General features: G+C 37.1%; 1 long non-coding RNA gene across 1 annotated transcript; it reads left to right on the top strand.

Moving 5' to 3' along the window:
* The first annotated feature begins 39,474 nt into the window (after positions 1-39,474).
* On the top strand, positions 39,475-140,950 carry LOC140529869 (uncharacterized). The gene is made up of 3 exons (XR_011975712.1): positions 39,475-39,660; positions 50,425-50,486; positions 140,718-140,950. It is a non-coding gene; the product is annotated as an uncharacterized lncRNA (long non-coding RNA).
* Positions 140,951-144,179: the final 3,229 nt, after the last annotated feature.

Genomic DNA, 144,179 nt, shown 5'->3' with positions numbered 1-144,179 from the left:
AACATGTGTATGTATTCTTCCTCTTTTCCACCACCTCTTGCCATAAAATTATAAGCTCCTGAAGGCAGAAACTATGGAGACCTTGTACCTAATTGTGATTTAAGAGGGCTTTAAGTTATTTCTATTTATATATTCCATTTAATTGTTTAGGAAGTGAAGCATACGCATGCATATATGTATGCATGTTGTATATAAATGAGACAGAAATCAGAAACTGAGTGGTAAAGTAGATGGAAAGAGATGGTCTGGGAGTCAGAAGAGAAGACCTCTCCACTCTAAATGCTTTACTTTGAACAAATCATTTTTCCTTCATTGGATTCAACTTCCTTGCCAGTCAAATGGAAGATTTGAACTAGATGGTTTCTAAAGTCCTTCTTAACTCAAACAGTTCCATGATTCTATGGTAATGTGCTCTCCCTTTGAGAAGTGACAAACATATACTCAGAATATATACTGGATTTGTTCCTTTGTTTCGATCAAGTTAAAGCATTCCTAAGGACTCCTTTTCTGATCACATGAGATCGAATTGTTTTGCCACTAAATCTATCAAACAACTGAATAATGGAAATCAAAAGGCAAATTCAAGGAAGAACCGTTGGTCAAGAATATGGGTGAGCTTCTTCTGCTGCCCCATTGGGGGTCATAGAAAAGGCATTAAAAGTGGGGAAGAGAGAGAGACATGGAGACAGAGAGAGAGAGAGAGAGAGAGAGAGAGAGAGAGAGAGAGAGACAGACAGACAGACAGACAGACAGACAGAGACAGAGAGAGACAGAGACAGAGAGAGACAGAGACAGAGACAGAGACAGAGACAGAGATAGAAAGACAGAGGGACAGAGAGAGAAAAGGAGAGACAGAGAAACAGGAATGGTATTAAGAGGAAAGAGAGAGATAGACTAAGATAGAGAAAAGGCATTAAGAGAGGAAGAGAAAGAGAGACACACACAGAAAGAGAGAGAGAGAGAGAGGAAGAGAGAGACATGCTTTACTGATCTAGAAATAGACTCTCAGTTTCCATTTGTACAGTTCCTTGTAAGGAGTATAACTTTTCTGATGCAGTATAAGCTTGCATAAATTTCAAAAGTCATGTAATCATTCATGTAGTGACAAACTAGAACATTCACCTGGAACCAAATCACATTTTCATGAAGAGCTTTGCACTCAATGTCTCTCAAAATCTAGGAACATGGATACAAATATGCCAAATGCAATGGAACTTCAACCTGATTCTATGAAAGATTCACTCATCTTGATGTACACATGGTAGGATAAATGAAACAGCCTTGAAAGTCTCCATCTTTTTTCATGGACTTGGATTTCCTTTCTGAATGTCTCTGAGCATACATAAAGTATATACATCTGTGTATATATTTTGTAGTATCTATATTCTCATGTGTGTAACAATATACATATATTCCCCCACATCTATCTATATCTACTCTCTATATACTACATCTTTATTCTATAAATCTATATCAGTATGAGATATGAGTGTTTATATTCATACACATTTGGATAGGAAACCAAAGTCTATGTATATCTGAATGTGTATATATATATATATATATGCATGCCTGTGCATATGTATATATATACATGCGCATACATACTACATACATGTATATACACATAGACACCTATACATAAACATAAACACATAATGCATACCATGCGCCATGTATATGCATGCACACATTGTGCATAGGTATGTGTACAAACATATAGACATATGTTTGTATCCATGCTACATATATGTATATACATAATTTACATATACAAATGCTTATGCATAAAATATAGTTATGTAATAGATAGATACACACATAAAACATACATATAAACAAATGTACAATGTATATGTCTATATTATGTGTGTATATGTCTATATTATGTATGTACATATGTAAATATATAAAGCTGTATTCAGACTATATATTTAAACATACATGTATATATGTAAGTATATATGTGTAGTGTATATGTGTATACACACATTAACACACATACTGTATGCACAAACAATATAACCAACCAGAAAACACTTATGTGTCCGATGTTTGTTAGGTGACAAAATCACCTATACACAAACATGCGCATTGTTTCTGTGGGAAGTACCTTGGCTTGACGGACTCACAGGCAGGACGGGCTGGGTAGAAATCTTTACTTAAATGTTTACCCGCGTTGTGATGGGGGGCTACTCAGAGAACTTCTCATTCTACTTGGCAACTCTGCAGGACTCTAGAATAAGTTTCCTAAATACACCAACGATCTGTGATTTTATCAGTACAGGGAATTCCCTGAATGACAACTTTTTCACTAATATTTACCTTTTGTATCTTAGAAGAGGAGCCCTAGGGAATCAAGTGAGACTCATAACTTCCCTAGGAATGTCATGTAGTTAGTAAACTTCTGGGGTGAGATATGAATCCAGGTCTTCCTTAAGCCGAGCCCAAGAATCCGATCCATTACATGGCATTGCCTCAAATAATCTATCTAATTTCTATGTGAGACTTAATTTACAAAAGGGCTGGCTTGTTCCTTGGGCTCTAGAGGTGAAAGCTACTGGGCTAATGTTCAATAGTTCCTTCAGGTCCCCTTGCTATTTGGTAGTCTGCTTTGAATTCCAATCAACAACTGAATTCCTACTCCTAGAACACTCTCACCTCATCAGCAGAGAGGTGTTTGTAGATTTGACATCATAATGCAATGGAAGCCCTCCCCATTTTCTCTTTTTTATATTTAGCAAATGTCAATAAATCTATGACAGTGAAAGGGCACTGATAACACACCAGCTATTGGATCTCTATACTTTGTCAAATATATGTACCTCTTAATTCAATAAAGCTAAAAGGCGATGCTCATTGGGGTTTCCCATTCGTGAGGCCTGACCTTTCCTTAATGTCAAATATCATTTTCTTCCATCAAGGGATGATAGTGTATTATTTACATAAAGCTAATAATTATTTGGGGAAAATAAATATATTTTGCAGGCAGTAATAGTGAAAAAAGAAAATCAGTGAAGAATTTCTCCATCATGCCAGTGGCTTGGTATATCTCTGTCTGCATTTCTCTTCTCTCATCCCCCAGATAAAAACAAATTAGAAATACACATACCTGCATATGTACACATATATGTAAATATGTACAGACACATAGATGCCTGTGCACACATATACAATGTATATTTTTCCACCATCTGTAAAAGGGGTAGGTGGATTAGTTAAGCTCTAAAGTTCCTGCTAGTTCCAAATCTATCAACTAATAATGTCCTCTCTTTCAAAGTCCACTTATTTAACTTTCCAGAGAAAAAATCTCTTTCTTGGTATCTCAGTGTCTTTAGTAGCTTTGTAAATGTTCCTTGCTACCTGGATTAAAAAGAACCCACATTTTCCTGTGTCTGAAGATAGAAAGATAAAAGGATGAGGACTTAGAAATTCCGCATTTTCTGACCAATTTGTGATCCAAAGATCTTGTGACCTGGAAGAGACCTTAAGTGTCATCTATTCCAGGGCTTCTTAAACTATTTTCACTTGAAATCCCTTCAGCGCTTCTTAAACTGTGAGTTGCAACCCCATATGGGGTCGTGACTCGCAGTTTAATGTGTTCCTAGTCCAATCCCCTCATTATTATTAATGGGGAAACCGAGGCCCAGAGAGGTCAATCACATAGTAACTGAGCCATGATTTTAACTGAGGTCATTGACATCCAAGGTCAGTATCCTTTCCACTGTATTCAACCAATAGAGACAACCTTCAATAACCTTAAGGCAACAAAGCAAGCATTTACTGAATACTTACTATCTACACAGTGCCATGGCACATAGTGGCTCCTAGGACCCCTTCCTTGGGAGACCTTACAATTCAGTTGTATACATATCAATTCTACTCCGAAGTACTAAGGAGACAGCTACATGCTTTGTGAATTGTTAATATGCACCAGTATTAATAATAATACCATTTTCATTAATATGCACAGTATGTTGAATTCCATAGAAGCAGTCCTCCCAGATAACCTTTCACACCTCTGCACGGTATATGACATTTTCTCTAAATAAGGCATGGGTGTATCTTAATAAAATGCAGACCTTTTAACTCAATTGAACAAACATATCCCAAATATTTTCTTTCATGTCTACATATAGCAGATTCCAGTTTCCAAATTGAGTAAAGCAATTCACTACTGGAACACAAAGGAGAAAAGTTCTCAGATGGCTGAGATAATTTACTGGCACTTGATGGTCAACTATGGTGTGTGTTAACAGATGAAGGCTTTATTGTACTCCAGTAATAGTGGCATGGTTGAAGGGATGACTTTTATTGATTTATGTCCATTTCAGATTTCAGCAAATTTAAAGAGAATCTTTAACATTTTTTTTTTTTTTGGTTTTCAGGATATTCAAGTTATCCTCAGATAATGGTTTTATTCTTTGACATGGAAATGATATGAAGAATCTTATGATTTGGCCTTGGATGTTGGTCTAAAATTTAAATTTCTATATTCTACATATTTCCTGGTAGCAGAATTCTCTCAAAGACAGACTGTACTAAACTGTGGCTGAAAGAAATGTGTGACCTCCATTTCCCTTAATGGGCTATGACCTGAAGAGGACATAGATATAGCAGGGAGGTCAGAAGACTTTTGCTCAGCTTGTGGTTTGCAGCAGTTTTAGAAATCTATTTGAGATAATCCCTGTTGGGACAACATTCTGGATTATCTGCTATGACCCTATTTTTCCAGAGTAAACATCAGATATTTTTAGACAGTATAATCATGATGATGAGATGCTAAATACAGATGGGAAAAGTCTAATACTTTTGCTTATCCCTAACCCCATCATGCTCCTGTTTATTGACACATGTCAAGAATCAGCTAGGAGCTAGCCTGTGTCTTGGATAACCAACATCACCAAGAACAAATTAAATATAAATTAATCATAAATATAACATTCAGACTTTGCCCATTGCCTCTTATATTTTTTAGCATATGATCATATTTTGCAAAAATTATTCTGAAGATACAGGTGTATAAAAAGTGACTGTAAAACCATTACTTACAAAGTATTTTTTTTCAGATTTCATTGATTTTTAGCAATCATGATATTGGAGGTGAAACAATCAATCAAGTGCCACTCTGAAACCAGTGCTACACTGGGAAATGTGTTGCATAGGGAGTCCAAGGACCAAGGTTCAAATCTTGACTGCCACCTGCTACCTCAGTTTCCTTATTTGTAAACTGAAGTGTCTCTGTTGGATAGCCTCCAAAGTCCCTTTCAGTTTTAAATCTGAGCCTATTCTCCTTCCTAACCTCTTTGTTTTAGTTTCCCTGGATTCCTTCAATAAGTCACTCATTCCCTACCTTTCAAAAGCTACCTTTCCCAATCATCCAAGCTCTTAGTGTCTTCACCTCTCAGATCACCTTCCTTCTACTCTGTATTTATCTTTCTTGTTCAGTTTTTTTTTTCAGTTATATCCAACTTGTGAGCTCTTTTGGGTTTTTTTTTTTAGCAAAGATACTAGAGTAGTTTGTCATTTCCTTCTCCAGCTCATTTTACAGATGAGAAACTGAAGCAAATACGGGTAAGTGACTTGTCCAGGGTCATACAGCTAAGAAGTGTCTGAGGCTGGATTTAACTCAGGAAGATGAGTCTTCCTCCCATCAGGTCTAGCACTCTATCCACTGCACCACCTAGTTGCCCTGCCTGTATGTATCTTATTATTAAAGTGTGAGTTTCCTGAGGGTAGTAACTATTTTACCTTTCTTTTCATCTTTAGTGATTAACATGGTGCCTAACACAAAGAACTTGATACGTATTTGACCTTTTCTTTGGTATCCCAATGGCAAAACAGGGATGTGTTTTTTCTTTAATTTTTTATATTTTTTTATTTTAAATTATTTTGTTTTCAGTTTTCTATAATCACTTCCATATATCTCAGATTTTTCCCCCTCCCTTTTCCTCTTTTCCCCCTCTCTTCCCACTCCCTCCCCGAGACAGAGCACAATCTTATATAGGTTCTACACATACATTCCTATTAAATACATTTTCACCTTAGTCATGTTGCATAGAAGAATTAAAATGAATGGGAGAAACCATAAAACAAAACAAACTAAAACAAAATATAACACAAGAGAAAATGGTCCGCTTCATTCTGCAATCCAGTATGGAAGGAGTTTTGCCTGAAGAGTCCACTGGGAAAATTTTAGGTCCTTGTATTGCTGTGAAGGACTAAGTCTGCCAGAAAAATTCCTTGCACACTGTGGTTGTTGCTGTGTACAAAATCAGGGATGTGTTTTTAGCCTAGGAGTTTATACTAATCATACATATTCAATGCTATATTTAGAGTTCTTAAATACTAAAAAAGGAAAATAACTAGCCTTGCTTGTACAAGTTTAAAAAAATTGTAAAAAAGAATCTTTAAGATTTGTATTAATGAAATACACATTCCTTATACCAGTAGAGAGGTAGTGGTCTATCAATGTCTAATACAGCGTATGCTGTCAGACATCATCACTCTATCATTTGGCTTTACTCCAGTGTTTTTCTTCAATACAAAAGAGATTTTCCAATCATGGCTGGGGTTAAGTGATTGTGGCATAACAAGGCATCAACAAAACTTTAAAAGATCAGTTTTGTATTAATTGGGTAATGTTCTTTGTAAATTGAATTGCTTCAATTGTTTTTATTTGTGACATGTGATAGTGCCAAGGTTGGTACCCTAGCCCAAGGGGAAAGATATTATCAAGCTAGTATACTTGGGAACATCTTTGGACAGAATTCAAAGATGTCAAAAGCAGCTCCCAAGTAAGCTCATTTGGAATTATATTTAGAGAGGAAATTTGAGGACTGATAAATCTTAATTCCTTGAGGAAGTTATAGAAACACTTCCCCTGGAGAGTTTTTAAAGAAAGGATCACTTAAGAGATCTCATAGCATGACTCTAAGAGCATAAAATTTTTGTTCAAATCTCTGTTCAAATCCTGTCTATGCTACTTATATCTGTGTGACCTTGGTCAAGTCACTAAATCTGTTTGGACTCTAGTTTCCACATTTTCAAATGGGGGTGGGGATTGGACAACATGATCCTTTCTAGCCAGGGGTATGCTGAGAAGTGTTTAATAACCAACTTTCTACAGAGGAAAAATGTATGCCTAAAACGTTTAAGTTTAATCTGAATTATTAAAATTTTCTCTATTACTTTCTTAAGTTTAGACAATCAACAAAATAAGAAGTCAAGTCTTGATTTGTGGTGCTTCCCAATTTCTGAAGTATAAATGCTCACGCGCAAAATTTTAGGTAAAGCTGACTTTCAGAATGCTTTTACTTCTAGCTCTAAATCCTAGATGTCTTTGTGTGACCTGCCATGGGTTATGTTTTTAGATCCTTTTGTTAAAAGGAGCTTAATAGTTTATCCCAACATTTTATTTTTCTATGGAGTTAGCCAACTTTGATTTGGTTGACATGAAACATTGAGTTAATTCATAGTCTTGAATCATTATAGGTATGAGAACTTTAGTGATTTCCCTTAAATGTACTCCTCTGTACCTAGATAGAAAGGGCCAGTTTTTTTATTTTATTTTATTTTATTTTATTTTATTTTATTTTATTTTATTTTATTTTATTTTTTGCTGGCTAATAGCTTTCACTTAGTCATCTATACAAAGTTGTACCAAGAGAGTTTGGCTTTGATATTGTAAATCATAATTACTACCACGATCAGCAAGCAGTTGTGCCTATTGTGTGTCAGACTCTGGGAATACAAAAAAACAAAAACAACAAAAAAACCCGCTCCTATAAAAGTAAGTTAAAGTCAGGTTGTGCAGCATTAGAAGAAACAGGGAGCCACTGGCATTTAATGAGAAGAAAGTGACATCATCAGACGTCTGTTTCAAGAAGATCATTTTAGTGACAATGTGAAGGAAACACTGGAGTGGGGAAAGATACATTTAGAGGTGATTTCAATAATCCAGATAAGGGGTGATGGAGTCCTGATCCAGGAGCAGTGAGGATTGCTGGGGAGAGAGGCACAATTGACCAGACTTGGCAACAAGTTGGATATGAGGGAAAGTGGAGGATGACACTGAGGTTGTGAACCTGGGTGCCTCTGACAGAAATAAGAAAATTAGAAAGAGGAGAGGATTTGGGGGGAGACTAATGTAGGAGACTAAGTATTATGTTAATAAAGTTCATTATACTTTATGAAATGCTTTTCTCCCAACAATGAATCATCAATACAAACGTTATTTAGCCCATTTTAGAGACTATAAAACTGGGGCTTTGGAAAGTATGACTTTGTGCATTTCTATGGTTATTAAAGCAGTAGAATTGAGGCTCAGACCCCGGTCTTCTGATTTCAAGGCTATTACTTTTTTCCACTGAGGCTGGGTAATCCTAAGCAAATCACTTTATCTCTTAGAACCCTGGACAACCTTCTAAGACTATTGGTTGCTGAGAATAGTCTGACTTGCTTTGGTATAGGGAAATTCCTCAACTTGAAATTCTCTATACTAATGAAATCACAGGTCTGGCCCCTAGCTTCTATGAAAGAAACATAATTCATTATTTCTGTCCTCAAAGAGCTTTCAAGATAAATGTGAGCCTTTGTTTTATTTCTGGAATAAGAGAAAGAATATTTGAACTGTACAATTACTGGAGAGTTCAGGCCTGGCCGTGTTCAGTAGAATGGAAGCTTTCTGAGAACAAGAACAGGCTTCATTTTTGTCTTCTATTTCTCAGTGTCTGACAGATAGTTGGTGCTGAATCAGAGCATTGAATTGAAATCTCAACGAAAACAAAGGGATATGTTTCCTTTATTTTTTTTTCAATAGATCCCTGTATTATTCCCCTTTTCCTTCTCATGCTTTACAACAAGGGAGAAAGAAAGGGAGGGAGGGAAGAGAAAGAAAATGGGAGAGAGAGAGAAAGAGTGTGTGTGTGTGTGTGTGTGTGTGTGTGTGTGTGAAAGAGAGAGACAGAAACAGAGACAGAGACAGAGATAGAGACAGAGAGAAGCAGAGATAGAGAAACATAGAGAAAGACAGAAACAGAATTAGAGAGACAGAGATAAAAAGAGACACAGACATACAGAGACAAAAGCAGATGGAAACAGAGAGAGAAAGATAGAGAATGAAAGAATGAGACAGAGTTGGTGGGAGGAGAGAAGAGAGGAAGAAAAAAGAAAAAATCTATACAACAAATTAAAGCATTGAAAAAAGTTTGATGGGTATAGGACATTATGCATACATGTGTGTGAGTTTGTGTGCATGTATATGTGTGTATGTGCATGTGCATGTGTATGTGTGTATGTGTGTGTATGCTTCTTTCATGGCCATAATCTCTCATTTATATGTGAAGAGATAGAATACAAGATATTCAAATTTATTCTTTCCAACTAAAAATATAATTTTATGGGACAAATCTTCCAGACTTTTGAACTTCGTCATTGGGTTGAATATACAAGCTTCTTGAAGGCAGAGATCATTCTGTTTTTGTCCGGGATCCCCTTGCTACATCACCAATGACACATGGTAGGTACTCAATACATTCTTGTTGATAAGAGCACAGTTTTCTTAGATCCAGAGCTCAAAAAGACATCAGAAGCTATGTAGTTCAACTTTTTCATTTGAAGTTGAAGACACTGAAGCCTGTGGGATTCAATGATTTGTCCCAGGGGACACTGTTAGTGTCAGTGGTGGAATTGGAACCTCAGCACTTGACCTCCAAAATGTGTATTTTCCTGCTTTGTCATACTGAATTAAATTAGATAGACAAGATGGTCGTTTGGACTCTAACTTTCATGTTTGACATAAAGAAGATCAATAACTAAATTCCTTCCATGACAGGAAGGATTGGATTTTGTAGTACCTTGAGTCCTTACACCAGTACGTGTTGATTGAGAACTTGGACATGGTGGAGCTCTCAGACACCCTGCCCAAGAAGCCATTTTATTTTGGTCTTTGGGATAGTTTGTGATTTTTCTGTGATGGTGCAATGTCAGCCAGGTTCTAGTCCTGTCGAACTTCCCTTTGCTTATCAAATAGGATGTACACTTCTCAAGAATCAGGACTGCTCTTTTTATATCTGCACCTACTATGCCTAGTATGGTCCTGGAGACACTGCAGATGTTTAATAACTATTTGTGGATTGATGAATGAAACTGTCTGTCTAGGTAATCTATGCATGGTGAGCTTATATCACAAGGGAAACAGCTTATAGCCTCTGCCCAGAGTTCTGAGATCTATCAGCAAAACTTCACCTATCTTAAGTAGTATTTAGTATTGATTCTCAACTCTTCCAAAGTTTAAAATATGGATAAGTGGTACACACAAGCTAAGTCCCAGAACAGTGATCACTTAACATACAGAGGGCATGACATTTGATTATATCAGAGCTTCTCCAAATGCCAAGAGGAATCTGGAGAAAGATATTTGATATTGACTTTAAAAAGGTCCGCATAGATAAAATTAATAAATCTTATTAAAGTTTATTTTAGGAATATTGATTTTAAAGTGGAAACACACCCACAAAGAGAGTCCCATGATAAATACCAATGTGTAAAATTCCTTTAAAAACCATAGTTACTATAATTATATGGAGCATTTTACAAGTAACCAGGGAATGGTTTGGATAGATGGCTGAAATTTAATCAGTCACTGACACGGATAGGCTTCTCCCTCACCTCAATCCCCTGTGTCCCCCATCTCAACTCATATTTTGGAGGCATTGTTTCTAGGGAAGACCTCATCAAATTGAGAACCTTTCTGATCACATTTGATCTCTCTTTGAGCCCTTGCCCAAAAAAATGGCTTTTTTACAGATCTCCCAAAAGATAAAGGAACAGGGTGATTTTCCTCACTGGTACAAATCTTCTGCCTCCCACCTCCCCATTTCATTTCCTGAAAACTTCATTCAGTGATCTAGTCTGCATTTTATAATCATACAGAGCATTATGTATGAAATGCATAAAACATCATTTTGTTAATGTTGCCACCTGAGACTATAAGATAAAGAAGCAGGCAGATCCCTTTGTACTCTAAGGACATAAGTGCTTGTCCTGAGTCTCTTTAAAATACAACTCACTTCATCTCCAGGTATTGGGGTTTTTATTTGGATTAAGTGGCACAGACCTGCCCATCAGTAGAAGGGAAAACTGAGCTCAACACAACTCTGAAGGCGCTGGAAAATAATTACAAATGATGAATGTGAAAATTAACCTACCTCTAGAGTTTGTGTTTTACAAGTATGAAATCGATCAGTTTATCTCCCAGCAGATTTAAAACATATCTGATTATTTTTGATGGTTCAAGATATAATGCTCTGAAAGTCTAAATAGAATTCTTAGAGCTTACCTTTATTAAAACCTGAGGATCTGAAAATATAGTTGTCTGCATTGATTACTATATTTGTGGTTTTGGGAAAAAATGACATCCCTAATTCACTACATGTTGCTCCCAGTCTCATTATTGTGCTTAATATACCTCTGTCCCTAGAATAAATTAAGGACTTTTTCTCATTTTATAGCATGGTTCACTTACACTTGGATTCTTGAAATGCATCTGGATTGTAGTGTGTGACATCTGAGTCTTAGAGATCAATTCATAGCTGTTAAGGATCATGAAGAACTGCTCATTAAAACAGTTAGTATATGACAAATAACAACATTTGTGTTTAGTATGGGAATTTATCAAACAGACAGAGCACTTATTTCTGAAACCCAATTGAAAGTCTACCTGAACCAATTTATTAATCTGTCAGTACCCTGGCCTTAACAGACTTTTATTAAAAAGCTCTAGATATATTAAAATTGCCCACTATGTGATAGATATTTTCAGTACTATCTCTGAACCACAATCATAAGATATACACATATTACTAAAGACTAGGGTATATGAAAGAAAAAAATGAGTTTTTTTAAGTAGTATATATTTTTTTTTTTTTTGTAAATCTCTTGACTATGTATGATAAGCACAGGAGCAACTACCGCCTGGTACTGTGATGCAATGGGTATTCCAATGGGTTTCTGAATATATTAATGATGATGATCATAAGAGTTTACATTTATTAGGGAGGAACTGGGGATGTTTAGACCTGAGAAGAGAAGACTCTTGAGGAACATGATAACTGCCCTAAATATTTGTAGGGCTGTCATAGAGCAGTAGGTTTCAAGGCATTCTGTCTACTCTATCTATCATCTGTATACCTATATGCCTATAATCTTGGTTTCTATACACATACTCACAGATATATATGTGTATATGTACGTATACGTATATGTGTATATGTATATTATGCATACACATATACTGAAGGATATGTTAGCCAAATATTACATTAGCTTAGAAAAGTTTCAAACGTCAGTCCGGTGATTGACTACATGTTTATTACCCAAAAACCAGCCTGATGAATTTGGTGCAGCTTATCAGTAGGTTGGTTATGGAGTGATTAATGCTTGGTCCCAGCAACTCATGAGGACTATTTACAAAATTATAAAGTAGCTATGATCTGTTTTGATGAAGGGAGCCCCCATGGTCATGACATTACAGATTTTTGAATTGTTGAATATTATGACTACCCAGTGGAGGCCTCACAGCATTTACAAAGTTCGTTTAAGCAAAATGCTGTTAGGTAAAAAAATAAGATGCTATTAAAGGAGAAAAAAAACCCTGCAAATCATAAATTGTTTTTACTTTCAGTGAACTAATTCAATGACTATAAGTTTCTTGAAGGCAGAACAGCAAGGTAGTGGTAAAGTGTTTAAAATGCTAGACTTGGAATCTGGAAGTTTAAGTTCTTCCTTGGACACTTAACTAACCTATGTGACCCTGGGAACATTTCTTAAACTCTGCCTATTTCCTCTTCTGTAAAATGGGGATGATATAAATACCTATCTTATAAATTGATGTGAGGATTAAATGATAAAATATTTGTAGAGTGCTTTGCAATCCTTTTAATATAGAAGGTATATATTTTAATGGTAATCAAATCCTAGGTATCACTTCTGTCTTTGTATTCACAGAGCTTAGCATAGCACCTGCTTTCCAATAAATGCATGTTGATCAATGAATTGACTGTTTTTGGAAATTAGCTTCTAAATCACAAAATTTGAAGCTGGATGGGACCTTTTAAGGTAATCTAGTCCTCCCTTCTACATGACACCAAAATTTCTTAGTCATCATTACCTATGATACTCTTTGTTTGAAGCTGTAGCCATACTGAACTCACTATCTCCTAAAAGGAAGAGGGCAGGCCAATTTTTTTGCTGGACAGCTCCAATTAGGAAACTTTTCTTTATGTGGACCTGAAGTTAGTGTTTTTATACATTTTACTCTTTGATTAAAAATTGGTTCATTGATTTAGGGAAATTTACTCTAGGAAAATTTGAAGAGACAGATCATGACCTGGGAGCTGGAGAGATTGGGGAAGACTTTGAAGAGAAGGTTGGATCTGAATTAGGCCTTGAACAATGAGAACTTCAGAAGGCAGAGATGAAGAGAGAGTGCATTCCAGACTTTGGAGATAGGTATGTGAATGCACAGGGATGAGTTTCAGAGAGGATGGACCACAGAGTGTGTGAAGGGTGAGAATGAGAAATTAGTCTGAAAAATTAAGTTGGAGTCACATTGTTTAAGTCTTAAATTCCAGGCTAAGGAGATTATATTTTTATCCTACAGGAAAGCAGTGAAAGTTTTTGAATAAGGTAACAATTATTTCAACATCTTTAATGATACAAAGTAAGTTGGCCCTTCCTCTCACCCCTTTGTCTCTTTTTATTATTTGAAGGTAGTTATTTTAGCTCCTCTGTGTCTTCAGTCATTCCTTGAATGACAGGCGTTTCAAACCTCACATCATTCCTCCAGTCATCTCCTCCAGCCACAGTTTAGTTCGTCACTGTACCCTTAAAAATGAACCAAGATAGATTCTTAGTTTATGGGATGGTTCACTAGGACAGAGAAGATGGAAGGATACTGGGAAAAAATTCTGCTGATATTCACCAGGCAGTTCGTTAATAAACATTTCTTAAGTGCCTATGATGCATCAGACTCTGTGCTAATTATTGAGGATAGGAAAAAAAGAGGTAAAGATAGTCTCTGCCCTCATGGAGCTCACAACCTAATGGAAAAGAAAACAAGAAAACAAATATACACAAATAAGCTATAAAAAGACTAAATAGGAAAGAAGTAAAAGAGGGAAGTGACTAGAATTAGGAGGGACTGGGCAAAGCTTGCTGTAGAAGATGGAATTTTAGGGAGGGCTTAAAGGAAGCCAGCAAGGGAAAGAGGGAGAAACTCTAGGCATGGGGGAGAGGCAGAGAAAATCCACAGAGATAAGGGATGGAGGTCTTGTTTGTGGAACAGGATGTAAAAAGCAAAAAGACATCAATAAAAATTTATTTAAAAAATGTCCCCAGAATTAAGTATTATACTCCAGACATGGTTTGATGCAAGAGTACAGGGGAAATATCCATTAATGAGCTACACAGTCAAAATATTTCATTCATATCTAAATTACATTTGGTTCACTCCCTTCTTTAAACAATACCATCCCTTCACTCCCTTAAACAATACCACCCTGTTGTACATATTAAACTTTTGGTTAAGCAAAATCTTCCAACTCATTTTCATACGACTTGCTGCCAAATCACAGTCTCTTATGTCCAGTGCTTGTGTGACTGAATTTTTAGCCTCAGTTATGGACTTTATATTTCTCCCATTTACATCCTATTTGGTTAGTTTTGGTCCAGTCTATCAGCCTAAGAAGAAAATGCCACGTCTTGATCCTACCATATAGAACCTTAATTATTCCCATTAGCTTTGTGCTATCCACAGATATGAGAAGTAGGTTTCCTATGTCTTAAAACAAGCCAGTGACATGTATTTTAACGGCAGAATTAGAGAGAGACTTGTGGTACTCTAGTGCACGCCCTCTTCCAGATTGATATGGAGGTTCTTAATCAGTAACGAGATGGAAAATTTGGCAGAGTAGATACAGCGCTGGGCCTAGAGGAAGGAAAACCTAAGTTCAAATCTATCCTTAGACACTTACTAGCTGTGTGACCCTGGGCAAGTCACTCAAGTCTGTTTGCCTCGGTTTCCTCATGTGTAAAATGAGCTGTAGAAAGAAATGGCAAACCACTCCAGTATCTTTGCCAAGGAAACTCCAGTGGAGAGTTGGCCACAACTGAACAACCACAAAACAACTCTCTGGAGAAAAAAATATACAGTACACTTTTAAGTCTAACCTACAATATTAATACGTTCACCATCCTTTTCTTAGACAATCAAGAAAATAACAAATAGAGCCCTGATTTGTAGCATTTGCTGATTTCTAGGGTGTCAGAGGTTCCACTGAAGATTTAACCAGTGACTCTAGCCAGCTGCTGGTATGCTCTAGCTCACCCATGCATTGACTCTTCTTGCTATGGATTCTGTTAAGTTCATCCTATGCAATTTTTGTAAATCTGATTAAAATGGGGGCCAGTGTGTCAGTGTGTTTTGCTGGACTATGTATGCATGTATTAGGGTACACTTATATATATATATGTGTATGCCAATCTGTACATATATACATGTATGTATGTGTGTTAGAGCATATGTATATACATATTAGGTTATATACAGGCATCCATCCATATATGTATGTGTACATATATATAAAATAAACATACATATATGCAATAGATACACATGTGCATATATTAATATATTAGATATATTATATTATGTCACTAATATATGTTAATAAGCTTTGTATATAATATGTTCATAATATAATGTATTATAATAATATACATTTGCTCAATGGGGATAGGATAATGGGAGAAACAAATTAATAAAAGAAAACATAGTTGTGACAATATTTTATCTTTAGACAATCAAGTGCTAATAAAATAACTGACATATTTGAAATATGATTCATTATTTAAAATGTTTATTTGCTTAAATTTGAAAGTGAATTATACAGGTCACATGGATGATGCTTTTAGAGAAGTGGATGAATCAATCACCAGATGACAGATAGGACATCCCTGAAGGCATGGTCAATATAAGATAGGGCCCTGTGATGAGGGGAACATGGAGATGATGGACAGAGACCTGGCAATTCTTGAGGATCACAGTAAACTTGCCCCAAACCCCAAGAGTCATAGCGGGTTGTTTCAATATCTTGGTGTTTACAAAGCATTTTCTCCTTTACAAAGCATTTTCTCCCAACAACCTGGTGAAGCCAAGAGTGTGCTTATTATTGGTTTCATTTTTTGTGCTGAAAACACTGAAACTAAGAGGTTGTAGTTCCTGCCCAAGCTCACATGACTAAAAGTATCATAGGAAGTACTTGAACCCTGGTCTTCTAATGTTAAGCCTGATTTCAATTCCACAATTCCACATGGCCATTAGTAGCTGCAGTAGGACCTGCTAGAAATCTATATGGTGATTTATGAGACAGACAGACAGAGCGACAAGATAGACAGACAGAGCGACAGATAGACAGACAGACAGACAGACAGATAGATAGACAGACAGAGAGACAGATAGACAGATAGACAGACAGAGCAACAGATAGACAGACAGACAGACAGACAGACAGACAGACAGACAGACAGACAGATAGATAGATAGATAGATAGATAGATAGATAGATAGACAGACAGATAAAAAATAAACACACAAACTGGAAAAAGTGCCACATTTGTAGTCACAAACATTGAGTTCAAATCGTGTCTCTTCTTTGTGCTCCCTGTGAGATGCTGGGCAAGTCATTTAATTCCTTTTTGATTGATTGTAAGAGAAGATTTCTAACGTTCCCTCCAGATTTAAAGCTCCTATGGTTTCTCTCCTATGGATGCTGTATATACATTGTCTAGGATCCTACGATTCTATATACCTTATCTTATTTGGTCTTCCAGACAATATGAAAGATGAGTTCAAGTATTGGTATTCCCACTTTTTGGGGGTTCAATCATTTTCAGTCATGTCTGACTCTTCATGACCCTATTTGAGGTTTTCTTGACAAGGACACTGGAGAGCTTTGTCATTTCCTTCCCCAGCTCATTTTACAGATGAGAAAACTGAGGCAAACAGGGTTAAGTGACTTGCCCAGGGTCACACAGCTAGTACGTCTGAGGCCAGATTTGAACTCAGGAAGATGAGTCCTTCTGACTTAAGGCCAGGTGCTCTCTCTACTCTCCCACCTAGCTGCCCGACTTTAGAGATGAGTAAACCTAGGTTCAGAGCTAAAATGACTCAGTCAAGCTCATATCATAATAATAGTCATAAAAATAGTGATGATGATGATAGCTAGTATTTACTATGTGTCATGCATTGTGTTAAGTGGTTTACAAATATTATATTAATAAAGAAATAGTATTTTATTTTATCCTCACAACAACTCTGCAAGGTAGATGCTGTTTTAACCTTCATTTCACATTTTATAGTTGAGAAACTGAGGCAGACAGAAGTTAAGTAACTTGACCAGTGTCACACAGCTAGTAAGTGTCTGAGGTCAAATTTGAACTCAGGTCTTCCTGACCCCAGGTCCAGAGCTCTGTTCCTTGACCCACTTCACTCACTTTATATTTAACAAAGTTTCCAGAGATGACTCTCACGTAAACGTCATTCACGTCTAAAAGCAGTACAGTATGTATGCCTTTCCACTACAATACAGCTGCTCCTTATACTGATCAAATTAGTTGGAGAATTGCCAAATCTCTATCCACTTTTTCCTTATGAAGAGAAAAGGGTCTATGGTATGGCCAAAGATAAATGGCTTGTGTAGGCTACTGCTATTAGAATTTCCAGTCAATGGCACTTAAATCCCTTTGATTATGTAGAGTCTATCTTTATCAGTCAATCCATAAGTCTTTTTTAAGCACCTACCACGTGCCAGACGTTGTGCAAGGTAAGGAAGATTCAAGGACCAAAATGAAACAGTCCCTTCCCTCTAGATGATTCCATTCTTTCTGCTAAGACAATATGTGCATATAAAAATAATTGTTAGAATAAATATTTATCAGTTGGCAGTAGATTGTTTCTAATATAGTCATCCTCTTTACTGGCCACAACCACAGACAAATATTCAGAAAAGTAAGTAATTGTATTGGAAACTACCAAGTGTGTTTGTGGCAAAGGTCCATTGTGTTTTTATTTTTACATATTTGGCGAATTCCATATAATTCATCATCATTGATATTCATTTGATGCTTTAAGGTTGGCAAAGCACTTTGCTAAATCCCTATTGTTGTTTAGTCACTTTTCAGTCATGTCCCACTCTTTGACTCTATTTGGAGTTTTCTTGGCACAGACACTGAAGTGGTTTGCCATTTCCTTCTTCAGCTCATTTTACAGATGAGGAAACTGAGGCAAACAGGGTGACGTGACTGTGTCTGAGGTCAGATCTGAACTCAGGAAGATGGTGAGTCTTTCTCACTCTAGGTCCAACAATTTATTCTACCAACAATCTGTCTCCTACTAGATTTTTACAACCTTTTCAGAAAAGTATCATTATCATACTACCTCCTTTTTCCTCTTCTTTTCCTCCCATGATTCTTGAACAGTAAACAAACTAACTCTCTTATTATTGCCTCTGGAAAAAAAATGTTTCTATATTCTATTTTTCCACTCACTAGCTTTTCAACTTTCCAGATCAAAATATCGTCCTATAGCCAACACTTCTCTAATTCCTTTTCTCCACTTATGAGAACGTAAGCACCTTGTCTGTCATTTCTGTTGTGTCCTCAATACCTAGCACAGTGTCTGAGACCGAGAAAGTCCTGAACACATTTTCCTTCATTCATTAAGACAGTCAGTCACTCAGTTGTTCCTTGAGTCATTCATCCCTTTTCTAAAGATGAAGAAACAGATTCGGAGAGGTTTAACTCTCTGAAGAACTCTCTCTGCGTTAAACAATCAGTGAACGTCAGAGATGTGACTGAAATCCAGGGTTCTCTTGACTCCAAGTACAATGCTATTTCCAATTACAGTCGGAGATTAAGCATGGGCAGAATGCTGGAAATTAAAGTGGGTTACCATTGGGAACACGTATATGCTCAAGAGAATATATGAATGGGAGTTACAATGCATACTGAAATAAATATACTTTGGGTTGAAATGTATAGCTTACTGAATGAAAAAAAATGAAGCAATCATGACATGTTTGATAAACATATAATTAAGCTTCCATGCACACTCTGATATAGAATACACATATAGACAGTCTCCAGTTTTTGAGCTAGTTCAGCTCTAAACGTGAGTGTTTTTTTTTTTTTTATGTTTGCTTGGACAGATGACTGTATAATACAAAGGAGGCTTTGAAGTTACAGGATCTGAAATAGGATTGTCCTCTGCTGCTGGCTGCCTGTGTGACTTTAGGCAAGTGGCTTTACTTTTCTGGGCCTCAGTTTCCCTATCTGTAAAATCAGGGAATTGACTTTGATGACCTCTGAAGTGTCATCTAGTTCTAAACTTAGCTATGAGCCTATACATGTGGGGCAGGTTTTCCCTACAGAAACATTGCTATCAATTGTGCTTAGATTCCTAGTCCTGATACCCATTTATCTCCTAATATATTGAATATGTACAGCAAGAATACTATATCATATAGCATTTATACATTTATTTAAATGTTATTTCCTTACACCATTGATATAGTAAAGATAGGAAGCATGATGTGGATAGAGACCTGATTTCTAGTGCAAGAAACCTGGCTTCAAGTTCTATCTCAGACGAATAGTGGCCCTGTGACCTCAGGCAACTCACTTAAACTCAGTGATCTACAATGGTGGGGGCAGACTCCTCCCCCGGAATTTCCCTACACCAGTGAAATCACAGATCTAGACCCTATCCTATTTAAGTGGTATATTTACACACTATCTAAAGCATATAGTTTGCAATTACGTTCTTTCAGGACTCCTTTAAATTAGGGTTTTAAAGCTTTTTTTGTATCATGAACTCTTTTGACAGTCTGGTGAAGCCCATAGACCCCTTCTCAGAATAGTGTTATACAATGAATTTCTTAAAATATACAGGGTTTCAAAGGAAGCTGAGTATATTGAAATCTACTTTTTAAGATGTTAAGAAAAATCTGATCAAGGATCCCAGGTTAAGAAAGTCTGCCTGAAAATGGCATTATCAAATGAATGGTAGACCTGATTTTCAAACATCTATTTATAATCTTTATTTTTATTACGAAAAAACTTTGAGTATGATCTTAGGAGAGAAATCAGGAGCACCTCTCCTCCAACCTTTGTTGTTCTTTTAAGGAGTGGGACATTGGATACTCCTGGGCATAAGTAACCTATAATTCTTTATTTGGATCCCACTTTCTTCTTCTGTTAAATAAAATGTCAGGATTTCATGTTTATCATACTGTTGCCTTTGGTAACGAAGAGTTTAAAAAACATACAGAGACAGCACTCAAGAGGGTGGAGGAAAAGAGCCTCTATAAAAATTCAGAAAGATTAAGAAATTAATCTAGCAGAATTGTTTGTTCACCTTCCTTGACTCTTTCCCCTTCCCTCCCACCCCCAACTTATTTTATGTTAAGAAAAGCAGATGCTGGCAAGAAGGACTCTTGAAAAGGACAAACTCACCTGTCAATGGAAAAGTGGTGGGGGGGGGGGGGGGAGAATTGCCTAGAAGGCCACAGAATGGGCAACAGGCCCTACCTAGCTCAGGGTAACTGGAAAAAAATAGAGCACTGAGAGGCAAGTGCAGTCAACTCTTGCCAGGGTAACTGAGTTTACTCCAGGAAGTCTGCAGCACATCAGTCAATCTCTTGTCTTTTTTTTTTTACTTTTTTACCCAGCCTGAAAACTATCCCACCTAAATCACAACTTCTCTTTTAGACTTAGAGAGATACCTTAGGTAACTAAGAGACGAAAGTGGCTTGGCCACGGTTCTATAACTCAGAGATCTCATCAGCTCCTGTAGATTGGCTATGATCTTTATGCAGATGAGTCTCAGATCTGTGCTCAAATCAGCCCCAGCCTCTCTCCTAAGCTCACATCTCCCATCTCCAACTGCCTATTGAATATAGAGATATATTGTTAAATTCAACATGTCCAAAATTGATCTGATGATTATTCCCTCTGAACCCTCCCTTCTTTCTAACTTCCTTATTACTATGGAGGGTACCACTCTCCTTTCAGTCACCCAGACTCTCAACCTGGCTGTCATTCTTAACTCTTCACTTGTTATCTCACCTTCCTTCCCATATTTAATCAGTTGTCAAGTCTTGCTGTCCTAACTTCACAACATCTCTCCCATATGTTCCCTTCTCTCCTCTGACACTGCCACTATGCTGGTGTTGGCTTTCATCACCTCACACCTAAAATATTGAAATAGTCTTAGGTTACTCTCCCTGCTTTATCTTCTTCCACTCAGCTGTCTGGTTGTTCTTACTAAGGTTCTGGTCAACTCCTATTTAATCAACTTCCTTTGCTCGGTCCATGATCAAATACAGAACCCTTTGCTTAGCTTTTAAAGTTCTTCATAATTGAGCCCCTTCCTACCATCCCAGCTCTTTATACCATAGTTCTTGCCCCATCCCCATAATCTGAGATCCAATAACATTGACCTCCTTATTGTGTCTCACATACAACTCTCTCTCTCTCTCTCTTTCTCCCTCTATCTCTGTTTCTCTCTCTTCCTCTGTCTCTGTTTCTCTCTGTCTCTGTTTCTCTCTGTCTCTCTGTCTCTCTGTCTCTCTCTGTCTCTCTCTCTCTCTCTCTTCTCCTTTACTGAGGAACATAAGACAGTGAGTCTGAAGGTTGATGGGTTTGTGGCTCTGACCTGCACTATGAGGTCCTGTGGAAAGAACAATAGACTCTAAATCAAGACCCAGGTTCAAATTCTGAATCTGCCATTTAGTGTCTTCTTCGTAACTCTGGACAAGTCATTTAACCTCCATGAACCTTTTCCTTTATCTCCAAAATGAGCACTTTGGACTGGAAATCTCCTTCTAGCTCAAGATCTTTGACCCCATGACTAAATGTCCTCTGAGGCCCTTTCTATCTCTAAAACCTATGATCTTCACACTCCCATACTTGTAGATGTGGTTCATAAGTGAGGTGTTCATCATTCAAGGATTGATAAGCATAGCTCTCTAAACGCATATAAATACACGAGGCAATTTTCTGTTAATGTCCTCCAGGGTAATGTTGTCCACCATTTATTTAATGTTCATCCAAAGTAGACAGTATCCATTTTCAAGATCTTTTGAAAGGGGAGCAGTCCATTATAAACTTTACAGAATTCAATTTATGTACTCCAGGAGAATCAAGGACTGAGTCAACCTTATAAATGCCCTGAAACAACATAAATTTCAAGGATAGCCTAAATGAGGGAACATTTGTTGGCTGCAGTTTCATTATCATCTCCCCTCCCCCACATAAGAGGAAATACGCTATGAAAATGGAGAAAATACATGATTGGTTTAAAAAACAACAACACGATGCATCCAGGTAGAATCAGTATACAAATTCAAGGAAATTTCCAGGTGAAAGTAGGGATAGACATTTTCAGATTGTCTTGTGTAACTTAAGTTTACCAAGGGGAAAGATAATTTTGTTTCCTCCTGGACATTAACTGAGTTTATCCACCAAACCATAGCCACCAAGAGGTAATTAAAATAATGCAAAATTGATCCAATAACTGTATAATGAAATTAACTAATTACATGCTGTTTGAAACACTTTAACAACTATAGTTCCTTTTAATATGGTTAATTTTACTGGGAAAAGTAAACAATAAGGTTTTGTTAAGGCAATGTCTCCTCCTCCTCCTCCTCTCCATTTTCCTTTTGTTTGGCACATAATCCTATGGCATTTGAAATAGAGTAGATAAACTGTTTAGGAAGGAAGGTAACTTTTCGCTTTAAACAAATCAAAAACAAATTTCAGGAGGAAAAGAAATATTGCCAGATGGGAAAATAGACAACAGTTGCATTCAGTCGTTTTGCTTTTGGGGTGGGGTAAAATCCTAGTCTCAGGTCAAGTGCTTTAGTTACTATGTCTACACCATCTTGAAAATCCAGAATTTAAGTAAATAATAAGTGGGGTTTTTTCTTCCTAAAAATGTTCAGGTTGATTTCTACACAGAACAGAGATGTAACACAGCCAAACATGAATTTGACTTTTTTAAAAGTCATCTTCATTTATCCATTTCATTGCCAAATATGAATAAATATACTCAACAAATAGAAAAACTTACCTGACTGGACCATCTAGACTCACATGTGTTTCCTGGATTCATCCATTCTAATTGGGAGGCAGTGTAGTATAAAGTATAATCAATCAACAAGCACTTATTAGACACCTAGTATGTACCCCCTGCTGAGAGGTATTAGGGAGACAAAGGCAAAGAATGATACAATTCCTTCTCTTAACATTTCTCTCTAAAGCAGAAGATAACAGATATATATAAACATAAATATATATATGTACATATATATAAAATAAAAATAGAATAAGTATGAAGCTGTTAAGCACAAGGTAGTTTGGGAGGGAGGGACAGAGAACTAAGATGATCAGGAAAACGTTGGTGAATAGTTCCCTGGACTTGGACTCAGGAGGTCAAATCTTACCTCTGTCACTTGCTGTGTTATTATGGTCTAGTCACTTAAACTTTCTGAGATTCTTCCTTCATCTACAATAATAGCTAGTTTTATATAGATCTTCAAGGATGGCAAAGCACTTTTATAAATATAATCTCATTTTGTCCTCAGAACAACCCTGGAAAGTAGGTGGTATCCCTATTTTTATGGATGAGGAAAGTGAGTCAGAGAGAAGTTAAGTCACTTTCCCAGGGTCATACAGTTTCTGAGGAGATATTTGAACTCTGGTCTCTGTGACTCCTAACCTAGCACAGTAAGAGAAATGATTATTAATAACCAATGATGAGGGAGATCCAGCCTTTTCCCAGTCCTATTTCCTTGTTTGAAGCCCAGCCTTGGAAGAATATTACTAACTTTTGTGGAAAATTTTTCTCCACCTAGACCATCTTGTCTAGGTGAATTCTTGCCCATTGTGTTCCACTCAGGTTTGGGTGGGGATAAATTCTTTGTTTAGATTACTCAAGGCTGGGGACATTTTAGAAGTAAATCCCTTAATCAAAGTTAAATCCCTAAGCTCTTCATTAGAATAGGTCCACCTCTCATTGTAATATTCATTCTCTTTCATTAATTATTAACCAATCAGAGTTTATTTGCTACCCTCAGGAGAAGCTACGTTTGCAAGGGCCTATCAACTGTGAGTCCACCACCATGATTTGGAATTTGAACATGCCACTGACTCTTCTATTAATAAAATTATAAATTACCTAGAAATTATGTCTCTCAAACTTTCTAAACATTGTTTTTTTCACTGTTCTACCTATGGTAATAATATCTACTTCACAGGGGTGAATGAACTTAAATGATATAATATATTGAGGTCCTGCAGCCACAGAAATGCAATTAATCTTGTCTCCTATTCCCTAAACTAGGTTCTCTCTAGAAGTACACCTATGTGTGTGCCTACTCATCCTAAGAACTCTATCTTTATTTGAAACTGTGCCCCACACTTATGGCAGTGGGGGAATGCAGAGGTATGCTGGAGGCAGCTCAGTGCCAGCCCCTATTCAATGGCCGAATTTTCATTGTAAGCATTTATTCCTCAGAAATGAACAAACACTACATGTATCAGGCTTGAATTATTGTTTTGTTGATTGTCTAGACTCAAGTGATGAAGAAAACTTCACTAATGCAACTTAAATACACTTATGCTTTCTTTCCCCTAGAGTCAGTTGTTACACATTTACAAACATCCCTGGATGGAGTGGTGGGGAATGCTTTGTTGTTTTTCTTCCTGCTATGACATTTCAGTAAATGCCTTTCCTCTGAGTTAACTGTGTCAAGTGGAGGAAAGGAAAGGTAAATCCATTAGTGGAAGCTAGTGAAAAAAAATTAAAGTACACACATGCACAGAATTCCTTGAACTGGACTGGATTAGCTATCTACCAGGGGACCCATCTTGTGAGTAGTCCAGAAGAGGGAGCTACACATGTGATGAGCTTTGCCAGCTTGACTCTTATTGTTATTAATTGTACATGGAGATGGTGAAAAAAATGTCAGGACTAAACGAGTTTGGAGGGGCTCTGAGGGTGTGAGAGAGGAAAGAGAAAAATGGACAACAGTAGAGTTATTGTCATTGTCTCCTCAAAAAAGAGATGATCCTTTCCCTTTCAATCAAGCATTTATATTTTGGACCATCGTTTCTTAGACTGGGATTGCCTGGTGATGCCCCAAACCAAAGGTAGGGAACCTATGGACTCGAGGTCCTTTAAGAGGTCTGAAAGGTTAAATCCATTTTCATAATGCTAAGACATTTGAATTTCCAACATGGTTAAAATGTATAGATATAACTCATATAAGCAAAAGCTCTTTGTGTTTGGGGGGAAGGCTCAATAACAGTTTTTTGAATGTAAAGAAGTCAGAGACTAAAAAAAATTAAGAAGCGCTATTTAGGAGAAAGTTTATAGGTACAACATGCCCTTAAGGTGTTTTCTCATTCATATTCTTCCATCAGTTCATCATATCCCACAGTGTTTTATTCTGAAAATGTGAAAAAACAAAGATGCCATGTCACTCCTGAAACTCAATGGCTCATATAAATAACACCCAGTGATAAAAGAATTAAGTACAAATATCTGGTGGCTGTTACACAGAGACAAACAAGTAATACGTTGGAAACTATACATGAATTTGTTTTTTGATCTTAATGAAGCAAGTCACCCATTATACCGAGGTTAATTTGTTGACTCATGATTTCCACTTATCCAATGATATACTGAATCATAGGAACAAACCTCTACATCTAATCAGTTTTTTTTTTATTGAATCCTGACCTTTAATCCACCTTCTTCTTGATTATGAATGACAGTGACCTTTATCTAATTTAAAGCAGACACTCTGATGTAAAAATATGCAAACTACACATGCAAATTCTGCGTTACACTAAAATCTGCATAATCTACCGGGGAGAGATTATTTCCCAGAGACATTTATATTAAGGCCTAGTAAGGTATCCTAGCATAAGTCTGCAGTGGAGGGGTTTGGAGAAAGGGTTGCAAAGACTGCAGGAATGGTGTTTATATTTACTCACCTTCTATTTAGAGTCCTGAAATGCCAATATAAATATCAATTTTATTATTCTACTCAGCAGTTCTTGGCGTTCATGAAATGGTCTTAATGTAACTAAGTCAGACAAAGTTATTTTTCAGTTGGGTCTGGTCAGCTAGGACTGAACATCTTTCAATGTTTCATTAAAATTTGCATTCTGAACCACAAACAATTTGGCAAAATTTAAGGTGTGTGTTGGAGTTGATGTTGGTATGAGTGTGGGAAGGGGGTGGCGAAGTCATTTCCCAACCTCATCTCATTAAAGAGAAAGACCCATCTCAGCTGCAGGGGGCAGTGTTTAGGATATATTTAGAAAATACTCTGGAAAGAAAAATAAGGGAAATTTTGAAAGGAAAAAGGAAAACAAATGCTATCTTTGCACATAGAAGGCAAGACCAATTCCTCTCTTTCCTCTCTCTCCTTCCCTTTTGCTTTGACATTCCTGGGGGCCAGTTGTGTGCTGGGCAGATGCTGAGCAACAGCCTAATCTTTCTAATCTACCCTTCCTTCTCATAAGCCCTTTTAATGCTGGGCTCTGAATTGTTTATTAGCAGTTCTTTGTTTTGTTTTGAAAGAAAAACAGGTCAGAAACACATAGGATAAGGGAACTGAGTAAATATACAACACACTGATATGTGTATCCCTTTCTAGCAGTCATCTTTATTATCTATCTGTCTGTCTATCTATCTATCTATCTATCTATCTATCTATCTATCTATCTATCTATTTATCTACCTATCATCTATCTATCATCTATCTACCTATCAAAGAGATGAAAATGATGTCCCAGCATGAGCTCAGGGAGAACATTTCCCTGACAGAACCCGACCAAACGCTACCTGACAAGAGCATGTACTTCCCCGATTAACAACAGGGGGCTGTCAGATTGCTATTCCTGAAATAAACAGATTTACCCTGACAGATAATCAGCATTTCACACTGCCTAATACATGTTTATCTTCCACTACTGACATAATTACACTAAAAGTGCACTTAATATAATCTTTCATAGGAAATTAAACAGGTTTTAATGATACACTTATAATGGATTGAGGGGCAGAGTTGAGAGAGAGAAATATCGATACAAGATGTTTGGGGAGAACACATACATGAAGGGATGACGAGCAAATCAATGGAAATCAGTGGGATTGGTGCCCATTTTGAGTTTAAAGAATTCATTTGCATAATTTCAAAAGCAATGGGAAAAGCCAGGCACAGTGATGGAATGCTCTTGTGATATGAAACCATGATTATCCTGTTTTGTTTTTTTGTTCTTTTCTATTTTCCTTCTCTCCTTATGTGTGTGCTAATCCACAAAGAAATTCATCTCCTAAAAATTACCAAAAAAAAAAAAAAAGGAGTTTGGGGGTGGGTTTTTTGAGGGGATGGATTTTATATTTTGCTAACCTATAATCGAATATTTCAAAGCCTCTGACTGGCCTTTGAACTCCCCAGGTTGAAATAGAGCCTACTCAGAGGGTGTGGGATACTCCCATTGACTTGCACGCTCCCCACTCTCTGATGGAAATTGAGCAGTCACTGTAACTAGTACCTATCACTGAAGTACCTGGGAGCTTTGACAAGCCTGCCATTTTAAGAGCCATACAAATTAGCATGAGCCCATAGGCCTGGGGCCTAAGGATATTACATGGGGCCTGAAAGAAATCAAGCTGTGCAGAAGTAATCATTTTAATGAAAATGGCAAATGCAATCCCTCCCTCTCCCTTCAGCCCCTCCCCAGAGCAGGTGCTCCTGTTCCTCTAGGAACTGCACAGGGAAGGGGCTGGATGCAGTACTATATTTTTTATACCGGCAAGGGCATTTGGGGAGGAGGAGTTGTGGGATTTTCTAAGGATCCTCAGAGTCAATGAATAGTAGACCAAGGTTAGAACTGAGTTTCTATTTTCTATAAGCTGTCAAGCTAAGGTAACCCTCCCCATCCTACCCCATCACCGCTGCCCTCACCCCTATACTTCTAAATTTATAGCACATTCCTACATGAAGTGTTCAGAGTAAACAAATCTGAATTTGGATTTGCTGATAAAATCTGCCCCTATATTTCATGTACACAATCTTAAATGTCTGTGATTTTGAAAAGAATGGGTGAAGAACTTTCTCAGCTTGATTCATTTGGCCCACAGGGTAATATTACACCATTCACTGAATATACTATGGTCTAGAGAATAATCCCAACTTGTCCATAAACTGTTCCATCCCAAATCCAGAAGAGTCTTAGATTTAAGGATAAAGAACAGAGCTGTGAATCTGTGGTTAAGCAAACATTTAGCATGACAAAAAGCATTATTAAAAGATACTAACACCCCAAGTAGGCTACATAGTGTGCCAAGAAAAATCCAGGACTCCCATCTTAAGGATGTATCAGAAGAATGTATGATGGGGGGAGGAGAGATGAGTGCATTATGAAGCTATAGTGGGGAATAATCAGTGTACATCCCCAGAACGTCTCCTACATGCTCTATTAGTATACATGAAACATCAAGAAATGCAGAAGAAAGTCCACAGGCATGTTAGGAGGACCCTTAAGGATTGATGTGGCATTGATGGGTTATGCTGTATCCACACCACTGGAGGAAATGCCAAAATTGATGAAATTACTAATATATATCTGATTACCTCTGATTCTAATTCTGGGTATCCATTTCTATCAGTCACTTTTGTTTTTTTGTCTTTTTTGATTTTATTTTTTTGTCTTGCTGCTTATCTTATTCTCTTTGTCCTTTGTTTTCTTCTAGTCTGCTGTCTGCATCTCTTTTCCCTACTCTTTCTTCTTTCTGGCCTTCACTGGCCAGAATAATAAACTGATCGATTTTAAAAACATGCTTAGGAAAATTGAATAAATATGAGTTTGGCCCATGGCTTTCTCAGGCAGATGCACCAAAAAGAAAAACTATCTAAATAGACACAGAGAATGAAGTGATGTTTTTTATTATAAGCAACAAGCCATCAACATTTATTAAACACCAGCCACGTGTAAGGCACTGCTTTAGGACCTCTTGATGGAACAAGTGACACAGAGTCTAGCTGTGATTTAGTGCTTATTAAGCCGGCATTGTGCTTAGTGCCAGGTAAATTTAAAAAAAGCAAAAACATAGCTCCTACCTCCAAAGCAGCGTATGTTCTAATGGAGACCCAATCTATAAATCTCTAGGAACATACAAGATATATGGAGAGTATAGGAAAGTAATCTGGAAAGGAAAGGCATTAGTAACAAAGAGATCAGTAAAATCCACCTTCCTAAAGTGGAATTTGAGCTGGATGGAGAAGGAAGCCAAGGAAACTACAAAGACAAAACTGAAGATTTCAGACTGTACCACACACACTCTAAGTGGATGCGAAGGAACTTGAGGGGGGACAGAACCCTAATAACAAAACAGTACACACTTCTTCGTTTCAGGCACTGCATGTGCCCCAAAACTGATAACATTAAAGCTATATTTTATATATAGGCATATATGTAATATATATATATAATATGTATATGTATATATAAGATAACATGATAATGTATTATAACATAATATATGATAACATGGTAGCATAAAAATGAGAACATTAAAGAGGATCTATGGTCCTTGACCTTCAAGAAGCATATACTCTTTTGAGAAGATGAGACTCACAGGAAAATCATGGATACAATTGAAAAACAAACATGAAACAAAAAGTCTCAATTTGGTGTTTTATAGTGTAAGTGCTGAGTTCAGAAGAGCATTAAAGAGTAGGTTTAGGCACCCCTACCCATTTGTATCAATGTGTCATTTGGGTGTAGCAGAAAAAGCCCTTAGATATTGCATAAAAAAGCCCAGGTTCAAATCCTGTCCCTTGTTGGGGAAGGAGGAGGAAAGGAGTGAGGGTGTGGAGGGAAGGACTTATGTGGCTTTTAATTTAAAAAGAAGTACTCCATTGGGTTAAGGGAGATTTTGAGAGTACAAGTTTAAAAGTAGCTTTTCAAATTAATGAAGCCTTTTAAGACTCCCCCCCCCCCCTTTGGATTAGGATATTTGGATTAGGATTAGATACATGTTACTGTTAGTCAATAAGAATTTATTAAGAACCTACTATATGCAATGCCTAGTACAGTATGTGCTTAATATGTATTGCCAGCTTCTGACTCCTTTTCTACATGCTGGGACTGGGAATTCTCAAGGCAATATTTATTGATTTGACTCAATCAATGATAGGTATTTTGTACCCTTTTATGAAGGGCAGCTACTAGTTAGCACAGTGGATAAAGCACCAGGCCTGGAGTAAGAAAGATTCCTCTTTCTGAGTTGAAATGTGACCAGAGGCACTTACTAGCAGCGGAACCCTGGGAAAGTCACTTTAACCTTATTTGCCTCAGTTTCCTCATCTGCAAAATGAGCTGCAGAAGGAAATGGCAAATTACTCCAGTATCTTTGTCAAGAAAATCCCAAATGTGATCACAAAGAGTCAGACATGACTGAAAACAACCAAATGAATCCTTTATTTTTGCTGATATATATTATATTTAAATCTTATAGATTTTAACTTTCATTATATGCAGGAAATGAAATGCCTCTTTGGAGAGGTGGTATGGTATAGTAGAAAATATGGAGGATTTGGAGTCAGAGGGCCTGGGTTCAAATACCTGCTTTACTACTTATTATTTGTATAAAACACAACCTTTAAATTGACTCTTCTATCAAATGAGGAGTTGGACTCAATGACCTCAAAGGTCCCTTTTAAGCTTTCAGTGGATGATCCTATGGAATCCCCTAGGTAAAAAATTCCCTGGCACAACATCACAAAAACCGATAAGGGAAGGTAACTTCTTCCAAATGGCCTTGGTGTAAGTTTTAGCACCCTTATCCGTTTGTATCAATGTACCACTTGGGTATAGCAGAAAGAGCCCCACATACTTCCTAAGAGGACTCAAGTTCAAATCCTGACTCTCTCACATAAAACTTATATGATCTAATATGCCCTGGAGATGTAGGCCAGTTCAACCATCTGCCTACTTCAAATGAGATCTGCAAAAAAAAGCTGGTATCACAAAACAACATCAAGATTGGCTTTTCCATTTTCAGCTCTAGAAGTGAGTATTATGGGATCCCAGGCAATTACTTTGACCTCTCCAGACCTGTTTCCTCATCTGTTGAGTGAATAGTTAATAGTTTTCATTTCATTATAAATATGTATCAATTATCTCCCTTACTATAAAGTCAGTTCCTTAACGAAAGGGACTTTTAAAATCTACTTTGACTTTGTTTCATCAAGTGCTTAGTACAATGACCATTACCCAGCAAGTGCATAATAAATGCTCTATGAAGATGGTCTCATTTGATCTCCACGGATAACCCTGTAATACAGATTTTACCATTATTTTAAAGATGAGGCAATGGATGAGGCAATGGAGTACCAGAGTGGTGAAATTACTTTCCCATGATCACATGGCTGGTGAGTCTTAGAGGTGAGATTTGAACCAACTTCCCCCTGGTTCAGGTTCCAACATGCCAGGTTTTCTCAGACTGGATCAGGGGTTCTTAAAATTTGTGACTTAAAAGTGAAAATAAAATTGATAACTATTTCAGTATAATTCCTTTCCTCTGTAATTCTATATATTTTATTTCATACATAAAAAAAAAATACTAAGAACATCCATACACTTCTCCATATTGCCAAAGAAGTCCATGAAACAAAAAAAGTTAAGATTCTCTGGAAGAGATGACCTCCAAGACCCCTTTGAGTTCTAAATTCATGTCCCACCTGGCTAGGCTTCTGACCTTCTGAACTTTGCCACCATGGCTCAGCTAGCTGCCTTCTCACATTGGAACTTGTCTCAGTCCCTGAATGGGGCCTCTTCACCTAGGAACATCCCTTTGCATGTGGGTCCCCAGCTTCTGCTCAGTTCTTTTTGGGGGACTCCATTTCGTGGACAGACCCAGAGCAGGTAGGCCTCATTTCCTTCTCAGCCATGTTTCTGATCTGATCTTTGGGAATTCATAACCATAACCCAGTTTCCTTCTTCTAATATATTCCTCAGTGCCATATTGCCTTTCTTCTTTCATTAGTGAGTTTCTTCTGGGGCCTCTATTTTGGAGGTTGACCTAGGCAGCCAAGCTTCAATCACCTCTTTTGGTCTCCAACAAGGCCTTATTTGCTTCCCACTGTACTTTTCACTCTCCTGAATTTCCCTTGGTGATCCTACTTGGGTACCACCCACCACCCCACCCATTTCCACTTTCAGCTCTGTTTTTATAATGTTTTCCCATACACGACTGTCTTTATTTTTGCTTGTATCTGCATCCCTCAGGCTTAGCACTGTGCCTGGTTCAGTGTGTGTGTGTGTGTGTGTGTGTGTGTGTGTGTGTGTGTGTGTGTGTGTGTGTTTGTCCGTGTGTGTGTGTGTTTGTCCATTGCCGAAGAAGACCATGCCATCAGAGAAATGATGACATGACTTGCATTTAGCATTGTTTTGAGTGACGGAGGGCTGTGCAGGTCACCAGCCTCACTTCTCTTCCAGAGCCATCTGAATCCAATGACCAGATATTCATCAGGATGACTGAGGTAATTGGGGCTAAGTGACTTGCCCAAGGTCACACAGCTAGCGAGTGTCAAGTGCCTGAGGTGAGATTTGAACTCAGGTCCTCCTCACTCCTACACTGGTGCTCTATCCACTGCACCACCTAGCTGCCCCATTGGCTCATTATAAGAACTTAATAAATGGTGCCCTGCTGAAAATTCCAGCCTCGCAAGGTAGTTTTTCACTGCACCCTCTCCCTGTCTTCATGCCCCTCAAATATAAGATCAACTACAAAGGAAAGTATCAGAAGCTTTTAAAACAAAACAGAACAAAATACCTTCCTAGAAGGAACTGTCATGTGGAAGTACATATTTATGTTAACTCACAACCCTGAGCACACTGGAGGAACAGGCCTTTCTTGGCCTATCTTGGCCTATCTTGGCCAAAGGGACATAGTAATACGACTTTCAAGATAATATTCCGAGTCTTTCTGCCTGCAACCAGATACGTCCTGGAGATGCAGGCCAGTTCAACCATGTGCCTACTTCAAATAAGATCTGCAAGAAGACACTGGCATCACAGAGCAACATCAACACTGTCTTTTCCATTGTCAGCTCTAGAAGTGAGTACCTTTCCTGCACTGCCACCTCCCCATGTTGGACTCATTTCTGCTGCTTGATTAAATGTTGATGGTGTTCAGATGTTTCGTTATATGAAATCTTGGGGGTTTAGAGGCACCACTCTTGAATCAGTTTCTGACTGCCTGCTTGGCTATTATTTAATCTTCTCATAGTGGATAAAAATATAACCAAGTAAAAAAATAGAAAATAAAAATAGTGGGACCCAGTTCAAAGTAATGCAAATAAACAGATACAAACAAAGCAAGAATTGCTTTTCTGGGTGGACTTGTTCTTGCTTATTTCTTCCGTAGGAGATAACACAAAGTGACACCTCCTCACATACCTACACTCAGCCTTTCACAGACTAACCATTTAAAGATGCATTTCCACTCCATTTGTTTTTTTTATCTGCCCTTCTAATGCATTCCTGGGTTTTCAACCAGGCAACATTTTCATTCAGATGCCACCAAAAGAGGAAAGGTAAAAAAAGGAAATCCACAGCAGTAACAATGGCCAAAGCCAGTCCCCTTCCATCACCCAAGAGGTTTTGAAGGACAAGACAGAAGGATATGCTTTTATTTTATTTTATTTTTTTCTGAAGAGAACAGTTGTTGGCATCAAAATGTTAACTGTTACCCAAACTTCCCTGAAGTTTCTAGGAACGGTGGAGAGAGGAAGCCTCAGGTAAATTTCACTCATTACCAAGCACTTTATGCTGGCTGAAGAATTCCAAACATATAAAGGGATGTCAGTCTTGGGGGTGAGGCGATACGAGGGGCACTTCAAAGGCTGTCAGGAGGCCAGCCAATTACAGATCCAAGCTGCTGCTTAACCCCTTGAGCTATAAGGTTCCCCTACTGAAATGCTATTTTTTTTCCCACACACTGAAGGAAAGAAATGTATTTTGAAATTGACTATTAGCAGATGTTATGTATGCTGCTGTAAGAAATAGTCAAATGAGGTGAAAAGCAGGCCTTGATAGGGGGGTATAGAGGGGTGAGGGAGGGAGAAGAGTAAAGGGTGCTGTTGGCCCAGCTCTGAAAATAAGCCACTTCTGCTGGATAACCATTAGCCAGTTATCAATCAATTAATCAATCAATCACTAAGGCCTTGGTAAGTACCAACCATGTGCCCTGGGCACATAGATAGATATAGGGACAAAGAAATGAAATTGTGTCTTTGACCTCAGGGAGATGACATCTTATCTGGGGAAACAACACAGACAGTGTGGGTGTGTGTATGATCCAATATGTTCTATCAAACTATCCTTTTAACCCATATAAATATCTCTCATATTTCTATCTCTTTATACATCAGTCATCTCTATTTTATTTTATGTCTACATCTCTATCATCTATTACGTTATATAATGAATTATATGATATATATTATCATACATTAATAATTATTAATCATCTATCTATTATGTATTTAGATATAGATGAAATAGATGGACTGGATAGATATGTAAACATTTCTATCTATAGATCTATGTATAGATATATATCTACATATAGATATAAAGATATATAAATATATGTGTAGTTACAGATATGGTGGTACTGATACAGTGCTTTAAAGTTTCCAGAGAATTTTGTATATATTTTTTCACTTGATCTTTATAAAACCCTGGGAGGTAGATGATATTATTATCCCTATTTTGTGGTTGAGGAAACAGGCAAACAGAGATGAAGTGACTTGCTGAGGGTCAAACTGCTGATATATATCTAAGGCACGATTCCAACTCTGGCTTTTCTGACTTCAAGACTGGCACTCTATCCACTCTGCCACCTAGCTGACTCAGATATAGACAGAGGATTAAATCTGTGATTATATGTGTATGTATTTATATGCACACGTACATATACATTATACATACACATTTCTATTACATACACACATATATGTATGTATGTGTGTGTGTGTATGCATATGTAGTTAGATAGAGTGCTGGGTCTAGATTCAAGAAGACTCATTTCCCTGAGTTTAAATGCAGCCCCTTGGACATGTACTAGCTGTGTGACCCTGGGCAAGTCACTTAACTCTGTTTACCTCAGTTTCCTCAACTGAAAAATGAGCTGGAGAAGGAAATGGCAGACCACTTGACCAAGAAAACCCCAAATGGGGTCAGGAAGAGTCAGACACGACTGAACACGTTGTGTACACACTTATGCATATGTATGTACAAATCTATATTTATAGTTATGCATTGTGGTTGCTAGGTGCCACAGTAGATAGTGAGTGGCCTGGAGTTAGGAAGACCTGAGTCATCTATGAATTCAGATATTTAGTAGCTATATGACCAAAGGAGAGTCATTTAGCCTTTGTCTGTCTCAATTTCTTCACCTGTAAAACTGGGAAAATAATAGTACCTTCTTCCCAGGGTTGTGGTAAAGATCAAAAGAGATATTTCTAAAAAAAAAAATTGTGTAGTGCCTGGTACATAGTAAGCACTTAATATATGCTTGTTCATTCCCCTACTACATACGTGCATGCCAGTATGTATGAACATACCTATTATATATATACACAAATGTGTATATATATATATATATATATACACACACACTTATATACATACATACATATATATATACACACACATATATATATTATATCCATAAATTGTATGTGTGAATGTATTGTGATTTCATCTATATAGGAAACCCATAGGATGGGGAGGGTGAATTCTCAACACTAGTGTAGAGTGGTCAATTATCTTCAACTAAGAATCTTACAAATATTAAACAGGCACCATGAAGTAGTAGATTGATTGCTAAACCTTAGTCTCAAAAAGATTTGAGTTCAAGTTCTGACTGACACATAGTGGTAATGTGACCTTGGGCCAGTCCCATGAGATCTCAGTATACCATGCAATTAAAACTGTATTTTATATTCATAATCAGACCTCCATGAACTAGAATAACAGATTTAGAGTGAATTAGACTGCAGGGAATTAGTGCTGATTTTCTTCTTTAAAAAAAAGAAATGCAGGTTGCTTCCAGTGAGGTTCTAGAATATGGCAGCTATACAGAGAAGCCAGTCATGAACCCAATCGTGTTTTCCCAATCTCAGGACAAGATTCCCTGAGTTTAAACAGGAGGTAGTTACCTGTTTCACTGACTGTTCCTGCAGTTAGAGAGAACTTATTAACATTCTTCATAGCAGTCTTTTAAGATGATAATTTATCTTTTTAACAGTACTCTAAAACCAGCAGGAAGGAGTCAGATGGGAACGACAGCCCTGTATTATATACAGCTCTACAGTTTGCCAGTTCTATAGATCCCCTGCAAGGTGGACTAAAATATAGTAAATGTAGCTTTTCCTGAAGAGTTGCTTGAGTGAGTTACTAAAGGGATGGCAAGTTTACAGATGAAGCAAAAGGAACCCAAGAGAGTAAGAGGCTGAGACCATTTTATTTAGCATACACAGTAAAAACTTAACTTAAGGCATAGAAACTGGGTCTATGGAGAGTTTCCCAGGGACTTTGCAAATCAACCCAGGGGCTTCTAAAACAGTAGTTCTGAATAACTCTGTAATAATAGCTGGCATTTATATGGCACCTTACAGCTTGCAAAGAGTTTTACATACATAGGAGCTTCAGGGCAACTCTTCCAGGGTGGATGCTTCTCTTATCCTCATCTTACACATGAAGAAAGCAAAGCTTGGACAACTCTAGTGACTTGATTGAATTCATCCAGATAGCCAGTGTTTAAGGTAACATTTGAACCTATATTTTCTTGTTTCCAAGTTCAAAGCTCTTTGCTGCCTCCTGGCTCCATGAGAAATTCTTTCATCCATATCAAATGCTAATGATTTCATTCTTTGATTCAAAATGCATTTATTAAGTGTCTACAGAGTCACACTCATTCAATCAACAAACATTTATTAATCTCCTATTAAGTGAGAGCTTTTCTAGAGTCTGAGATGTAAAGACAAAAGCAAAAGTAGCCCCTGGCTTTACGGAGCTTATAGCAGAGCCAGGGTAAAATATATAAAATATATACATACATACATAGATATAAACACAATAGGTTCAGAATGATTTTTTTGAGGGGGGGAGGATTCAATAAAACAAAGAAAGCATGGGCAAATCACTTTCTCTCTGGGCCTCAGTTTCCTTACCTGTAAAAGGAAAAGGTCACATTTTTTTAGTCTCTAAAGTCCTTTCCTGCTCTAAATTTTACTCTGATCCTACAGATAGGCAAATGGTCAAGCAGAGTCTCCTTTGGCCATATTTACATATCCAGGATTTAACAAGCTAATTTGCATTTAGGCGAACTCTCCTTGGTTCTGAATGAACATTTCCCAATTTCCAAAATCTTTCAGTTCAATCCTGGCTCTCTGTAATTCCTTCCTTGAAGTTATTGTTATTTTTTTTCCAGGTAGACTGCTCTTAACTTCTCCCACTCTTAAAAATAGGAAAAACTTGTCTAGACCATCAGTTCCAATGCCCCCTTTTTTTCCTTGAAAATCCACCTGCCCCTCCAATGGCAGTAAGTCTGTGGCAGGAGACACTGACAGCTGGCCGTAGAGTTTCCAATATAGTGATTCCATTAGCCCTTTCTAGGAAGCTTTAATTTACTTGAAACAAACAAGCAAAAAACAACAAAAAATCTCAGTCCTCCAAATAATTTTTAAAATAGTTTTTTGAAAAATCTAATTGGTGGGTTAGAAGAAAGGTTAAACTCTTCTTACATCACTAGGAAGGGCTTCTCATTGCTTGTGACTATAAAACATATTCTTTTTATTTTTCAGTTGTTATCCTAGTGGAATAGCTGGAAAACCAATAGGAAAGATCTCTAAAATGCCATAAAGCAGAAGATATTTATCTGTTAAATTCTATGTACAGTAACCTAACAAATGCCAGAGACAGAAAAATTGCCCTCCACACAGAAATCCTTGTTCAGATGTCTTCTTTATGCTAACAATGACAGGGCTCCCTGGTTTTTGCCGTCCTAAAAAATCAGAATGCGTTTTTCCAATAGCAGACTCTATATCAAGAAGGAAAAGGACGGCACCTTTTTGGCACAGAGATATTTTATGGAGACAATAAATTCCCCCCCTACCCCCTTTGGAACTCGACTAACTACAAGTATCTACCCAGAAGATGAAATGTAAAGATTTATGCCATCAGAAGTATTCAGGGTACTAAAGAATGATTTTTTTTCTTCCCTGTTCCACCCTGTCAACTTTGTTTACTGTTCATTTTGATTTCTATCCTATACTGGTTCCAAAAAATTATGGGCAGGACTATATCAGGAGAACTCAATGAAAAAAAAGGGGGTCAAAACCAGGAAACAATAGAAATGAAGAAGCTTCCTAGATGAAATACTGAATGGACACTGCTGAATCCCAGTCTATGCTGGGGGAATGGATAGCTTGTTTTGCACTAACCAGCAAAGGTGCGTTTAAGCCTCTAGTAGTCGGGTTTTTTTTTTTTTTTCAGTATCTGAATGTATTTTTAGAATTCACTTATAAAGCCATGCTGCTGATGTGCTTCTAAGTCAATCAAAGGAAACACGCATGAAAGAATCCCAGCCCAGAGACTGCCTTCACAAGTCAGAGTATGCATTGTCAGACCCGGAGGCTCACAGCAACATTTGTTATCACAACTTAACTAGGTGCCCATTGACCACACACGAACTGCTTTCTCAGTCAAATCAGTAACAGCCATAGCCCCTACAAATTTGGGCAGTTTTTTAAACCTACCTGCAATTAAACTTTTTTTTAATGAACAATTTCAATATTTTCTCTAAAATAAAGAGCACTGTTTTGAATTTCATTCTCATACTTGTCCCATTCCTCAGTATTTGAGGAATAATTTATTTGTATAGTACCATAAATCTACTTGACAGGCCCATTTGCCATGGGCCTTCAGTTCCCTACCTTTTAGCAATATGAAGTCAAATGCAAGCTTTTATTTGTTTAAAACATTTCAACAGTTAGCCCTCTCCCCTAGAAAACAACAATAAGAAGGTTCAAGGATAGGCATCTGACCAGGATAGTATTTTACACTTGAATTTTATAGTCTGACATTCAGGATAACTTAAAAGAACAGTAGGAGATTTTTTCAAAGGGGGTGGCGAAAATAAAAATAAAATTAAAATGACTGAGAATTGTATTTCTATATTTGAGCTTCAGCAGTTTCTGTGATTCCAGGAGCTGCAGGTTGCAGGGGAAAATGCACATCACAATGAGAGGCACTTACACAATTGTACCTTTGCATTTGGGTAACAAAAGCACTAGCCACCTGGATTGGCTGCATTTGGACCCAAATGCTAGCAACAGTCTGCAGCATTCAAGTGACATTCCAGAATGAGCCGAGCTGGGAGGCATCAACCCCCCCCAGGCTTTAGAAGAATCAGACTTCCTACCTTGCAAAGACAGATGGAAGGTAAGTTCCTTCAAACAAAGTTGTAAGTAAAAGCCACGCAGCAGTTGTAGTGAATTGGATCCTTTCAGTCCCTGTATACATATAGCAGTTCTGCAATAAGGGGGGGGGGGAGAAGAAAATAGAATGGGAGGAGCAGCTGGGAACCAGTGACCTCCTGTAGCTGAGTCCTCTTTGTGAATCAAGCATGGACAGCCAGGGCTTCTGATTTGCATGGATTAACTCCACTCGGACAGATTCGGAGCCGATACATTTAAATTTATCTGGCACGATGGCCAAAAGATGGAAGAGGGAATGAATGAGAGAGAGAGCAAGGGAGGGAGAAAGGAAAAAAAAAAAGACAGGAGATCGGAAAGCATGGATAAGCTGCTTCATGCAGAGCTGTGTCTCAAAAGAGCTACAGCTCCCTCTTCATGTCATAGTTGTAAGATAAGAACTGTTGTCATTAAGAGCTGGTTAATCACTGGGAAAATATATTTGTTATATATAATATCGATGTAGAAGAGCCGATGGTCTATTTGATCAAATTTTGGGAACACTTGAGGATTCTTTCTGGTGTGTGTGTGTATGTGTGTGTGTGTGTGTGTGTGTGTGTGTGTGTGTGTGCGTGCATACGTGTGTGTGTTCATTCCAGCATGTTGAGATGCAGGGGGCTTTCAATCATTTGTCAGAAACCAAGGGGACATATTCTCATACAACTCCAAATGAGTTTGGAGCATCGCAATCCTTGGGAGTGAATGGTGTGCCCATGTCAACAAAATGAACACACATAATTTGGAACCTGGTTCACAGGTATGAAATTGACATGAGATTGGCTTGAAAAAGTGCTGACAAGATGTTTACTCTAACTTCAGAAGATGATGATGTGGGAAAGTATTTGAAATGTGATTCATCATAATTATTTAGAATAACCCAAATGTGGCACTAAAAACGTAGGTGCTTTTTTTTCTTTTAAGAAGAGTCCTTTAACATTTTAATAGGTTTTTTTCTCTTATTTATCTAGATTTATCCCAGAGAGAAATAAAAGCCCTCTTCTAAACACTATAAATCTATGCTCTTAAAGAAAGGAAAACACACAGGCATGAATATAAAGATTATAAGTTTTAGTACTGAAAAAGACCTTAGAGATGGTATAATTCAACTATTCAGTTTTACAGAGCAGGAAATGTGGACCCAGAGAGGTTCACCAATGTCCCTTAGACAGTATATAGGAAAGGGAGGATTCAAATCCAGGCCTTCTGATTCTAAATGAATACTTTCCACAAGACCTCACCATCTCTTCGATTACAGGTACTTTTTGGTCTTTGTTTCCTAAGAATTACTGAGCATTCCTTTAGGTATTCTATCTATTTCATGCCTACTACTGTCTATGACCTCTAAGTTACTGTGCCTTCTGCCCCTTCCATTGGGAATCTATCCCTTTTAAAGTCATTCTTTCAAGGTCTCATTAGCTATACTATATCACATAGTTATACATATTTTAAGCCATGGTCAAAAATACCAGTCCCATTCCCTGATTCCATCTTCTTAGACAATTGTTTATTTTTCACTGCCTCCTTTCTTTCCAGAATCTGCCACAGTAATAGATTAAAATACTACCAGGGTTAAAATCTTACCTCAAACATTTACTAGCTGTGTGACCCTGACCTAGACACTTAACTATTCTGGCCTCATTCTCATCTTCAAAATGAAAGGGTTGAACTTAATGGCTTCTAAACTCCCATTTCTAATTATAAACTCATATGTGCTACATTCCTCAAAAGACTTTCTGTCACATCACAAATACATATTGAAGGAAGACAGCAGTTCGTGTCAGACCCATGTACGGTCACCTCTAAACCTCTAGTGTGGAAGGTCCTACCATCACATGTATTGAGAACATTTTCCAACCAAGTTCCTGTGTACATCTTTTCTAATTTACTCTCACCACAAATCACATAAGCCCATGACAGAGATGGAAGGTAACGAACACACCCTACTTTTAACAAGGTAATATGTGGTCTGCTACTCTTTCTGTGACTTTGTCAAGACATGTCAAATCAGCTACTTGATTAGGTCAATTCAGTGAAAAACATCTGTCAGTCAAGTCTCCTGTTCTACTGAATCAATCAGAAGCCCTATGGAAACAACTTGACTGAATCCGTTGTTCCACGCCTGCACTACAAGTCAGTGTAAATTGGTTGATTTAGGTGAAGTTAATTTCAAAAGAATGATATCAAAACACCAAAACTGAACATATGAACAATATTTTCAAAGCTTAGAAAGAAGAGGTATTGCTAAATTGCATCTTTGGTTTCAGACTGCACTAAACAAATCAATGAACTTAATACAAAGACAGGGAGTAGAAATGGACCTTATATAGCCTCCTCTTTGTTTGACAGAAAACAAACAAATAAAAAATCTTAAAGTAGGTCCCAACATGCATTTTCATAAGATTTACTACAAACCCAAGATTTTAGATAGTGACCCTGTGATCTTGGGACCATCACTTTACAGCCTCTCAGTTCTAGGCAAGTCTTTAAGTTGCAGAAAAGTGGACCTTCTGACCTGTTTTGGTACAAGGAGTTTTCTAAGTGAACAAAATGACAGGTCCAGGCTCTATCCTTTTAAATTTCTTTTCTGATGATAGCTCAGTCTACATGAAACCAAAATAACTAGCTAAAAAAAAGTAATGTTTTGAGGAAAGAAGGCTGAATTTGGGGATGGAGGAGATGGGTTCAAATTCTGTTACATAATACCTTAGTCACTTTGGACAAATTCTTTCACTAGTCCGGTACTCACTTTCTTCTCAGTTTTAAACAAAGGGTGGTGGTGGTATGCTCAGTGGTACTGAAGGTTCTTATCAGGTATCAGTCTATTTTCTGTAGCATAGGAAATCCAACTGATTTGTCTTACTCAATTGACAGATCGTTTGGCTATCAGTCAATAAACATTTATTAAGCACCAACTATGTTCTAGGCACTGTGCTAAGCACTAGGTGTGTCACTCTGTATTGCTTTCATTGACTGAGCTATGCAAAAGACAGATTGGTCAGGAATTTACCTTTAGTTTCTTTGCATCTCAGATCTCCAAATTTTTGGAACATTTTATACTCTAAAAAATTATTGAGGATTTGTATCTTTCCCCTTTAGACGGAAAACATGGAAGGGACATGAACTGGTTGTCATAAAACCAGGAACCTCATTAATATAATACCTTTGACTTATATGTCAATGTTCTGTCTTGACACAAGGTGACTTGGAGAACTTCTAAATTTCTCTAGTTCATTTGGTCTCAGATTATTTGAACCTAGAAATGGCAATGAATGACAAGCCCCCAAGGATTGTCCTTCCTGCTTCTCCAAAGGGAGCTATATCTATTAATATTTACCATATTAGAAATTAAAATATAATCACATCATTGAAAAATAGTTTTGATCTCATACATCCTCTGAAATAATCTTGGTGACCCTTGAGGTCCTTGGACCACACTTTGGGAACCATTGCCCCAGATCATAGTTATTTGATTAACAGAACTCAGAAGTGTGTGTGTGTGTGTGTGTGTGTGTGTGTGTGTGTGTCCAAAAGGACAAATAAAATAATAAAGTTAACAAATAAATATAAAGCTATAAAGTTAGAATTTCGAGTCAAAAGTTATTTTAGGGATCACCTAATAGAATGATCTTGTTTTAGAGATGAGAACCCTGAAATGGAGGGAAGTAAAATGACTCATCTACAGTATCACATTAGCAAATAGAAAAACCAAGATTTGAAACTAAGGCCTCTGACTGTATCCAATGATCATTTCACTATACCCCTGAGCAACAGTAGGAAAGGTTGTGAATATACTGATGATATATTACATACACATACATACATATATGTATATACATGTGTATATGTATATATTTATATCTATCTATATATATATCTATATCACTAATCTATCTACTTCCATCTTTCTTATTGTATAAATAATGGAATTCTGCCAGGGAATACTCACCAGCTAGTGGCTCATGAAGAAACTGTTAGCACTCCTAACAAGCTACAGTTGTTTCTGTTGGCTTTGGCATTTTCACTTTCAGAAGCATGTCATCATTGTAGATTACTGGGAGTGGAAAGGTGATCTTCTGAACTTCATTCTGTGGGCAGCAGAAATCACACTGGATTTGGACAAGATGATTGGGGCTCAGATCTCATCTTTGCTTCTTACGAACAATATGACATGGAACATAGTAGCCTTACATAAAGTAGGCATTTAATGACTTTGTTGAATTGAGCAAATCACTACATCTTTCATAACTTCAGTTTTTTCACCCGTAAACTGATGATAACACCTGCTCTACCTATCTCACAGAATCCACACATAACTGTGAAGCAGCACAGAGTACAGTGGCAGCCGGGATGACCATAATATTGGTCAGTAATCAGGGAATAACCTTGGCAAGATGGAGAGGTAGATGCTTGCTGGGAGTGGAACCTTGTAAGGAAGGTAGAGCTGATTGTTGGGAAGAAGAACCTTCACCTGTTTCCTTTTATAACTCCACTCAAGGTCACAGAAACAGTTTCTGGAATCTCTGGAGTGGGGAGAAAAAGGGTCCTACAGAAATGGAGGAAAGAGACTCTCCTGACACCCTAGGAGCTTGACTGCAAATCCTCTTTTTATGCCCTTATTCAATAAATAAAACTTCTTTTGTGGTCAATGCCTTGTAAATCTGAGTGCTTATAAGGGGACTTCATAGCAGTCCTTTGGGGATTGTCATTCATTGCCATTTCTAGGTTCAAATAATCTGAGACCAAATGAGCTAGAGAAATTTAGAAGTTCTCCAAGTCACCTTGTGTCAAGGCAGAACCATTGACATATAAGCCAAAGGTATTTATTATTATTATATTAATGAGGGTCCTGGTTTTATGGCAACCAGCTCATGTCCCTTCTATGTTTTCCTTCTGAAGGGGAAAGATACAAATGCTTTTCCCAGAGGAGCTGCTAGAGAAGTAGACATTTGAAGGACAACTGTAAAATCTCCCTAGCCTAAAACATCTTCCCAAGCAGCCTGTCATATTGCCTGAAGTTTCAACATTAGGCATTCGTTCTTTTGGGATTGTATGCTTCCTATTCCTTTTTTTTTAAATACACATACACACATGAATTGAAATATTAAAACAAACACACACATACACTTGTGGTAACACATTAATTCACATCCTTGAGAATTACTGTATCAAATCCTGTCATCGTGATTAGCTGAATTCAGAACAGTAAGAGAATGACAGTTTTGGACAGGGATAGAAGAGGCAGGAGGAGTAATTAGGAAAGCTAGAACATTGCCTAGAAATGACAGGTTTAATTAGTGGTGAGGTCAGGAGAAACTTCTCTAGTCAGCCAAGTATGAAAACTCTGAGTTTTGGGGGACTATGAGGGTTAGGAGAGATCCCTCTAGGGTTTATAAAAAGGATTACTAAAATAGAAGATGGGACACATAGATGACCAACTTTCCTTATTTTATAAGTTAACCTAGACCTGGGTTTTTATGACAGGAGTACTTTATTTCAATATACAAAGGAGAATAAAAATGTAGATTCTATATGAGACCATGAACTTAGAGTTTTTTTAAAGTGTATATTAAATTTATGTTTAGTAACAAACTTTTTCTAGTTTTCTTTTCACAACTTTACCTTATCATTAGCAGTGGACTTCTCTTTCCTCCCTGTGTTCATTCATTTCTATCCATATATGCTTTGCTAGCCATATATGGAGATACTAGTATGACATTAAACTCTCTTGTCTTGGGCAGTAATACTCTCCAAAGAGTAGTCAGATAGTATATCCTTTAGACCAGTGATTTCTAGTCTTGGGGGAATTGAAACATAATTACTGTTGGAATCCACTCCATTCTTCCTCCTCAAAAGCTATGAATGTATATACATCTGCACACATACAATAACATATTTTTTGAGACTCAGTACCCTGGGGTATAGAAAAAATAAGTTCAGAATCACTGCATTATTATACCTATGTCCTGAAATTCATATAACACCTTATAAAGAGAAAATGTTGCAATCCTTTGAAAAAGTCATAACGGATATTAATGTTACTAATGCAAGTCATTGTTCAGAACTGAAGAATCATATTTGTAAAAAATGATTATGAGAAGTCAAATTTCCCACCTTGGATGCAAAAGCATCACATTAAGATCCTTCTGTTCTCTCCTATTACTTGAATCTTGGTCATTTTGACACATTCAACTGAAAAATATTATAGGTTCTGTACTTAACCCAGGCATGAAAAATTGCTTCTCGTAAATATTATGCTTACAGTAAAATTCAGGGTTGATAAATGATTACTTAGATACTGGACAAAGTACTGAGAAATATATTTGAATCCTAATAAGGACGGGTATAAGATTAACGGCAATTAATAACTGCCAATTTCCCATAAACACGATGACAATCAAAACCCCCAAAAGGGCACCCAAACCACAAATGATTAAAAAATTATGCTGATTAACAGAATCCCTAACTGTATCTGAATCTTTTAAAATTGCCTTTTCACTGCTGAGACTTGGGGGTGGGGAGGAGGGAGGAAAGCTCAATTCAACTCTTTCTCCAAACTTATCTAAATCCCTTGGAGTTCTCATTCATCAACTTAATTTTGTTTTATACAGTATCAGCTTTTGCTTTATATTCTCCTCCCTCCCTCTTTCCCCCCATTTCCAAACAGCTGCTGTCTTTCTCTACTGGGTTTCCACTGAGCCACTAGACATTTCCTCATCTTTATTCTACCCTGCAGGTGTCCCTGGCCCTTTCCTCGTACTGGGGACAACTGACTCCTTTGGATGACGAAAGGGTCTCTAGGACTTTGTCTCTCTGAATTACATGCCCATATTTTCCCCTTTCTTTTCTGATTACTCCATGGTCTGTTTCCAGATCCATTGCAGGGAGCACGAGACATTGCTATAGGTGGTATAACAAAGCGTGGAGCTGAATAGGCCATTAGGCTCCCAGAATAAATTTAACACACAGATAAGGAGAGCAAACTTCAGGGAGGGAGAGAAGGGGAAGCATTTCTTTGACCAGCACAGTTCACAACCCAGGAAGGTATTCAGGTTCAATGTCTAAGGAGGTGCGTGTTAAAGAGAGTTCAAAAGATGTAAGAGGGTCTAAAAGATGACTTATAGGTAAACAGAACAGATTCCTCTAGGCACATGGAATGTCATAGGAAAAAGAGAAAGCAATTTGGGAATGAAGTTATTTGAGAAAGGGGACTGGACACTGGGATTTCTTAGTCAGTTCTTGGCTGTGTCACCAAGGCATCTCATGTTTCCCCTCTAAAATCCCAAATCGGGATAATAATTTACTCAGGATACTCCTATGTATAAAGTACTTGGAGGTTTTCAGGTTAAAGTAGCTTTTTAAAGATAAAAAAAATGATCATAAGCTAACAGAGTCTTTTCATTTGAAATGTGAAGTTGAGATTCATTTCAAAAGTATTTTGTTCTGTTGCAATTTTTATTCATTTATTTTTTAAATTTTGGATTGCTGGGTAGGAATCTTTATGGTGCCAGTTACTTGAGCTTTGAATCCTTTAAAAAAAAATTAAAGGTCAAATGAGGTTTAAGTGAAAAGCTTCATTGCCATTGTTATGTTAATATATAAATAGTAAATCCAGTGTGCATGCGGGAAATAGGGTTCTGCGACACTAGGAAGAAACTAAGGTAACTATAGAAACATAAAGGAATTAATCATTTTAGGTCAACGTAAAACAATAGTGTGTCATCAAAAACATAAAGCTCTCTCAAGTCTGTATTTTTCTATAAAGGTGGAAGCCCACCATTCCTGATGATAAAGCAAGAAACCTTCCTGTTGGTTCCTATAAACCTTCCTATGAAAAGCAAAAGCAAATGGAAAAGAAAATGCTCAGTAATTGTTTATTTTCCTAACTCCATGTAAAATTCTTAAGCTCTAGTCCGTCACATGGAGTCCAGGATGCTGGTATTAGATCAGCGCTGGCCACTCAGGATATGATTCTGACGTTCCACCATGGAGAGAGGAGGCATACCAAGTAGCTAGAGAAGCTGTGGGCAGCTAGGTAGTGCAATGGGTAGAATATTGAGCCAGAGGTCAGAAAGACTCAACATCTCAAGTTCAAATCTGGCTTCAGAGACTTACTAGTAGTGTGAGCCTGGGCAAGTCACTTAACCTTATTTGTTTCATTTCCTCATCTGTAAAATGAACTGGAGATATAAATGACAAGTATCTTTGCCAAGAAAACCCCAAATGGGGTCACAAAAAGTCAGACAACTGAAATGACTGAACAACAGAGAGGCTGTGAGATGACCAGAGTTGAATACTCCTGCTTTGTCCTATGAGGACCTTGAACTTGTCACCAAGAAAGGTGGATAGTGAGGAAGACATCTCTGTGGTAGAGCAGACATGATGAATAATAGATTTTTTTTGTTGTTGTTATCTCATTAATCCACTACTCTTTGACTTTCCTGGGATATACTTAGAAGCCTTGGCATATGGATTTTCTTTAAGTTGGTGTATGTATTCAAAGAGAGGCAGCTGGTGATACAGTGAAATCAGTTGTGGACTAGGATTCTGGAAGACTTGAATTCAATTCTGGCCTTAGCCATTTACTAACTCTGTGCTCCTGGGCCAATCACTTAACCTCCATTGGCCTCAGTTTCCCTAATGAGGATAATATTCCCTACCTCAGAGATACGCACAATTGCTGTGAAGATCAAATGACATGATATTTGTAAAAAGCACTTAGCAGAATGCCTGGCACTGAGTAGGTGCTTTATAAATGTTTATCCCTTCCTTCCTTTCCCTATATGGATAAATAGTCTCCTTTGGAGTCAGGAAGACCTAGTTTCAAATCCTTTCATTGACATATACTGACTCTGTGACCACAGGCAAATCATTTTACGCATCCGTGGTCCAGACAAACTCTAAGACTAAAAAATTACAGACGACTTGCTTACTGAGTGTCACCTGTACCACTGAGATCACAAATTTAGACTTTCACCTCTAAGATTAAATATGATTATTTTTATTAATTGTTCTAGTCTCATCCTAACTTTAGCCTATATTGTCCTATTAGAGTATATGTAATGCAAATTAAAGCTGACATTCATGTACAACATTGTGAGGTTTATAAAATGCTACACATGTATTTGATCTTTGCAATACCTTTGTGTGTTAGTTATTATTTATTGATATTACTATTACTGACATTTTGCTGATAAAGAAACTGGGACTTAAAAGAAATTAACTTTGTCAGGACCTCACAAATAGTGAATGTTAGAGGTGGGGTTTAAATCCTTATACCTACTTATGGTCATGCTGTCTTTTCCATTAGAATATAAACTTCTTGACAGTAGAGACTGTGCAGGCTTAACACAGTACATGGCACACAGTAAACGCCTAATACTTGTTAATTAATTAACTAATTGAAAGACGTAATATAGAAGAATATGGTTGGTAGCATCTTGATTTTTCACATCAGAATTTGTAATTGCTCTTTTAAAAAATGTAGCATAGAGTCCTGAACTTGTAGTCAGAAAGTTAGGGTTCAAATTCTGCTTAAGCCGTTTGTTAGCTACTCTAAATAATCAAAGGCTGGTCGCCATCTCTCAGAGTCTCCATTTCCTCATTTGTGGAATAGGAATTATAATTATTGGGAATAAAAAGCTTTGTCAACTTTAAAAGCAGTTTTGAACATGAATTTTTATTATTACCCCCAAACTGTGATTTCACTGGTGAAGAGGCCCCCCTGTGAGAAAATATCCCTCTTCATTTTCAGGACTGCTAATGCCCTGCAACTTACTGTCTTGGAGACTTCCTTTGGCCACTAAGGGGTTAAGTGACTTGCCTAGAATCATGCAGTCTGGAGGTGATAGAGACAGGATTTAAACCCATTTGGTCTTGACATTGAGGTTGGCTGTCTATCCTTTCTACCCAGGGCACCATGCTGCCTCTCATAGTTCTAGATCAAATTATGAAAACAGTCAAGTAAAACAGAAAGAACAGAAAAGTTAATAATGGGAAAACTTTTGCTGGAATTCCAGGGACTTTCCAGAAGGATTAAGACAATAAAACCATGCAGTGGAAATTAAGATCATATAACAGGAATTCACAAAAGTAGACCAAGGATGGTAAGAAGACAAGCATTTGGCTTCTAGAGGCACACATTCAAAATATTTACATTGCATTAGGGAAAAGCTGAAATGGGCAGTTTCAGAGGAAATGGGGAAGATTTCCTTGAACTGATGCAGAGTGATATAAACAGAGCTAAGAGAAAAATTTACCTAGCGACAGTATCATTACAGAGAAAAACAACTTTGAAATGCTTTATAACTTGGATTGATGTAATGATCTACTCGAGGTCCAGAGGACTGAAGAGGAAACATGTCACCTACCTGCTATCTGAGAGTTAATGGATTTAGAAATCAGAGTGACATTATGTATTTTGGCATTTGGCCAATGTGGGAATATGGTACTCTGTACTACGCATGTTTGATGTGGTTTAAAACAAATGTTTAGTGGAGGTGGAGGGAGTGGAGAGAATGAGAAATAATAGATGGTTGTATAAATAATAACTCAAAACTCCACCAAATTTAGGGCATGTTCTTTTTTCTAAATAGTATTTTTTCTAATTACATGTAAAGAAAGTTTTTAACACTCAGTTTTTATAAAATTTTGAGCTCCATATTTTCTCCTTTCCCTTCCCTCTTCACTTCCTAAGGCACTAAGCAATTTGATATAGGTTATATATGTCCAACAGGCCCTGGAATCAGGAGGACTTGAGTTCGAATCCAGCCACAGACATGAGTTGTGTGATGCTGGGTAAGTCAACCCCAATTTTCTCCCCAAAAAGGCATATTTTTAAAGATTTTGAAAGACCATCAACATCTATAATATGGCTACTGGTTGAATAAGGTCAGAATTTCACCCACTTTTAGGAATTCATAGTGCCTCAAGTACATTGCTATATAGGAGAGTAATGCTTTTTAAATAATAAATATGAAATTCACCTCTTCATTCAACAAATTAAATTATTAATTAAAATTAAGGCAGTTGGGTGGTTCAATGGATAAAGGTTTTTGGACCTCAAGTCAGAAGAATCCTGGTTCTGCCATTGACAAGCTACATGAGCTGGGAAAGTATTGGTTTTGCTATCTGTATCACTGGAATAATAATAATAGCACATACTTATTTACAGAGTTGTAAGGATCAAGTAAGACAACATGTACAAAATTCTTTGCAAACCTTTGTTCTTTTATAAAAATGCTAGCTGCTGTTTTGGGTACTAGATGTTTAGGTGTTTAGGTTAGGAGTTTTGGCACTGAAGTTACAGAGGCAAAAATAAAAATAACCCAGACCTTAAGCAACTTATATTCTGGAACAGAATCATTAGATTTATCTAGATGTCAATACAAAGTACAGTGTCTCTTCCATACCACAGGCTTAGGGGCATGGCCACCCATCCCCTGCAATCTGGAAAATCCATGTAAATCTTTTTGGTTCTCCTTTCATACCAGAGAAATCTGAATTTTCTCTTTTTCTTTATGGGGTGTTTACCATACATTATTGTAAAATTTGGGTTAAGTGTTTAGTTATGGACCCTGTGTCATCTTCTGGCCTCCATGTGTCACCTGTAGTTTCTGCAAAACTCCCCCAAATTCCCATTTAATTTCTTATGCCATCCCCAATATATTGAAACCATAATGGTGAAACTTGTGACATGGAAAGGATAACTGTCAGTACGAGGTAGTTTTAAGAAGAAAAGGCACTAAACACAAGAGGATCAGAGAACGTATGAAATGGCACTTCAGCTGAGTCTTGAAATGAAATGAGGAATTCTAAGAAATAGGGGTGCAAGAGCATTCAAGGCAAGAGGGATAGCCTCTGCAAAATTTCAGAGGCTAGAGATGGATTGGCATTTATAGGGAACGACAAATCAGTTAGTCTAGCTAGTATATAGAGTATGTGAGGATGGATTAATTTGAAAAAAGACTTGGAAAGATAGGTCAGAACTGCATTGTGAAGAGCTTTAAATGTCAAACAAAGGACTTCATATTTTTTCTAAGAGACAATGGTAGATACGAGGTTGCAGATTAGACCCCCAAATACCAGATATTCTGATAGCTTTCCTTTTTGTAAAGGAGCCCTAAGTGAGGAAACATAAGGGATGTTTTGGAGCACTCCTAGTTATGGGAAGAAAATAAACTACTTAAATCAAAAGAAGCTTCAGACAAAAGCCATAGTAACCAAATCTTTCATACACATTCTCAGTAAGTTTGCTTTCCTTTTGCAACTCTTGATGTTTACACAGCAACGAAAAAGTGGGATGATACTTTTTGCCTATGAAATAAAACAAGACTAGCACTGAAATGTAAAATATAAGTAATTAGCGGAAGCATATAAGAGAAGCAGAATTCATGCCTTCAATTGGATAAATAACATGATTCATATAAGAAAGAGTTAACTATGTTGTAGTATTTTAATTAGGTTTGGAGTTTGGATTTGGTTCAGATAAAAAATCCTCAACTGCTTATCCCAGGCATACCAAGACTACCCAGACATCTTGGGTCTACAAAACTGGGCTGGGCATCTCGCCCAAACAGGATTTCTGACAAGATTCTTGGGACTTCCTTCTTGAATAACAGCTTGAAATTCTGCAAGTGTCAGGAACCCTGTCCCTTTGTTTACTCTGTTCGGGCTGGAAGACAAGGGTGAAGAGGCACATGGAAAATGTGTGGGTGACCAGTGAAAAGGTATCTAGACTTGTTAATTTCTGTAACAACAACAAAAAATTAGATGAAGATTTGGGGCATGGTTTTGGTCAAGATACCAGAAAAGGAGATGTAAATTTTGATGTATATAGGTGTATTTTTCCTTTTTATGTGTGCATAATTTGTATATGCATGAACACATTTCCATGTGTTTTTCTAATGCCAAAACAGTGGCTGGATGTTCACAATTTCAAATTCCTGCTAATCAAGAAACTGACCGAATCTTTGCTGACTTACCACAGACTTGCAACAGACAGCTTGGGTTCAAAGCACCCCTCTTTTACTCTCATTCCACTGAAAGAGGGGTGGGGGGAGGACACTGATTTCTGAGACCTAGCACCTAATAGGTGCTTGACAAATGTTTAGTGGATTAGATTGGATCCCATACTCAAAAAGGATAAAGCAGGGGTTTCTCAGAAGTCTGGGGGTGAGGGGAAGCATTTTCAGTCCAGGAAAACTGGGTGACCTACTTTCTAGGAAAACTGAATGGAAGGAAAGAATGCATACTAATTACAACACTGAGAAGATTTTAGAGCAAGACCTCGATCTCTCTCTCTCGATCTCTCTCTCTCTCTCTCTCTCTCTCTCTCTCTCTCTCTCTCTCTCTCTCTCTCTCTGTCTCTCTCTCTCTGTCTTTTCTTTTTTTGAGATCTGGAGAAATGATGTAAAAAGAGTGAAATGAATTGGGTTGTCCAGAAGTATACCTATAGCATTCAACAATGAGAATTTTACAAGGAAATTTGCATTTGATTCTCTCCTTTTTGATCTGTAGAAATCAGACAAAAATAAGATTTAAAAGGAAAACCTATTAGAGGTAATATTCTATCACTTCATTTCCCCTCCATAAAGCAACAGAGATATCTATTCATTTGGCATGTGTAAGTATGACCAAAAACCCAGGACCCTTGTTGAAGATATTTAATAATCTAATAGTAATAATAGCTAGCATTTGTATAGGCCTACTGTGTTCCATGGTCTATGCTGAGCACTTTACCAATATTACCTCAGTTGTTCTTCATAACAGCCCCGTGAGGTAGGTGTTATTCTTATTTCAATGTTGTTGTTGAGGAAACTGAGACAAAAAGAAGGTAAATAACTTGCCCAGGGTCACCCAGCTAAAAGTAGGAACTCAGACCTTTCTGACTCCTACCACCTAACTGCCTATCTCTGTTCCATTCCATTCCTGCTTGTTTGCTTTTATGGGATTCGTTTTCTACTCTTCTCCCAATCCCTCCTACCTTTAAAGTACTATGTGGTATCTGTTGGCATTGCAAATGAACAGAAATAAAATTAACGTTTTTGGGGAAGCTATGCTGCTTGTGACCAAAAGGAACACTGAATTAGCTAATCACCCTTCCCTGCCTCTGGCCTCAAGGATGTATCTTGTCTTTCTAACCTGTCAACCTATGGTTTATGTGGACGGTGCCTTGTCTTGGGTTTATGCTGTCACCACTTCTCCTTTACTGCCCATGATCTTTTCCAAGGGCAGCTTGCAGGGCTCACTCCCCCATCCCAGCACCTCTTCTTCTTTTCACTGAAAATGGGTTACCAGTCTCTTATGTGCTATAAAAGCACTAGGAACTTTTATTAGGTTTTTGGGGAGAGAGGGGAGCATAACAGTTGGGTATGAGAGGATCACTTAATCAGGGGAAGGGCATAGTTGTTTCTGGAATGTTTGGGGTGAACGGCCCAGAGCGTTTGATTTGTGATATTCTCTAGAGCAGGTGGTGAGACTATAACTAAAGCAGTCTTCTCTAGAAATAGCATTTCAAGAAAACGCTTGTCAGACTCTCATTAGCTCAGGTGTTCTTAACCTAAGGTTTGTGTCTTGTTTTTTGTTTTCAAATATTTTGATAACTGTATTTCAACATAATTGGTTTCCTTTATGTATTTTATGCATTTAAGAACCATATTCTAAGGATGGGTCAGTAGGCTTCACTTACTGCCAAAGAGGTCGATGCACACACAAAAAGGCTAAGATTCCTTGGATTAGATTTTTGTCAAAAGTTGGAGAAATGTGGACTAGATGGAAATATAAACTGAGAGGTTTGGGAGTTGGTTGCATGGCTTGACCTAAGGAGTAAAGATCAGTGGGTTGATGTCGACATAGATGGAGATCCCAAGTAGGGCATCCTAGGGATGCTAATTGTTCCTGGTGAGCTCATCATGTTTATGATGACTTGGATGAAGACAGTGATGAAATTCTTGTCAGATTTTCTGATTGCACAAAAGATGGTCAAGATCCAAAAATGCTCAATGAAAATATTGCTAAAATGAAAGACTGTTTGAGGATTACAACAACTATGTATTTTCTAAAATGAATCTTAATAGGAACAAATACAAAGTCCTTCACCTGGGTTCAAAGGACTCAACTATGGAGATAAGGAAGGAATTATTAGACAACAAGCTATAGAAAAAAAACCCCTAGGAGTCTTAATAAACTTCAAACTCAATAATAAGCTGAGTATGATACAGTAGCTCCCCAACTGATGAGATTTCAGAAATTTTAATATTCTATTTATATTTTATATAAGTACTTATATAATTCATATATGCCCATATACTTGATATAATAATAATTATTATAAGAATTACCATTATCCATTGCCTATTAACATATGGGCACCATGCTAGTATTCAGCAATACTCAAATCCCACCTCAGGCACTTAATAATTTTATGATCACTAAGGAAGTTACTTATCTTCTATGTACCTCAATTTTTTAATTTGTAAAATTAGGAGACTGGACTTGGTGGTTTCTGTGATTCAGTCCATTCTAGCATTAAATACATGATCATGTTTTCCTAGATACTAATTTAATATAAGTACATTGGAGAGGAAAAGAGAAAATGGGTCCCATAGAATGGTTTGGAACAGATTCCACAGCCAACTATGGATGGTTTGTTCTGAGGTTTCTCTTTTTTCTCTTACTTTGTCTCTTTCTCTGTTTCTTTCTCTATGTCTCCTGATTCCTGATGTAGGTTTTTAGCAGTCTTTGGGTAAGAACATCCTTAGGAAGGATGAAAGGGGGGGGTTTAAGGAACACACAGCAGGTCTGATGTGGGATTCAAACTCAGGTCTTCTAAACTTTGTCCAACATTCTACCTGTGATGCCATTTTCCTGCTTCTATGGTGCATAGCTCTCTTAGTAGCATCATAGTCTCAACAGGAACCACCGGGGTGGTCCTAGAATATATAGAAGCTTTGAAACTGTCTCAGGATTAAGAATCTTAGGGATATTCAACCTAGTGAAAGGAGAAAAAATGTTTAAAATGTTTTATTCCTCTGGTTTTAAGAGCTGTTTTTCTGATCCTGTGTAGACACTGAAAGCTACTTGAAGGAAGAGACAGGTAGATCTCATATACATCTTCATATCTCCCTTCAAACTGACTAATATGACTTGGATATGATAAATTCCCCAGAAAATACTGTTTGGGAGAAAACGACAAAATTTAGGGTTGGCTTTGAAATTTTTTTTCCCTTTTATTTCTTTAATTGCTATTATCATTCAGAAATGGAAGTGTCTCTGATGTCACTTTGAAGTCAGCATATACTGTGGTTGTAATTGACCCAACTCTCACAAATGGTTTCTTTGCTACTCTGAGTTCACTTTAGTACTAATGATATGCTTCAATCAACTCTCCTTTTCATTTGAAAAATTGGTTTCAGTGCTATTATCTTTTTACATTTTGTAGGAGAAATATAATTTTCCATCTTGAACATTAAGTAACTTGAAAAAAAGTTTTAAATATTATGTGAATAAATGAAATTATGTATAGATATTTTAATGAAATATTTAATGTTTCACACATGTAATGTATATATTTGAAAATAAACATAAAGGAAGATAAATGGCAACCTCTATTATGTAACACCTATTGGAAATTATATTATTGTGAGGATATTATCCTAAGAAAATAATTATATTACACTATAATTTTAAGGCAATTGAGATAAGGCTGTCTGAAAATCTCCTCAATAATTTTCCATAATGGTACAAAATCAATGAACAACAACATACAAAAGCAAAGAAAAGCCTCTATCTGAGTCTTTTTATTTCCCTTTAAAAACAAAGAAGTACAATTTCAGAAAGAATGATAGTATAGCATTTTTAAAGTAATAGAAACTGTGAAGGTGCTAGTTTAGTGCCTCATTATATTTCTTAAATTGCTGTTCTTGTATCCCAGATTTCTCTAACTAGTTAACTATTATCAATTGGATATGTAGGAGACTTTATGGAAAAGGTTCTTTGTGTTTTTTCAGTGCCTTCTGTGCTCCAGGGTAAAGATGAAAGAAGGAGAGCATTTCAGTGTGTATGTGATGATCACTTTCTAAAGCAAGGACTCCTAACATGGGGTTCATAGATGCTTAAAGATTCCATGGCTAGATTTCACGGGGTTTATGAACTTGGATCACAGAAAAAGAATCACACCTTTATTTCAAGGTAACTTATTTCCTTTGTAACTTTTGAATTTTATTTTATGCATTTAAAAATATTATTCTGAGAAAGGACCCATGGATTCATCAGATTGCCGGAAGGATTCAGAACACAAAAAAGGGTAAAAAAATAAAAACTTTCCTATTGAGTATTGATCTTATCTCTGGTATGGATCCTCCCAGAGGATCCCGTCCTTGCCTTCTCTAACTGAGAGATTCAATGTAATTTTGGACAGTTATGAAATATCCTCTTGTGGTTTGCTTTTTGAAGCCAGCAACGAGCGAAAACAAGTGGAATCATCTTTCTATTGAACAAATTGCCTCGTACAATAATGTCTTGAACGATATGTTGGGGAAAGGACTTTCTTATTCCTTTGTTTTATTATGTATACTAACATACCTTTTTTACCCTTAGAAATGATCAAGAATTTTTACCCTCTACCCTTTACTGTCTTTATAGAAATACAGAAGATAGGAAAGAAACTCAGAAGCCACTTAATTAAACCCATTCTTGAACTGGAATTTCTAGCCACAGAATGTCCATTTAACAACACATAGCAGCCTTGTGCTGGAGTGGGGGTGAAGTTCCTTGGTAAAGGGAGTCCACTGTTACTTGAGTAATGGTTAATAAGTGGCTGAAATGTCAGATGCCCCTTTCAGGTAATTGGAATGGGCTCATGACCTAATAGCTTCTACCTGATGGGGGCAGGGAGAAGGAAGGAAAATCATGTACACATTCAAGTATTATAATAAAAAAGATTAAACACATTAATATATATGAAATGTTGCTGTCTACTCTGATTTGGGCCTCACCATGAAAGGTAATTTAGAATCTAGGAACCTGATGACACAAAAGAAAAAAAATCATTTCTCCCAAATTTCCAAATTACCGACATCTGCTAGATAATTATCTTTCCATATATCTAGATAACCTTCAGTTATATGAAGCCTGTGTCTATGCACAAAAAGTGAAGTGGAAAATGGAAGCAATTATCTGGAGAATTCAAGCCAGAAATCATTTTTGCCTTAATTATCTGGATAGTTCAAGCGTCACTTGGCCTAAATCATATAAGAGAATTGCCTTTATCCTCCACATTACCCTGCTTGGGTATATAAAACCTTGATGGAGATGGATTTTGTGGATAGCTTAAACCCCCAAATCAATTTTGGGGGGCTGAATGTTCCCAATTAGCTACTCCCTTGACCAAATTAATTGAGTAACCTCCAAGTCTTGGGCTACATCTTTTCAGGAGAAGAAATACATCTCTATATGATGATAAAGGAACTCGTTGGGTTGGGACTGTTTGTCACAGATAGTTCATACAATTAATCCAGATGTGCCACAGGTGCATGGCAATCTGGATTGATTGTTAAAACAGCCAGTTGTGGCCCATCCATTTAGTTGCCTTACTGGGAAAGTCATTGAGTCTACTGGAGACAAGAGGTTCACTGCTCCCATAACAAATACTGTATTCAATGGATTTTACTGCCATGTACTATAACTACAAATTACTGAAAAATTCTATAGTGAACTTTATATAGGGCTAAACAGTTCAAAGAATGATGGAGGCTCTGAGTTGGAGTAGATCTTAGGGACCAGTGATTTCAAATAATATCTGAACATGATTTCTCACCATGCCCCACTTAGCAAGTAGCCAACCAGCCTCTACTTGAAGATGGAAAGTAAGAAGAGATGCCTACCTGCCAAGGCAATTTTTTCCACTTTGGGCTATTTGAATGGTTAGGAAGTCTTTTGCAACATCGTGCTTAAGTTGACCACTTTGTCACTTTCACCCCTTACTAGTTCTACCTTGTGGGGCCAAGCAGGACAAGTCAATCCACTCTTCCACATGACAGCCCTTCAAACTCTGCTTGTCCTGAATTGTTTGTGAAGGACTCATCTTTTTTTTTTTTTTCACTCAAGTGGCAAAGCTCGTGATGCTGGTTCCCCATGACCTTGCCCACTGGTAGAAACTGACTGCTGTGAAACAAGCTAGCTATAATTTGGATCCCCATTTTGGTTCATTCACCACCAACAGACATGGCCTACATCTGGGCTCTCAGCTTAAAGAAATCTTTGTGACTTGGTATGAAAAAGACAAATGTATCACACACTCCATTCATAATAACAAATGAAGCTTCTAACAAATGGTTCTTATTTTAGTAGCACTTATTACTTCCCAATTTTGATAAGCATTTAAGTTTCCCATTCAGAATTACTTCATTCATTTTGGTAATAAAGGAAGAAAGTGATGAAATAGAAGTTTGATTTAAAAGTCTCTGTTTTGCTCCAGATAAGCTCCTAAAAAGACATTTGTTGAAGTTACTTAAGGCCAGATTTTTAGAAGCTTACTGCTAATTTGAACTCTATCAGACGAACACACATATGTGCACCCGGTTTCCAACACAAATCAGAGGCATGAATAATTGATGTGCTTTTGTGCTCCAACATTTTCATTAAATGGAAGTCAGCATTTAGACTCAGAAATTTTGGAACTGGCCGTCAATCTGTAGCATGGTTAACTTTTTATTTTTTAAATGAATTAAAGAATATGATTGACAGTTTCTTTTTATACTGAAATTCATGCCAACTGAGTGGAAAAGAGTAAATCGCTCGTCTTCTTTTTGGTCCTGACCTTTGATTTCATCAGCGGATGAAACTTCTCATGTTGACTCCCTTCCTTGAAGCAGATGGCGAAGACATCTGTAACTAACAGTCTTAAGTGGCTTCTTGGTAGCAGAGATCTAATCAATAGTTAATAAACATTTATTAAACATACTATGTGCTAGGCAGTCAGGTGGCACAGTGGATAGAGCCCCAGTTCTAGAGTCAGGAAGATTCATTTTTGTGAGTTCAAATCCAGCCTCAGACATTTACTAGTTGTGTGACCTTGGGCAAGTCACTTAACCCTGTTTGTCTCAGTTTCCTTGTCTGTCAAATGAGTTGGAGAAGGAAATGGCAAACCACTCTAATATCTCTGCCAAAAAATTGCAAATGAGGTCATGAATACTTGGACATGACTGAAAAATGACTAAATAATGACAAAATGTGCCAGGCAGTGTACTAAGAGGTGAGTCAAATGTCAAGTGATGGGTAGCAAAGTACTTCCTAAATGCTATTGCTCACAGGTTTGGGTTCTTTATGGAGCAGATCTTTTCAAGTTAAGGAATCATAGCTGATCTTTTTATTATGTTTAAAAAAACTTACAAAATTTTTTTGAGACACTAACTGACTTGATTCAGTGCCTGATACATAGTAGGTGCTTAATAAATGTTTGTTGACTGATTCACAGGTCCTCATAACAACCCTGTGATGCAGGTGCTTTTATTATCCTTGGTTTTCAAATGGGGAAACACAGATTGGGAGAGATTGTGTCAGTTGCCCAGGATTACACAATGGGCACATATCTTAGGTAGCACTGAATACCAAGTTTTCCCATCTCCAAATCTAGTGCTGTATCCACTAGCCCATAAAGGATCCAGTGTGATGTCCCTGCTGATAAGTTTAATGAAAAATAAAAACTCTTCAAACTCCAAGTATGCTTTGGAATATGGTGCTGGGAGCAAGACAAGGGAATTGAAAAGGAAACAGTTGATAACAGATCTTTTTGAAGCAGATGAAATGTATTCTGTCCTTGTCATTTGATAATTCATTAAAAAAATCACCCGTGATTCACAAATGCAATGGAAGGTGAATTATTTATATTTTGCTATTTTCTATTTCAATTTAAGATCCAATTTATAATCTGTATCATGTTTGATGGTGATATAGAAAGTCTAGCATGGAAGAAAGCCTGAAGAAGTCAATATGATCACATACTTCATTTCTCTTGTCCCTTCTGATTAGAAAAATGACAAGATGGTGACTTTGTGTTTCTGTCCTTCTGAAGTAAAGAGTAAAAGTGAAGGAATTTGTAACATTCTGACCTCACTATCAGATGGGCACCAAAGATTCATAGGATAATGTTTATAAACCACAACTTATGAACAACTATCACTAAAATCCACATGTTAATGATACATTATTGCTTATAACAAACATAATTTTGCTCTTTAGAAATGTTCTACACATGGCCCTCTATGCTACTGGTCCCAGAGAGGCGTGCAGTGAAAAGAATTTGCATCCATGAAAACACTAAAAATTATATTAAGAGTAAATATCTCAATAGGCTTTGTACAAAGGTGATTTTTATCATTACAGATTTAGAGATGAAGAACACCGCAAAACAAACCGTTCAGCTGGGGATGCTTAGCTTCAAGAAGAGACTTGAAGTACAGGGGACTGTATATAGTCTATCTTCAAGTGTTTAAAGAACTAACATGGGGAAATGAGATTGGTTTTGCTCAACTTGGTCCCAGAACCCAGAACTAGGAGTAGTGGGTAAAACTTGAAGGGAAACTAACTTCAGCCTTCAGACAAGGATGGGAGTGAAGGTGGGAGTCCTGCCAACCATAGCTATGCAGAAGTGCAATAGGTTGCCATGGGAGGTAGTAGATAACTTCACTGGAGTTCTTCAAGCAGGGGCTAGAAGTTCATTTTCTAGGTATTTTTCAGTGGTGGATTCTCGTTTAGGCATTGGTTGGATTAGCTAACCTCTGAAGTCTTCTCTAATGAACGCATTTCATGATTTAATGATGTCTTCTACCATTACTTAGATAAAAGAGGATGCTATACTCTGGGTCTTAATTTTTACTTTAGAATTCAAACAAAAACCCAAAGAAACAAAAATTGTTTTGTATCTATAGGTGCTTATTAAATGCTTATTTATTTATTATATTGAATGATGCAAATAGGGTGAATGTATGAAAATACATCAATTAAATGCTTACTATCTTCTAGCAGTTGTGCTAACTGCTGATGGTACAAGTGTAGTTATCTCTTCTGCCTCATGGGAGTTAGGGACAGGGTGTCCCCATGATCTGGAAAATTCATAAAATTTACTGACCCTCCCTTTGTATATCAGAGAAGTCTGATTTTTTTCTTTTACTTTTATGGGTTGTTTATAGCATTTTATGGTAAAATTTGGGTTAAATATGTATTCATAGACTCTATGCTATCTGCTGACCTTTGTGTGTTGTCTGTGGCTTCTGCAAAACTCCCTGAAAATTTCCATTTAATTTCTAATGATGACTGGCAATATTCTGAAGTAGCAATGGGACAAGTCTCAATGTGAAAGGAATAACTGTACAAATGAGTAAGACAGTACCTACCCTCATGGAGTTTTTTTTTTTATAATAATACAGAAAAAAATAACACAGAGAAGTGGTGGGCAGAGGAAAGAATTTTTGACGAAAGTTAGAATTAATGGCATTTGGAATTCTAAGGGAGTTATTTTCAAAATACTGTTTAATTTTACTCAGTGCTTTTAAATTTTCAAAGAATTTCAAATCTCTCATCACATTTGCTGTTCCTATGGAGAGAGGAATCAATCAATCAACCAATTAATCAAAAGAATTTAATCAGTACCCACTCTGTGCTAAGCATGTGGATACAAAGATGACCTCAGAGGGCTTACAATCCATCAGAGAAGACAATACATCCATTCATAATTATCTGCCTTTCACAAACTGTAACAGAGAGGTTAAAAGATAGCGAAATCCAGGTAATGTTTCAGTCTTGCTACCTTCCCAGGATCCCATGCTACCATTGGGTATGCTTCGGTGGCAGGGAAGTTAATAACTCTCTCTGAGAGTAAATTCACTTAGAGTTCTTTTGCTCACACTTAATCAGACTTCTGTATCCCAATCATTTCTTAAATTAGAGAAGAAAAAAAAGAAGTAACGTTTGGATATGAGAACCCGAGGCAAAACCGAAATGTGCAATGTGACCTGGAGAAGTGAGGCAATTATCACCTAATTTCAGGCCAAAAACCACTTTCCCCTGAAATACCAAAAGTATTGGAGCAAAAGCATTTTTTTTAAACCTTAAATGATCTGGGCTATTGCCTCTCGCTTGTGGACTGTGGCAAAGGGAGTCACAATAAATAATGCAGATAGATTTGCTGAAGACTTGGCCTCACCCCTGGAATCTCTCATCTCTTCTAGCTACTCCAAGAGACCTGGACATGTGTCCGTATTCATAAACTGTTCATGGCCTTTAACCACTCTGTTAGTCAATCAATCAAGCGTTTATTGAACACTTACTCACAATGTGCTTTGCACAATAATAAGCACCATCCGTATCCTGAGGAGCTCATAGAGAGGAAAAATAATGATTCCTTGTATTTGCAGAATACTTTTTTCTTTTTCATTTACAATACCAACTAATGGTATTCTCATAGTGTTCTAAGAGTTTGCAAGTACTTGACATATGTGGTCTCTTTTAAACTTCACGATACGTTGGGGAGGTAGGTAGTATAGGGATCGTTATCCCAGTTTTCCAGAGGAATAAACTAATAGCAGAAGTGAAGGAATTTGTCCAGTCATAAAGACTGTCAGCATAAGAGGCAAGATTCAGGTCTTCCTGATGCCAAGTCCTGCCTACTATGGCTTTTGACATCTCCAAATATTGTTTGAAATAAAACTCTGATAGAAAAAAAATCTATAGAATTTTAAATGGAACAGTTAAAATTTTTTTTCTGTCATGGATCCCTTTATAGTAGGAAAAAGCCTTTGGATATCTTTCCAGAAGAATGTTTTTAATGAATAAAATATAATACATTGCATTACAAAGGAAATATACACATACATGGTAGCTCAAAGTTTTAGTGCAGTTTTAAGCATTATTAGTTTAAGATAATTAAAATGTAAACAGCTGTAAAATAGCTACCATTTATATGGCGACTGACCTTTTAAAAATATTATCCCATTTTATTCTCATAAAAACCCTGGGATGTAGGTGCTCTTATTATCCATCATTTTACAGATGAGAAAACTGAGGCAGGCAAAGATTAAATGACTTTACTTACCCAGGGTCAAGAATATGAGACTGGATTTCACTCCAGGTCTTGCTGACTCTATATGCAGTGACCTATCAATTGCATCACCTAGATGCTCGTTCTCTCTGTCTCTCTCTCTGTCTCTCTCTCTGTCTCTGTCTCTCTCTCCCCTTCTTTTTTTTGTTTTTGTCTCTGACTTTCTCTGACTCTGCCTTTATCTGTGTTTGTCTCACTGGGTCCATGTCTGTATCTCCTCTCTTTTTCCTTGCTCTACCTCCCTCCTTCCCTCTGTTCTTCTGTTCTTCTCTGTATATACCTATATTTGTGTATATTTCTCTCTGTATATATCTATCATCTCTAGCTATATATGTATATTTATCTCTCAATATGTATATATCTATGTATATGAACATTCACACATATACATGCATACATACTCACACATGTACATACATGTGTTATCTGTATACATATATTCCACAGACCCCAGGAGAAAGAATCCTCCTGGAGAAAGTTTCTTGAGAAGCTCTTAGAATGGTGATGAACAAAATGCTGGATTTGGAAAGAGGAGCACCTGTAATTGAATCTTTGTGCTAACCAAGTGCTGAACAATGGATGAGTTAATTAAACTTTCCAAGTCTCGGTTTCTTTCTTGGTCAAAAGACCATTAAAAAGAAAAATCTGTAGTATCTCTCCCTAGGGTTTGAATACTCTGTACATATCTATGTTCATGCTTTCCTTCATGTCTTCTCTCTTGTCTGGAATGTTCTTTTCTTTACAGTTTCTTGGAATCCTTCCTACCTCTGGATTTTGTCCACATTGAGCCACCAGCACTCTGGACAGATTCCCATCTCCTTCCCACTGGAATTGAGACTCTACTCCTAGGCAGAATAGGTCCAAATGCCAGCTGTGCTACTTTCTACCTGACTGACCTTGGGCAAATCATTTCAGCTCTATGGTTCTCAATTTCTTCACTTGTAAAATAAGTATACCCATTCTGAAGATGAGAAAGCTGAGTCTGAGAAATGTGAAATAAACTGCCCATGATTTTACAATTAGACATGTTAGAACTCTGGAGTCTTTTATCTTAATTAATTCTTCTTTTCCCTACAACAATAGGTTACTGTGGAGCTGAGAGGCAGAAGGGAGTGGTGAACCTGGGAGATTCCCTTCAAGGCACTACTACACTAGTGGGTGGGATTTTAATGAGCAGCTAATTCAAATGATATTTGACAGCACTGACATTTCTCACAAGGCATTTAAGGGAGTCAGATAATGGAAAGACTGTTGGTCTACATTGTGGACCAAACTGATGGTGAGATAACTATCTGGTGAGGGTTGATGAGTGAGAAAGTGGATCATGGTGGATTGAGTCAAAATCTAGTAGGTATAGTGCACCTATGGTACTTGGTATGTCTGGTCATTTCCCGTTACATTCTCTTTTTCTGTCCCTCTCCAATAAAGATGAGGCCATGGAATCATTGGTCATAGAATCATGGTTTTAAAACTGAAAAGGACCTTAGAGATCAACTGATATAACCTCATTTTACGTTTGAGGAAACAGGGGTCTAGAGAGGCCAAAACACTGAACTTTCCATAATTGGGGAAGAACTCGAGTGAGTCAGCCTCATTCTGCATCCGTGAACTAAGTGAACCAGATGCACTTTCTCATTCTTAGAAAGGAGGTCCAGCGTTGGGAATTAGGGATATATTCACATTAGCCTGTAGCTTCCAGAATTTACTTTTTCTTCCCAGAACATATGCTCAGTTTTCACACTTTATAGCTCTTACACCAAGATGGTTTGCTCACAACTTAAAATATGTAGAGGGAACATTTATTGGATTCCCGTTATAACTCAACTCACTATCATTCTGAATCTGTTATCCTCCTTCCATATTATCAAAGGTCACAGAATCTCAGTGGCTCTCTGAACCAAGTCAGACCTGAGCACAGATCTCATTATGTATAGCAGCCCTGAAAAATGTTCATAGACCCTGCTATTAAGGACTTTTAGCTAGGGTTGACATAGTAACTGACAAGAAAGTCCACTCATCTTTGGATAGTTTTGAACATTTAGGATTAGAAGCTAAAAATATGCTGTTGCAAAGGGGTTTATTACTTACTTCATAATACTAGTAACAATCAGCTCCAAAGTATTAAGCACCTACTATATGCCAAGAACTATGGTAAGTGATAGGAATACAAGAAAAGGGAAAACAAACAAATAAACAATAACAAAAAACAGTCCCTACCCCTCAAGGGGCTTATAGTCCAATGTATCAATCAATAATCCAATTAGTAATCAGTAAACATCTATTAGATGCTTATTATGAACAAGCACTGTGTTACTGGGGATAAAACAACTTCTCCTAAAGACCTTAAAATTTCACCTTGTGTAGAAAGAAGTCTTTCCCAGTCCTTAATGTTAGTGCCTTCCCTTCTAAGATTATATCATCTATATACCTAGTTACTTACACACTGTCTCCTCTCTTAGTTTGTAAGCTTCCTTAAGGCAGGTATGATTTTTCCTTTTCTTTTTATTTCCAGCGCTTAGCATGCTACCTGGCACATTTTTGTTGTTCATTTGTTTCAGTCATGGCTGACTCTTTATGACTCCCTTTGGAGTTTTCTTGGCAAAGATACTGGAATGGTTTGCCATTTCCTTCCCCAGCTCATTTGACAGATGAGGGAACAGAGGCAAGCAGGGTTAAGTGACTTGCCCAATGTCACTGGGCTACTTTTACAGTCAGTAAGTGTCTGAGGCCAAATTTGAACTCAGGTCTTACTGACTCCAAGTCCAGTGCTCTACCCACTGTGCCACTTAGCTGGCATACAGTAAGCACTTGATAAATGTTTGCTGATGCACTAAAATGCTAATGGAGAAGAAGACATGGATATAGGATCAAAGATTTAGAGTTGGAAGAGTCTTCAGAGGTTACCATAAAAAAGACATTTACAAGATATTGTGCAACAACAGTCATTATACTAGCTGACATTTTTATGGTCCTGAAGGATGAAATTAAAACATAGCCTCACATTATTACTCCAAAGATAGTACATACAATCAGATTCCAGGTAAGGCGTTAAAAGCATTTTGTAGACAGTGTGGCTGGCTGAGGATGAGAGGAAATGGGTCAGTGAATAAGAACTGGAAAGAGAAAGAATTCTTTGATGCGACAGAACTGGAATTGAACAGAGGAAAGGTAATGAGAAACAAACAAAAAATACGCAGATGGAGATTTATAAAGATAACTAGGTAGTGAGTGGCTAGACTGGAGCACTAGGGATGGAGTGAGGAAGACTTGAATTCAAATCCATCCCTACTACCTGTGTGATCCTAGGCAAGTCACTTGACCTCTGCCTACTATAGTTTCTCCATCTGTAAAATGAGGACAATAATAGCACCTATCTCCCAGGGTTGTTGTGGGGATTAAATATGGTATTATTTGTGAAGCGCTTTGCCAATCAATTAAGATTTATTAATTGCCTACTGTGTACCAGACACCAAGGATTCGAAGAAAGGCAAAAGGCAGTCCCTGAGATCTCGTAGAGGAACTAATTTGTGAACAATCAAACTATATATACAGGATAAATTTGAAATAATCAGCAGAGACAAGGCATTATGATTAAAGGGGGTGAAGAAAGACTTCTTAGACTGTAAGATTTCAGCTGTGACTTGAAGAAAGCCAGGAAAGGAAGGAGGTGGAGATGAGAAAGGAGAGCGTTCTAAACATAATGTCAAGTGCTATGTAAAATGCTATGATGATGATGATGAGCTAGCTTTAGGGCATGGAACTATGGGAAACAGAAAAAGGAAGACCTGTACAATGGACATGGATTCTAGAGAGGTCTCTGATGGAAATCATTTGGAACCACTTTAACATTAGTTCATAATTTCACCATTATTATTCTATTAGTAATTTTCTTTACATTTGTTATGCACTGGCTTTATGTGGAGCTTTGAACAGAACTTGTCTGTCACCTTTCTTTTATTCTGGGGTCATTGTGTCATAGACTTCTAGTTAGAAAGGACCTAAAGTGATTCGCTAAGTCAAAGTCCTCATTTTTCAGAGGAGGAAACTGAGGGTCATTGAGGTTAAGTGATTTGGATAGCAGAGCTGGAATTCAAGCCCTGGTCCCAGACTCCAAATCAAGCACTCTTGCTGTACAATTCTGATAGTTTCCTTAAGCATGAAAGCTAGAACAGGAGTTTGTTTAAAAAAAAGTAAAGAAAAGAGAAAATCAACACATTCCCCCCTCCAAACCATGCTATTTCATTTTCAATATTTTGGTAAAGTCACATAAAAAAATAATGTCATCATTCCATTCACTGCATGAACATGCCTGTTGAGTTTTCAAGTACTAGGTGTCTTAAATACTATCCACCCCTCTCCATCAAATTTTAAGTTAGTGTAGCAATATTGTGGCAATCACACTACATTTTTTCTTTAAACCAGAGCAATTATACCTGTGTGTTCCACAGGCAGGATTGCTAAATTTGCTGTCAGAAGACTGGTGTTTGCATTCTGCTCTGCGATTAGCTATCTCTCTGATGTAGAGCAAGCCACATCTCCCCTGTGAACCTCAGTTCCTTCGAATGGAAAAGGACAGGTTGGATCAGATGATCTCGAAGTCAATTATGACTTGAAACTGATCAATTCCCATACCTCTTTCCTGCCCTACTCCTTTCCCCTGTACAATTATGGAACAATTAAAAAAAGTTTTTGCTGTATTTTGTTGCATTTGTATTACATATTATTGGGTGATTTTACTATTTACATACCCCAAAAGTGTTTCAAAATGAGATTAATTTATTAAATGAATAAATAAATGATCTATCAACAGCATAATTTTCTTTCAAGGATAATAACAACATCTTATAAAATTTCCCAAGTGTTTGTTAATACATTATTTTTAAAAATGAGTCCTGGCTAACTAATTAAAACAGGATTTACAGGGCTTATGTTATTTTTTTTTAAGAAGGCACTGGGCAGAGCACTGACAAAAGTCAGAAAACCTAGATTCAGATCTGGACTCTACTTGTTGGAACTTAAACAAGTCTCAGCCTCCCAGGTCCTCAATTCCCTTATGTAGAAAATGAATTGGATCAGATAGTTACTGAATGAAGTCTCTTTCATCTTACCTAAAGATGACTCCCTAACAGTATTAGTTCATAAGAAATAGCAAATATGAGATTATGAAGACAAAGGACATAATACACTAAGAGACTAGAGCCTTCTTCCTCAAATAATGCATGCAATGATTGATACTATGTCAATAAAGTTAAGATCACATAATGATAAAATTCAGGTTAAATATTTTGCTAAGATTTTTTTACATATAGCTTATTTTCCTCTATTTAATTTTACTAAGATGTGAGAAGCTGCTCCATGTAGTCATTTATAATCTCCTTTTAAAAATGTAGCTGTTTTCATTTCTTTGTTTTTTGTGTATCTTCTTTTGTTTGTGATCTTAATTTTGAATCTTTAACTGATCAACAAAAATTAAAATATTCATTAAAAAGATGATTTACTTGGATTATATGACCTCTAAAGACCTTTCCAGTTTTAAATCTATGAACCTCCCTTATTATGAGTGCAACTCATAAACAAAGGTATGCCAGTCTCTGAAATAATGCACTAGAAAACTTGTTCCAAAGGAAAGAAGCATGTTTCAAAAAGTTATCAAGAGAGTTTGTCTGCTTTCAGAACCACACACCTACTTGCTCCCTCTTCATTGTTTTAGTCTATAATCTAGATGGATGAACAATTCTACCAGACCAATTAGATTATCTAGGACAGGGTCCCTAAATAGGTGGCCCTCAGAGAATCTATAAATTAGTGGTTAGGAGGGAACTCTGTGACCTTCTGGTCCAATCCATCCCTGAAAAAGAACCCCTGTTATAGCATCCTGATAGGCGGTCTGTTCGTCTTTATCTGAAGACCTAGAGTGAGAAGGAATGTAGTACACCTACTGCCTTCCACATATTTCTCCTGCTCTTGCTCTTTAGGAGCTAGACCAATCCCTCTTCCAAATTATGTCCATTCAAAAATCCTGAGTCTTTTTTCTTCATGCTAAAGAACTTCATTTTCTTCAGCATACAGCAGGAACTCAAGGACACTCATCACCATTCTGATAGACCTTCAGCTAAACAAAGTCTTGAAAGAACATTGTGTCCCAGACCAAATACAGCACTACAGATATGGTTTGTCCAGGGCAGAATACATTGGAACTATTACCTCTCTAGTACCATATGTTATGACTCTCTTAATTAACTCTCAAAATATGTTTGATGCCTTGGTTGCTGAATCACATTGTTTTATTTGACAGGCAACACCATCCACAGATAGAGGGGTAGGATGGTGGACCTAGAATCAGGATGACCTGAGTTCAAAATGCAGCTTAGACATTTGCTAGTTGTGGGACCTTGGGCAAATCACTTAACTTCTGTTTGCCTCAGTTTCCTCATCTGTAAAACTATGTTAATAATAGTATCTACTTTCCGGGGTTTTTGTAAAGATCTCATGAAATATGTACAAAATTTTGCAAATCTTCAAACACAATATAAGTATTAGCTTTCATCATTATTATCATCACCACCATCATTTTTACCATTATAATTATATTTATTAATTTTCCTATATCTTTTTTAGTCAAGTTACTATGTAGCCATACTATCACCACTTACTACTAGTGGAGGTTTTTTTTTAACCCAAATATAAAACTTTATATTCATCTAGATTACATTTCCTTTTACAAGATTTGGCCCAACATTATAGACCACTGTAGAGCCACAGTTACCCCACCCTCACTTTATAGTTTTTATCAAGATTTTCTTCTCCCAAATCCCAGAAGATGTTCTATATCTAAATTCATTTAGTTACCCCAACAGCACAACAGCACCCTAAATGATGATCTAGTATAGAAAGGGTCAAATGTGACCCACACTGTCAATTGTATCCCAAACCAGGTTAAAATGTAATTGGGAAGTATTTTAAAAGATGAATAAAAATGAAATAAAATGTAGATAATGCAGTGTTTTAAGGACTAAGTCAATTTTCAGTCTTTCAGAATCCTTAGGTATGGATTAATGCCCCCATTTCTATTTGAGTTTGACTCCAGTGAATAAGGGATGCCTGAATGCATTCCGTATCCTAGAGAGAAATTGAAACATCTTCCTAACCTATATCAAAGTCTTAATGTTTCCCCAGTAACAGGCTTTTCTTCTTCACTGAAAGTACTGCCTAAACCAATGCAATACCCCTGTGTTTGCAAGATCCAGACATCGCTTCCCATCTATTTCAGATAATTATATATCTCCCTTTTAAAAATGTTATTCTTCCAAAGAGTCATTGGTGATATGCTGCAGTAGTAAGGGTGCATTGTACTGAGTTGTGCTCACCAGAATCTTATTTCAAATCCACATTCTGGGAGAATTTTCTTTTTAGGGAGACAATCTAGTGGAAAGAGTAGTAGATTTGGTGCCAGAGGGACATAAAGCTTCCTAGTTACCTATCTGTTATTTATCATTTCTGTGATGTTGGACAAGTTAGAAACTCTCTGGGATTTGGTTTCCTCTTCAGTGAAATTGGAAACTTGGGCTTCACTAATAGCTATGGCAGAAGGGATAATAGAGTATAAATCCTGAAGTCCAGAAGATCTGAGTTCAAGTCTCACAATACTTAACTGACTGTGAAGTCGTGGGTCAGTGATTTAATCTCTCTGAGTCTCAGCGTTCACATTGGTAAAATGGTAATAACAATAATGCCTGTAGTCTTGCTGCATTGTTGCAAGGCTCAGATGTGGTTGGAAGGTGCTTTGTAAACTTTTAAGAGCTATATAAATGTCAGCTCTTATTATGATGATTTAATGCCACAGATAGACACATGAAGAGATGCCTATAACTGAATGAAGTATGTTAAAATCTGCACAGTTTTCATTTTATTTATTAATGTAAATTTTATGTCAGAAATGTTAAATATATGCTTTTATGAAATAAATTTCAAAACAAAGTATTTTAAGGAAGAGGGAGCATTTTATCTTGCAAATGTATTTCAGGAATAGATATGAGATGGCTTACCAAATGGAAGTGTGTGTACAAGCTTTATACGGAAAAATGTCCTCCTCAATACTGTGGGTAATCACTCCATCCTGAGACAGCTCACCTGGTGATGGGGGCTGAAGCTGAGGTGAAATTTTATGCAGTAGAAGGAAGGCCAAACTTGGAATTACAAGATCTAAGTGCAAATTTTAATTGTGATACTTAATACCTGTGTGATGCATCAGTTTTCTCATCTGTAAAATGGGAGGATTGCCTCTAAGGACCCTTGTGGTTATAGAGCCATCACTTTAAGGTATTTTGTTGTTCAGTCATTTCAGTCATGTCTGACTCTTCATGACTGCATTTGGGGTTTTGTTGGCAATGATACTGGAGTGGTTTGACATTTCCTTCTCCATTTTAAGGTATAGGCTATCCTTTCTATGTCTTTGTAGACAATCTTCAGGTGGTCTTTAGGTAGAGAATTGAACCTGGAATCAGGAAAGACAATTCAAATCCTACCTCAGATACAGAATAGTGTATCCTTGGGTAAGTCACTGAACCTGTCTCAGTCTCAGTTTCCTCATCTGTAAAATGAGATAGTTGGACTCTAAAGGTCCCTTCTAGCTTGACTTCTATAATCCTATGTAGTTCATGGATTGCTGTTAGTGAGAAAAATATAAAAGTGTGCCTTATCTGGGATACAATACTCTGATGACAAGCTTCTCTCAACTGAGTTATGCTGATCCTCAGACAATGTACCCAGAATTTACTGCTGAGATACTATTTTTCTTCAAAGGAGTATTTCCCAGTAAAGGTTCTGTTGACATATGGCTCTTGGGAGGGTTTTGGTTTGCATTTGCCTGAGGGCTATGTGTTTGACACCTCTGGACTAGATTACTTCTGAAGTCTCTAGTCTCCCCTTCATTTGTGATCTTTAAGCAAAAACTTGATGAGTGCTAGTCAAATATGGAATTTATGTTGGGCGAGATGACCTCTGATGTGCTTTCCAACACTAAAATTCTGTGATTCTGTGACATGCTAGGTAATAAGCTTCCCAAGTGGCATGTCTTGTTTTACAAAAAAAACAAAACAAAAACATTAAGAAATTTCCATAGATAAGAGGTGGCTTCCTGGGTTACTTAAAAAATGTGCTATATTTGAACTAGAAGGGTTAGTGAAAGTGACAGCTGTTGCTGATGGTGAAAAAAAAAATGAAGACTTTGGGTATTCAAATAGGCATGATGATTATTCATTGATCTTTTTCACTGAAATGGAGATTTTCTAGGTAAGTGAAGCTATTTTTAAGAGCCATCAGAAAAAAAATATGCAGTCATTTAAATTGAGTTTGGAAGCTGTTGTTAATTAAATGTTTTTGTAGAAATATTACATTTGGTGGATGTTTGTTTTATACATTATCCACATATTAGGATATGTGCCTGTATATATTATCAAAACTCCTACAGTCTAGCTGTAATTACTTACATATGAATGGATATCTTTTATATTTTTGTTGAGTCTATAATGACTTTTAACAATTGGAAATACAACGAATCAAAGGCAATTGACTAAAACTCCAGGGCTAAGATTATAGGATGATATATTTAGACACAGGAGACCAATTAGAAGTCATGTGGGTGGAGATCCCATGAAGGGATTGGGAGTGAAAAAAAGCTTAAGAAACCCTGATCTAGCCCATTCTCTTCAAATGAGAAGTGAGGAAATTAAGACCAAGGGAGAAGAGTTGACAATAGTCAAGATCATCTGAGTAGTAATGGATCCAGGTCTTCTGGCCCCAAATCCAGTGTTCCTTCTGCTTTCTATTGCTGCAGTCTGTCTTTCCTTGTGAAGCAAAGGAAATGTTAAATGTAAAAGTGGGATAGTGGGGTGATACAAATTCATTTGAAAACTAGATATAATGTTTGTCTAAAATCCGTAAACAAGTGTGTTTACTTCAGCACCACAGTGGATCTGTGATCTCATTGTTTTGGGCATTCCCATGCAGTTGCACACAATATATGGACAAAATGTGTCCATATGTCCACAAGTAAGAGGCAGCATTATTTGGTGAATAGATTTAGCATTGGAATCAGGAAGATTTTAGTTCATATCCCACTTCTGACACATACTGGTTCTGTGACCATTAAGAAGTTAACCTCATCATTTCTAGGAAACTTTATAAGACTTTAAGTGAAAGAAAAGTTGCAGGGAGTTTCTTCACTATGAGCTCACTTATAATGACGAAAATCATAGGTTCAGACCACCCCTCCAAAGGATATGGGCACATAAACTGTATTAAACAATATATTTGTCTGACCATCCAAAATGAATTAAATCCATTTGCGTGCTTGTCACTGCGGGTGCTCTCTACACTGATAAAGTTCACACTTTCAGATTTTCTCATTTACTGTAATTTTTGCTCCACCCTTTCCTTAGATCCTCCATAGGAGATTTGCCCAATGCCATTAAGAATATTTTCTTGTTCTTTTAATATCTCAGAAGTATCAGTACTTTAGTTAGGCTGTCAGGAAAAAATCCTTTATCTAGAATAGGTTGTTCATGTGCACCAAAATCAATGTAACCATTTGGACAGAAGTAAGCAGTTGATTTCAGTTAAGAGTTGCCTGAGAGCACTGAAAGATAACCTGCAGCAGTGGAGGGGTCTTCCATACCTGAATGCATTCACCTATCCAATTTTTAAAAAGTTGAACTATCTCAATGTTCTTAGAACTTTCCTGAGTTTATAGTGGGGGTTCCTAGCAGTTGCTGAATTGAATTGCAATCTTTCAATCAATATATTCTGATTCACCTTATAGGCCTGACTCACCTGTTGAGGTCATGGATGAGCCCTTTCTTCTACATTACAACCTATGAGATAACCCTGATGAATCTTTCCATTTTCCATTGGGTTACTTGTATTCTTTGCTTAGTAGGTACAATGGAAAAAAGCATCTGACTTGGAGTCATAATAAGACTTGAGTTTGAATTCTGATTCTGTAACTTATTGCCAGTTCAATTAATGGGCAAATCAAAACTTTCCCTTCTTCCTTTCATTTCTTTCTTCCTTCTATCCTTTCTTCCTCCTTTTGTCCTTTCCTTTCTCTCTTCTTTCCTTCTTTCCTTCTCTTTTTCCTTCTTTCCCTCTTTCCTTCCTTCCATTTGAAAATCATATCTCTGGCACATACTAGGCAAATCACTTAACCTCTCAATACTCTGGGCAATTCATTTAGATTCTAAGTTCCAGAAAATGTTTTGACCTGCTTTTACACAAACAGTTTCCACACCAAGAAATTCCTTACATTAGAAAAAAAAATCCCAGGTCCAGTCCCTGTCCTTATCAATAGTGGCTAACCTTCTGATAATAGGGTTGCAGACGATAAAGTTTGCTGACAGATTTATAATTTCCAAACATCCTACTCATGTCAGGGTCCTATGACTGCTGAATGTCAGGGCCCACAATGGAATAGAGAAGGACTCAGAAAGTATTTTCAAGGACATAGCTGTTTCTGACCTCTTAACACAGCTTTTCTTGAATAATCCTTTGTTTTATTCTTTGTAAAAGACATCTGGGAACTTATTACACAGTTTGGTCCGCAAGACTTTCCCCGGGATCCTCTTTACAATTACACACAGACACAAGTACAGACAAATAGGAAATACAGGCCAGGTAACATGATTCTTTAGGGTTGGCTGGTTCAGTCATAGTGAAATCTCAAGAGGTCTTCATGCTTTTCAGTCCCCATGCCTTTTTTTCCTACACATGACTCCATGGTCAAATCATATGGGTCAGATTAGGAACATGAGCCTGGAAGCCTGAGCTCTCCTTATAGTCTACCTGCAGGAAGCTAAAGAATAGGAATGAAGTTGCAGTCCTCCATCAAAACTACAGGCAGTGGCTTCTGACTTCGAGCTCTCCCAGCTTACCTGTCCTACCCCATTGCTACCTACTCCTTCAGTGCTTTTTTGTGGGGTGGAGGTGACCTGGGTTCTTTCTGTAAGGCTATACCAACTTAGCATTAGCTCAGGCTAATTCTACTAAGCTGGACAGGCTTCCATTAGAATGAATATCAAAGAATAAAAGAATAGCCAAGTGCCAAAGAAATGGTTTCCTCAGTAACGATTCTGTCAAAACAGAAAGCAGAAGCAAAACCATATTTTAAAAAGAACGCATAAGCCTCATTGTAAAAGGGTCTAATTCACCCCGCTCCCATACATTTTTGTTTCAATCACTGAGTATAGGCCCAAAACAAAGCCACTTTCAATGGGAAAAAAAAGTCATTTGTATTTTTGAAGAAATGGGAGAAAATTATCCCAGGAATAAATAGTATAGGAACACCTAAGCCAGCCACAGAGTTTATGAAGGCATGCAAGAATGAGAAGAAAACAGTCTTTCACACTACAATTCCCTGTTAGTGGAGCTGCAAGCATCACGTGATCATCCATATTTAGGACCCCAGCACGAAGGAGCTCTAGCTTGGCTCCCCACTGTCAGTGCTAAAGAGATTAGCGATGTAATTGTCATTGAATCTGATGTCCTTTTTCAAAAAGAAGGGAGCTGAATTTGAAATGCAAATCAGAATTTATTGAATCTTTTATGACAAAGTGGAAGAATTAAAGTCATTTGACTTAAAATGAGAAAAAAAAAGAATGAGAAAAAACATAACTAGATAAGGACCATGGGTTTAGCAAAGGAAGAAATTAGAAACTGCAATAAAAAGTCAATTTCTTGGAGATTTCATTTTGGCCTGAAAATACTATTTACTCCTTCATCCGATATCAAAATTCAAAACCAAAATATCATCTTTTAGGCTTGCAATAAACCATCCAAATACCTCCTCTGACTGTGTGGCATTTAGCCTGAATTCAGAAGCCATAGTGCGCATCTTAAGTACATAAATTCTCCCCACCCCCACTGTAGCCAAAGGGAATTCAAGTGTGTAAGCACCATGTCCAATGGGTATAACTCTGATTAGTGATCTTGGGAGTGGATATACAAGTCTCAAGCTGTGAAGGAATGAGGGGTCCTGCCAAGCATCTCTAAGAGGCTGTATGCTGAAAAGCAGCATCAAGACAGTTGATGGTAAGAGTAAGCATTTGGATGTCAAGGGAAGAGTACTGGGTAAGTCCTAAGAAGATTTGGGTTCTAGTTCTGTTTCTGCAGTGTAGCTGTGTAATTTTAGATGATTCACTTGACATTTCTGAATTCTGGTTTCCACAGCTCTAAAACTAGAGGGAAAAACATAAAAGAGGTTTCTAAAAGGCCCACCTAACATGAAAGGGATAGGATCTAGTGTTATCCCGCCCCTTCCTGAAAAAAATGAGCATATCTTGGAGGAAAGATCTATTTTTCATTTTACCTCTGTATTTCTGATGCCTGCTGAGCACAGTGGCTCCCAATGGTTGGTGCTTAATAATTATTTGTTGAATTGGATAGCATTGAAATGAAAATGAGAGAGTTTTGCAGACAGGAGAACTTTGGTTGGCAAATATTTGCAGTTATCCCAGAGTATAATGGGATGTGGCAAGAGGCAATGGGTTGCTCTTCACTGAAAGTCTTCAAGAATTGGGGAGATTACTACTTGCCAGATAAATGGTAGATGGAGTTCTAGTTCAGGGATGGCCTTGAGTAGATGGCCTTTGAGGTATCTCACTACTCTGAGACTCTGTGAGTCATCGATCTCTAAGAGTCCTTCTAGGCCACAATTCTATAACCTGGTTCTAAGTCTAAAATGGGAGGATGCAGGCTAAATATGCTTTAGAAACTTTGAGAAGGAACATATCATGTTAGAAGACATCATGTTTCATGTTAGAAGAAGGCATCATTAAGGAGACAGAACTTGAGCGGGAACCAAGAAGGAATCCCAGAATGTCCACTGGTGAAGAGAGGAGTGCTTTGTCACAAGCAACATATTGTCATCAAAATATTGCCTTGTAGCTGTTGGTAGCATGTTATCCAACCCAATTATTTTTATCTAAATTCTCTATAATATGTTCTTACTATCTAAAGATTATGACTACTACTTCAGCCAACAGCTATTTAGCGATTGACTAGCACATGCCAAGGACAGCCTAGGCTGCAGAGAAAAAAAAATAAAAATGAAATAGTTAGCTTTCAAAGAGGTTTCATTCTATATGACTTATAAATGGTCAAATGATTTTGATTAATTTATTAAGAAATTAGGGGGGGTGGCATGTTGCTTAATTGAATTCACTAATTGCATATTTAGAGAAGACCAAGACAGGCCAAGTAGAAAAAAAATTAAAACAGTAAAAATTGATGAGACCTTATAAAACCTCCCTCCCCTGCCATATCATATGAATAATTGTCAATACCACAGAGCTGATATAAGGAGATGATTAATGAAATATAGGCACAATATATTACTAAATTACAAGTAACCAATGGTCATTAAAAAAGCATATTGGGGATATGAGTAAGCCATAGCACATTACCACTGAAGAAGTGGGCCAAGAAATTTGTATAAAGGTCAAAGATATGTTTGACTGAACTAGATTAGGAGGTAACCCAACATGGCAAGAGCAAAAGATAACAATAGAACAGCTCTTGTGCTATAGTAATATCTATTTATCATTGAGAGACTTTGAGGAAAGTCCTAGCACACTGATGGGAATCCTCTTGAAAAGGATTTATTATAGGACACAAACAGGAGTCACATAAGATAGGAAGGTATGGTGAGGATTAAACAATTGGAAGTTATATGTACATTGATGGAATCACAGCTACACTGAAACAGAAAATCTCTTTCCAGAAAGCAGAGACTGATTCACTTTTTGTTTTCCAGTTCCAAGTATAGTAATAGCACATAGAAGGCACTTAACATTGATCTTTGTAAGGCCTCTCAATTTCAATGTCATCTTTAAATCCTCAGTCTTCATTCTCATATCAATCCATTCTCATATCTAATCTTATAACCCCCACATATCCAATCACTTGCTAAATCTTGTCATTTCTATCTCTACAACATCTTTCCCATTTGTCTCTATCTCTTGGCTCACCTAACTACCATTACAATTCAAGCCCTCAGCACCTCTGGCCTAGACTGTTGAAATAGCCCAATTCTTCTCAAATGTGTCCCCACCCCAATCTATCCTTTACACAACCTCCTAAAATGTAACCTGATCATGTCACTTTCCCCTCTTTCTATTCAATAAATTCTAGTAGTACTCCATTGTTTCAAGGATAAAATACAAACTCCACTGTTTACCTTAAAAAATTCTTCATGATTTGGCCTCATTCCATCTTTCAACCTTTATTATGCATCATTCTCCTCTGCATGCTATAATGTAGAGGCAAACTGGCCTCACTCTCCATTACACATGACACTTTTTGCCTTTGCAATGACTGTTCCATATTCTTGGGATCCTTTCCCACATCTCTTCTTTCTAGGAAACCTTGCTTGTTTTTCTTTCAGGACTCAAATGAGGTACTACCTTTTGCAAGATACCTTTCCTGGTTTCCCTAGCTGTTCTCCTGTTTGTCCTTCATTTACTCAAACAATAGCATCTTGTTTTGATTTTGTGTAAATATACACATATGTAATATACATCACATGTATGTTACGTGTTGCTTCCCCCAGTAGAATGCAAGGTCCTTGAGGGCAGAGGCTGTTACATTTTTGCATTTGTAGCTCCCGTACCAAGCACAGTATCTGGTACATAGTAGGTACTGAGTAAAGAATAGTACAGGTGATAATAATAAAAACAGTATTTACATTGTACTTTTAGTTTTATGAAGTGCTAAATATATGTTATCTCATTTGATTGATACAACAATCCTATGAGGTAGGTTAATTAGTATTATCCTCATTTTATGGATGAGCAAACTGAGGCCCAGGGATGGTAAATGACTTACCTGAGGTGACACAGGTAGTAAAGACTTGCCAGCAGAAAATGAGATCTAGCGCACTTCTCCAATCTGAAAGGTCTTCAATTATTAGAGTAAGTCAACTTTCTATAGAGCCTTAAGATTTATGAAACACTTTACTCCCAACAAATCCATGAAGCAATGAGCACAAATCTTTTAATCTTCATTTACAGATGAGGTAAGACTTGTCCAAGGTCACATTTTGGGAAAAGGTCAAAATCAAGATTCAACCTAGCTCTCTCTTGATTCAAGTATCATGTCGTTGCCATATCAACCTGCTGTCTTTTGTTTTATCATAGGAAAAGGGACAGACTTCACCTCTATGGACTAGCCTCGCTGAGGTCAGATAGGCTGAATCCAATCTTTTTTGAGGGGGAAGGTGGCAGGTACAACACCTTAAGGAATTAAGGAGTAGAAAGACTGAGATTTCAATCAGAGGAGAAAATACCTCCAGAGATGCAATCAGGAGCCTTTGAAAGAATGGAAGGAGGAAGCAGTAGCTTATAATTGAAAATAATTGTTTAGGGAACAGAATCTCAACTGGAGAGAGCCTATAACAAAAACATCTTAGAAAATCTTTTTGATGCAATGTTTTGGGGATTCCTAATGGATGTAGTTAATATGCATTTTTTATGCTCAGTAGTGGTTTTTATTATGCATATGTGCCCAAAGGCTTAAGGGAAGGGTATATTTTTTTATAAATTGAAAGAATAAATAAGTTAAATCAAACTAAAGCCACATGTGATGTTTTGTGGTATTTGAAGTTCCTGAAGAATATATTGTCTATGAAACACTAGTCTTAATTCAGGGGTTTTTTGTGTTCATAGGCATGCTCCCTATATTGATTAAGAAGGTATTTTTTTCCTAGGAAAAAGGATGGATAAGCAATGAAGAGTTTGGACATTGATAAATGGTCAACAAACTCAGGAACATGCTTTCATTTATAAAAGAGCCATCTGTGGTTAATACAGCAACTGGGTGGCGCCACAGTGGATAGAATACCAGACCTGGAGTCAGGAAGCCCTGGGGATAAATTCAACCTCACATACTTGCTTGCTGGGGAACTATGGACAAGTTGCTTAACCTCTGTATGCCTTAGTTTCCTCATTTGTAAAATGGAGATTAATAATAGTGTCTGCCTCCCAGGGTTGTGGAGGATCAAATGAAGTAACATATGGAAAGTACTTTGTAAATCTTAGAGAGGGATGGAAATGCCATTATTATTTATTCACCAGCTTCTATGTGCCGGGCATTGTTCTAGGCACTGGGGATACAAATGCAAATATTAAACAGATTCTGCTCTTAGGTATATGCACACATATACATATATACATATATGTTAATATATTATATATATTGCTTTGTATACAAACCTTGAAGTGCTATATAAATGCTATAAAAACATATCACATTATGTTTATTACAGAACAGAATTATTATATATTGTTGTTATTATTCATTATTAAAGCATTGATATAGCACTTTAAGGTTCAGCATCTTCCCAGTGGAAATTGTACCTTTGAGCTGACAAAGATACTGGAGAGGTTTACCATTTTCTTGACAAAGATACTGGAGAGGTTTACCATTTTCTTGACAAAGATACTAGAGAGGTTTGCCATTTTCTTCTCCAGGTCATTTTACAGATGACAAAACTGAAGCAAACAGGATTAAGTGACTTGCCCAGGGTCACACAGCTAGTAAGTGTCTGAAGCCAGATTTGAAGTCAGGAAGATGAGTTTTCCTGACTGCAGGTCCAGCATTCCATCCACTGTAACACCTAGCTACCCCTATAATGGGTTTGATTATCTGTAATATAAGGGGATTGATGGCCATGAAGGTTTCTTCAATATTTACATTGAATACTATGAATTTGCCTCAGGTGGAGTTATGGCTAGTATTGACTAACAGGGCAGCCAGCTGGCTAGAGTGCTGCGCTTGGAGGCAGGAAGACTCATTTTTCTGAGTTCATATTTGGTCTCAGAAACTTACTAGTTGGACAAGTCACTTAACCTCTTTTGCCTAAGTTTCCTCTGTAAAATGAGCTGGAGAAAGAAATGATAAGCCACTCTGATATCTTTGCCAAAAAAAAAACAAAACACCCAAACAAACAAACAAAAAACGAATCCCAAATGGGATCATGAAGAGTTAGACATGACTAAAAAATTACTCAACACAACCATACAGCAAAAATAATGCCCTATATTATTTATCAGTTCAATGTCTTGCCTCTTTCTTCCTTCCTTCCTTCCCTCCCTCCCTCCCTTCCTTCTTTTCCTTCCTTCCTTCCTTCCTTCCTTCCTTCCTTCCTTCCTTCCTTCCTTCCTTCCTTCCTTCCTTCCTTCCTTCCTTCCTTCCTTCCTTCCTTCCCCTAGCCCTATTTCTAATTTCTGCTTAAGAGATATTTACTGAAACTCTGAACTTATAAAACTGCAGTGGATTTTGGAGTTTTATTTGGTGTAATGGAATGGAAAGCTTTTCCTGTTGTTACTATATCCAAAACATTTCAGAAGTACAAGAGAAGAAATATGTCTCTATCATTGGAATTTAATATGAAATCATGTTCTTCTCCTGTCACACAGAGAATTTGTTATAGATTTTATCTGCAAAAAAAAGCTATGTCAGTAGTGCCACATAATACATTTGTAAAGGTTAGCGATATTTTAACCCTCATCTGTGACCAGAATTGTAATAGTGAGAACCTGTCTGAAGCTCCACCAGGGACAGTCGGAGGAGGAGTGTAAAACTCTTGCAGATATAAATGCAAATCAGCACAGGATGATCAGTCCACCTTTTTTTTTTTTTTTTTTAAATTTTCAGTGGGGGTCATTTTTGAATCATGTCCTTGGAATTACAGATTTATAATATAAGTTCAAAAAAGTATATATGATTACAAATTCTATCATTCTCTCGTCCTTGTTGCTCCAGTCCAGGGAGATTGTGCTGCTCTAGTCACCAAGGGCTGGGAGAACATAACAGGCATATTACTTTAACGACACTCCTTTTGAAATGTGCATTGTTACCAAGCATGCATAATGAGCAGGCAAATGCAGAGAAGTGTATGTTTGAATCTTTTGGATTTCAATTTCCCAAATTCCTATCCAGCTTCGCTATCTGGAACTTGGATAATTAGGGAAGCAAGGGCAGAAATAAATATTTGCAGCTGGTACAGGATGCTTCTTGGACAATTAAAGTGGGTGCCACGTGCCAGGGTAAAACTGTGATTCCTCTTCTTTCCCTTACCCATTCTATTTCCTGAGTATAACTTTGCAGATAGGATTCGTTTTCCTCTTTAATTGTTCTTTATGCCATCATATTAAAATCTAAATTTGAGATGCTGGAATTTTGGTACGATGTCGCTTGGCAATTACCATACAGCCACAGGATACTATGTTTAAATCTCTCCACTTTAAATTGAGTTACAAGGAAAATACAATTCAGATCCAGCTAAGAAAATGAAATTTGTATTTGAATATTCTTTTTTCTTTGGGTGCACAACAGATTCAAGTAGCATGATGATTTTTTTCAGGAAAAAAATCAAAATAAAATTATGTGCACTGTAACTGAGAAGGTGGGTCTGTGATCTGAATTGAACACTCTTCTTAACACATACATACTTTGTTCTCATCTGGTCATTTCAGCGTGACCCACAGAACTCATCTTGAATAAACGAGGATTTAATTAGTTGGCTCAATAGGCACTTTCAACTTTTACCTTTCCCCTTAAAACAACAAGTTTCTCCAGAGCATCTGCAGAAGTCTTGTTTTGATTACCCACTATCCTTCAGTCTGAGATCAGTATCAGTCTCTTTTTTCTCCCCTTGTTCATAATCCATTATAGAAAACACTGTAGGAATCTATAGCATGACTGAAACTCCACATTACCTTTGCAATTATCCATAAGATTTGTGTTGCATAGAGTAAAAATGTTTGCTTTAAGGGACATCTGCTAGAAATAAAATGATAGCGTAAATTTTCAAGGCAGTTCTGCTATGACACATGGATCACAAAGCATTAGCCTGGGAGAGCTGGTTTCAGCACTCAGTTATTTGCCAGTGGGGTCAACAGTGTTCACCTCGATGCTCTTTCTAACCACCCTCCCCTCCTATTTAATGAAATTAGCATGTAATGTTTTCGAGGCCCTTGTAGATCAGCTTTCATTCTTTGGGGAAACATGTGAACAACATTAAAACTGACTTTTCCTCCTTGCAAAATATTTCCTTAAAAAACCTCATGAAACTCAAACCAGGGTGAATGAACTGATAGCATCTTTAGGAAGGGGGCAGCTAGGGGTACCCCAACTCCAAATATTGACCATCATGGCGAGTAACCCTCCCTTAGAAGAAATGTCAAATCTTACCAAAGATTTCATTTCAAGGTCAGAGATTTTAGTCTGATAACTGATAATAATAATAATAGCTAACATTTATAGGAACTTACTATGTGCTGGGCACTGTGCTAAGTGCTTCACAAATATTATTTATTACTCTGAATATAAATATTATAAAAAATAAAAATAAATAGGATAAATTCATATTATCTTATTTGGTCCTCAAAACAACCCTGGGAGATAGGGGCTAGTAAGCATTATTCCCATTTTACAGATGAATAAATTGAGACAAACAGAGTTTAAGTGATTTGTCCAGGGTCATATAACTAGTAAGTGTCCTAGGCTGGATTTGAATTCTGGTCCTCCCCTGACTTCATGCCTAGTGTTTTATTCACCATGCCACCGAAAGGCCTCCAAATGTTCTCCACACAGTGTTCAGAGAACTGATTCCCTAGTTGGGCAGGCATGAGAACAAAATTAGGTTTTTATTCTTTGAGAAAATAGATTTTGAATGAAATTACCCTTCACTGTAAACTATAACTTTTTCATGTTTCTTAAAATGAATATACACGGTGATCACCTTTTCTGATGACAAAGGGTAGTCACAATATTAGCTCATTTGCTTCACTTTTATTGTTGTCACAGTGGAAGAGGGTTCATGGTGGGCAATATAACTGTAAATGACTGTATTGGGATAAAAAAGCATTAATAAAACTTACTTTAAAATAATCTCAGTGGGGAATTCAATAAGAATAATCCAAAATGGAATTCAGATATTCTGAAACTGAAGAAAATAGGCATAGAGTTCAGAAAATGGTAATTGAGTCTAACTGTGAATAAATATGTTTAGTCTCGATTTATATAATCTTCATTCTATTTAGGAAAAAGAAGGTAGGTGAAACCACTGCATTCCTAATACCCTGCATCAAATAGGGCCTTAAACCCCCAAAGCTGAAACTTCACAGAAAATATTGGACTTTAAATATAGCATATAGCTTCCAAGCTCAACATTAATATGAGTGCCAGAGGTTAAAGAGAGATAAGAACAGTATTAGCTAAGCTCATTATTTTTCAGAAAATGCAGAAAAACAAAATGATGCACATTTTCTTAATTAATTTGCTGAGCTACTAGTATGAAATAGCTATTAATATATGCCAGAAAGAGCCCTAGTGAAGGAAGGTATGTGTTTTTGAGATCCTCAAAGCACAAAATACTTTCCCTAAAAAACTGAAGGTCCATCGCATAAAACAAAATAATGAAATCCTATATGAAAGGATTGAAACAAGTTAAGCAATAGGAAATTAGCAGTCATACATCAACCATATGCAGCAAACCACTTCCCTCCCTTTAAGCAGAAAAAGCAACAAAACTATTTTGATTGTTTTAAAGAATAATTTCATAAATTCATGGGGACAACATAAAGCTTTCCTGTGACTGACAGCAACTGTCTACGGCTCACAAATTGCAGAAATTGTCAGGGAATGGGAAACATAGATGCCAATTTTTTTGCAACTTCTCCCACCCCCCAAATGGTTTAATTTGGCCCTATCTCTTCTGAGTCCTTTATCTTCTCCTATGTCCTACCCTGCAATATATGTGAAATTTTATCAAAAGCTTTCTGATATTACCATAAATTACTGTGTAAGCAGAGCTTGTGCTTATCTGTCAAGGGGATGCTTGCCTTTCTTGGGAGGTTTTTTATTCTTTCCATTTTTATATGTCTGAAAGGGGTATTTCCCACCCCCCTCCTTCTCCTCACCAAGGGCTGCTTCTTAAAAGATTTCATTTTGCTTGAGATGATGCGGGAGAAACCTGTTTATAAAATAACCTTGTGATACCCCAAAAAAGAGGGAGGGAGAAGAGATGTTTTCCAGTTGTCATTTTTCTTTAACAAGAATTTTAAAGGCATCGTTTTATTTTGATGGGCCATAAAACCTGATAGTTTTAAAACTATAGGATCAATTTAACCTCTTTAATCAATTTTCAGTCATGAGGCAGTAATATTTATTACTTTGTGGGTTACTTATTGTCCCAGAACTTGCTACATCCACCTGCACCTTGCCTACATGGTCAGTGTTAAGCTACTGAGATTTATTTAAGTGGGTTTTGTTATACGTTTATTAACCCCATTATCAGTATTTTGGAGGGGAATCAAGGTTAATTAGATAGTCTACTTTTGGAAGAAGTTATTTTGATATTCTATCTTAGACATTGTAATCTTTCAGGAGGCATAAAAATATAGTTGTTTTATTTCAACCAAAAAACAGTTATGGAATAGAAATGGGTATTGCGGGGAAGTTTGGGAGGTCACTTTGAAGGTTCAGATTTTGAGGATTGCCATGATAATAGAGTATGGGGAATCCTGTTGTTTTTAACCCTTTGTTCTTAAAGAGGACCATGACATCGGGAAGGTGACATTGTGACTTGCAAGTGAATTAGATTTAAGTGAGGCAGGGTTGTGCAAAGTCACTCTGGCTGGTGACTGTAAACCTGTTGCACTTAAATCTAGAATCTGCTTTAAAGAAGAAGAAAATCAAGCTATCTGTGACAAGCATGGAAGATTTGTCACTCAGGCTGAGTTCTGGGGTATGTACTGAGCAACTCCCTGCTAAATCTCTAATTTTACCCAAATGCCACATCAAGTATATTTAGAAACCCTTCACTTAGATGGGATGATTCCCTTTCCCTGCTTCAGTGTATTCAAGTTCATCCCTGGCACAGATTGAACATAAAGAAGAAATGACGCCTTTTCAAATCTCACCATATTTAATTCTGTGCCTGTTGGAACAAATTAATCCAATTCCAAAGGATGAGGCCATGTGTATCAGTGGTGAATAAAATCCTGGACAAGGTGATAGTGGGGGTGGTGGTGGGTACCCAACAACTCACCACAGTCCCATTTCTTGAACTCTTAGACATTTTCTTGAATCAGCACAGCTAATAGAGGCATATCCTGTCTCTGGCCACAGGGCACAAATTCCCCCAGTGTTTATGTGCTAGAAAATAGAGTCAAGCCTGGGTTTCTTTTCAGTTTCTTTTCCATCAAGGTATTTCTTTTATATATTTAATACACCTACCATTTTCTTGATTATTTTCCTCACTGCCACCACATATTCTTGTCTCAAGCCTCTTATTTTCAGCTCTCCTTGGCATTTGATACTTGGTGACTATCTCTTCTCAAGATTATTTCTCCTCTCCTCTCTGAAAAGTTGAACAATTTTTTTCTTCCAGGATGATGAGATTAGAGGTTTGTGTTATAGTTGCGAAATGTCCTTGAAAGAAGTTTGCTTCCTCATTTGGAATATTCTTAGCAAATCTACCACAGAACTCAACTTCAATTTAGCATCTGTCTAGCTAGCCAGTCAGAGTGCCAATGGAAATGAAGGGAGAGGTCATTCACAGATCTTCCTTCCTTCCTTTCTTCCTTCCCTTCTTTCTTCCTTCCCTTCCTTCCTTTCTTTCTTTCTTTTTCTCTTTCTTTCTTTCTTTCTTTCTTTCTTTCTTTCTTTCTTTCTTTCTTTCTTTCTTTCTTTCTTTCTTTCTTCCTTCCTTCCTTCCTTCCTTCCTTCCTTCCTTCCTTCCTTTCTTTCTCTTTCTTTCTTTCTTTCTTTCTTTCTTTCTTTCTTTCTTTCTTTCTTTCTTTCTTCCTTTCTTCCTTTCTTCCTTCCTTCCTTCCTTCCTTCCTTCCTTCCTTCCTTCCTTCCTTCCTTTCTTCCTTCCTTCCTTCCTTCCTTCCTTCCTTCCTTCCTTCCTTCCTTCCTTCCTTTCTTTCTCTTTCTTTCTTTCTTTCTTTCTTTTTTCTTTCTTTTTTCTTTCTTTCTTTCTTTCTTTCTTTCTCTTTCTTTCTTTCTTTCTTTCTCTCTCTCTTTCCTTCTTTCTTTCTTTCTTTCTTTCTTTCACTTTCTCTCTTTTTCTATCATCCTCTCTTTCTCTTCTTTCTTTCTTTCCTTTCTCTTTCCCTCTCTTCCTTACCTTCTCTCATCTTCCCTCCCTCCCTTCCTTCATTTCTTCTTTCCTTCCTTCCGAGAAGCTTTGATCAAATACAATTTCTCAGCCTTGTTCTCTGTGTGATCTTGGGAAAGCTAGTCTATCTCTGTGGGCCTCAGGTTCCTTATTGCTAAATGAAGAGATTTATTAGATGATTTTACTTCTAAATATATGATCCTCTTTATTGTGGATAGTACGTGAACAATCTTCTTTTCCTTTTATTTATTAATAGACTTTTGGTGGAAGGTTCCTCCCTTTCCCACCCCTTTTGATATTTTTTTAGGCACAAGTACAGTAAGAGGCATTGTGGTCGAGTGGATAACCATTCATATTCAGACCCAGAAAGAGCTGCGTACTAGCCCTGCCTTTAACACTTTATGACTGTATGAACCTAGACACCTTGCTCTCTCAGTTCCCTAGGAAACTCTTGAAGACAAGTTCTTGGTAAGTTGCCCATCTTCACTGTTGGAGGGATGTTCCACACCAGGGGGCTTCTTCTCTATGAAATCACAGGTTTGGATCTAAACAAAGTCCTTTGGTATAGAGGGTTGAGTGATCACCAAATATTGGTTAAATCCGTTTCATTTTAGCATATACGTATGAACACATATAAAATCTGGGGACTTGACTCATCCCAGTTTTAGTATCTTTAGAAAAAAAAAGAGTTTTAGTCCCCAGTCAAATGCTTAAAGGACCACTCCAGTGAAACAAAAACCCTTGAATCAAAACGGACAGATTGTCCTTCTCCATCTATTGCATCTCTTCTGGGAACAAGAAGCAGAAGGATAATCAGCTCACTGTAAATAGTTAGGTTCATGGTGAAAGACTTCTTTTACAATGAATCCTATCCTGTGAGCTAATGCATTTGATGGCTATGCAAAGATGAAAATTTCAAATCAAGAAACCTAGCTATTTAAGTTAGGGTGGTGGTTGGGAGTGGGAATCCATTTTCTTTTAAAGAAATAAATGGTTAAGAGTAAATTAGTCTCTTGGCCTATCACTGGCAGACATTGGCTCAAAGGGTTATTTTCTCCTTATTTAAGAAAAAGAGACTAAAATTAATTTTGACAGACCTGGCAATTATCTGGGAGCTGCCAGCTCATTTTTTTTAAACAACCGAGTAGTAAGAAGGGCTGATTAGATGGAAAACTGGTCTGAAACCAGCTATACACAAAGGGCCAAGGGGACTGTGCATAATAACCTGGGAGTGAGATTTTGCCCAAAGAACATCTGTCAGTGGAGGAAGAGAGGGCAAAACCAAAGAAATTGTAGGCATGATCTGATGGTGGAGGGGTCTGGAAATATGTACAGGAGGAAAATAATCCCCATCAAATGACAGGGAGACAAGTCAGTACAGGAGAGGGTTTCCTTAAGGCTTCAGGATTTAAGAATGGTGGTTAGTCCCATATGAATGCATCGATAATCACTTTTAGTAGCTATTTGCAGTAATCTATTGAATTTTAATATAGGGCCAAGAAGAAGGTAGTAAAAAGGAAAGCAATCTGAAAGGTTCAAGTGCTGCTGGACAGCTCAGTTCAACTGCTGTCTTTGCCCAAGTCCTCCTTTCCTCCAAATCCAGTAAATTCAACCCTCTGGTAAAGAACTGGAACTCTTATGTCACTCACAGTTTTTCCCCAGTGTAATTTCTTTTAGTTTCATTCCCTAAATCATCTCTCACTTATTCTTCTGTTTTCACTTTTTTTTGGGTCTATTTTTGACTTTTTGTCCTTAAATTTAGCTTTGGGGCTGAAATGTTTCAGTGCCAGCAGCAGGATAACTCAGGTTCTCATTAAGCAGTGCTTTGACCAAGGAGAAGGCCCCGGAATTTAGGTCCAGGTTTAAAGACATAATTTTGTCTTCATTTTTCTTTAATGAACAGTTACAGTATATTTTTATATAGTGATATGTATACCTATCCATATATACCTACACGCATATAAAATATATGTATATATTATATAAGTATATATGTATACATATAAACATACATACATACATACATACACACACGTGCACACACACATATATACATATATACACACATATATGTGTGTGTGTGTGTGTATATATATATATATATATATATATATATATATATATATACAGTTATACAGTTATATGGTTATCCTTCCCCATCATGGGGGTTAGGAACACAGTCCCCCCTGTGATCTGGAAAATCCACATAAAATACTTGGCCATTCCTTTGTATCAGAGAAGAAGCCTAACTTTTTTTTCATTTTCTTTTACAACTTATTGTGAAATATGAGTTACTTGATCATAGACTATATTAGACAATATTATACATATTATGCATTTCTGAATTTTTAAACTTTTTCTGTATCACCGGCTGGCCTTTGTATGTCATCTGCAGCTTCTAGAAAACTCGCTCCAAATTCCCATTTAATTTCTTATGCTAACCTGTGATATAATGAAACCATGATGGAGAAAATCACAATGGGGAAGGGATAACTGTACGTGCACACACACATTATACATATGTATAACACACATGTATATGCATACATATACACATGTGTATATGTTAAGAAAATATTTTTTGTTCTAGACTTGTGACAGGTGGCAGGTGGAGGATGGGGTCGGGTCAGGGCTTCCTGTGCAGAACCTGCCTCTACTTCCTTTGTTGCAGATCTCAAATTCTTTTGCAAGATTTGTATCTAGTGCAATGAGGGATGAAGTGCCTTGTCCAGGTTCCCACAATTAATATATGTCAAAGACAAAACTTGACCCCAGGTCTTCCTGATTCCAAGGGTACCCCTCTATTCACTCCACGCCAATGTTTGTCTTGGTATTAATAGCAATAACTAACTTTTATATGACTCTTACTAGATGCCAGATACTATGCTAATCACTTTGATTATTGCATCATTTGATACTCATAGCAATCATGGGGATGTAGATGATGTTATCATCCCCATTTTACAGATAAGCGAATAGACAAACAGAAGTTAAGTGACTTGTTCAAGGTGACACAGTTAATTAAGTGTCTGAGGACAGTTTGAACTCAGGTTTTCCTGAGTCCAGGCCCAGTGCTCTATCCGGTGTGCCATGGTAAAAAGAGGGGAAAAGGAGGTAGAATAAGAAAAATATTCATTCATTTAAAAATTAATATACATGATTTACTATATATATATATATATATATATATATATATACATGTATTCAACTTGTGTCTTGTAAACTTTTTTCAATCTCCCTTCTTTTTTTCCCTTCAGAAGAGTTCTAATGTGTTTAAACACTACAGTGAAGAAAGAAAACAATGCTGATCCTTTTAAGAAGAAATTCTGCTGGGCACTGAGGCTGGGAACTAGGCGGTCACTTGTAAAATGCATATTAGGGAGAAAATTAGAAAACACAGTGAGTACATGCTTGGAACTGTATAAATTAGCTCTGATAGGAACTGTAATGGCCCTGGGAAATCCTGGCTTTTCAATAGTCACTTTCTTCATTTGGGGATTTTTGTTTCAATTCAGAGGCCTGTATGAGTAACACACACAGAGTATTTCTACTTCCACAGTTAGGACATCCCACACTCTTCACCACCTTGAACTTTAGCATCTGGTTTAAGTTTTCCTACCACCAAGTCTTTGCTCATGCCATTTCCTGGCTTCTAGTGCCCTCCCAGCCTCAGCCAGTTGGACTTTAATCCTTGTTGAGGGGCCATCTCCAGTGGCTGATCTATATCTTGCCATTGGACTCAAATAGCTCTGGAGGAGAAAGTGAGGCTGGTGACTCCAATTCACTTGCAAGTCACCTTCCTGATGTTATGATCCTCTTCAAGAACAAAGGGCAAACAGCAACAAATCTTGCTTAAAATTGTACTTTATAGAGTATCGACCTTTTCCATTAACCCTAGTTTTCGTTCCTTTATCTACTTTATCTATTGTATCTACTTTATCATGTGCATGCCTGTTAATGTCCCATTGGCTCTCATTAGAATGACAGTTCCATGGGGCAGGCATTGTTTTCCGTTTTTCTTTATATCACCAGTGTTTAGCACAGCTTAATAAATATGTGTTGATTGAATGACCAGAGGGTCTCCAGTATGTTTAAAAGCTCTCCTGGAGCTTTTAAAGGGAAAGATAGAAAAGAGTCATGAGGTATAAAGTCTGGATAGGTTGTGATCTGTATGGTTGGACATCCATCAATGAGATCACAGAACCATTGAACTGATGGAAGCTTATTCTTAGCCCTCAAAACTCCCTTCTAATTCTAAATATGTGATTTTACCATTAATAAAGATATTTCCATTAAAAAGACTGAGGGATAGATTATATTAACTCCGTTACATATAATAGAATGTATGCTCCCTAGAAGCAGAGACCCTGTTTGTCTTTCTTTCTTTTTCTTTCTTTCTTTCTTTCTTTCTTTCTTTCTTTCTTTCTTTCTTTCTTTCTTTCTTTCTTTCTTTCTTTCTTTCTTTCTTTCTTTCTCTCTTTTCTTCCTTCCTTCCTTTGTTTTTCTTTCCTTCTTTTCTTCTTCTTGCATCATTGGTGACTTGTATATTTCAGCTCTTAAGCAAATGTTGAATATATGCATACAAAGCAGATGATCACCTAAAAAAGTGGTCACCTGTTGGTAGCTGAATCTGTTACTTGGAATGGGAGCATAAATACTTTTAATGCTTACAAATCTCACACTGTCAATGTAAGGCAATGCAAAATCTCTCTGGCTCTCCAATATGATTTAAATTTTTCAGCTTTATTTATTCAAACTACTTGTGAATGAGGTTGTGTTTCATTTTTACCAAATTTTGCAATAACTTAGGACACACACACAGAGAGACAGAGACAGAGAGAGAGACAGAGAGACAGAGAGAGACAGAGAGAGAGAGACAGAGACAGAGAGAGAGAGAGAGACAGAGAGAGAGAGAGAGACAGAGAGAGAGAGAGAGAGAGAGAGAGAGAGAGACAGAGACAGAGACAGAGACAGAGACAGAGACAGAGACAGAGAGACGGAGAGAAACAGACAGAGAGAGTATGTCTCTGTATGGGGATGGGGTAAGCAGAAGAGGTATGAGGCAGTACAGAGCAGCAGAGGGGGTAATCTGCTAAAGGGATAGCTGGGTGCAAGAAGGGCAAGTCTTGCTACCTTCATTCCAAGGACTGTAGATTTAGAACTTGAAGGGAACTTAGATGTTATCTAATGCATTTCCCTTCATTTTATAAACGAGGAACCTGATGCCCAGAGAAACTGAGTGACTCGTCCAAAGTCCCACAGTCAGTTACTGGTCCGCAGTTCCCACATATAGAGGCATTTAGTTTATTGATTGAAGTCAGAATGTACCCTCCGATCCTGTGACTTCCAGTCTGATACTCTTTCCATGACATCACTATTTACTGTGAACAGTGTTTATGTCAGCTACACTTTTTGGTTTAGGGACCAGTGGCAGACAGGAGCATGTCAGAGTTAATGGAATGGGAAAGGCACCTACCTCTGGCATGGATTAAGGTTAGGAAGGTCTTGAAAATTCCCAATTTAAGAGACTAAATCTAGATCAAGGTCAATCCCTATTGATCAGAAGGGAGAAACAGTTGACCCCTTCCTTGAATCTTTTACTGACTTCGCTGTTACCACCTTCCTACCCCTGACCTACTAATCTTAAGGCTTTAGAAAAATGAGAAAGAACTTTTCCTAAGTCAAAGGATGGGGGGTGGGAGGGAGGCTAAACAAGGCAATTCAACTCCATTACAGTGACAGCAAGCCTTTCCCTAGGGAACAGTTGTCAGGACTCACATCTTTGCTGCTTGCTTAACCCCATATAAGAACTCAGTTTATTCTTTGTCCATATTCTTTGCTTTCCCCCTTTCTTCTAGGGAGGGAAAAAGAGTGGCAGTTTTGACTTTTCAGAACCATTTAAAGAATTCACATATTTGTTTGCTACAGTAAACAAATTTGCAATTGTGTTAACTAGAACATATGGATATTTACTACAAATGTTTCATTACTTGGGGTTGCCTGCATATATTGTATTCATTTTTGGGGTAATGGTGGTAACCTAATATTGGTAATGGAACCCATTTTATATAACTGTATAATGTGCTACACAAAATAATTGTACTCAGTCTTAATAATGAAGGGGGTATATGAATATTTAATTGCATGTTCACTCCATCCTACGCATATTTATTTGACATACTTATGCTCAGGGTAAGTTTGGTAGAATTACGGCTACGATTATCTCAATTGATTTGTACTAAACAAAATGTGAAAGGCTTCCCGTCACCTGAGATAACAGCTTGCAGTCATAATTATGGAAAGTCCCCCCGAAAGGAGATTTCAGAATCTTGGGAGGATTTATTATGGCACATGATAAATAGAAAAGAAATAGGGTAAGAGAAGATTTCTCCTGAAAAGCAAATCTGGATATAAAGACTAGCAGTTGAAGAAATTCTTAATCTATTGAAAAAGTTCAGTCTCTTATAATCTGGAATTCTTTATTCCTTTTCCCATAATGGTTGCTATTGTATCTTCAAAAGCAAATGATAAATTGCCAAGCCTAGAGGCCTGTATTGGGCTACCCGAGTCTTTCTTACCTGTCCAGGTCTTCGGCTGGCCACGCCGGATGCACATATGAGAGAAAGGACGTTCCAGAGTCAAACAGGGGTTGAGCTTTATTACAGGGTTTCGGTTACAAGTGCAGGGGCTCTTCTTTCTTAGGACGAAGAGGGGGAGATTTCCTAAGAAGGCTAAGCTTAAGGGAATGGAAGTAGAAGTACAAGCGGGGGAGAGAGGGGGAGGGGAGAGAGGAAAGAAAAGAAGCGGAGCCCTACTTTTCTCTTTGGCTCCACACGTGCTAAGAGCTTTTAGGCTTCCTCAATCCTACTTAATCTTCAGCCACACAGTTTGCATCTCAATACCGTGCTGTTAGGTAACTAGGTGTGCTCCAATCCGGGACGACCTCGAGGGCAGGGAGACTCCACCCATCAGGTATCTCCGGGGGAGAGGCGGAAATACCCGAGCTAGCCGAGCTAGCTCGGTCTGACCTTCTCGAACCCCCGCTGTTCATGGAGGGCCTCGTAAGACTCTAAGATTTAGAAGTCCCACTTTTACCTGCCCGAGACTGTCCACACGGAATTGAGCTTCCAGTCCCAACATATCCCCTTCTTTGTTATGCGCGGAGCGCACCTGGCTCTAGAGCAAACAGTGGCTGGAGGCTGAGTGGATTAGGAAGGCCTTTAGCATATGAGTACCTTACAACAAGACTTCATTCACACAGAAATCTGCAGCTAGCACAACTGACAAAGGGAGGCATCAAATAAAACAAAGATGAAACTAAATGGCTGAGTTACAACAGGGGAAGTGCAATCAACTAAAATCCCAAAGCATATTTTAAGAGAAGCAGCTGGTGTAGGCGCCTTACACGTCACCACTCCCTTAATCTTGCAAATGGATCTATACAGGTGGAAAATTGGTCACCTCCTCCCCACCCAAGTGTCCTGGGTTTGTGATATCAAAGTCCTCATTCAGCTGGCGAAAAAAGGATGCCTAGATGGGAAGCTGTCAGCAGCAGTGTCTGCGGTTGTGATGAGGGCTGCTTCCTCTCTGGGCAGCAAGGTTAAAGCTGTCAGCAGCAGGCTCAGGTGGTGTATGATCCTTCTCCGGGGTCTCTGGGCTCTCCGGGGTCTCCGCCTCCTGCGTCTCCGTCGTCTCCGACCTCGGTTCCCACCTACGGATCCTTCTAATGGGAATCCACGCATCACCTTTTCCTGTGGAGACACAAACATACCCTGGACCCCCTATTAGTATCTTAAAATGTCTCATAGCTGGAGTATTATGTGAGTTTTTTGAGACAGCTGTATCAAGCTCTGATTGTATTAGGCCTCTTGATCTTAGCTCTGATTGTATTAGGCGACCTTTTCCCCTTCTTTGTTTAGCGAGGATCGCCTTTAAGGTAAAGATGATAAGAATGCATAGTGGCTCTTTACTTAGGTATAGCTGCTGCCAGGTGCTTACAAATGCTTCATTAACATCTGTAAGGAACCTGACTTTCCCAGATTTTTTCTTTTTAACAAACACAGGAGCATTCCAGGGTGCTAATTGCTCCTTAACCAATAGTTGTAGTGCCTGGAGTTTTTCTGGAGTCAAGGCCCAAATCGGGGTGTCTGACTTCCAATTCAAGGGTGGGGACTCCAGTGCAACTGCAATGGCCCTTACTAAAAATTTGATAGCTTCATCCTGAGGCGGCTCATAATGTCCCTGCCCCAGATGTTAAAACTAAGTCCTGGAATCACCAACGGCCATACGGTCCCTTGGTGATCCTCTGCCTCCCACTTTACTGGGTGCATTGTCTCTAAGGTATTTTGGCACCCTCCTATTCCCCACACTGGTCTCTGGCTTTCTTTGACCTTCCAGTGCCTTAAGGGAAGGGCAATAGCTATGGGAAGCTGATCCTGGCCCCTCCCTGTACTTATTTCTTTCTGCCCAGGGGTAAGGCAGGCTCTAGCTAAGCTCTTCCAGTCATTAGGAGTCAGAATGAACTGACCGCTGAGAGTTTCAAGCATGGCTATAACAAAGGGTGAATTAGGGCCATGCTTGGTACAAGCCTCTTTAAGAGTCGCCACTCTCTTCCACTCTATAGGTATGTGGCTCCTCCGAACCCCACCGGGGACACTGGGGTCCGCTATTTCTAACACAGGAAATGTCCCTACATCTTCTCCATTCTCTATAGCCTTTCTTATTCCTTTTTCCAAACTGGACTGTGGCCCTGAACTGTCTGACCAATGGAGCAGGTTATAAGGAGGCGCGGAGGGAAGGCACGGCGTATCCCCTGCCTCGCCTTTTCCATCCGCTAGATGGAGCTCCGGGTCTATTTTTTCTTTACGCTCCTTAACTTTCCGCTTAACTTTCTGCTTGCCTGGGTCCTCCCCTCCCCTCTCTCCGCTTCCACTCTCTTTCCAATCCTGCCCTGGCCTCTCCGGCCCTTCCTTACAAAATTCTCGGAGGTCGTTTAACTCTATTGTGACCCCCGCCTCCCTGCCTTCCCTGTGAAGTGTCTCAGCCCAGACCTCCTGTTCCTCTGGCTTTATTACTGGCAATTGATTCCTCATCCCTGCCCTTTTCCCAGGGGTTTGGGAAGCTTCTCTCCCCTTTCTCTCCTTCCGAATCTAGGATTCGGGACTCGCTTCTTTCACAGCCCCTTCCGGGTGTACCCCAAAAGCACCCAGGATTATCTACGCTCCCAGTCCCTGTTCGGGCGCCAACTGCCAAGCCTAGAGGCCTGTATTGGGCTACCCGAGTCTTTCTTACCTGTCCAGGTCTTCGGCTGGCCACGCCGGATGCACATATGAGAGAAAGGACGTTCCAGAGTCAAACAGGGGTTGAGCTTTATTACAGGGTTTCGGTTACAAGTGCAGGGGCTCTTCTTTCTTAGGACGAAGAGGGGGAGATTTCCTAAGAAGGCTAAGCTTAAGGGAATGGAAGTAGAAGTACAAGCGGGGGAGAGAGGGGGAGGGGAGAGAGGAAAGAAAAGAAGCGGAGCCCTACTTTTCTCTTTGGCTCCACACGTGCTAAGAGCTTTTAGGCTTCCTCAATCCTACTTAATCTTCAGCCACACAGTTTGCATCTCAATACCGTGCTGTTAGGTAACTAGGTGTGCTCCAATCCGGGACGACCTCGAGGGCAGGGAGACTCCACCCATCAGGTATCTCCGGGGGAGAGGCGGAAATACCCGAGCTAGCCGAGCTAGCTCGGTCTGACCTTCTCGAACCCCCGCTGTTCATGGAGGGCCTCGTAAGACTCTAAGATTTAGAAGTCCCACTTTTACCTGCCCGAGACTGTCCACACGGAATTGAGCTTCCAGTCCCAACAATAAATGATAATATAAATTCCTATGACAGCATCTGCTTTATTATTTTTTTCCATAACTGAGACAAAATAGTGCTTTAAAAATGAGATACACAATGACCACAGTGTTGTAAAGGAAAATACTGTTGCTAAACATTGAAATGGATCAATGCAGGGCTACATTATGACTTCAAAGAAGTACAAATGAAGAAGCCCTCACTCCTGCCTTAGAGAGATGCAGTGAGAAGATGGGATATGGGTGCAGGATGATGCACACATTCCAGCAATAGTCAATATATTGGTCCATTTTGCATGACTATATTTTAGCACAATTCTATGGAGGCAGGGAGCTATTGGAAAGTGACAGTGGTTTTTTAAAAGAGCATCACTAATGAATTTATTTTAGATGCATTTTATTTATCATCAGACACTTGAAAGTTAGAATAAAGACTAACCATGTGAGCCCACGTGGGAAGGCAGGGAGGTGCTGTGTCTCCCAATGCTCTGTCCTCTGTCCTCCTCTCTTCTTTCTCTCTATTTTTCATTTGGTGATCTCATCAGCTACCATGTTTTCAATTACCATCTTCACCTTGTCCAACTCTCCTTTCTCTTCTAACCACTAGTCTCACATCTCCAAATGCTCATTAGACATCTTGTATAGGATGTCCCACAGAAAACTTAAATTGAACTCATTATGTTTTACCCCCAAAACCTCCTCATCTTTATAACTTCACTGTTGCTGTGGAGATTACTACCATCCTTCTAGAAACCGAGGTTGAAATCTGAGTATCATCCTTGATTCCTCACTCAGACCCAATATCCAATTACCTGTCAATTCCTGTCATTTCTGCTTTCAAACTTTCATATACAGCCCCTTCTCTCCTCTGACATTGCCAACGCCCTGATGCTGCCTCTTATCATCTCATATCTGGACTATTGCAAAAGCCTTGAGGGTAGCTTCTCTGCTTCTAATCTCCCTCCACTTCAGTCCATCCTCTTTTTCAGCTGTCAAAGTGATTTCCCTAAATTACACTCCTGACTGTGTCACTTCCTTTATTCAATAAACTTCAGGGGCTCCCTATCACCCCTGGAATCAATGATAAACAGGAGCTAAAAATCACTGGTTTAAGATCAGTTCAGCAACAGAGAAGGATTCTGTCAATGTAAAACACCAGAGAATTTCCTTGGTTTTTCACTCTCAAAATGAATTCTGAAAACTGTACTGATTATATGTCTCCTCTTCTCAATGTATTATTTAGTGGATAGAGTGGAGGACAGAAGTCCTGATGAAAAGGAAATGGACCGAGCCAGACTTTGTGAAGCTGAGATCTCCCCTTTAGTACTGTTCATAAACACTAATTCGGAAATGTTACAGTCTGGTGGATTTCTCTGCCCTTCTACTGTAAGCCATACTATTTTACATAAAACACATTGTTGTTTCCACTGTCGGCTTCCAAGCCAAGGGATTTGACTTTGCTCCATCTCCCCTCTCACATGCAGTTTTCCTTTTTTGTTTTCCCCAGGTTGTATATCTACTGAACCACTGTACAAACCAGGTATATTTTACTCACAATTTTTACTCAGAAAAGGAACCCTTAAAAAAACTATTATAGGATTTAAAATTTATTTCTGTGTATGAAAGGTAAACACCTTCAAGTTGCATGATTTTAGAGTTAAAAGAGAATGAAAGATATGAAAATATGGAGAATATCATCGCATGCTGACTTGTTCACATTACAATTTGTGTATTGAGTTTTCCCTACTTATCAAGATGAAATGTTTGTATTCATTTGCAAGGTACACTGATGCTCTGAAAACCTCAACTTTTTCAATTTCTGACTTTTTAACAAAATATGTATATGATTTAGACTTTTGAATTGAGTTTTTTTCTTTTGAAAAAATATAAACCCAGAAAAAGCAAGGATGTAAAGGAGAACTGTAGTATCTGCTAAATAAAAGAAATGCAATGATTCCCCAAATCTATAATCAGGAGCATGCGCAAATCTGTTTGGCATAGGCAATATATCACTCCATTTTCCAAGAAAAAGAAGAAATTGGAGGTGGCATGACAGGGAAGGCAAATGATAAATTTGGAGTCAGGGAACCATAGATTCAAATTCTTTGCTTTCCAGTTACCATTCTGTGACTCTGGACAGGTCACTTATCCTTCTTGCAACTCAGATTCCTAATTACAAAAGTAATAAAAATAGTAACTAAAATTTATATGGTATTAGGTTTGTAAAAAACTTTAGAAAATGTATTTCATTTTGACTTCACAGCAATTCTGGGAGTTAGGAGCTATATATTTCTTCCTATTTTGCAGATGAGGAAATTGAGATAGAAATTAAATGACTTGCTCAGGGATATGTAGCCAGTGCATATCTGAGGCTAGATTTGAACCCAGGTCTTCCCCACTCCAGATGAGATGCATTATATACTACAGCATTTAGTAGTTGCTATAAAATGAAAAGATTAGAATAGATAAATCTTATGTTTCCATTCAGTTCTGAATCTATATTCCTATGAAAACATTTTTTATGATCATCTCATTAATTTTCATGACTTCAGAGTTAGGTTTAAAATATGATCTTGCCACTTGTAGTTATGAATTGGGGATAAGTTATGTCCTATTTTCTTTACAAGGGGGTTATGAGAATCAAATCAGAAAATGCATGCGAAAATGCTTCCTATATAGTAAAATGTTGTGTCATTATAAAGGATTCTGATTTTTTTATTCCTTTGTGTAACTTGTGTTATATGATCAAGCAAGATAATATTTGTAATGTGCTTAGAACAGTGTTTAGCACATAGTTGGTGCTTAATAAATGCCTGTTTTCCTTATTCACCTCATATGGACTACTATTCCAATGATCCTTTATTTCCTTTCCTTTTTTTTTTTTTTTTTTGCTCCCTATTTTGGATTTTTTTGTAATATGTTAAGATCATTCTTGCCTTGGGTACTAAATTTCATTAAAATTCACTCAGCCGGAACACTGCTGTTATATGAATACATCCAGACAAACGACAAACTTGGTCAACTTAGTACAAATGTTTGAAATTCATTTTTGAAAGAAAGAAAAACAACAAAAAATGCAGAGCAATAATTCTGATTATGGGAGATCTTCTCTCCATCCCTAGACATAACCTAATCCTTCAAGCCCTGCATATTTCTAAGCTTTCTCCTTGACTGTTTCCCTGATTCGTAGGTAGGATAATAATAAGAGCATTGGATTTTAAGTCAGATAACCTGTGCTTGCAACACAGTTCTATTGGATGTTAGCAAGTGACTTTGGTCAATTCTCTTAACTTTGCTGGACTTTAGTTACCTCTTTGTAAAATGAGGATTTTGAACAGAGTACAGTAGAAGGAGTACAGGGTTTGGAGTCAAGAGGGCCTGGATACAAATCCAGGCCCTGCTACTTACTACTTCTTTGACATCAAAAAGAATCTCTTAATCTCTATGACTCTTAGTTTCCTTATCTATATGACAGAGGGAAGGGTAGGCATAGGTGGCTTCTAACACCCTACAATATATAACATATCTAATATAATATAAAATCTTATAACACTATGATTACACTATTTTTAGGATCCTATCAAAGAATCTCAAGAATGAAAAGGACCTCAGAAGTAATGGAGTCTAGCTTATTCCAGAACAGGAATCCCCACTCCAACATACCTGACCAGTAATTGTCTAACCCAGAGGTGTCAAACTCTCCTCTATAGAGTGGGCAAAACTCCTGAGTGTACTTTTACTAGATTATAATGTAAGTGGGAAATGTTTAGCAACATAAATAAGAATATATTACAGCATGGATAATGTTAATTTGTGATTTTCTAAGCCAACCTATGGCCCATAGAGATCAGTTACTATTTGAGTTTAATACTACTAGCTAGCTTTTTTCTTGGAGACTTCCAATGAGAGGGCACCAAGGCAACACATTTCACTTTGGGATAAAAATAATTTAGATATTTTTTTGCATCACTATTTGTTTTTATTTTCCCCCTGAGAGCAAGGCTAACTTGACCTCTTTGCAGCTGCCATTCATTGCTCCTTCTTGTGTTTCTCTATGACTCTCTTCATGTCTAAGATCACATTCTGGCATAACAAAAAATACATAAATAAAAATAGGAGAACTTACACAAATCTATATGAAGTGATTCAGTGTGAAGGAAACAGACTCATAGGGACAATATGAACATTCTCCACTACTGTTTAATCAAGGTGGACAGCATTAAATCACAGGCACATACGCGTAGGCACACAAAAGAAATCTGATCAAACTCAGTGAACAACATTGATAGTAAGTTTCTCCATTCTCCCTTCAACTCTTAGGGGATCTTTCTAAATCACAGGCCTGACCATATCACTCTCTCATTCAATGAACTCCATTGGCTCCCTGTTACCTCTATGATCAAATATAAAATATCCTCTTTGGCTTTTAAAGTCCTTTATATTCTGTTCCTTTCTCATCTTTCCATCTTCTTACCCCTTTTTCTACCCCCTCTATTCTTCCAACCATGTCCTCTGGGATTAAGAGATACTGACTTTCTTGATGCTGCTGTCACAACACATTTCATCTCCCAAACTCTGGGATTCTTCACTGGCTGTCCACCATTCCTTAAATGAGCTTCCTCCTCTTCTCTCCCTCTTGAATTTTCTGGCTTCCTTCATCTCAACTAAAATTTTATCTTCTACAAAAAAGCTTTTTTTGATCTTTCTTAATGCTAATGCTTTCACTCTGTTGATTATCTCACATTTATCCTATACCTGCATGTTGTCTCCTCCTTTAGTCTCTGATATTCCTGAGGGAAAGGACTGTCTTTTGCCTTACTTTGTCTTTCCAAGAGTTAGCACAGTGCCTGGTACATGGCAAGTGTTTAATAAATTCTTTATTATTGAGTCATTTCAGTCATGTCCGACTCTCTGTGAATCCACTTAGGATTTTCTTGGCAAAAACACTGGAGTGCTTTGCCATTTCATTCTCCAGCTTATTTTAGAAATGAGGAACTGAGGTAAGCTAGGTTAAATGACTTGCCCAGGGTCACACAGTTAGTCAGTGTCTGAGGCCAGATTTGAATTCAGGTCCTCTTGTCTCCAAGCCCGACACTCTATCTATTGATTCACCCAGGTACCCAATAAATTCTTTACTTCTGTGGAAATTCCTATTACTACCAATGACTATAACCTGAGGGTATATTCATAGATAAACAGGAGGCAACTAGTTGTCTGAGGAGTATTTCAAGTTAAGAGATTTGCTTAAGTTCACACATCTAGTAAATTTCAGAAGCTAAATATGACAGGTATTATTTTCCCATTCTACAGATGGTTCAGAGATGACTTGCTGATAGTCATATAGGTTAAAGAAATGATCAAAAACTAGGCTCACCAATTCTATTCCTCTTCCCACTATAGTATGATTCTTAGTTTTGATTAAAACTAAATTCTATATCATATACCAAGAAACAAAATCTCAGATTTAGAATCTATATTTCCATTTCCTCTAAAGAGGGATCTTGAAATTCTATCACATATTCCATGCTCCACAAACCTAGCCCTCCACTGGTGCAGTGCTCATAGACAATGCAACAATGCCGAATTATTAAAACATAGAAATCTTAGTGACCAGAGAGCTTGATGCATTCCTGGAAATGATTATATTGATTGAAGCACTGAAAATTTGAAGCAGACTTTCTCTGAGAGGCCGCAAGACAGAAATCTTTGACTTCATAAATCTAATTTGAGTGACTGATGAAAAAGGAAAGGTCTATAAAGTTATGAACAGCTATTTTGGTAAAAGTGGAAAAAAATTTTCAATAAAAAATAATTGGTCATCTTGAATTCAGTGATAGAAAATTATGAATATGTCTCATTTATGAAGTTCCTGGTGTGAGATATGGATGGATTGAGGTCATAAAAATCCATGCTTACCTGCACAAGGCCAAATCAACAGCTTTGACCATGAACCTTTCCAATGAAACATGAAGCCACTATTATTGACATGGGGGCAACATTGGTGTTTTATTTAAGTTAAAAAATAAAAAAAAATACAAAGACCTCTCTCTCTGCAGGTCTTGATGCTTTCTTGCCCTGCTCCCAGCCCACCTTCCTCTATCGTTGGTTAAAATAAACCATCACAGCATTAAATCTGTCCACTACAGTTAATTACTTTGGCAGTGAACGAGAGCATTTAGTTCCAGCACCTTCTCTCAATGGGTTTTGAAGAGACAATTTAATATTAGTATGTAGGGAGGCTGTTGTACAGCTTAAAACCATAAAGACCATGTCAAGTGCTCGGAGGAATAATAAAATATTCATTTCAAGACAAAAAATTAAGTGGCTTAAGGAAGAAGCTGTTGTCTATCCCAGAAGTGGCTTTTAAGACATTGATGGCTAAGCTTTGAACACATCTATTCTTAGCCCACCAAACCACACGTAATGAGACCTGAGTAACTGTCTGACTTCAATTGAGCCAATACTGATGGAAAACCACCAAGCCTACTTTCTATCAATATATCCCTCTGAAAAAAGACTGTGTTTCCCTATCCCAATATTCTCTTTTTGACAACTTTATATTGAAAAAAAAAGACATTCTGTGATGCTGTAAACATGGGGGAAATAAATCTTCTTCTTAAAGAAATAACAATTTGTATACACAAATGCATAATGCACTATATATGCAGTGTTTACTTATATTACTTCTTATAAACTTTGTCCATAATTTTTATTTACTGAAAATACTTAATTTATGAACAGAAAATCCTACACTAGATGCTTCCTCCCCCAGACTTGCTCCTGCCAAATCTTTAAAACTGTTTTTTTTTTTTCAGAAATAAGAGGTAGCACATTTTTTTGGTGGCAGAAAAAAAACTGGACCAAAAAAGCAGGTGTCCGTAGATCACTGAATAGTGGAACAGATTGTTGTGGTTGATAAATGCAGTAAATAATATTGTGCCTTAAGGAAAGAGGAATGTGACAAATTCAGAGAAATGTGAGAAAACTGATATGAACTGAGGTGGATCAGAAAAAGTAGAACCAGGGGATAAATAGACACAATGGTTACAGTAACACAAGTGAAACAATACCTGACAGGCAGTCACACTGGCTAATTATAATGATCAGTCTGATTTAGAAAAACAGAAGTGAAAAGCAGTTCTTCTTGTTAGGGAGGTGGGGCACTATTGTGTGAGGAATGTTTCATGTTCTATTGAACAGGGTTGCAGGGTCCTTTAGCTTTGCTTAACTAATATTTTTCTTTGTTACAACAGAGGGTTCAGTGGAAGAGGGACCAGACTGAGAGATGACTATGGTATATAGACAAAAGACAGTATCAATTGCTTTTTCAAGTAAGATGATTTAGAACAGGTTAATGATAAAGGGGAGGAAACATGACATGGAGATTTGAATCTAGGATGGCTTTGGTTCAAATCAAGCTGTGACCTTTATAAGCTATGTGATCATGGTCAAGTTCCTTAACTTCCCACCACAGAATTTCTAAAATTGTAGTTACAGACAAGGTATAATCTTATTGATGGATTCAGTTCCCACATTGTAGAATTTGCTCCTGGTTTTCTCCTCTATTCAATCAGTCAGTCAGTCAATAAACAACTATTAAGTACCTACTGTATACCAGGCATTGCATTGGGTTTCTTAACTGTTTTTGTACATGTCATGTATCTCTTTGACAGTCTGGCGAAACCTACAGATCTTTCTCAGGATCATATTTTTAAAGGCATAAAATTAAGTTCAAAGAATTACAAAGGAAACCAATTATGTTTCAAATACAGTTATCAATGAAAAAAAGTCACAGACCTTAGGTTAAAAATCCTAGTTCTCAGCCCAAGTAACTAATTCCTCTACCATCTATCAATTTTCAGATGTGTGAAAGCAGAGCCAGCTAGGTGGTACAATGGAAAAAAGGCTGGAGCTGAAATTAGAAAGAACTCAGACACTTGTGTGATGCTGGGCACGTTACTTCACCTCTGCCTGCAGCAGTTTCCTTATCTGTAAAATGGAGATAATCGTAGTGCTTACCTCCTGAAGTTGTTGCGAGGAGAAAAATGATCCAATATTTGTAAAGTGATTCGCAAACCTTAAAATGCTATATTAATGCTTTTGTTATTATTAATATTATTATCACTACTACTGGAATCGTCTCTTTCTCGCTCACAAGTTTTCTTAATTAATTGACTAAGCCTTGCTGTTTCCTTCAAGTAAAAAATCAGATGGCATGGGTTTGAGTCCCCTTACCATCATCCTTTGTTCTTTTTTTTTTATCCTCCAATTTATCAATGTTCATCCTAAAATGCAGTCCCCAGAATTGAATACACATACTCCAAATGTGGGCTGACCAGGGAAATGTTGCTTATACACATTGGCTGGAAGTGAGTAAATGTGAAAGAATAATGAGAATGTAAGCAATTAATGAAAGCTTTAAAAGTCTTATATTTGTTTCTTAAACAAGGTTTTAAATGGAAGACTATTCAGACAAGGGCTGCAATGATTGACGACTGGCTGGCTTTTAAACTTCATTGCTAACCTGAATTTAAACAGCCGCCGCCAACCAGGAGCCCTGTAAAACATCCAATTGTTTTTAAAGAGAAAGGCCATTTTCAATGAGTTGGGGGTCGTGGTGGCTGGGATTGGAGGAGAAGTAGAGAGGCCATGGATGCTAAGAGTAGTTAAATTCAGTTCAAGCTAGTAAGACAGATGAAGTGCTTTAGGTCTGAAAGGCCAAGGGGCCGCAAAAGCCCAGAGCCACTGAGAAAAGAGTCACAAAATTGCAAAGACTGAAGAATGGTGGGGAACAGTCAGTCATACTAAAGACTGAAATGTCAAAGCCTCTCTTTCTTCTCTCGAATGTATTATAAAATATACATACCCTACATGAATAGTATGCAGAAACCCGATGAGAGGCTCTGATGACAAGGACCTGATATCACAAAGACCCCTTTCAAGTCAGTGATCCCACAAAATTGGTACTTTGTGGTAAGTTTCCATCTTTTGTCAAAGGAGAAAGAAGTATCTGCTTCCCATATAGTGAAAGCTCATGGAACTCATTTTTTGTTTTTTTGAGGCTTGCCTGGATATTTATCAAAGTTCAGGTCACCTAGCAGGATTAATATTTTACTGACTCTTGTGCTTGCACTTTGCTTTCAATTCACACATGACTTTCGACTCAGCATCTTTGCTGGTCTTTGGAATTCCCAGAATCCTAGAATCTCAGAGTTGGAGGGACATTAGTGGCTTTGTACCATCCTGTACTTGAATACTGAATAGCCACTTTCTTTTACCAGCCCAATATGTAGTTTTCCAGCTATGGGTTGAAGACCTTCAGTTAGGGGAACCTGATACCTTTGTATTTAGGAAGCAGTGTTCATTATCTATAGAAGCAAAGTTTGCTTTTACTCAGGCATGGACTGCTTCATGGTAGCATAATTGAATTCAGTTTGATAAACATTAATTAAAAGCCTACTACGGGCAAGGAACTATGTTTGATACTGGGAAGGCCAAGGTAAAAAAGGTGGAAAAAAGCATGCCTTTAGGGAACTTATGGGGGTCCATAACATGAAAGCAGGTAAATACAATGTAATTTTGAGAGGGAGAGAGTATAAATAACTGGGGCTATCAGAAATGAAATGAGAGTTTAAAATACATATTCTTGTTATTTGTTTAAGACTGAAGATTAGGAAGGACCTTAGAGGTTGTGCATAGCATCATAGAATATAGGATCATAAATTTCAAGATGGCATTTTAAAAGTCATTTAATACAACCCTCTCACTTTTTAAAAGATAAAACTAGGACCTGGAGCGATTATTAAGTGAGACAGGATTCAAATTTAGGTTCTTTGATGGGCAAATCTAGTGTCTCTTAGAGTATACCATACTGCCTGTCATTACATGAACCAGCAATTATTTTTTTAGAGATGTTTTAATCGGGGGCTATCGACTGCCATTTACTTTATTGCTTATTTTATTTGAATAGAGGTGCCTAGTTTTTTATAAGAGATGGAAATGTCTGTTTTGGTCTTTTTAAAGAGGGTTTTTTGGGGAGAGGGGAGCTTCCATTTAGGTAAAAGGCCAGAGAAGATGGGCTAGAGTTTTGAATGACAACATCTGGAATTTGGTCTTCCTGTGGGCAGAGGCAACTTCCAGAAGCAGCACGGAATCCAGTTTCAATTAAGGTTACACAGCACCAGCAGCCTTGGACTCTTGGGGGGCATTTGTCCTTCTTTAGCAACAAACCATTGAACACCTACTTTGGATAGACTTTTCAAAATTGTTACTTTTTGCAATACTTTTATATACTGCATCCTGCACCACAGGTACTGTGGTAATTGGTTAAGTTTTTATCTACTGGGCTGCATTCCTATTAACTCTTTGTCTCTAGGAATGATGGTTTCCTAGCTGATGTAGCATGCTTCAGAAATAAAATAAAAATGGAGTTGATATCATTTCAGAGGGTATAAGGAACTTGACAACTGATAATTGCCTCTTTTATGGAAAAATAAAATGACTATATTACCAATATATTTATACACACATATACATGTACATACATCTATAATATATACATATATGTGTGTATACCGAAACCTTGATTCCCTTGAGAGGAGAGTCATTTTTGTGCTGAATGAATACTTGACATAGCTATCAGCGACACTAAAAATCGTGCATATGATACTTGGTGAGGTTTATGATCTTATGATCATTATGACTAGGGTTCACTGAGTTCAGCTCCCTCTAAAGGGAGAGGGAGCCATGGAGGAAATGGAAATTATGATTTCCTTTCTTTCACCAAGGAAGTAATGGAATTAATGAACCAACATTAACAAGACATTGTCTTTCTTCCCAGTCTTGTATTAAATGACTTTATATTTATCTTCCTGATGTTTATTCTGTAGATACTAATATTTATACTTTTTTGTCTCTCCTGTTAGAAAATGATATCCTGGGTTACTGTCTTTATCCTTGTACGTCCCAAACCTAGAACAGAATCTGGTTCACAGTAGACACTTAATAAATGCTTATTTGTTTATTGTTCCTCCATCTAATAAAATCATCATAGCCTAACTTAATGGAAGTAAGAAATAGCAAAGCAAGAGTCGATTGAGGAATGACTGAATAATCTGTGGCACATGAATAATGGATCATGTTATTATATTGTTTTATTGAACTGCAAAAAATGCAAAATATGAGAAACTCAGAGATATATAGGAAGACTTGTATGGATTGCTGTAGAAGGAGGATAGAAGAATTAAGAGCATTCTATATAAAGAGACTATATTAATGAAATTAAAAGAAGCATCAAAGTTTGTTAGATCCAGACTGATTACAATGACCAACCTTGATCCCAGGGAAGGGGAGGTAACATTTCCTTCCAGAAAGAGAGGGGAAAGGGTACAAGGTATGGGGGAGAGGGAGAGGGAGAGAGGGGGGGGGAGAGAGAGAGAGAGAGAAAGAGAGAGAGAGAGAGAGAGAGAGAGAGAGAGAGAGAGAGAGAGAGAGAGAGAGAGAGAGAGAGAAAGAGAGAGAGAGAGAGAGAGATAGGAGGAGAGAAGAGAAGGAGGGGAGGGAGAGAGGGAGGTGATCTCACTGGAATAATTGAATTAGACTGGAATAATACTAAAATACTTTATATGTTTATACAATCCATATATACATCTATTTATATACTATATTTTGATATTATTGGTTTCTATACAAATTTATGGGTTCTACTTTATATATTTTAAAACATTATGCTGAGAAGAGATCCACAGGCTTCACCAAGTACATACACACACACACACACAAACACACACTCAGGGTTAAAAATTGTTGCTCTAAGTAGAGGAAAGTTATATTTACTCTTGCATATGGTTAATTTTGCTTAATTGTTTTTTACTCTGTTACAGGGGAGGATTGATTGGAAAGAGAATATTGGAAAATGACCATAGTGTAAAATTTTTCGAAAGATATCAAAATTAAAATCAAATTAATTAAAATGAAATTAAATCAATTAAAATCAAAAATCAAAATTAAAAATCAGACATTGAAATTATAGGTATACAGTGCAGAAATCTGGAACTCTTCCTGGTGATACAGAAAGTGTGGCAGGGAGATAGAGAAGAGAAGACACAGAAAGAGAGAGAGAGAGAGAGAGAAAGACAGATAGACAGACAGACAGACACACACACACACACACACACACACACACACACAAGAGGAGAGCTTCAACCCAAGTTCAAGCAAGGAAACTGAATACCAGTTTCTTTCCCCTTTCCTTTCTTCTATGTTCATTTATATGCCTTTATATTTTATTCCCTTTATTTTTAATCAGTAATGAATACATATTCTGTTTCGTGCAGATTTTCCACATAAGGATGTGACAGCTACAAAGCCTACATCAGAAATGAGATGCGGGTTTATTATTGTGTGTATGTGTGTCTACCTCAGGAAATATATTTGATAAATATGTAAATAAAATATAGATTTCCTCATCAGAGGAATGGTGCATGCATAAACTAGAGTATTACCTTAAGTTTCAGGAACTTAAAAGCATCTTCATCCACTTTTGAAAAAATAAGTGCAAACACCTAAAGAACTCTTTCTCTCCTCTATTACCCATGGATATCACACACAGCCACTCAGCATTTGGATACTAGGAAAACAGAATTTGCAATTGGCAACATGGTGCTTACAATCTTGAACAAAGACCCTGACACTGTGTGGTGCTTTACAAACAGAATTCTCAGACTCCCAGACAGTGCTATGCTCACATTATGAGCAAAATCATATGCCTGAATCTGAGAAAAGAAATTCAACAGCAGGGCCAGCATGGCCCAGCCTAATGTGCTACATGCAGAAGTTGGTGCTGAATGAAAGATCTGCTCAAGAGAAGGGTGATTTGGCTCTTTAAACGATGGGCTATTTTGCAAACTATTCTTGACTGTTATGCTCTTTTATGGAACTCAAAGTCTTTCATTTAACCCAAAATAAGTCACCAGGTCATATTCACAGGCTCTGCTAGAAAATTAAATAAAAGAATACCCTGAACATTTCGTTAACTTGTCATTATAAGACATAACTCTGGCGTGCCATTGATTTGGTCTGCTCTACTCTGCAGTTAGTATTTATTGTATCACTTTTGGATACAATGTATCATATGTTTGCTACTTGTGGGTGGTCTTTTTCAGGCTCAGAATAGTGATACGAATGACACCAATATCCTCTAGTTGTGGTGAGGATCAAATGAGCTTTGTAAAGTGCTTTGCAAACCTTAAAGAAGGACAGAAACGGTGGCGATGATGAAGATGTATCCTATACTAACTATGCGAAAATTAACTGTGAATGTGTCAGAAATGTCTTCATATCTTTGTTCCTAGTTCTCTTTGCCACCCTCTCACGCCAGTGTTTAAGACAGCGCTTGACACTGAACAAATAATGATAATAACTGGTATTTATGTACTGATTTCTGACTTGCAAAGTGCTTCAAATTTATGATCTTACTTATTCATCACTTCAGTCCCACAAAATTTCTGCTCTATTTACTGAATTCTAGAGACATGGGAACCCCTGGGTCACATGACTGGTCAGGGTCCAAGACGGGATTCAAATTCAACTATCTCATGACTGTAAGTTCTCTGACCATTTTACTGAAGCATATTACGTCTCAAATGGCTGCTGAATTAAAGAAGGGATGAGCGAATGAATGGACTAATGATCTCTCTCTCTCTCTGTATGTGTGTATGTGTGTGTGTGTGTGTGTACACACACACACACACACATACACACATACATATATATATATATCTATATATATATTCAGTAAAAATGAAATGTATCTAAGCTTATAAGCTCATAGATTTAGAAATGGAAGGGACCCGAGGCTTATGGATTTGGAGATGCAAGGAACTTGGGGTATCATTTAGTCCACTTTCCTCATTTTATAAAGAGGGTTTATTGCGCTCTCCCAAGAAAGTGACTCAGGTAAGTAGTCAGAAGCACCTGGGTTTGAACCAGCTCTCTGACTCTAAAATATGTCTAGGAAGTTTATTTTGGAAAGTTAAATACTAGATATTTCTTAAATACACAGTGTCTCAATCATGATTTACCTCAGTTGTAAGGCATTAAAGCATAAAACTACATTAAGACTTTTGGGACATTTTCCATTCCAGCATTTCCTTCTCTGCATCCTCCCCCTTCCATTTTCTTCTATTAGTCTGATTCTCTGGGATCTAGCTCAAGAATGCCAATTCAGTGCAATATTTGCACAATGGAAGACTGTGGGTAAACAGGAATGGTGGAAGTAATGGGCATCTATGAATCCTCTTGCATAAAAAGCTAAGAGTTCTGCCTGGTAAAGATTTTAGCTTGTGGGGCTGGTGAGCAATCATTTCTAGAATCTGTTCCACAGTTTCCTTAACTGCCCTGCAAAGAATTTTGCAAGGCACACTAAGGCAGAGCCTCAGAAGACTGAGTCATCCACATTCTCCAGATCTGGAAGGATGCTTTCTGAGATTCTTCCTGGATGTGAACAGGTGGCATACATACCTTTCAGCATGATCTAGACTGTATCACCTTCCTCTAACACCAGCTACTTCAGTCAGTCTTTGGAAAGTTTTTAGGTTTCTTTAAAGAAACGTGGTATGATGATTTACAATGATTAAAAAAAGTGATATCCTTAGTACAACAGAATAACCAGGGACCCAAAAATAAAATTCATGAGCTAGGAACAACTTAAAACATCAAGTAAAGTTAAAAATAAGTGATGAAAGGCACTGTGGGATATTGCAAAAGTTCTCAACCCTTTTTATTCCTGGTATCACTTGGCTTTCAGTAAATATGCCTGATTCAATATAAAAAGAATTAAATTCTAGAGTCTGCTATACATAAGCACAAAAAATTCAGTGATTAATTGCAATAGTAGTTATTTAGCAAATATTTCAAGCACTCCCTTGACAGACTTTTTACATTACATACTCAAACATTGGAGCTCATAGCAAAGCAAAGAGAGAACTGGTCTTCAAGTTAGGAATATCTGGGTCCAAGTTCCATTTTTGACATATAGTGGCTTTCTAACTCTGGGTAGGTCTTCTCACTTATGAGAACTTTAGTCCAGAGATGTCCAATACACCACCATATAAGGCCCACAACATCTTGAATGTAGCCCAAACCAGATTAAAATGTAACTGTTAAATACTTAACAAAATAAATTTTTAAAAATACAATAAACTATAGACAATATAACATTTTAAAACAAATTCAATACGCAGCCCTCAGGGATCCTTATGTATGATTTAATGGCTCCAATTTCTATTTGAATTGGACACCACTGCTGTAGGCGACTTTTTAAGACCATTAGCTGCAGAGCAGAAACTGACCGACACTAGTTGAAGGAATTACTGCAATGAGAGTTTCCTATATCAAGAAAATCACAGGTCGGCTCCAAATTTTTAAAGAAAAAAAAAAGTAAAATTCTTGTGAGTGGGAACTGGCTGTTGATCACAGTAGAGAACAAAACACAGGCATGTTTATAACAGCTGACATGTTTATACACACACCAGCCTAAATAGATTACTGGAGTCATAGATAGAGAGTGAAACAACAAAGAAACAGGGAAAGAAAGGGGAGAAAAAAGGATAAAAGGGGATTCAATGCATAGCAGTGCAAAGGGAGAAGTCTGGATCTAAATCCAAGCTGCTAAACACTGGATGAGCAGGTTCATTGTTCTTTTGAAAAGGAAATAGCTACTTCAGCATTTAAAGGGGAAAGCATCCTCAAGAAAGCCCCTGTTAAGCTTTCCCTGGGCGCACACCATCCTATTAAAATGTATCATTGCATACTAATGCAAGTAAACAGGGAGAAGAGACCAGAGGCTTCCTCTGTGTGTCCAACTTCTCAAAGAGTGCCTAGAATTGGGAGAGTCTTAAAATAAGAGATTTTGGACGGATGGATACATTCTGTGTTTCTTCTTATTTTAAATACCATTTCTAAGTGGACACAGGAAGAAATCACTCTACATCAAAGAATAAATCTTCATATTTGGGCAACTCCTGAAGACAAAGAGGAGGAAAGCTTTAAAAAATGTGGTAACATTTCAATAACAGAAATAGTCTGGCTTCCTAAGCTTTCCCAAACTTATCAGGCTCACCACTGCCACAGCTGTCTCTGAAGCATTCACTTCTAAAACTTTAATTTTCCAGCCAGATACCAAGCATACCTGAGATCTCCTATGATGGGCTTGATTATCCATGCTCGATTGACACAGTAACCATGGTATCTTCATTGCAATGGGAACCTCAACTATAAAAAAAATAAATAAAAAAGCCATTCTGATTTACAACTATACAAATTCTCACAATGTGATTATAAAGAGGATACATGATGAAACCTGACAGGACGTTAAGCTGATTGCACAAGTGTGGACAGCTGAAGAGGCAAGAAATAATACAGTTGTCACTGGCCTGTTTCACCACAGCACCAGGCAAACAAAAGGAACGCTGTTAATCAGTTCAACTCTTCGGCTGGATAATCCTAAACCAGTAATTGACAAATGGAAAAACCATCCAGTTCCCTCTGCTCTGGAATTCATACAGTGCATGAATATTCATACCTTCTCCTCTGGTCAAGGAACTTTTTAAATGCTTTAATCCAGGTTTTTAAAAGAAAAGAACAGAAGAATGAAAGATCCTAAATAAAATATGGCTGCCTTTTCAACACATCTCTTTCCCCCAAACCCCTTTTAAAAGCAAAAGTTAATACAACATAGAAGACACCATATGTAGTAAAACTAGAACATGGGACAACGGTTCCCAAAGGATGGAATAAGTTTGTACTTTTTTCACACACTTTCATTTGGAAAGAGGTGGAATCTCTTAATTCCTCTTAGAGAGAATGAGACTCTGTCTTACAAAACTCTAACTTCATCTTGGAAATGGCTACTTTGTCTTTAAGGTGGATGAGAATAATTTTTTTCCCCAGAAGGTCTCACCATGTAAGTTTTTGATATGCTGTATGCAAATAGCTTAATTCAGGCGTTCTTAACCTGGGGTCCATGAACACACATGCATATATCTACACACATGTATAAGTATACACACATTTAAATATATATTTATATGTGTATATATATATATATATATATATATATATATATATATATATATATATATACATATACCCATATGTGTTTGTATATGGGTATGTGTACATAGAATCTTTTTAAAACAATATTTCGATATAATTGGTGTGCTTTGCAGTCTCATATTTTATTTCATGCATTTTAAAACATCATTGTGAAAAAAGGAGTCACAGGTTTCATCAGACTGCCAAAGAGATCCATGACACAAAAAAGTTAAAGAAGCTCCTGTCAAGTCAAAAGGGATGTCTAAGTAGTCTCTATATTTAACAACAGAAATAGCATTCATATAATGTCTTTAGATTTCCATATCTCATTTGATCAGCACAGCAACCCTAGGAATTATGTGTTATTACTTTCCCCATATCGTAAGTGATTTCCCTTATTATAAGTGATAAGTGATACAACTGGAGCCAAGCTAAAGTGTGACTTGCCTCTGTTTTAGGATTTGAATTCTTGACTCAAAATCTAGCATTCTGTTATGTCAGCAATGCTGTTTATCCTTAGAAAAATCAGTTTTATGCTCCTTTAGGAAGGTAGTTGAGGTATTTTTGTTGAATGCCATTAAGCTTACAGCAAACAAATAAAAAAAGTATCTAAATTATAATGAATAAAACTCAGTGCAAGGCTATGTATCTATTTAATCATGGAGAGAGGTGTTTTAGAGAAGTTGTGCATAAATTGAACTTTTGCAAATTGAACTATATTTCAAATGCACCAGGGGACTTGCTATTTAAAGGACCCTGTGATGAATGCCTTTTATAAAGTGAAGCATCTTGGTATTCCCAGTTTTAACTGTTTTGTATGTTCAGTTTTTGTAGAGCATGGTTTCTTAAAGGGGGCACATAGATACTGCTTGATTCACTTGTTTTAACTTCTTAGAAAGAAACAGCCATATCCAACCCCTTTCTTTTGAGTTTCTCAGTATGAATGTGTATTTTTAAATAGCTGTCTTTGCCTCAGACCAAATTATCAATAAGCTAGATTAATTTCATTTAAATTCAACAATCGTTTAAAGTGCCTGTTCTTTGTGAGGCACTGAAGGCTCCAAACTTGAAATATATTACATATTTCCCACTTTCAAGAAGCTTGCCTTCTACTAGGAATGGGCTGTGGAAATATGTGTGCCAAGAATATGGACTATGATAGGGTGCAATGGAGTCCTTCCCTTCAGTTTTTAGTAAGTTTCAAGTTTAGTAACTTTCAAGTTTAGTAAGTTTCCTTTTTTGGTAAGTTTCAAGTCCTAACCTCCTGCGTAAAGCATCCAATGAGAATTTCAGCCTAGACTCAACCCTGTCCCTCATTTCATTTGTGATCAGTGTGACTTGGTTTCCCATTTTTGATTACTACCTGTTTGACTTTGGGTGAGTCATTTCATTTTCCTGGGCCTCAGTTTCTTCATCTTCAAAAGGAAATGGTGAGATGAATTGGCTGCTGAGGCTCATTCTAGTTCTATGTCTATGATCTGATGACCATTTCACATAGGTTAACATTGCCGAATACTCATGGGCAGATCAATACTTCATTTTTTTCTCCTGTGTCTGTTCCTTGCTAGAGCAAAATTAGTCAGTCAGTCAATCAACAAGCATTTATGAGGCATTTTATATGCTGTGCTATACATACTGAGATACAAAGAAAGGCGAAAGATACATTTTCTTCCACTCGGTGAGATAGCCCTGCAAACATTACCACCCTTTTACTGATGAGACAGAGGAAACTGAGAGCCAGAGATAAGAACTAATTCATCTATGCTCACAAAGCAAGTAAATGTTGGGGGAGGGTGTCAGAATCTGGACCCACTGTTTATATGTAAAGATCTGTGATCTTTCTGCCACTTCAAGTAATAAATAGAAAACTGGATTACTTTAATCTATCTAGGGGCAGGTAGGTGATGCAGTAGATAGAGCTCTGGACCTCAGGAAAGACCTGAGCTCATATCTGGCCTCAGATACTTACTGGCTAGGTAACTCTGGGAAAGTCACTTAACCCTGTTTACCTCAGTTCCTCATCTATAAAATGAGCTGGAGAAGGAAATGACAAACCACTCCAGTATCTTTGCCAAGAAAACCTTAGATAGGATCTGATGCTACTGAAAACAACTTAACAATTGGTAATTATTGATATGGACAAAGCCTGAACTTGAGACTTAGTCTAACTTTCTTTTCACCATGTATTTCTACTGCTCTAACTAAATTCTTTACCTTTCCTTTTGGTTTTTCAATTTTCCTAAACAAAGGACTTAAGAGAATACATTGAACAAATACATTTTCCCAAATTTAGAACCAATACATTTGGAACAATTACAAATGCATTGATAACTGAGTATTGCTTTTTTAAAAAAAAAAATATTTCCAGGCTGTCACTTTTCAATGATTTCTTTGCAAATGACTTCCTCATGGCTTTTTTAAATGTCAAAAATGGACATGCTCTAAGTTCTCAGATCTCTAAATAAGTATTTCACTTCACAGATAATGATTTCCCCCGGGGTTGGGGGGTACAGGGAGCAAAGACTATCAAAATCAAGAATACTTTCATTGTTGTCATTTAAAACATAAACTTCTGACCCCCGAGAAACTGAAGGATGGAGGGAAGAGAAGAGGAGGAAATGGACTAAACTTAAAGTCAAATGTCAGAAGAACATGGTTTTAAGTAATACACAGCAGAGATTGGATGAGGAAAGATATCTCTTTGGTGTTGCCTAATTCCATAATCTTGTGACCTACATAAGGATAGTTTGTCATATAGTTAACTACTACTAACAGTTGATACATCTATAGGGCTTTAAAGTGAAAGGTATACTTTCCTTACACTAGCTCTCTTACTCTGTGTGTGTGTGTGTGTGTGTGTGTGTGTGTGTATGCACAGGTAGATACTTCAAATCAAATAACTCAGTTTTACAGACAAGAAAACTGAGGCTCAGAGAGCTTAGACTTGCTTAGAATCAAATAGCCTGTAACTATTTTTACATCCATTTTGGGGGGAACAAAAAGAAGTCCTACAAATAGGGGAAGAAAAAATCCATAGAAGGCTATATTCCATATGCTTAGATCCTTGTGAAAAATAATTCCTCAAATTTTTAGAGACCATTAATGAATGAAGAATACTTCAAAGGGGCCTAGAAATATATTTATTCACTCTTTCACTTCTTTCTTTTCCTTCTTTCCTTCCTTCCTTTTGCATCTGTCTCTTTTCAGTTGTTCGTTTTTGACCAAACCTACAATTTTAGTGGTATATGGGGAAATTCCTCCATGTATACAAGGAGGAATTCTTAAATCAATTCTTAGAGATCAAGTCTTAGAAAGTTACTTAGGATACTAAGATGTCAAATCACTTGCTGAGGGTAACAGAGCAGATATGTGTCTGAGCCACAGGGTGTGTTGGCTCTGTCTACTAAAAATAAAATTAAAAAGTTCAAAATAAAAATGGTATTGTGTGCCTAATTTTTTTAAAAAAATATATTTCTAAGATATATTTAATTAAATTAAGTTTAGCGAATTTTCACTTATTTTAATAAAAAATAATTTCCTTTATGACTTACTGGGTATTTCATATATTTGTATTTTTAAAAAATTCCATTGTTGTATACTGTAGTGAAATGTATTGCCCTTGCCTATGGCCAGAGGGACAACTTAAACTCAGGTCTTTATACCTCAACTGCTTCTCTAGCACAAATAACTCAAATAATAACTTACACTTGCGTACTGCTTTAGTTTTTGCAAAGCACTTTCTCTTCAACCCATCTCTGAGAAATCCCTTAAAATATCACCACCATTTTATAGATGGGGAAATAAGGGGTCCTGTGAAAGGAAGAAAATGATTCCCCTCACAGATACCAAATGAGCAAATGTTGGAGCAGGACCCTGGATCCCAGGCTCTTAGTTCAAAAACCAGGGCTCTTTCCATCAAAACAGATAATGAGCAGCAGCAGACTGATGTACTTAGAGTTATTTAGGGCATCCTTTTCAAATACTTAATGGGTGAATCCTTTATTTGCTTTTTATTTGTGTTTCTTATAATATTGTATTTCATAAATATGAGCATCTATTTAATATTATGTCACAGAGATTTTATAAATATATATACATATGTATATATGTGTGTATACACACACACACATGTATTTCTGAATATCCTGTCAATACATCTCCTTATGAGGACAGCTCAAAAATATATTCAAAAGTCTTTTCATAAATGTATATATGCATTTATACACACATATGTACATGTAGGCAAAGACCTATGTATATCTACATATACATATGTACAAAAATCTATATCCATCCATCACCTATCTATCCACATATACCTAGATATCTCTGTCTCTTATCTATTTATCTATCTACCTATCTTTCTTTGTCTATCCCTCTCTATTCATTTATCTGTCTTACAATGAAATATCAAAATATACTACTTTGTTTTGTTTCTGACCAAAAAAAATCTTTGCACTGAGTGAGGAAATACGTTCCAATTCTCTTTATGAATTCAGAGTGTGTGTCATGCTTCCATATATGTAAGCTAAGATAAGCGAAGATATGTGAAGAGTTTGTCTGCTTTTTAGAGATATGTACAAACCTAGTATGCCTATAAATAATATGTACATATACCCATATGTGCATAAATATATACACTTCATTAAGAAAAATTACTTTCTTGATATAAATAACTCATAAACATTACTTTTGCTGCATAATACCATCATTGTACATTATATTCCTAGAGTATTCCTCCAGAATTAATGTCATATTATCCACGAAAGGGTGCCTTATATTTATTGCTTCAAAATTCATTTTCTTTTTAACTTGTGGAAAAAAACAAGCATTTCCATAAGAAACTATAATAAAAAAGATGAATCATCTTTTAAATAATTATAATTATAATATAATTATATTATATATTATGTAACATAATATATAATATAATATTATAATAATATAATATAATATAATAATATAATAATAATATAATAATATAATATATAACATAATTACTATTATAAATATACTTATAAATAATTATCTATTCTGTTTACTCCAAATTGATTAACAACAATATCTTAAGGCCAGGTCCTAAAACATTTGTTTTTCAACAGTGAAAATGCTTCCTGTTTCATCCATGCAGGAGGCAAAGGAAACACATGGAGTTTCAGGATGTAAAAAGCACCCTTCCTTCTGAGCTCTAGGAAGCAGACTTGCTTTTTAAAGTTTTTATTCATTCATTCATTCATCAATTTATTTATCCATTTATTTGCATATATACTTATTTATTTTAATCCCTGAAGATGTGGTGAAGTTTGAATGACTGGTGGAACATCTTTGAAAATGAACGGTTGTGATGGATTTTTAGAGACCACCCTATCTGGGTGACAAAGACCATTATTAACTGGCACTGAGTGGAGATAATTCTGAGCAGATCCAGACTTTGCCCTATTTCTATCCAGGAACCCTTGTCTGACAGATTTAATGGACACCTTTGTAAATGATTTCCCCCGGCTTTAACAATCCTGTTTCTTAAGCCCACTTAGACCTGTTCCTGATGGACTTTTCTCTTAATGGATCAGCAGAATTGGGCAGGCAGAGGAGAGCTGCCAAAGCATTAGTTTCTCTTTGCATTTAGATGTTGGCATTCTGCTGAGATGTCAATGTTTACTGTTCAGAAAACTAGCTGCAGTCTCTGAAAAATATTTACAATCCACATGCCAATAAATGTGTGCCACCCCAGAGCCCAGGTAATTGTCACTAATAGCCATAAGCAGTGATAAGCTTGTTTCCTACTGTATCTATGAGATGCTTGATTCACTGAGCACACACATGCCTTGTCAGGTTCTTATTAAAAACATCTGATACATCTGGGAGAACTGCAGGCGCTGTCTGGTCCTCTAGTGCTCTCAGTATTGGGAATAATGTTTTTAAGAGGTTGGTTTTTTTTTTTTTCCTTAGACACACACACACACACACACACACACACACACACACACACACACACACACATACGAAAGAAGCTTTTACAGGAAGTTACAAATACTCCTAAATGACATTTCATTAAAAGTGCGTTTCTTTGGAAAGTGGTCAAGAATAAAAGCCCTGCTTTCACTTGGCAGGGGGAAAAAGTGATGCAGCAGCAGTATGGGAAGCCAAGGAACATCGAAAATCGACTTTGCCATGGATATGAGCAACATTCAGGCAGGTTCAGCTCCAGCCTGGGTGTTTTCCTAAGAGCTCTAATTCTTTCTCTTTAAAATTCTTTTCCCAAGCTGGATTTCCATTTCTGAAGAGGAGACAGAGAAATGGAAAAATCCACATGGACTATGGGCAACCAAAAGAAGTAACTATTTCCTCAGCATGGGAGAGGGAGGAAGACTTCTCAGCATAATGCAAACCAGACGAGTAACAAGAGTAGCACCTGTGATTTCATCCAGATTGGACATTCCCTGTTAGGAAATTCCCTCCACCAAGGCATCTGGGCACCTTCTCTCTAACTCATAGGCATATGACTGACTTATGTGTTAGAAGAGAACTTTGAGCTCTTGCTTGAGTTCTCCAACCACAGTACCATGGTGTCTGTCATAGTAACAGGGCTAGATATTAATTTATAGAATCAAAGATTTTATTTGCAGGGGTGGGGAACCTTCAGTTTCAAGGCCACATGTGGCCCTCTAGGTCCTCAAGTGCGGCCCTTTGACTGAATTCACACTTCATAGAATGAAAGAATTTGTTCTGTAAAATTTGGATTTAGTCAAAAGGCTGCACACAGGGACCAAGAAGACCACATGTGGCCTTGAGGCTGCAGGTTCACCAACCTTGAATAGGGAATTCCCTATTCATTCCCTGAATTCCCTGCTCATCTTCTTTGCAACTTAGAGGCCATTTAGAATCTACAGACTTTCTCAGGGTCTCATAGCCAGCAGTTGTTAGAGGTAGAATTTTCAAATCCAGAGTTTCCTGGCTCTGAGATTAGAACTCTATCCAGTATAACATGCTGCTACTTGATGATGATGAAGATGATGATTAAAATATTACTAATAAAACAGCACTATTTGCATCCACTTCCCACGTATACTGTAGTACCGATCTCAGCTGAATAGAAAATGAAGCTCAGTGATATCAAGGCAGGGCTCATGCTCTGTCTGGCTCTGTTATGTAAGGTGTTCCAAAGTTCCAGGTGACAAAAGGCAGCTATGTGACTGCTATGGCGGAGGGGGGAAAGAAAAAAAGGAATTTTTTAAAGATAAAAATGCCTTTTAATTAAAAAAAGAAACAAACATAGATTCATCTTTCTAAGCATCATGTCTCTAGAGCTAGAAGGTTCCCAAAGGACTTCGAGTCTAAATCCCTCATTTCATGGATGGTGATACTGAGGCATCAGAATGGCGAGTGACATTCCTAAGGAAACAGAAGGGTGGGGGGAGTATCACAGACGGGGCTAGTTGAGGATTTATCAATTTGACCTGGCTCAGCCTTGGTTTCCTCATCTGTAAAACAGGGATAATAACAGCACGTATTTCCCAGTGTTGCTTGTGAGAGTCAAAAGAGATGATGTGCCCTTTGTAGACCACAGAGTCTGGTATTAAGAACGCTCTTCACCCTAGGTATTAAAATCCAAGAAGAATTGTCCTTTTCCTTCAGAACTTAACCTCTGGGGAGACTGAAAGACACAAGTCTTTCATTTGATTTTGAATTTTGATTTTTTTTTTTTAAAGATTTTGTTGTCATTGAAAATCAGCAGTCTGAGCCTAGCTTTAACGAACACACTAGAAGAGTTAAGGGAAAAAAAGCAACTGAGTTAAGTCTCTACCGGGAATGGCGTTGCCATGTTGTTTTTCAAGGTTACTTTCTCTTCATTAAAAACTTTGTAAAATAATAATGAAGAAGAAACTGCTTCTCATTAAGGGAAGAATAAGATCACTAGTCAATTTTACTGCTTCCCAATCTGGCTTCCTTTTGGTGCCGGGGAAACTGACATGCCTTGTATTCTTAGAATTCTGTGCCTCCCTTTCCCTGTAAACAGAAGAGAGCTCATAATTACGCCCTGTTTGATCCATATCAAAGCAAGTGATCCATGTATCGATTTACATAAAGTAAAAGCACATAAAACATCTCTGCTTTTCACCCTGACTTCCCTTGCTTTCTAAGGAAAAGTTTCCTTTTGCATACTTCATTTGAATATAAAAATCTCCCGTTGAAATTTGTGATGTTAAACAAACCATACCAGTCATTCAACTTTTTAATTAAGGATTCAGTGTTCCATCCCTTTTCAGACATTAAAATTCAGGTGCAGTCATTAATCTTTCTAAACGAATTCACCTGTGGCTAATACTGATGTATTTTCTATGAGGCTTGTCATGGGCTACATACTGCATGCATAACCACTCTACACTTAATTACACAAGGGATTATCATTAATGTCATAAAGATAAAGCCTTGCTAGAAGCATTACAGAGTAGTGGAAATATGTGTATATATATTATATATAATATATGTGTGTGCATATATATAAAAATCTCTCCACATGTATATATGAATATAAATATATATAATCTTTCCATGTATATATATACTCGTATGCATACACACATATATGCATACACACATATAGAAATCTACATATACATTTTGTTTCTAGGCTAATATCCACATAATTATTAAAAGAAATAATAAATAATAAATCCTACCATCATAGATAAAATCAGGTTGTAGATAGGTCATGTTAAGGGCCACAAAGCGTGGAAAAAGAGCTACTTCTTTTTGAGTTTTGTCACTGTCTTACTTAAAAATTAATTTGCAATCTGTGCCCTGAACCCAAAGAACAATAAAAAATGCAAATAAAATCTTCCTTTTAATTTTTAGATACCTTGGTTGGATATAGGTAGCAAATTATTTCCAGGAAGGGTAAATTAGCATAACTTTTAGGCATGGTAATTTATATAGGTAAATCCAGCAGTCCTCTGGGAAAACAGCTTGAAAATTTTTCACAAATAAAGTCATTGAAGAAACATAATCAGCATAATTTACAGTAAAATTCATGAAAACACCAAGTGGTGATCCAGGATAAACAAATCTTAAGAAATAGGACAGGCATTGGTGTAATACTAAAGGGTTTTCAATGCTCTAATCCCAATGTTAACACTTGCATATTTTACTTAGCTGTTTAAACCATTTCAGCATATCCAATATCATTCCCTATGCCTTCAGGAGACAGCTGAAGAAATTTGTCCTGGCCATTCTCTCTACTCTCTGGTAACAAGAACGTCAACAATGGTGGTTATTGTTACAGATGACAATTCCTTTTTGGCCTGCTACAGAATTTTGAGACATGTGCACACAAGAAAAGTAATTGAACAGAATATAAACACAACATAAACAGAACACAAAACAATTTCTACAAGTGACAACATAAAGTTAAAATACAGTAGACATATGCTCCAATTATGATAGAGATTCTGTTTATTCAACAAAGAACCTCAGCTAAGAGTGAGAAAATACCAGATTGTAGATGTAAATAATGGGTGGGGGTGAGGGAGGGGTGGTGAGGAGACACAGATTACTATCTTTTTTTAAACACTGAAATCAAAAGAATAAAATCCAAATTGCTTTCACTTATTTTGATTTGACTCATGATGGGTTAGTGCTGAATTTTCTGTTTGATACAAAATGAAGAAAAACATCATGTTTTGCAACTGTGCACAACCCCAGATATCTGTATTATCCAATGGAACATGTTTCTCAATTAAACAGACATTTCTAAACATCTGCAAAATCTGGGTGCTTGCTAACATTTTTCCCTTTCAGATTTGGTACGGTATAAGTGCAGCAACATTTTCTAGAGGTTATCAAAAGAAATAATTTGTGTCTGGACTATGCAAAAGGATAAATTTTGGAAATTTCTACAGTGAAATATTGGTTGCTAGAGTGTGAAAGGCTCCATCTTCGCTTTCCATATTCTCCTGGGCACTCCCCATACACTTTAGGGCATGTTCATTGGGCACTCCAGGAAAACAAGCAAAAGCTTAGGCAGGTTTATCTTAAATGGGGGAGGGCTTTCAAGGGGATTCTAGAGTGTCAAGAAAACAGAACCAAGTCTATGGTAACATAATGTTATTAATTATTAATGTTATTAATAAATTTGCAAACTATAGAATTAGGAACTAATCCACACACTTCAAAGGTTTGCTCCCCACCTTGCTTTCCTATTTTTCTGTTCCCAGAAGGCTTGCTTCTATAAACAATAGGAGATAATTAGATTTAAGCATGTAATTTGATTTAAATTGATCCTAACAGTTACATGGTGAAGTGGAGAGAGACATAGCAGCCAATCATGGACAATATTTTGCTAGCTTCATAGAGTAATTCACAAAAAAACCCTAAAACTGAAGCCAACTTGACATGGGTCATCCATTTCTCATCTAAGTAGTTCGGTCCAAAAAGCTCTCCAGTGTCTCTCCTGCCCACCCTTGCCAATGTGATTATAGAAGATGATCATGCCAGATAATGAGATTGTCTCTCCTTGTTCCCTTGTTTTGGTGAGTGGTTGTGACTTAAATGAATTCTTCCAAGAATTCCTTAAGCCACTGCTAGAATGTTAAGTGGCCATGTTTTGAAGAAAACCTGTCTGATGTTCTTAACCTTGTATTTTAGCTAAAGGGTGGAATATTATGGTTAAGAATGATTAAAAAGTTGTATATGTACAAAGCATAAAACAATTGGCTTAACAAAAAAGAGGAGTGGCTTTAATCTATTGCAGCTTATAGGAATTTTGAAATTTAAAAACTAGAAATATTTTATGAGCACTTAGGTAGTTGTGTCCTTAAACTGGGAAGTCTGGTAAGTAAGACAAAACAAAAACAAGCCTGAACCTACTAAACCAAAAAAAAAAAAAAAAAACCCCAAAAACTAACCCATTAAAAAAAAAATATAGAACCATTTATGCCTTTGAAAAAGATGGTTTAAAAAACAGACTGGTTGATGTTCTGTGTTGTTCTGTAATGGATTATTTTCCTCCTTAGAAAGCTTTCTCTACTAAGGTTTTCCTCTTGGTCCTCAAACCTTTAACCGTAAAACCTTTTACTCTGCTTATGTTCTTTGGGATCAAAAATTTAAATTCATCAGCTGAAGGAAAGAAAGCTGGTCCAAGAAGATAAATGCATTTCAGTAGGGAGAGATTCTAACTTTGTGGGACTGATTGTGAGCTCTTAATTCTTTAGATCTAATGCTGATAGTGACCAGAGTTTAAAAAAAAAAAAACACGCAAATATAAACCTGGATTTTCTTTTTGCTGTTACTGTCTTCATTTGAAATTATGCAAACGATATTTTAGAAAAAAAAATCCTTTGAGAATTGTAAATATCTTTCTTATTCTGCTTCCTGTCTCAAAACTATTTGCTCCTGGACCTGGATGCACTTATTCATTCTTTATTTATTTTTGTTCAAAAGCATTAAATAATACAACTCCAAACCGACAGACATGTAGCCGACAGTTCAAGCACCCTCCCTGCAGTCTTTTGTAACGATGTGTGGTAAATTGCTTAGTGTATCAGTGTAGAGCAGGAGTTCTCAACTGTTTTTGTTTCATGAATTCTTTTTACCAGTCCAGTGAAACCTACAGAGCTCTTCTTAGAGTTATGTATTTGGATGTACAAAATAAAGTACATAAAATGACAAAGGAAACCAATTATGCTGAAATACGATGATCAAAATACATAAAACCATTTTTTTTTTTTAAAAGTTCATAGCTCCCTGATAAAGAAGCCCAGCTGGGGAGATTTCCAATACACTTGGGCATGGCCATGTTAATGCTTGAATGTCATTTTAGCTTTGAAATTCATCACACCTCCTTTTGTTTGTTACAATAGTAGTAAATTTGTTGGGGGAATGGAAGTCCCACGTGGCAAATATAATATTGTACATTTAGGCATTTTAGAAACTATGTTTGGGGGTCTTTGAAGCAGAGGAGTGTTGGCAATATCTAAGACACAGTCACCTCATAGGAGAACTTCCTTCCAAACAATGACTTTGATATGTTTATTATTAATCATCAGTATCTCTACCATACAGCAGGAAGTGTTCCTTTATGAACAAAGACTGAAGAGTTTGTTAATATTTGTGTCCTGTCAGGGAATGCTCACAAATGTTCGCTGGAACCAATACAAATGTTCCTGCTTCTCTGAAAACAGAACGCAGCACTGTTAAGTCCTGTTAGATTTTGCCAGCTATGTAAAACTTATATTAAAGACTAAAACCAGTAGTAATCCAGCACAGTTACCATGAAAACTACCAAGAGAAAAATGTATCAGATATTAGAAATACATACATGAAAACTGAACTAGCAGGAACAGAGTAGTGTAAATAGTGCTTCAGGATGTGTCATCAGAATCTGATCACAGACATTCTTGGAAGTGGAGAAACTGACCAGCTGCCACATTAATTTTGCTTCGTTGAAAGTTATACATTTTTTTTCTTCAGAGAGTACCCATTGATCTTATAGATAGTGAGAGATACCATTAATGCATACATGTTTGAGATAATAAAAGCTTAGGTTTTTCTTATTTTAAGAGAGACTGCAAATGTGATGAACATTACAATAAGATAGTAGAATTAAGGAAAGGAATGTGGAACTACTTTTGTCTGAAAAAAATTAAGCTATGTTTGCATTTACTGTGCAGGAATGATTAATGACATCAAGCTTGACTGGTTAGAAGTTATTTTCCAACAATTTAAGAGCAATTGTCAGACCAAGGACAAAAAAGAAGCAGCTTTCTTGTTCACCTTCTAACATAGAATTCTTTTATCAAAATGTATGTATTCTTTAATGTCTTTGTTTTCTGGATTAAATGTGTTTCCAATTTTATTTCCAATGTAACAGTATTAACAGACGCCCTTTAGTCACTAAGAATTTTCATTCATTCAGCCAGTCATGACTGGAAGAGAGTGTGACAATGCAAAAAGCCATGGATTCAAAGTCAATAGACCTGAAGGTCAAATCCCAATTTGGTCACTTACTATCTCTGTGACCTTGGACAAGTCACTGAACCATACTGGCCTCAGTTTCCTCAGCTGTAAAATGAGACAACTGTACTAATTTTAGCTGTGAGATCACTTCCATCTCTAAATGATTTGAATTGTTGAGTGTATTTCTTTTTTCTCATGTGTAATTTCATAGGAATTCACAAATTGAGTATGGAATCAAGATTATATTTACAGAGAATATCTTACATGATTATGGATTGTTGAGGCAAATGTCTGCCTCTTAATTTCTTTAATCTTCCATTTGACAATGACAGGACCTCTATTTTAGAAGCTTCATGCAGTTCCTTCCCTCTATTAGCTCCCTACTCCAGAAAATATAATTCTTAGAATAACTACTATTACCACCAAACAAAAAAAAAAATCTTGTTGCTACCTCTCATGCTGGTTACACATAGCAGACATATGTTGCACCCCTAATGGTCCCATGCCATGACTTGAGTTTTATTGCAGACAGCTTGCAAACCTACTGATAGAATATAGTATAAACACACCAGGCTCTACTGAATTAGTCAATGCATTTGCAAGGTTAATGTAGCATCTGTGATGCAAATCTGTGACCATTCTAATAGCTCTATGGGTAGACCAAGGCTATTTCTCAGCCCTACTCTGGAGTTCCATTAGATGGGTTCCTATTGCTCATTAACTTCAAGTATCATTTGCATGGTAAATACAGGAATGTATGTAAAGGAAGGGAAGCAGAAGTGCTTTACATTCACCTACCACTGTGGTGTATGGTTGAATTACAGAAACACAAACAGCATTAGGAATAACCTAGACTGACGGCACGTTGTGAAGCCCTACTTTGCATTTCTGGACATATGTTCAATTTCTGTTCGTGAGTTAGCTGGTTACTGGCCTGATACATTTGCTATGAAAGGCTTCATTTTTCTCATTTAGAGGTTCAGCGATATGCCTTGTGGAGTATATTTACAAGATGTCATATCTAACAAGCATGGAACAGGCAATGGAGTTGGAAGCCAATTTCACAAAAGGCAAGTTTCTTTTCATCTGGAGGGCACCAGTGTTAAGACCCCAGCAGGAATCATCTATTTCACAAAGCTCTTCCTTCCTGCACACAGTGTATGCTGAGATACACCACCCTCATGTTGTGCTTTCTTACCAAATGTCTCTTTTTCTGGCTGCTCACTTCATATTTGTCCATCGTATACAAAATGTAATATCTAAAGAAAGCATGATCAGCCTGTGCATTGCTAATCTCATTACTGTAATGGCTATGAAAACATACCAACAAAAAAGGATACTGGTAAGCCACCCCCCACATGCATGCCATACTCAGCATGCCTCCTTATTGAAACGTGTGCATTCACTGGCTCCAAGAACCCCAGCCGTCAGCAAATTCAATTCTCCTTCTCACTCCCTGCTGCAAGTGAAGAATAACTCCTCAGCCTTAAATGAAAGAAGTGCTGACAAGCCTGTCTACCTTAAAGGGTGATCACGTCCAAGGGTAAGACAAGAAGAAGAAAAAAAAAAACATACCCACCCACCTTTCAAATCCAATTGGATAGTTCTATCTTTGGGAAAGAAAGAACAAGAATTCTTTCATTGGAATCTTTTTTTTCTCTCATTAAAATAACTCTTCTCATATCATTACTATCATGAAAGGTTATACGCTAATCATAACCACCACTACTTACCAATCCATAACTTGGAGCCTGACAGGGATTTGTGGTGAAGGTCAGCAGTGATGAATCCTACTGCCTTTTGGAGTGCCAATTATCAGTCTTAAGTAGTGAAGGTGACTTTTATTGAGTAGATAAGTTAATCAATGAATTCAAGACATTAAGACGCATGCATTTTTGGTTTTGCTCTATAGTCTTTAAAATAATGTGGGATGTTACACCTATTTAAATATATTCTTGAATTTAATTTCTATCATATTGAGGATGATCATATGTTATCATGGTATTCAGTTTGGTGAAGATACCCACAAAACTCAGTGCATGGTGGGATATAAACTTGCCTGTAACTGAGAATGGAAACAAAAAGAATGGCTACTTTTTGAGGAAAATTTCAAATTTAGTGAGTGAGAGGACTTTGATTCCCACTAGTATCAATATGAGATACCAGCCACTCAAAAGCATTGCCACTTTAAAGTCTTCTTACTTTACCTGTCTAATCCAATGAATTTACCCAAGAGGGAATGGGGTTGTTGTCTGCAATAATTGGGAAATGATCACACGATAGGAATTTAATTAAAGGAGTTGGGAAAACTGATCCAGGAAAAGAGGATACTTGGGCAATGTTCACTAGATGTCTATACATTTTCTGAAATCTGTCACCTGGAAGTGGATTAAGCTTGCTCTGCCTAGAACCAGAGAACTGAAATAGGAGTAAAGGGTAGATGTTGCAAATGGGTCCATTAAATGTCAGTTATTGGAGTCTTCAAGCAAAGGCTGCATGGACACTTGTCAGGTACGCTTGTAAAGAGGATTCAGTATGAGTTAGATTCCACAGGTGCCTTCCAACTCTGACATTCTCTAATTCTACTGTCAAGTAAACCTATCCAAAATTTCAAGTCTTAGAACACATACTTTTTTTTTCTTTCTTTATACTACTTAACTGGTGGAAAGAAAGCAATAGATTTGGTTAAGAATAGCAATACATCTCTATGGCTATGAAATAAAAATGCAATGGACTCAATTAGCCAGGCATTGTATTGTTAAAAGGAATTTAAAATTCCTTTTCTTTATATATATTTAATTTATATTTTTTATTTTTAATATTTTATTATTTTTTATATTATATTACATTATATTATATTATATTTATTTATTTAAAATAAAAATTTTAAAGGAGTTAAAACTGGTCTCAAAAACAAATTTTGTTTCTTATCTCTGTGACTATCAGCAAATCACTCAACCTCTCAAGTCCTCAGTTTTCAGCTCTGTAAAATAATAAAGTTGGAGTAGACAGACTCCATGATGCCTTCCACATCTAAATCTGTGACCCAAAGATTCTAGACTAGGAAACAACATGGTAGTCACAAGCTACATCCAACAGAATCAGGTAGCTATTCATTATTTAGCGAGGAATCATTTGTTAAGCACCTACTAGGGGATGGGTGCTGTACCAGACTTTGGGGATTGAAAAGATAAGAATAAACCATTCTGTCACAAATCTTACTTATATTTTCTGAGGGAGAAAAAAAAGTATGTGAAAAAAGTAGATGAAAACCAAATATACATTTTTTTTTTTTTTGGTTTGCAGAGCATTCTTTTGGGAGGGGAAGGTGGGGAAGGGATAAGCGGAAAAACTAGAAGTTGGAAATTCAGAACCCATCTTATATAGGAAGTGATATGAGTGGAGAGCCTTGAAGTAAGCTTGGAATTCTAGGAGGAAAAGGTGACTAGGGAGAATTAGTTCATACAAATAGTCCAACCAAAAGATTTTTCAATATGTTCTGACTTGACTAAAATCATAGAGGATCTGCCCTAAAGTCACTGATCATAGCAAAGAAAGCAAGACCACTCCAGGAGAATTTATATAATTCCTATAATTTTTTACACTTTTTAGACTCTTTAGATTTCCAAGCTTCTTGAATGCAGGGCATTTTTCACTTTTTTTTTAAATCCCTAGAATTTAGCTTTGTTCTTGCTATTATTTTTTAAACTTGATCTGTAATTTCAATGATATGGGGCGTGCAGAATATGTGTTCAGTTAATACACTAATTCAGGGACGACTGATTAATTCAGGGATTCTGGTCAACTTTGGTTTATAGACAACACTTCTAGACCTTTCTATTCTATTGCCATTTGTGATTCTGCTACCTTTCTCTTATTTTTATCAACTTTCCTTCACAGAGAAATTTGCTGCCAGGTTAGTCACAGTCTGATAGACTTTCCAGTCATGGGAACTTGCTAATGGCCACCCTTTACCCAGGGCTGCTATCAGCGTCTGTAACAGTAGTAAGCAAGAATCAAGAAATCTTAGATCCTTACAGTATTCAGAACTAAATTGTATTAGAAATATGTTTTTCATAACTGCACATGTGTAACCTATATCAAATTGCTTGCCTTTTCAATGAAGAGGGGGAAGGAGAGAATTTGAAATTTGAAAATTAAAAAAAGAGTGTTAAAAATTGTTTTACACATAATTTGGAAAAAATAAAATATTAAAAAATGAACCTAAATCTTTGAGAAAATGATGACAACTAAAAGCATATATGTATATAAATACACACACATACACATATATATGTGTGTATACATATATAGATAGATACGTACAAACATATGACATCTCTCTTTGGATCAACTCAGTGACTTCAAATTGAGCCTCAGACATCTACTAGCTGTGTGATCTTGGGCATGTCACTGAACTCTCTTTGCCTCAGTTTCCTTATCTATAAAATTATCTGGAGAAGGAAATGACAGACCCCTTAAGTAGCTTTGCCAAAAAAAATCCAAATAGGGTTAAAAAGAGTTGGACACAACTGAAAACAACTGAACAAAAAAATTCTCTCTTCATCTAATGCTGCTTCCTATTGCTTGTGTCATAAACGCTTATAAATAATTTCCAAGTGCTTTGATTTCAAAATACTCATTGTAATGCTTAGAAATCATTTGTGATATTTTGAGATAAAGTTATATAAAGTATAGCATAGTATTAGTTGTCTTGTTTAGATCGCAAAGTATAAAAATTATCAATAATTTTCAAGTATTCAACGAAATAGTCTATATGTGGTCTATTCTTTAAAATATTTTATCATTATTTTTATATCACTTTAATTTCCAAATATATTCCTTCCCTTTCCTCTACTCATTTAACTCTGTAACAAATAATAAAAAAGAAAAGGAAAAATTACAACAAAAAACAGTTCAGCAAAACTAGTCTTTTGGCATCATCAAACCCAGTCTCATAGTATATACAACACACCCCATTCCCAGGCACCTCACGTGAAATTTATTCCTCCACAATATTTTATAGCCAGTGTTTTTTTTTTCTAATTAAAATTCCTTATGTAGATTATTCTCAATGATTTCTAAAATATACCTATACACAGTGATTGGTCAATCAACAAACTTGAGCTGTGCACTTACTCTATCCCAAGAACCATACTCACTATTGAAGTACCAAAACAAATAAGCCACTTGAACTTACATTCAAACTGATCATAATTTTGCACTGATGCAGCATTTTAGTTTCCAAAGAATTTTACTTATATTTGAGTCTTACAACAGCCCTGTGAAGTAGGGACTAGTCTTATTCTCATTTTGAAGATTAGAAAATGAGGTTCCTAGAGATGAATCACCCTGCAATCATGTACAATGAACTCAGGAGGTATCCAGGTAAGAGATGAACTCAGGGCTTCTTGGCATCAAGCCCAGTGCCATAGCCTTGTATCACACAGTCTCTCTAAAGCTAGCCATGGATGTGTTGCCACTTTCACTCATGAGAAGGGGAAATTGAAGCCAAGAAATTGAATTGATGAATTAGGGAAAGGATTTCATGTGAAAACTAACTCCTCATTCCTGGATTTAACGTCAGTTAAAAACATTAATTAAATGCCTACTATGTGCCACGTGTCTTCCTCAATAAGAGCATTGTCCTCTCTAGCAATGGAGCAGGTAGAAACAGAGACATTTCTGCTAATTAGGGTTTGATAATTTCAGGGAGAAATGGGACAAATATAAATGACTTACTTAATCGATTTTTCTCTTCTAAAGAGAATTGCTATTTCTCTTTGTTGATTGGCTATTCCCTTTGAACATACATGTATTATAGTGTTCTGTAAAGGTCAAGTACAGCATGCCATTCTAATTTGCTCTATAATTCTTAGTAAATTGCTGAGAATATCTATCAATATCCACCATAATAAAATATTTTCTTTCTTTTTCTGCATGGTGTAACATACAGTTTTATGATCATGGAGACTTAAGATTTTATACATTATAATCACTTTTAGCTTGGATTGAATTGTGTAGGCTTACAAAAGCACTAATTAGGAGACATTTTAAGGCTTTTTTTATTTAAAAGCTCAATGAGACGTTAAATTTGAAAGCACTTTGAAAAAGTTAATAATGCTGTATGAATGTAGGGATTTATTATCATAGGACCTCAGAGGAAGAAACATAAAATTTTATTATTATTAAGCAATGGTATTAGAGGAAGAGGAGAAAAAGGCAAAGAAAAATCAGCGCTAACTGCAGCAGGGAAGGACAATTAACACATTGATTATTACCGTTCTCCTTGTTGGATTCTAATTTGTTCACTTAGATAAGATGTGATGCCTGGGTTAAAAGTGACAGCACGTAGATATGACGACAATCCAAAATTACAAGATGTGAAATTTAAAGTTATTCTACTTGTGAAATTGAAAACATAATTTACTGACAGTCACTAATGACTCTAATGAAGACAGGAGACTTTAGTTAATACAAATAAAGGAGTAGAGCTGATAATATAAGTGTAAACAGAACCCTAATTAATGAGCATACTAATTGGTCTTCTTTGCAAAGGAGTTCAGCCCTGATATGATCTTTAGCAATCACATCTATAAAACTGACAGATATAGTCAGGGAGGGGGGTTGAGGTAGATGTAGAAATTAGTACTACTTAATTCTAAAAGTATTCATAACAAACTTTAAAAAAAATTAAAATACATGCAGAAGTAGTAAAAAAAATGCAGATTTAGTCAATAAAAATAGTTGAAGTCCTGAAATCAGAAGGGGGGTAACAATGGTGGAGAAGTCTAGTCTACAGGAACATATTGTTTGCTTGAGTTAGAGGTTTTTCTTGACATGTAATTCCATTGAAATTTAGGCTACAGAAGTCAACTATCTTGAAATACTGATTTATTAACTCCTAGGAAAATGTCTTTTTTCTTTCCTTCCTTCCTTCCTTCCTTCCTTCCTTCCTTCCTTCCTTCCTTCCTTCCTTCCTTCCTTCCTTCCTTCCTTCCTTCCTTCCTCCCTTCCTCCCTTCCTCCCTTCCTCCCTTCCTCCCTTCCTCCCTTCCTCCCTTCCTTCCTTCCTTCCTTCCTTCCTTCCTTCCTTCCTTCCTTCCTTCCTTCCTTCCTTCCTTCCTTCCTTCCTTCCTTCCTTCCCCCTTTCCTCCTTTCTTTCCTTACTATACAGAGAACCTTAATGGAAACAACATATTTTGTCCACTTTACCCCCAGAATTTTAACTCGATAATATAAATCTTATCTAGCACTGACTGGATCACATGAAAGAGAAAGAATAAGAGCATTTCTGCTGTATCCTTGTGTCCCAAACACTTTGTGAAATCAGCTTTCTGATAACAATATATACTCAGTTGTCTCCAACTTTGTTTAGTATTTGGGGAAAGTTGTAGGACATAGTCTTTAAATTCTTTTAGAATTTAAATTCTTTTGTTTCTTAATAGTTAGCACTCTAAGATTGCAAAGCACTTTTCAATTTTTAAAAACAAATTAATCTTCAAAACCCTGGAGGTAGGGGCTATGATTATTCCCTTTTAACAGATGAGGAAACTGAGGTAGAGGCTTAGTGACTTGCCTAGTGTCACACAGCTAGTAAGGGTCTGAGGTTACATTTGAATTCAGGTCTTCCTGACTTCAGATGAGTGCTCTATCTAGTACATCAATTAGCAGTCTCTCTCTCTAAACTCATTTCTGCGCTTTGTTATCTATAAAAATGCATGGATTCCTCGGTAGTACTATTCTTTTCTTAAATTCCCATGTTTTAAATTCAAAACTTTGGGTTTTACAGATGGAGAGGATCACTAAATTCAGTAGGTTTGCTAAATTGGTTTACACATTAGGATAGTGTCTAATTAGATGAACAAATCAAAGTGAACTCTGTGTGCTAAAGAAAAAACATAATTCCATCATTTCAAAATTAAATCTGTAGCCCATAGAGTAGTATCTTCTCTTTCCTTTCCCCTTTCCCAGTAGAAGTAGACAGATCTCTTGAATGAGGGATGGGGATGGTTGTTTTGCCTCCTATGGAAATTTCAAGATGATGTATTTTTCTGGGAAGAAACCAAATAAAATTCCCAACTGTCTTCTATTTTGGGTAGTGCTGTCCTCATACAGTGAGTTCCCTTGAACTACTCTGTTTCCTTGAAAATAATGATTGTGCTAATGCAAGAGTTATGTCTGAGTAGTAATTGTAGTTTACAAAGAGGTACATGAGGGAAATAAAATGTATCTGGAAATTGTCCTAGATTGGAGACTCTTTTTCTTTCTGTACCCTTAGCTATTGCATTCTTGTATTGGGGAGTGGGAGAAAGAAGTCACCTGGGATTTGTTTTGCCCTAAAGCAAACAAATAAACTAGTGTTTCAGTACATTAGGTATGTTCATAGTCAAACACTGATGATGTATGTTAACAGAAAAGAAATACACAAATTGACCCACTGTACTATCCCTAGTAGTAATCCTTAGTAATACTATTTAACTGTCATCCTGAGTCATCTTCCCGAGTTCAAATCTGGCCTCAGATACTTACTAACTGTGTGACACCGGGCGAGTCACTGAACTCTGTTTGCCTCAGTTTCCACATCTATAAAATGATCTGGAGAAGGAATAGCAAATCATAGTATCTCTGACAAGCGAAGCCAAGATAGGGTCATGAAGAGTAAGAAATGACTGAAAAATGATTGAACTCATTTATGTAGTTAATTATATATATGTTAATATATTAAGATTTGAAAAATGCTTTATAAATATTATCTCATTTAATTCTCACAACCACCATGGGAAGTGGGCACTACTATTTTCCCCCATTTTACAGTTTAGGAAACTGAGGCAGGCAGAGGCTAAGTGAACTTGCACAATGAATAGAGCTTTGACTCAGGAATCAGGAAGATCTGAGTTCAAATTTGGCCTCAGAAACTTCCTAAGTGTGTGACTCTGGGCAAGTCACTTAACTCCTTTTTGCCTCAGTTTCCTTAACTATGAAATGGGAAAATAATAGCACCTACCTCCCTGGGTAGTTGTGAGAATAAAATGAGATGATATTTGAAAAGCGTTTAGTATAGTGCTTGGCATCATGGCAGATGCTTTATAAGTACCTGTATCATTATCAGCCACAGCAGCAGCAGTGCAGCAATAAATATCAGAGGTGGAATCTGAATGTAGGTCTTCCTGACCTAGGTCCAGCATGCTACCTACTAGACCATTAGCTGCCTCTGTCCTTAGGTAGAGGACACACCCTGCACAAGATTGCATAACATATTTTTCATTGAAATAAACATCTGTAACTTAAAAACCATGCCTAAATAACTGGCTTATTTGGCATCTGTGATGGTGTCAGGAATGGCATCCTGGCAATTCTGTACCAATGACATGGTATACTTCCTTCCATCCATGACAACAACATCTCCTTTTCACATTCCCTTTTTCCTTGAGTGTTATGAGCACTGTGGCTAGGGGATGAGGTTATTTTGTCCCTACATGCACCTAATTCCTTACTTATTCTGCTAAAGAAGCAGTTGGCATCAGTGACTAATGATCATTGTTTTGCAAACTGTCACTCGTGTTGGATTTTATAATAAAGTCAAAAGTCACTTTTGTTTGTTTTGGTTCAGATCTATGATTCTTTGTATGGAAATTTCTGTCACTGATTTTATTTGGCAACTTGTTTGTCATTTACAGTCTTAGAGAATTGCTGGGGCCAGTATGGTATTAACTGATTTGCCTATAGTCACACAGGTGGTATGAATCAGAGGAAGGACTTGAACCCAGGTCTTCCTGATTCCAGGGCCAGTTCTTTATCCACTATAGGCAGCTAGGTGACATAGCAGATAGAACGTCAGGCTGGAGGAGGGAAATCTGAGATCATAACCAACCTCAAACGTTTAATAGCTATGTAACTTTGGGAGACATGATCTCTGTTGACTTGATCTCAGTCTCCTCAACTGAAAAATGTGGCTAAGAATACCACCTACCTCCTATGATTGTTATGAGAATAAAATGAGCTGATGTTTATAAAGCACTTAGAGCAATATTTGGTATGTAATAGATGCTATGTAAATGCTATTACTGATTATGATTAGTATGTCTTTCAGAATATAATAGAAGGAATAAAAATATAGTGACATATGGCTTTGGTTCTTCTCCAAACATGCGTTCAGGCTATGAATTGTAACACGTGCAATAGTAATGTATTTGCAAGTCTGCATGTGAACCTCTGTGAGTCTTAATATTCTTATCTGTAAATGGGGGGAATATACTACTCAAAAGACAGTTATGAGAACACTATTTTGCAGAAATGTGAGCTATTATTAATATTATTTATAGGCAGAATGGCAGCCTTGGAGTCAAGAGGACCTAGTTCCAAGTCACAATTTTAACATATATTGGCAAGATGACTCTGGGCAAGTCATGTAATCTCTTAATGTCCCAGGCACCCTTCTAAGATTCTAAATTGCAAAATAAGTGTTAATCTGCACCAAGTGAGAACATAGTCTCACAAATAGGTCCCTATGCCAATAAATCAGAGGAAGGGTCCAAGCAAAAAAAAATCTAATTAAAAACATGAATAGTGATACAATTATTCTTAATTATCAGAGCTCAAATAGCACATTACCCATCCTGATTACAACAACAAGCACCTGTGTAACAGTGCAGCTCAATTCAATTCAGCAAATTTTTATTTAAAATCTATTTTTTATTAGGTACTGTTCCTAGGTGATGACAATAAAAGCCAAAATTGAAAATGGTTACAGCTTTCAGCGAAATTTGCATTCTATTGGCAAGGGCGTGAAAGCACTTTCCTCACAATGACCCTCTGATGTAGATTCTCATCAGATGGGGTAGTGAAATACCTAGAGAAGCTTGTAGTCACATACCTAGTAATTTCCCCAGTCTGAATGGATCTCAATCTCCTCATTTCAAGTACTGAGCACATTATAAGATGCTCTCTCTTCCCCAAATTATTAATAAAATTTAAATAGTGAAAACATAAGCTCCATATATGATATTCTACTTTTAATTTAATCCAACCAAAGACACCAAGGCAACAAGGGAGTTGTCCTACAACCCTGAAACTGAGGTTGGTTGGTGGTTGTTGTCCTTAGTCTTCTAAGAGGACCAAAAATGACATCACCATTGTAAAGTGAAATTTCAGTGCGTCTGACTGTGGCTGAGCAGACCAATATGAGCTCAGAATGCTCTACCATGGGTTGGGCACAGATAGCCCATGTGAATGTTTGGGGTGGATTTCTCAAATGTGCGCATTTTGCGTTTATTTTGTGCTTCAATTCTGCTTTGCTCAAAGAGCACACCATCTTTTCTTATGTGGGCAGGCTATGCTGAGTGGTCCTGTGCCAGTGTCTCCCATGTTACACAGTCAAATCTGAAGTTATTGAGAGGGACCTTGAGAGTGCCCTTGTATTGTTTCTTCTGTCCACCATGCGATCCCCTGCCCCATGCAAATTCTCCATAAAATAGTCTTTTTGGCAAGCGTTCGTTTTGCATTTGAACAACGTGACCCGCCCATCAGAGCTGAGCTCTCTGAAGCATAGTTTGAATACTTGGCAGTTCAGCTCAAGCAAGGACTTCAGTGTCTGGTACGCTATCCTGCCAGGTGATCCTCAGAATCTTCCTAAGACAATTCAAATGGAAGCGATTCAGTTTCCTGGCATGGCGCTGGGAGACTGTCCATGTTTTACAATGGAGGGATATAAAAGATGTAACATGTAATTCTTCAGTAGATAGAAATGACTGAGCTGTACTCCAAGTTAGAAAAGAATAATTAATTAAGACTAAAAGCTTTGTTAATAACCCTCATCTGTGAGCCATAATAACTCATTTGTTTTAATTGAGTATTATACTATTTTTGTCCCATGAATGATGAAGTTTCTTTCCTGGTCTGAGCACTGGAACTGCCAGTTGAATCTTACATGCATATATTCGATCTTAAGGGAATGGAGCCATGTTTTAATGTCTATATATCATTTGAAATAAAATTAATCTGATTTGTAACAGTTAAATAATTTTTGCTCTTATTGATTATTAATATCAATGTTAATACTCACTATATTATATCTTCATAAAATATACTTTAGCCTTTATGGGGTATTTTAAGTTTGATGAATATTTTACAAATGTTATCTCATTTGATCCTTACAACAACCATAAGCAACATGTGCATTAATGTCCCCATTTTATAGATGAGGAAACTAAGGCAATCAGAGTTTAAGTGCTTTGCCCAAGGTTACACCGCAAGTGTCTGGGACAGAGTTTGAATTGAAATCTTCCTGACTCCAGGTCCAGTTCTCTATCTCTTGGACCATCTTTCACTTCCTGTATACTAAATGAGAACTATGATGTTTAAAAGAAATTATGTGGAATGAACATGAAACATAATTCTTCCTTTACCATTAATAAGGATTTACATTCATCTTAGGCTTTTCAGGTGCAGTGGTGAAACTGGCAAACAGGGATTAAGTCTCCAAGCATGCCTGGGAGGCTGGGGCTCCCCATTCCACTCCCATGGCTCCAGTTTGGTGAGCATGTGTCTGTAAAGGCACAATGATGGCTATTGGAGGGGGAGGGAATCTTGCACTAGGTTCAGAGGATATATGTGTGTTCTGTGACTGTTTCTTGTCCACAGTGAGGGAAAGCCTTTTAACTGGTTTCTGAACTACAACTGAGAATGAATACAAAAGGCTCTGATGGAGAAACTAGATCTCCCTTCCCTGGTTACCAACAAGGCAAAGTCTACTTTAAGTCTCTGAGAAAGGAGAGAGGTAGAGCCACAGAACAACTCAGGGTCTTAAATGCATGTCATTGACACTTCTTTTTCTTTTATGTTTCTTCTCTCCTGTTCTTAGGAGAATGAGCATTTGCAATAGAATGGACCGGGACATGACCCTGTGAGTATGGAAATGTGCAAAGAAACATCTGAGATTCAGTGGTCAAGACCAAGGAGGACCCAGCACAGTAGAAGACAGCTTTTGATATATAAATAAAAAAACAACCCACTGACTATGCTATACCTGCAAGTGAACATGGTGATGGATGTACAATTTGAGTCATCTTCTGGCCTTGGAGGCTGTCCCTTGTTTCAGAGATTATTGTATATGGATTTTTGATATAGGTTTTCATTAAACATTCCTTTATAAAAGCTAATTGATGTTAGTTATTAATGATATCAAGGGAATTATCAGTGATTAAATGACAGTGGAGAAATTATCTTCAAATAATATTGCAAGGAGCATGCCAGAAGGGGCCTTGAGTCGATAGCATTAGAATCAATCCTGAAGGGAAAATGTGTAGCCAGATGGAATATGGGGACCCTCCATGCTAGATATGTGTGTGTTGGAAGAGTAAGGTCAGAGTCTTGAAATCCAAGTAAGACATTAGATTGTTTTGCCTCTAACCAAACAGTGCAAACAAAGTATTTCACGTCTAGATTTTCCCAAATGCTTTCTGCCCTGGTGAAGAAGGATCTGCACTCATATTTCCATTAGACTACATCGTTCCTGTGAACATGATGACACTGTTGATCTCAGTTTATATGTTCGGTTACTACTGATGCTTTAAAAAGATGTGCAGGAGGAAAATAAATCAGCCAATTGTCCTAAATGAGAGACTCTTTTCCCTTCTGTACTTTAGCTGTCACTTTCTTAGATGTGAAAAGAAGAAAACTATTTTAAGATCATGAAAAACAATCAGTTTTAACAAGCTAGCTTCTTTGTTACTCTGATTGCTTTGATTTTACAAGTGAGAAAGCAGAAGTAGCAAATGCCATCGTCGTTAAAAGGCGTGGATTAGGTACCGATATTTGCTTTCATTGGTGATCGGTGCTTCACAATTTAATTTCACAGACGGGTCTCTCCTTTATAAAAGCATCGTATCTAAGACCCACATTGATGGTGTAGACATATACAAGACATAAAAGCACTACAGTAAAGCTAATAAAACAAAGTTTTTGTACTGAACATACATTGGTGGGATTAGGAATTATTTACTCTTGGAACCTTGATTGTATTATCTTTTTAATGAGATACACATTATTCTATGGTTTGTACACTGGTGAGGTTGAAAAGTTCATCACCTGATTTTCACCCCTACATGTTTAATTATTAGTGTCTCCCTCCCGTCTTGTTCCTGACTCTTTTTCTTGCATACTGTATGTAAAGCATTTTGCAGACTTTAAAGGGTTCTATGAATGGGATGTAGTATTATCATCCTCATCATGATATATGGCTTCACTCTACTTCTAACTGAGCACATGCCTGGGGCATACTCTCACCTCCCGTAACCCTCCCAGCATCCCTAACTTTTTAAAACTCAGCTGAAGTATCACCTTCTACACAAAGTGTTTCAGCCTTCCCGATTTGCTAATGTTTTCTCACCAAAAACAAAACAAAACAAAACCCTCCAAAACAAGGGGAGGCAAAGAGAATAAACATTTATAAGATGCCTACCAAGTGCTAATCACTGTTAAATGCTTTTTACAAACATCTCGTTTGAGCCTTACAACAACCCTCTAAGATAGGTACAATAACTCAACAATCCTCTAAGATAGGTACAATAACACAACAACCCTCTAAGATAGATACAATAACTCAACAACCCTCTAAGATAGATACAATAACTCAACAATCCTCTAAGATAGATACAATAACTCAACAACCCTCTAAGATGGGTACAATAACACAACAACCCTCTAAGATAGGTACAATAACTCAACAACCCTCTAAGATAGGTACAATAACTCAACAACCCTCTAAGATAGATACAATAACTCAACAATCCTCTAAGATAGGTACAATAACTCAACAACCCTGTAAGATTGGTACAATAACTCAACAACCCTCTAAGATAGGTACAATAACTCAACAATCCTCTAAGATAGGTACAATAACTCAACAACCCTCTAAGATAGGTACAATAACACAACAACCCTCTAAGATAGATACAATAACTCAACAACCCTCTAAGATAGGTACAATAACTCAACAATCCTCTAGGATAGGTACAATAACTCTCCTCATTTTTCAGTTGAGGCAACTGATGAAGTCAGAGGTTAAGTGATTTGCCCAGTGTCACACAGCTCGTAAATATGAAGACAGATTTTAACTTAGGGTTTCTTGATTCCAGGTCCAATACTTTATTCTTTGTGCCACCAGCTGCCTACATCAAAAGTGTGATTTAACAGAATACTAGATTTTAAACAAAATATATTATACCACATCAATAGTTTAACGAACATGTATACCAGTATATAAGTTCCTTGAAGATAAGGGCTTTCTCTTTCTGTCTCTGGATCCCAGCTGTGACTGGAACACAACAAGCACTTAATAAATGCGTTATTGATTGATTCTTGATGTTTTTCTATTTTTCTCTTCATTATTTATGGCTACTTAAGCAACTGTGCCAATGTTTATATGTATATATATATATATATATATATATATATATATATATATATATATATATATATATACATATATACGTGTGTGTGCATATATATGCATATATATATTTATATTTTGAGTTCTAAAACTTACTTATTGACTTGCTGTATAAGTACTATTCAATACAAGCACAACTTTCTGAGCTCAATTATCCTATCTTTGTGCTGAGCATGTTTTTTTAGAATTAACTAGCCCCATGCACTCACAGAGGAGGACAAAGAAGACCCTGCTTCTTTTAGGCAGATTGGCCAAACATAGGAAGTTTTCAAAATACATATGTTTTTAAATTAATTAGATTTGCTTCAACAAGCACCTACTATGTGAAAGTTATTGGGGATAAAAGTTAAAATAAAAGTCTCTCAAAGAGCTTATATTCTACTAAGGGATTTAATATGTGAATCAACTCATATAAGATATTACAATATACTTTGAAGAGGGAAAGAGTGCTAAGGTTTAGAGAAAGGGGGATCAGGAAATGCCTTGAATAGGAAGTACCACCCAAACTGCGCCTTGAAGAAAGCTGGGGATTCTACAAGGTAGAGGAGGGGAGGAAATGTTCCAAAAATGGGTGACTAATTGCAATGTCTTGTAAGGTGGTCAGCCAGCAGGACAATTTCACCGTAATAGAGAATTTTGATAAGGACTGGCATAAAATGATGCTGAAGGTGGGATGCAGATTGAGGAAGGCTTTCAGAAGCAAGACTGAGGAATTTGTGGTTTTTCCTAGAGGCAATAAGGAGTCATTGGGGATTTAGACAATGTTATGAAATGAAACATAGTCAATGGCTTGGAAACAAAGCTTGTTTTCTTTTCTAAAAAATTAAATGGGTTCTTTGAAGCAAATGACAAGCCTAGCATAGAATAATGATG

Source organism: Notamacropus eugenii, chromosome 2 (genome assembly GCF_028372415.1).
Source record: "Notamacropus eugenii isolate mMacEug1 chromosome 2, mMacEug1.pri_v2, whole genome shotgun sequence".
Taxonomy (NCBI): Eukaryota; Metazoa; Chordata; class Mammalia; order Diprotodontia; family Macropodidae; genus Notamacropus; species Notamacropus eugenii.
The sequence above is the reverse complement of the archived record's forward strand: the minus strand, read 5'-3'. Positions and strand labels throughout refer to the sequence as shown.